This window comes from Ptychodera flava, chromosome 12 (assembly GCF_041260155.1).
Source record: "Ptychodera flava strain L36383 chromosome 12, AS_Pfla_20210202, whole genome shotgun sequence".
NCBI lineage: Eukaryota > Metazoa > Hemichordata > Enteropneusta > Ptychoderidae > Ptychodera > Ptychodera flava.
Genome location: NC_091939.1, coordinates 7227832 through 7344642, shown reverse-complemented (window position 1 = coordinate 7344642; position 116811 = coordinate 7227832). Strand labels below are relative to the sequence as shown.

The window sequence follows — 116811 nt, the reverse complement described above, 5'->3', positions numbered from 1 at the left end:
CAATAAATTGCAAATGATCTAGTCGAGTACCTTTTCTATAGAGTAAGTCTATGGACATATCAAATGTTAAAATATTTCGCCTAGCTTAAAAGGATATAGTCGTCGGAACTGCGCCTGTGCGAGTTTTTTGTTTACAAACAATGTATTTCGTGCACGATATCAAGATGCAACCCATCATCATAACTGCAACATCTAAATTATACGATGATAGATTATGACAGACATGTTTTAACTTTCATCAATCACCATTGTGCCTTGGATACATTGTTGTTATGGGTCGTATGGGTCCCATACGACCTTTGAGCGCAGTTCCAACGACTATATCCCTTTAACACACAAATTAGTGACACAAAGTCACTGATTTGATGCATTATCTGTGCATCCGCTCTGAAAAGAAATAACTAAAATTATAAACCATAGAGGGCGGAAGACAACCACGTGGTACTCATACCTTTAAGTTCCAATAAGGTCTTGTTTCAGCCGTTAAAATCTGAGCTTTGGCGATATCACACCCACTCAATGCAACAGCCAACTTAAGTTGTTCATCCTTTTTATCAGCCAAAGCTTGGGCTATAAGAAAGGAACACGTCTCTGTCACAAAACATTTCAAGTTCGTCATTGAATTGAAGCCGTTGTTTGAAACACTCTGAGATACATTTCATTATTTTAATTGTTACTTCGAAGTACTTTTATTGGTTTATGATTGATTTCGAAAAATATCAACTAACCTTGTAACAAGCCATTTAAGATAGCTTTGTCGATATCCTTGAAATTGGCATCGTTCATGTGAAATACAGTCTGAAAGTAAACATGCAAGAATGAAATTTGTGTATTTCTACTCTGGCCGTCTGTATATTTCGCAAATTGATTAAATAAATTCAATTAATATTGCAAGAATAAAGCCTTGTGAAAGTGAGAATTTTAAGATACCTGATAATTATCACTCATGTGAATAATTGTACCATTTTCGTTATACAACCAAGGTAGTGATTTTGGATATTGCTTAGTTTAATTGAATGACCAATGTGCTCGCGAGGTTACAATGAAGTTAATGTTTTGTGGCAATCGAAGACGCCAGTTTTGGTATCTCAGCAGTTGATCAGCTTAAATTGTCAAAATATATGTATTCTAAGCAAACGGTTTAAATGGCTGGTGGGAAGAGGTCGGGGGTAACAGACATCATGATCGCTGTTGCTCGCTGTCGTAACTCTTCATAACATTAATATTGACACTTAAAGAGAGTCAACATTTGTCATAGTAACTGGTACAACAAGTTGCTATTGAAATGCATGAGGATGTATACTTACTTCAACTGTTACCATGAGCATAAATAACATCATGATGATGATGATTATGATGATGGTGGTGGTGGTGGTGATGATGATGATGATGATGGAAACAGTAAGCGGGAAACGTATGACCTGTTAATATCACAATCAAGCAAGATTAAACGTCAGGGAAAAACTAATTTCATTTTTGGGAAATTCTCGTTCATTTTCCCCTATCGCGTGAGATTTTTACATTTACCATCGACAACCATAAAATTTTGCTCGCACTAAAAACACCATACTTTAAACTGCGGTATTTTTGTATAACCTAATAATCTTAACTTATCACACATTTGTTTTAAAAGATGGTCACCATTTATTATCAACCGCCTGATACTGGTAGCACGAATTACTCCGCTAGAGTCAAAATGGGTTGCTTTGCATAATATCGTTACATATTTTATTGATGGCAACACCGAAATTACTAGTGTCGAAACGTTTTGATATTTGAAAATGGAGGATTTTTTGTGTACAACGTACCAGTTTTTTTTCTCCAGGAGTAGTGATTTGTTTCAACCATGTGACACACTCCTTCAGGTCTGTGTCCTTAACAAATAGCATATCTTTGACTTCTTGCCTCATAGCTTCGACAGTATGGCTAAAGAACAGGGAGTTAAAACTTCTCCTTTCATGAAATTTGTTTACAATCATCAAAAGCATCGATCATGGAACGCTGATAGATGTTACTGAATCCATTCAAGCTCATAAATTGCTTAGGTGCATAACATAAATCTTAAGAGTTTTCAAAACACATTCAAGTAATTGAAAGTCCTACTTGGAATTACATAAACTTTCCGGCTGTATTTTTCTGTTAGCTTAATTTAGCAAAATATGCATTCACATTGTTTCAGACTAAAAAGTGAGAACCTCAAAGTTCGAGCAAGATTATTGCGATAGGAATTGACTCTGCGCCGAGAATTAAAATCAGATACGATCTCACTTCTATGGATCATGATCTATGGATTGAATTTGTATCTGCTACGCACTTACTCGGATTCATCGTTTCCCCTAAGACGTAAAGCCTTGGCGATAATATCGGCAGCTCTACCACTGCCATTCACTATTACCACAGGTATGCCTTCTTCGGCATTATTTTGCCCAAGAGATTGGTATACGGTTTTTATTGTTCCCTTGCCACCTTCCACAGCTACCACTACAACCGGTACTTCAGTGGCATCTGCAACACAATTTCGTTAACACCGGATCACTTGAGTAAAATGAATTATATTCTGATTGCTTTCTACTTCAGAAGAATCATTTTCCTTTATAGGTAGAAAATAAATATTTTGAAATTATGCCATACTCCAAAACGGAGATATTACAAAGTTGAGAGGAACTTCTGCAGACATCAGTCTCTACTTTATAGCACTGTCATATTTGCGATGACAACACTGCGCATTAAATTTGATTAAAATATTGATTAAAGTTAGTTAAAGCAAGTGGAAATTTATTATGTAAACTAAACTGAAAACTTTTGTTTTTTCGATTGCATAAAGTTGTTTTCTTTCGATTGCGTAAAGTTGTAACCGTAGGCTTCATTAGAGTGCTGTTCACTTTATATACGATTGCTATAAACTTGAAGAAAGGGAAAGTCAGTTCTTGTTTTCGTATAACAACCGGTACCGGGCTTAATCAACACTCTTGTCCCGATGCTGTATGCCTAACTATCAAACAATCCCTGGGGATTTTCTTGAAAGCCGTCAGATATTTCACAGCTTTTTTCTATTTAACTTCGAACAAGATCGTCAAAGTTGATATCTTATAGTCGTTCCCACCATTTCTACAGATGAAGTACTACAGTAACTATTTAAAAATGCGTACCGTCGGTTTTTCGTTTCCTGCCACCATATTTTGCTATGTGTTGTTCCAGCTTCGTCCGTAATCCAATTTCTGCTCCATAACTCTGCCTGCCATGGTCAACCAGTATGAAGTGCGTGTGGTTACAATCTAATTTTGTTGGCTTGTTCTCATTGTCATCGTTATCTTCGCACTTGAGGTCACTTTCAGCGTATTTGGCGGGCCAACAGCCGTCCTTCGACGTTGTATGATAGTGAGAAAAGAGAATAAATTTGCTGGATTCGCACACATGAGGGACTGGACAGAAATTACGGGGGCGGTGTTTTGGAGGTGGAGGGTCGCATTTTTGCGCAAGTATTTTTGTAAAGGTCCTGAAATTTTAACATGCCTTTGAGGGAGGGTCATCATTTCTTGCTCAACTATAAGAAGGCAAGATGTGGCTGATATAGTGCTGCACCGAAATGGGAGTACCTTGGGCAAACCATTAACAATTTTCCCTTAAAAACAAGCTATATCTGTATATGTAAACGTGTTTGATGATTTATATAACTGTACTTTGCTCGAGTCGGGGGGAGTAAAAAGTGCATGTGTGAACAAGAAATTGAAATTTTTGATTTCAACGAAAATGTTGTTCCACTATACAATGTAGTATATGAGAAAACTGTGAGCAATTTTCCCAATATAAAACTAACAATATCTGTGCATTTATAGACGTTTGATAATTGATGTACATGTATTTGATTAGAATAGGGTAGTTACAAGTGCACATGAGTAAGAAAAGTTTTGTTTTGGAATTTCACTGAAAAAGTTGGTCCACTATACATTGTAGTCTATGAGAAAACTATGAATATTTTTTAAAATATAAAACTAGCAGTATCTGTGCATTTATAAACGTTTGATAATTGATGTCAATGTGTTTGATTAATTTGATTAGAATAGGGTGATTACAAGTGCACATGTTTACAAGAAATTTGATTTTTGGAATATCACTGAAAACTTTGATCCACTATACACGGGAGTCTATGAGAAAACTATTAATAATTTTTGTACAATTCATAACTATCTAAATCTGTATTTTTTAAATGTTTGACGATTGATATAAATGTACGTGATTAGAATAGGATGTTTGGAAGTGCATATGTAAACAACAAATATAACATTGGAATTTGACCAGAAATATTAATTCACTTCTCATGGTAGCCTACGTGTAAACTTAAGCTGTTAAAAATTTTCCCCTACAAAACTCACGATATTTGTGCATTTATATGTATGTTGTTGAACATGTACTTTTAGGCTGTAAAAAGTTTCTTATCAAACAATAATAGTGCTCTCGCACAATTACAAACCAAATTATACATGAAACTAAACATTACAGCTATTGTCCTTTTTATTTTGAATGGCCAATTGTACATTAAGTAGTTGATATAATTATTTATTGTGAAATGTGATTTCGTTTTCATTGAATTACTTGAAACCTCGCATAGAAGTGATTATTTCTAAAGGTTGAAAAGTATTCTTTGAAAGTTCAAAGGTCAAATGAGAAATTATATGTCAATTAAGATATTTTTGACATGGACTGTGACACGCAGGCGGAGGGTCACTATTTTGATATGGATTGTGACATGCAGGGGGGTGATCACTGTTTTTGCGCATGAAAATTTTAAAGGGTCACTTGTTTTCTTGAAAAGACTTTTAAAGGGTCACTATTTTTCGTGCAGCGTCATTTTGAAAAACACCAGCCCTCCTGTAAATTCTGTCAAGTCCCTAACACTAAAGTGTTGCCAGCTCACTAATATACAAGGTACAAGCATTAACCTTTGAAAGGCAATGTATAGTGTAAAATCTTCAGTGCTATTGTTGACTATGGAATTCAGCTGAATTTTACGTTGGCAGTAGAACTACAAATGAAGTTTTACAAACACATATAATGGAAAATATCTAAGACTTTAACATTTTTCAAGCGCGGTTTAAAGCTAAAAGGTTTTAAGTCTTTTGTACCATTTTTGTAGGGGCCGAACCCTAATTTGAATTTTAGATATTTAACTCACAGACGAGTTTATCAGAGCTTCTTTATTAGCAATGGTATTCCAGGTAGCGATGCCCAAAGCAACAACTTTATTTTCTGTTGTTCCTTGGCTTTCTTCCTTGATTGCTTCGCCGACTTTTTTCATCACGCCTGTCGCAGTTCCACCAGTTATAATCCATGCCCCTAATCAATAAGAATAATGATGACAAAGATGTTCATAACTGGGTGGAAGAGAGCAGGGTTCTCCTATGATCACGTGACACATCAGGTCACGGGTTTCATCCCGTAAAAGGCCCCATACTAGGCTCAAGAAGGGGACTGCGGGAGAATCAAGAACAATTTTTACGTTTTTTAACTATCTTCGTAACAATCTCAAAAATATTTCAAGTACCTCATTAAGAAATCATAATTATTTAATGTCCCCCGCCCCAAACCAAATATAAATCACCGGTTTATCTTCAGCCCGCAGAAGCGAAGGTAAAGTGCGTGTTTCAATTTTGCACACAACAAAACACGTAGCAAATCGTAAACGATCACCGAGAAAAATTGAAACTAGATGACTTTCCCTCGCCTGACCAAAAACAACTGTACACGATGATTATATATAAAAACTATATCTGGAATGGCATCTAAATGTAGATTAATTAAAAAATAGTGTGTATGCTGCAAAGATAGACATATGGTTATCTCGCTAATCGTGGGGGCGGAGGGGATACCCCTCCAAGTGTGAGAAACATTTGGGAAACAACGTATTTTGCACTTACTCTATGCATTCTTAGCCCATCTCTTAAAAACTGGAAAAGACCATTTTTTTGCATGCGATGACAAACATGTCCAAAGAGATACAGGACATTATGATTGAACTTATCAGATAAATACAAGACCTTCCGAAAGGCCTGAATGAATAGAAAATACAGGTCTTACTCAAGTGCACTTCTATGTGTCACAGTTGAACAATGGCAGAGCTCAAAGACATTGCAATGATTAGACATATCTTGCTTTTTCGCACAACAGAATATTAAATATTACAGAAGAAAACATTTGATTTCCTGCAGAATAACAGCACCGGCAAAAAAAAGTTTACAATTTTGCAATTTCCTTACAAAAAAGAACTCAGTAAAGAAGTTAAAAACTGTCAAGAAGCGCTCTTATTTGGTCGTGAAACATCGTTTGTAAAAAAGATAAACGTTGAACACATATCAACTTTGATCTACCTACAACATGCAGAATCTTCAGAAAAATAATGTGACCAGCTCACCTGTATTGACAGCTGCTTTGAACAATCCTTTGTTGAACAGTATCTTCAATCTGTCATCCTTAAAGAAGAAGTCCTGTGCACCACCAGTCACAGAAATTAAAAACTTCGGTTTTGGAATTTTCCACTTATCCACCAAAAGCTTCCAGAGCTTTTTAACAGATGTATCTTCAGCCACGCGGATGTACTGTAACCATAGATAAGTGTGCAAGTATGTGTATGTAATGTACTGTCCGTATGTTATAGCGGACATTGCAAAGCTAAGTGTTTGAACTTTAACAATTTCCTTACAAACTCAACGAGGTGACGAGTAACGAAATAATAAAAAAATATTTTAGAATGATGTAGATTTGTTTATTGTTTAGGATAGAATCTTTCTTTCGTTTAAATCTATGACAAATGTTTAATTTCAAATTCTCAAATTACTCTACTTCTTTTGGTAAAAATACCCAGACAAGAAATACGCAGTAATGATATTGTTGACATTACATTCGAAATTGACTCTACACAATATGAACAACTCACTGGTGCTATTTTGTTGGTAAACTGGCCAAACCCGACGAATTCAATCTCTCCAAACGAATTCACATCTTCTTTATTGTCGCCGTTTCTCTGCTTTATACGGTGTTTCTTGATAAATTGTGCAATATTGTTTTGCTGTTAAATATAAAATATAAAAACTGCTTTACATGTGAGTGACAAGGAATCCATTGATTCAAGTTTTTTTCAGATGAATGTATTCTAGTTCGAGCTAAAATATTAATTTACAAAACTGACCAAATTGTTTATTTTTGAACTTGTAGACTACAATGAAAACGAGACCAGGAATCCGTGAACAACATCTTTCAAAACGCTAAGTCAGTTGTGTCACGTGTAACGTGAGCGGGATGATCGCAAAATACAGCATTGATAAGAAAACATTTTAATAGATATTGATCGGTGAAATTTATATCGTCCGGTCAGCACGGCTTGGTTAGGTCGGCGTAGCATAGTCTTCCTAACCAACGGCTCTCTCCGAAGAAACACCCTTGGCTTGTGAATTTATTAAATTTACAACCAATATGCCTACGTGAGATTCGCAATCGCTAAAGGTCATGAACCAGAGATTCTTAACTAAGATATGCGGAACGGTTGTTGAATTCTGCCGTCTCTAATATCTTATCCTGTAGAGTCTGTAGAGCGTTTCACCCTCCTGTATATATAAGCGATGCGAGACAACAGATCGTAAACTTTCTTAAGCGATCATAAGTCAACGTTTCACCATAGTGAGTTTAAAAAACCCGAAAGTGCTTCCTATCGAATCTGAATTGTATTACAGTATCATACCCACCATTGCTTGACGTGATGCTGGCTCTGTATTCGTGTGATTCATTTCTATCGATTCCTTTGGAATCGTTCCGCCACAAAATGCTTCATTGTCATTTCCCAGGCGTGGCCCTTGCGGTTCCATGCTGGTATTTCTCTGGTCCCTAGTGATGTTACTCAGTTGACCCTGAAACGTAAGTCTTCAAATTGTGACATTATGTCGCCTTTACTATTAGAGAGTTTTTCTTAATCTCGTGAAAAGAATTCTCACAACTTATACTTGCGTCAAAAGAGGGGAAAAAGTAAAAACCTAGGGTACTGACTGATGTAAATACTTATGATTTCTTTTAGACCTTGCATACATTGGTCGAGTCAACTTTACAATAACGATTCACTTTTTGAAAATAATAACCGTAAGCTTGATCACTGGAGTAAAAACAAATAACGATAGATTATTTACACGTAAATGAGAGGGACTTGGCCAAACGCAACTGATAAAGTGAATCAAAGTGAAGCAATAGACCAGCAATAAAACAAGTATCGTGAATGAACAGAACACTAGTGAGCTGTAATCTTTGTCTGTTATTGCTAGAACAACATAAGTTTATTAGGGAATGTTAACTTAGGGACGGACCATTAAATCTTGGGAGATGGGGTGGTCACAATCAGATTGTGAATATTTTTTTTTAAATTGTAATTTTTGAATTTTTTTCCAAGTGAGTCGTGATGTGCTAATTTTTTCTTAGTAAACTGTCAGATTTATAATTTTTTGCGTTCTGGTTTTATTTTCTTATTTTGCAAACTAGTCTGAATATTTTTTCCCTAACTTTTTGCTTTGATTTTTTTCTGTTTTTAACCACCCCACCTCCCAAGATCTAGCCTAATGGTCCGCCCCTTACTAAATGATCAGACTGGAAAGTATTGGATGTTCGTATTATTGTTGTCAATCTAAGTGACCCAAATCACTCGAAGTGTTGTTATGTGAGTAGAACAATTAACCTTCACTAGATTTTTGCTATACCTTGCAGACGTTTAACACATTTCCAGTTTTGTTGAAGTCAACCTGATTCCAAGCAACTGCAACAGAGGGGAATAACTCGCCCTGCTCCAATATGTCTCATAAATTGATATGAAAGGCGTGCATTTTTGAACACCTGACTCATCTTTCAGTCAGATAAATATACTGCAACTGCATGACGGCCATGCTGACGTTTCTGTGGCTACACCGATTAATATGGACACGCTTTATTTCTCTTGCTCAAACAGGTGACTAGCTCAAGCTATGGCTATCAATGCTTAAGCTTGTTTTTTCCAGAGACGTTTGTCCGTACTGACGATGAATCAATGTGTTGTTTTGCTTTGCTCGTACTAACTTGTAATGACTGTCTTCTATATAATGCATTCCCGTCTAGACATCGACAATCAAATCATCTGGTTTAGTATTAATATTTCTAGCAGTGGCAGAACTATATTTTAGCCTCAATGGAATATTATTTGTATTCAGGACAATGTAGATGATCACGGTGACTGCTTTTCGCCAGTGCTGTTAGAAAAAATAACAAGACTAATTAGATTGTGGAAAGAAAGAAGCTTTTGCGTTGCATCCCAAAACATGGAAACATGTTCTGAAAGACACACGTCTTGATCAGATGCGTAGACAAAAGAATTATGTATACATAAAAGGAAAGTGTTGTTTCGCTCACATGGACTAGTTACTTTAGCGTCCAGGCTTTTTTAACGATATCCTTGTTGCCAAGCTTTTTATTCACCCCTACTATGAAGACCTATGAAATCGTTTTTCTAAGACTCACACCCCACTTCATTGGAAATCGATTGGGTAAACCAAACAATCTCACTTTAAAATTATTGAAAACTTGCTGATATTCAATTTCAAGATTATTCACAAATATTCTGCCAAGTGTTGTGAACCTTTTCCGCTGGAAAATCAGCGATACCGATAAGTGTTCTCTTTGTAATGTTCCTTACTCATATGAACATTTTATGTTTCAAATGTCAAAGAACTGGAAATTTCTGGGAGCATTTTTCCATTTTACTTGATAAAGTATATTCAGTTCGATGTTAACTATCAAATAATTACATTGAGTTACAGAACCCTTATCCATTTGCCTCTGTTTCGATTCAGAAATCCTATCATCACAATCTCTAAACACTGTGTTTTCTCTTCCTGGGTTAAAAATGATCCTGACAGTTCTAGGTCGATATTTTTTAGTTTATTCTATTAGTACTTACGTTCCACTTATCACATTCATTGAAAATCAATAACGACAGTATTTATTTAAATTTGGAAAAAACTTCAGTCATAAGTCATGCTTCTACCTTTTACATACTTTATAAGCAATGTATGCTTTGTACCAGTTGTAGATTTACTCGTTGCCTGCTTCTCTTCTCTTTTTTTATAAATCTGAGGGGCGCTTTGCATTGCATTGTCACGTCTTTTTATGATTGGATGCATCACTCATATAGCTATATCCTGTACCGAACTTTATGGAATGAATAATAAATCGACTATGCTTTTTAAAAAACACATTCCCGTCTTGTCATTCATCTTTAGAATTTGCTTTCAACGATATATCTGAAGTAAAATACCTTGGCTGCGCTGTTCTTGCAAAGCTAGAGACACTTGACATGGTACAGTAGGATATTAGCTATCTGACGTGATAGAACCATAGGCCCTATATGCGACATATTTGGTACGTTATTTTAGTATCTATTTGGACGGTCAGTATTGTACTTTGTTCCGCAGGGTTTTTTTCTAGGTGTTTTTAGTAGATTAGTGTTCGCCTGTGTTGACCTTTAGTGACCTTACCAACTATGAACTGGTGTCATACTTGATGATATATTTACATTGATTGCTGTTGTTAGTTACAAATGTGTTTAAACGTATTTCTTTTCCTTTTATATATCTGGAACTAAGATGAACAATCCGTGAACTTGTCTGGTCATGGCGTTTTTTCCTAAACCGAAAGTTATTAGTAATCATATACATATTGCACGAAGTAATTTTCATGAGACGAACTCTTCAATGCAAAAAGAGAGGTTGAACAATATACCAACTTGAAAAGCGACGTCCTACTGAGCTCAGGCACTACGTCCTCTGGTAGTCTTCAGAGTTCGAAAACTGTAAACGGGTCTTGGCTAGATGACGACGGACGCGTAAAAATTGCCCACAATGTCGTCTGTACCGTTACCGCTGTTCTTTCAAACATAAGCTGTGTGGTTGACAGCGAGTCACGCAAGGGTCAGATGAATAAATCATTCTACCGACAGTGAGCAAACAAGACTGTAGCATTTTAGTTGGGTGCCCCCGGGCAGCTTAACTTGAACACTTGCATCGCCGGATGCTCAAATCAAATAACTCGACAACATGGCAACAAAAACAAAAACAAGTGTAATGTATATTCTAAGTGTTAGACGATTTTTCCAGAATGCAATCGAGAGGAATAAAAAGACATTAAATCAAATAGAATGCAAGCTGGTGTGTATGTAGAGAGAGAGAGAGAGAGAGAGAGAGAGAGAGAGAGAGAGAGAGAGAGAGAGAGAAGTATGGCTTGGGAATAATGGATGAATGCCACGGTTACCTGTTTTGTTGATCTGGTATCCTGGAAACAGATCGAGAGCAAATGCGAATTGAATTGCAGGTGAAACTCATATTCTTGACCGACTTTGCACTTTCAATGTCGACTATAACAGGTTATGTCCATAAAGTTCCATTAGCTTTTAACTTTAACGCATTGTCGGTAACTTTTGTTATGTTTTTGGTATAGAATTTCTTAAATCTACCGCAATTCCTTGTGGTGTTCAAATTTTCCAAGTCAACACAACCTATGTATATGCTAATATTATTTGTGACACAGAATTATTTTAATCCATCTATGTAGTACGACCTATTGTACATGTGATTAATTGCGCTGGCAAACCCTGTACTTCGTTTTCAAACCTAGTTTTGGAAGGATATGAGAATATGAATTTGTCCTATGGAACAAAATATTGTATATGAAAGTTTATGTTGATTCATATACTTCTAAAGACGAAAGAATAATTCTTAGTAAACACCAGCCATGACTTGTACTGAAAACTTGACGATATTTGAAGGAAATTGATCGCAATTGCCTACATAGCGACCGGCCATGGTTCAGTGTGACATACCAAACTCACCGAGTACTTCACGTTGTATATCATCATTATACCACAGCTTCAGTAAAACTAGCTGCACTTCTGGTCCGTGACCTTTGACCCAAAATTCGACAAACAATAACTTGTTCAGAAGTAACACTCAACTATGTCTCTTTTCCCGTGACAGAAGATTTCACTCATAGTTCACAGTTCTTGTGCATCGGTGTAAAGGCCAAAGTTTAGAAAAAAACGCAATTCGGATGTATCTATTCCCTTTCACGAAGATTATTTGGTAAGATCACGCTATCTTCAATGATACATAGACTTGTAAAGAGGAAAAATTGACCACGACAATTAAAATGGGAGGGAACATGCTATAAACCAAAATGCTCGGTTTGATAAAGAGATCCTGTAATACATTATTTTCTTCTTCGAGAGCTTTGACATTCCTTGTGTGCATCTTTAGTAAGAAGCAAATTAGAGTACTGCTCTGTGGTCTGGTCTCCAAACTGTCAATATTTGAGTGACCATGTTGAGAAAGTTCAAAAAAGCTTTCTTAAATATATGTGTCTGAAATTATTGGGCACTATAATAGTGATTACAAACAGTCCTGTATGCATTTTCATCTCCCCTCTCTCTCGCTTCGGCGGAAGGTTTTAGATCTGACTTGTTTAAACGGAATAGTTTCAGGGAGATTTTCATGTCCCTATCTTTTATATCAATTGCCATTTTATGCACCACTAAGACGCCTCAGGGCCTCGTCTTTATTTCAAGTTCCACGTTGCAGGTTGAATCTTCGAAAATATGCTTTTATCCCAAGGTCTATTACACTATGTAATGACATTTAGGGCCATTTCTCTGTATTCATTCTGTGCATATTGTATTTTTAGTTTTTATTATGTTTGTTGATATTGTACTGTTTGCTTGTTTGTTCGTTTTTATTTATTTTCTCGGAGTCTGTGGGCCTATGGGCCTGTTGACCCGTCAAATAATAAATAAATAAATAAACTTTTCAACGACAAGATATCTCATAGACCCAAGGTTATTTCCAGTGAGTGAAATATTGTAGTTTAACTGACTCTCACTGACGTCATCCTTGAACACAGGAGGGTTGTAAACAGAAATACAAATCTTTTAAAGAGCACACTTTCTTACGAATATTTCTGTCTTTATTACTCTTGACTATGAACTTTTGTAGTAAGTGACCTAAGTATTTCACATATGTCAGTTTCTCGTTTTCTATTCAAACAACCAGTGAACACATAGAAAAAATCTTCAAGTGTCCGCCACACCAATGTGAAGATGTTCCTCCCAGACTGTCAGTCTGTGCTGTAACAGTCTCACAGTAGAAAACTGACCGAAATCTTTCGTTCCTAACATAGATTTTGTGCGATTTCAGGGAAAGTTTGAGTCGCGCTGTAATATTTACATGACTAGTTGTTGCGTCGTTAAACACGCAAGTTTGAGTTATCCAAGCTTTCCATTTTCGGATCTGCATTCAATCATAGACAAGGTTCTCAGCGAGGGTATACTGTGTTTGTTCGTTTGTTAGTTTGTTTGTTTTGGGTGCACATCCACTTATGACAGCTGGTTATTTTTGCAACCAATTACTTCTTTCATTGTTCATCAAATATTGTGTGACGCTGACTTTGTATGTTGTGCGAAAATGGGTTATATTGCTAGGTCTGGACTAACAATCAGGGTTATTTTGTCTAGGTCCGGACTCATAATCAGGGTTATTTATGTTGGTGATAATAAACCCGGACTAAAGTTCCAACAAACATCAGTTCGTTAGTAAACTAAGGCCTATTCTGAAAAGCAACACATCACAGAAACAGGGCACTTAGAACATTCATATTTATTTACAATATTTATCAAATAATGCCATAAATCAACGAACTATCCGATATTCGAGTAATATTTTGTTCAAGTCATTCTGTACAAAAAATGTTTTCTAATCACGTTGGTTCCTAAGTATATAGACTGTATAATCTTTCAAAATGCCACACTCGTTTACATTGCAGAGATGTTTTTTCAGCCTTATTCACTGACATTGATGTGGCTCTGTGCAGTACTAGTGGCAATGTTCCTGGTAGTACAAGCAAAAAATTACCTAAAATACTCGTTTTTTACAGATTTCATTGCTTGAGGGGGTTAAAATGCAAACTGTTTCACCACAGGGGTGAGAAACGAGATCCCGTAACTATAAATGGACAGGACATCCTGTTATAACATTGGATATACCGAAAACACATGCGGGACAAGTTACATGCCACAGTACTACAGTGAATCTCCTGTTCACATTTTTCATTGTCTGCACATGACAGAGCTGTCCCACTCTCGCGATAATTGAGCGGCGACGCAACAGGAACACCACGTCACAGCACAGCAATCACTGATGGCGCCACCCTGCAGAAAACGCAAAAGGAGAAGGTAAATACGCATACAGGCATAGACCATTGGGGTTTTTTTTCTAGAGTTTGCGATACAGGTAACTAAGATGCGGCTTGTCATCAGCATTGCACATGCGCACCTTGTGCAAATGCGTATAGTACTCCCGCCACTCTGTGGTGACTGAGAACAAGGGAGGGGCACATAAATAAAGACGTCACCACAATCCCCAAAATCCAAAAGCCTAGTAATTATATCATTCCCAATTCAGATCTAATGTTCAGACGTAGCAGAAACTAATTGACTTTCTATCGAAATTATTTTTAGAGTACTGTATACTTTAATGTTCATTTGATATACAAATTACCTATTGCAATAAGGGACACTTTATTTTATTTTTTATACTATTCGTTGTTTTAATGTAATTTGTGGACGAAGTCAGACGTAATTTAGTTAAAATCGCAGTCACTCGAAACTCGTGATGGAGAATCTCTGCCAACAGCGCAATGTTTTAAAGAAGCAAACTGGAATCGTGTACGTTCAGAAGAACAAACTCTGTACATACTGGAATATTTCTCAGGGTTCTCAACTTCATCCTTAGTACCAATAGATCGGCATTGGCCAAGCATAGCGGCATACAGCAGTGTTCTTCCATCTTGTTTGACAGGTAACACTTGTAAAATGGATGACAGCAGAAAGAGGCTAGACCTACAGAGAGAGGTCAGAGGTTACAACGTGAGAGTCAAGTCAGGAGTCGGTCAGAGGTTACAAACTGAGAGTCAAGTCAGGAGTAAAGTAATAACCGAGTAAGATCTTCCAAATGCCCCTTTTTCTGCAGTGTGCGATTGCACATTTCAGACCACGGCATGCTCTCAAGCAAATTCCGAATGTGCAAAATTGATGAACATAAAATGCCACCACGTTTTAGGTTATTAGTTAGCATGGTTTATGGTCTGAAATACTTATCTTTTTCTTGATTTTTCCCTCTGTGAATAAGTTTGATCTTTCAACGTTCTTCAACAACTGTGGTAAAAAACGCATGGAACACGATCATGCGTATCGATGGAACACGCTATATATATAATGTCTTCACATTCTCTTATTTAGAATCAAATGTTTCTAAGACATTTTCACATGAAAGTGACTACTGAAAGAGACAAATTATGCTTTAATACTCACAACTTCCCATGTCTTCAAAGCAACCACACAGACCTGTCGTCCACTGACCGGGAGGCATCCTTCCCATCGGAGAATTGCTGTCAGTAACAACGACAACGTTCTAAAAATACGAACAAAAGGCAATATTCTGCTGAGTAACCAGGTCCTGTATTTTACAAGAATCGAAACTGCTGAAAAGGATTCGGTACGGATAATTATATCTTGGCAAAGGATTTGTCAGAATGAAGAAATGGATTTTTTGTGTTTCTGTATGTATGTATGTATGTATGTATGTATGTATGTATGTATGTATGTATGTATGTATGTATGTATGTATGTATGTATGTATGTATGTATGTATGTATGTATGACTGTATGTATGTATGTATGTATGTATGTATGTATGTATGTATGTATGTATGTATGTATGTATGTATGTATGTATGTATGTATGTATGTATGTATCTTTGAATCTTTGTATCTTTGTATGTATGTTTCTTCAGTATCTTTGTATGTACGTAAATATATATATCTCTGTATCTATGTATGTATCTGTGGCATTCATCCTTTTTCCATCAAAAGTCTACTTTTGTTTGGCTCGCAATGGGTTGGCAATTTTTGTTCTGGGGATTTTTCAAATTTCAATCCCCCCCCCCCCCTCCAAGATCTAGTGGTTTACCTCTTCTTACGGATTTCGCTAGGTGGTCCGTTGTTAATGACGGCCGAGTAAAATTCTACTATTTTCTGACATCGATGAGTTCGTTTTTCGGCGTTATTTCATTTTTGGGGTTAGTTTTAATTCACATATTGCATGCTTTTATACTCACATTCAGAATTCGACGAGATTTTCGAATGTAGATTTATCGTTATGATCTCGAATTTTCAATTTGCTTTTGAAATTCAGGAATCAAAATCGGAAAAACAGAAACGAACAACGTTGAATTTTACACAGGTGCTAGGGAGTCTCGCAATAGATTGTCGCATTTGGATATCAACAGTGTAGCGAAGATAAGAGAAAGTGTTCCTAATTAATGCCCTATACTAGACCTTTCTGTCGTGTTTTAATGGCGATAATCTTCAATATATCCGCACTATAGACGATGTTTATGACAGGCTGTGCATGTGTTAATCTGTAGACACCGCACATGAGTGAGCAATTCCAAAAGTTATTGACAAAGCAATCTGAAGGACGGTACATTGCTGATTTGTTATGTAGTGCGCTGGGCATTTAGATATCATTCCCTGATATAATATTTTCTTCGTTCAGCTTGGAAAATATTCGTGACGTAATGACCGTGTCACCGCGAGTCGAAGACGACATATTTAGCAACGATGTAGTCGACTGCAAACCTTTCCTTTGCGACGATGAATTCAAACGTTACGAGAGAAGGTCACAAGGGCAAGAGAAGTCTGAAAATAGGGCGTGAAAGAGACCGATAAGGAAAATTGTCGCCATGACAACTCGGCAGACAAACCCTGTAACATTTGTTAAATATGTAGCATTTCATCGAGAGACGCCCTAGCATCCAAATAAGAGTTAAGACCATTCGTTTCTGTTTTCTCGATTTTGGTTTCTGAATTTTGAAAAACGAATTTTGAAATTCGAGACCGATGCTGCAGAATCCATTTTGAAATTCGTACTAAATTCTTAATAATGAGTACAAAAAACCAATATCTAAATGAAAACTACCCCCCCCCCCAATTAAAATTACGCCTAAAACCGAATACGTCGATTTCAGGAAATATTAGACTGTAGGGGATCTAGGGAACAATCGTTTTATCCTCCCTGCCTCCGACACTCTTAGTTTCAACCTACAAGAATTGGAGTACTGTTCAATTACAAGACTTGTCAATAATATCTTTCATGACATTTTAAACTCCTGTAGCATCATCGACCTAATTGAAATACCTGAGTTGTCGGCATAGGTTGGTTCATCACAGGAGGACCGCTGAGGTCGCCCTTCGTGTTGTCGTACTCCCCGCCATACATGATGAAATGTTGTCAGTGCCTGTAATGAAACAAATATTAGATTTAAAATCCGATTTCGACATATTAGATGTTTACCCCGACAGTGGCTGAAGTGTCATTCCCAGACAAATATACATATTTTGTCGTATTATATTCAAGTTGGCTCGACGACTTCTCATGGGTATGGTTGCATCTATGCATGATACTTTAACTACGTATTCAGGGAGCATTGACAATTCAAACACGCGAAGAACGAACAAAACTCATCGCGTTTGATGCCCCCTCCCCCAAACGAAACTTTGGAAGCCCGAAAATGCAGTAAATTCATCTGCAACATCCCCTCCCTAAACAAGACAAAGTGCTGAAATAGGTTGTTGGGAGTTTATCCGCTGCCATGCTGGTTTTTGAAAAACAAACTATTCAGAACCAAATAAACGGGTTGTCTGAGTATCGCACGTACAATATAGTATTGATGACGTATAACGGCATATAGATCGAGCGTATTTGGCGCACGATAATCCAAATACAGTTTCCAATTTTGTTATTAAGGTAGTATGCGCCTCGAAATTGAAAGATTCAACTTTTGCCCAAACTTTCCTCAATGAAACTTTCAACCATCCTCCTACGAAATCAACAATAAAAATCGGGGGTCACCGTGCAAAATTTGGCGAAACAAATTACCCAATATTTTGCGATATTTGTAATTCAAAATGATCGCCATCCCTGTGTTAACTCCATGGGGGAAAATTACATTTTGGATTTTACGAAAAATTAAGACAGTTGAAGTTTTTCTTTCTCCAAGAGCTTTGAAATGAGACCCAACAAATGGTAGATGAGAAAAGAATTGTAGAAATTTGAGTCCGAATATCTGTCCCCAAGGCGTGTTCTACCTTAAAGTAAAGAGTTATAAATTTTGGTTAGTCTATTGTATGCATCATTAAAACAATCTTTAACCAAACACGACAACCTTTATCTTCCATTTTTTCGCATTTTCAACAGGTTATAATGGACAAGCATTTTCTTGCTATTTAGCAATTTCATATGTTGATCATCAAACTGTAAAATCAATAAAGATTTGTGATCGGTGGCCCGGGTGAAGGCAATTCTATACTTGTTCGTTCGGTTTATATTTCAGAAACAAATATTTCCGTCTCCTGGAACAAAAAAAACCCGACAACTCAATAATCATGCATTGTGCCAAAGAATTAAGACTTATTTTTTACCACCGAAGTACAAGATTCCAACGCAAAAATATGAAATGCGCCAATAAAGTGAATTAGTGTAGCTGTTTACCAAGGAGATAAGTAAACATAAATCTATTGGTAAGAAAGTTCGACGTGTTTCAGTTGATTACACGGTCAGGGAAACGGTAAAACGCATTCCAAGGGTACCAAACCCCACTTTTGTACAACCTATGAATTATTATTTCATAATCCCCTCCATGGTAACTCACAACATAATATTTGATTTGACTATACTAGTGTCGCGGGTTAAGTAGCCCCGAGCCTTGTAAAATCCTTTATAAACGTTATGGGGGCGTTGAGGGCGTTGCAACATGCTGTAAGTATACCTTTTTGTTACTTTGGTCGTATCAAATAGCAGCGTGTGCGTCTTTCAAACTACCAATCACAAGTCGTTTCGATTGATTTCACCAAGGATACCGTTGCTAAGCGGAAGTATGGAATTGGCTCACGAAAACCAGTCACTCTTAAGATGACCAATTCGAGTGACGTTGAGGAAATGAAGGGTATACCAACACAAGATGGGGGAATCGACAGTAACGGTGTTCGGATAACATAGGGATATGCATATTTTGGTAGAATCCTATATATGAAGCCCCTGAAATTTTTTGGTGCGTCCCTTACCAAAGTCCACAGGTGCTGTAAATATACATTATGTATATGACGACGGAATTATTACGATAAAGAAACGGGATAGATGAAATTGCAAATTTCACCCATTTCCAGGCTCGAAATCGCAGTTAGAAAAGTACAAGAAAACATGTAGGCCCATACGTTTCTCGTACCTCGACTAACCCGTTCGAACCCGTCCACCCTAAACTTTTTTTCGCATTTACAAATATAACCTTATTTCTTCGATTTACAGACACTATAAAAATAGGAAACGTCCGACCAATCACAACCTATTTCCCAGAGCCACATTTACAGGAAATACATTTTTATCAGTTGAAAGTTATCATTTTGTTTCTGTCTCCCTTGTGAATTTTCTTTGGGTTATATCATGGGCTCCAAATCGTGATGGGCTGAGGTGTTATGATGATAATCAATAACATGATGGCCTTCAAAATGCAGCGTTTCCTTCGCTTCTTATCAGTCAAGGCTACATCATATTTGTTTTGTTCAATTAATGAGAAATAGTCCGCGTGTATCCGTCTCTTCATCCGCTTTGTGCTTCCCAGAAGAGTAAATTTCAGTTACTCTTTTACAAACGACAGTTGAATAAAACAACACGATTGGAAATATTTTGGGATAATAGGATATTGTAGTAGTATTGGTTTATTCAGTAAATTTAAGCCCATCTACTCTTCTGTCTTTGCAATTCACATGTTTTTACGGGTAATCTGTAATATTGTAACTTTCAGCTATAGGGTACCCGACACTTTTGATAAATTTGCACAATAAATTGATTTCTACCATTTAAAAATGACAGATCCTATTGTTTTCTTTGAAATTGTCATTATTGTTTTGTCCTTTTCCCAAGTTTTGGTAATTTGAGAAAATAGAGGGTCATGTCCAAGGTGGCCCTGAAAAATAGAGGGTCATGTTCAATGTGGCCTTGAAAAATAGAGGGTCATGTCCAAGGTGGCCCTGAAAAATAGAGGGTCATGTCCAAGGTGGCCTTGAAAAATAGAGGGTCATGTCCAAGGTGGCCCTGAAAAATAGAGGGTCATGTCCAAGGTGGCCTTGAAAAATAGAGGGTCATGTTCAAGGTGGCCTTGAAAAATAGAGGGTCATGTTCAAGGTGGCCCTGAAAAATAAAGGGTCATGTTCAAGGTGGTCTTGAAAAATAGAGGGTCATGTTCAAGATGGCCTTGAAAATATAAGGTAGTGTTGTCATGCACAAGTTTTAGACATTTTCAACTTTTCAATTTCAAAATATCTTTTTAATACAAATATTTCACCAGCTACTTGAACTCCTTGTATTTTTTAAGTAGATAGAATAAAAAAATACAATTTTAACTATTTTACTTTGCCTTATTGAGGTACTAACTTCAAAAGTATGAAATACCTTAGTTTCCTGAACATCTACCACACAATGAAAATGACAGTTTAGCAAAATAGGAGAGTTTAGAATGTACTATCAGCAGTCAAACAAAGTAGTGGTTTAAACTGTTCGAAAAATCGCAATTTGACAACCGTGATATATCAAAAACAGGTAAAGGATCAAAATTTGTAAGATTCAAACCATTCTGCAGAATTATATGATAAGTACAGTTTGCAAAATTTTTGTTTATTTCACTGTATTTACATTTGCAAAAAAGCAAATTTGACTAGATTTAGTAAAAAGCAGTTAACTTAACTTTGTTGCCAAGTAGATTGAACAAAATTAAGAAATTTACCTTAGTCTGTAGCAACAAATTATGGTCTGGTGCCTTATTTTTCAATAATTTTTGACAAACTTTTCAAAATCCTATAAACCCAAATATTTCCAATCGTGTTAAACCGTAAATCTTCTTCCTTCCACCCCGAGAAGGGGCTGTGACAGTCAGCCAGACAAATGTGAGACACTGCTGAAACCAGGGTAACCACGTGTTTTACATTAATAAAAACATACACTCAAAGTCACTTTATACTAAATCTGAACAATCTCCGCTGAACCTGCTCCTCATTATAAATACTCGCAACCACTCTCTTTCCGCTACAAATTCTCAAATGATCCCTGAAAATCCCTGGTCTTTTTCCAAAGTTGCCCGGCGATCAAAAGAACGCGATTGTCACGCCCGCTGATCAGTATTAGGCCTACTTTTTATGTGCGAACAGCTTTGGTGGCTGCCCCTGATACGACCAAGAGTATACTGGTATGATATAGTAAACTTTCACGGGCCTCTTCTAATCAACGTATAAACCTGTCAAACCGTTTTCTTTTAAGACATGCACACGTTAGTTGGCATCCATACCACATCCACACTATCACCCTAACGTAAAATTTCAAGACAGACGTTCTTGGTGGACATACTTACCGTCGGTCAGAAATCAACGTAGAAGCTGAATTTCCAGTCTTCGAATTCGAATCTTAAGGTAGTACGCTACCATTCTATATAGGAGAGCGCCCTCTTTTGTCCAGAAGATGTACATGTTTCTTTTTAGACTACCTAACCTTGTGAGCGTGAATAACAGGACAAAAATGGCAAAAAATCATGCTAGTGACCTTATAATATTTCTTTCAGAAGTTTTTATTGAATCAAAACAACCGAAATTATATTTTTGCACTGAAAAATCGACAGTTATTTTTATTTTTAAAGATCAGTAGAGAATAATTAACAATTATAGCTCTGACGTAATACCAGTAAGCTAGAGGGTCAGATCTCAGGTCTAACAAAATTCACCTTTTTTCGTCACTTTTTGCTGTTTACTAAGAAAATTTGCGCGGTGACCCTAACTTTTTTTGCTTCTAAATCAAAGAACACTGTCTGTTTGATAAATATTGCTGTACTTTTTAACATTTTGAAAATTATTTTGTGCATTTATATGAAGTTTATATTTTAAAAAAAGACTAATTTTACAGTTAAATGATAAATTTAGGGCTAATATTTTAATTTTTAAGACAAGACATCACAAATTTTAGTTGATTGTCCTAATTCAGCTGTCCTGGCAATGCAAAAATGTGGTATGCACACTAGCATCTGTTAATAGTTTGCGATAAAATAAAGATTCTGCTGGTAAGTGCAAATTTCGCAAAATGGGAGATTTAGTGGTTTTCTGTCAATTTTGGCATGTGTTTTTTCAAAAAATTTGCATGGGTACCCCATGTTTTTTTCATAGCTTTGCATGTACACATAAAGATTATTTCAGAAAAGTCAACTTCAAGAATGTCCCAACATTTTTTGGAATGGTAGCGTACCTCCTTAACACCGGGCACGGATCGCAAAGTTCAATATATTAAAAAGCCAAGCTTTCGACCTGCTCTCGATGTTCAAACTTTAGTTGTCGAATGTTGTCTGCTGTTGTCTGGACGCGTCTGATGGTATATAAGTCAAGTAGGCGGGATATTAATCGCCATAAATCATACCCGACCAATACGTATATTAAAATGTAAACAAATCACAAACACTCAAACAAATGCCACCCATCCACCATGACGTCGGAATACAATGTGTATTATCAAGCTTACGGTAGTCATAGCAATGTGAAAACATCTTCCAAGTATACACTGTAAATACAAATAGTGAAATAAACGAATGAGAAATCAGTAGCGAGAAATGAACCTTTATAATAATGATAGTACCATAGCAAGGCGAGGTTGCATTAAGCAACTAATATCAGTGTTCCGAAATGGCAGTCCAACGTAACTCTCAAACTTTTACAATGTTCTTGTGGTCGACCACTTGTAGGGGCTCATTTTGAAGCTCATGGAAAATTTTCACCGACTTAGTTTTGTACAATTCGAAAATTTCATATTACTCTGTACAGACAAGAGTGAGGGGTTAAAAGAAATAGCACGGGGATGGCGGTCATTTTGAATTTCAAATATCTGTAAATATTGGGTAATTTGTTTCGCTAGTGCCAAAGTTTGCACGGTAACCCCGATTTTTATTCTTGATTTTGAATGAGAATGGTTGAAAAATTGCTTTAGGAAAGTCTGAGCAAAAGTTTAAGTCTTTCATTTCGAGGCGCGAACTATCTTAAGTATACATATATGTGCATGAGCGAGTAGATTCTCAGACTTACGCACTTCATAACTACGAAACCGACCTTGGTCGAAATTTAGCACTGCGTCATAAATTTCCCCATATCCCGGAACTTTTCCCGATTTTAGTTTTTCCATTACGTAAAACTTGCGATAGTTCGTTGAACCAGTGACGATACGTTTTGAGCTCGATCGGCCACACGACATGAATTGTAAGGAGGGGGCTCTGGTGTGTGCTGATGGGTGCCTGTATGTACACCTATGCTGAAGTGTGTCTCTATCTGCCCACAGCGTGTGAGTGGATTTGTTTCTCTGTTTGTCATTAGGACTGTCCTGTATTAGCTATCTCGATTATATGTACAGTTTCTCTTAGCCAGGGTGTAACACAGAAAGTGAGGTACATCTGATTACATGATCAAACAGGTGCAGCCAACGGACAGTGCACTTCTAAAGGGGTCCTTACTATGATAAGATATATTGTCAGTATTGTGCATGACAAGTAATAGAACTGCAGCTTGCCAACACACCATGTATATGTGTACCGTGCATTTGTATCATTGACAAATATCACTTTCAGTCTGGACTCTTATTTCAATTATCACCAATAGTTTTTACATTATACAGGCTTTGTTGACAAACTGAATATTGTGTGTTTCAGCAGGCTGTAGACAGCAAGAAACTGTATTTTATACATTGCGTAGAAATATTGAAAAAAATATCAACAATTGAAGCTTCTGTCCCGTTACAAGGCCTACTTGTTTTTCTTATGAAAATTCAATGGCATTCATACACTTTTAGATTTTTTTCAGAAAAAAAAAACATGAAATGCGACAAAATAGTTATATATATTTTTAATTATTACTAACATTAGAACCACTGGATGAAATAAAAATGTCATTTATTTTTCTGTGAATTACCTACCAAAATATTCTAAAAATGTAGAAATAACCGTGAAGCAAAATATTTCCAGGCCCCCACCCTTATACACAAAGCAAAACTTTCAAATCCAAATCCTCCTGAATTCCTCTAGCGCCCCACCAGTATTTGTATGTATGTATGTATGTATGTATGTATGTATGTATGTATGTATGTATGTATGTATGTATGTATGTATGTATGTATGTATGTCTGTCTGTCTGTCTGTCTGTCTGTCTGTCTGTCTGTCTGTCTGTCTGTATGTATGTATGTATGTATGTATGTATGTATGTATGTATGTATGTATGTACGTACGTACTACGTACGTATGTATGTATGTATGTATGTATGTATGTATGTGTGTATGTATGTATGTGTGTATGTGTGTATGTATGTATGTATGTATGTATGTATGTATGTATGTATGTATGTATGTATGTATGTATGTACGTACGTACGTACGTACGTAGTACGTACGTACGTACGTATGTATGTATGTATGTATGTATGTATGTATGTATGTATGTATGTATGTATGTATGTATGTATGTATGTATGTATGTATGTATGTATGTATGTATGTATGTACGTTGTATGTATGTATGTATGTATGTATGTATGTATGTATGTATGTATGTATGTATGTATGTATGTATGTATGTATGTATGTATGTATGTATGTATGTATGTAAAGTAAAGTAAGCCTTTATTGAAATCGTATCCCAGTTGGGATCTTGATCATAAAGTACAATAAAGGTTTTGCAAAAAACAACAATGAAAGAGTATATATAATATATATATAAATATAAATATCTATACATGAGGTCAACATATATATCTATGTATATAGTATATGTGTGAATGTATGTATATGTGTATGTATATGTATGTATGTATGTATGTATGTGTGTGTGTATGTATGTATGTATGTATGTATGTATGTATGTATGTATGTATGTATGTATGGATGGATGGATGGATGGTTTGATTGATGGATGGATTGATGGACGGATGGATGGACGGACGGACGGATGGATGGATGGAAAATTAAGTGTAAGTAATTTATTATTCGTATTTCTGTCCTATTTTGCTGAGTTGTGATGTTACATGACAATAGGCGACCACAGCGTTCCGATTCACAGCACATACATTTTGACACGTTCGCTTTGCAACTGACGGCGAGAACAAACAATTGTCATCGATAAATTTTATATCATGACGTCGACAGTGAATCACATGAAAGATGGTGACATTTCCACATGTGAAGGATTTTATTTATCTATCGTTGTAGTTGTTGACATGACATGACATTTTCGTTCCTCTGCTTCGCCCTTTGTCATTCTTTAAAGGCAGCAGACTTGACCGGGTGTTAGTAACCGAGATCATGATCTCTATATCCCATCTTGATATGAAGGATCCGTTGCTTGTCAAAACGGATGAATCGCTTGTAGGCCTATATGTCAATGTTAGAGTATTATGTCGTAGGTTTTTTGTCACGGATTATGCTGTGTTTATGCCGTGAATCGGCAAAACAGTCAAATAATCAGACAGGATGTTGAATGTGTGTTTGTTAGTAAAACAATACAATTGTTCGGATTGGTCGGAAAAAATGAATCATCGTATAATTTTCGGATAAAAAATCACGAATCATTGTATAATTTTCGGATAAAATAAAATAAATTTTAAAATAAATGTTACACAACAGGAAACTGCATCCTTAGGTGACATATTTTTGTATGTATCCAAAACAGAGCCGTTGTCGGTCAAAACATATGAATCATCGTTTGATTGCTGCCGCGGCGACAGAAAGTAATTAGCTGGGGTTTACTCACTTTTCACGAACTCTAATTTCTATTTTATTCGCACTGGAATTAATTTGACTTCGGATAAAACCCATAAGAAAGCCAGCAGTGAACTGGGAATGAATTGGGTTGGTGGGCTCAGGACACACCCAGTGACAGGAGTACGCGTGTACGTTGGGTTGTGTTAGATGGAATTTGCACGTTGGCATTACTATACCTGTATGGTCTCGGGCTAAGGGCTACGGATAATGAGCTAGAGGCAAATGGCTAACACGTATGGAGAATTACACTGATTTAGAAATTTGGAGTTTTATTGGTGCTGACCACAGATAATACACCATTGACGTGCTGTTAGTTCTAAATAATACCTGACGTGTCAACTTCTGTATGGGCTGATTGATAGGAAATAAACCTAAGCAAATTTACAAAGATATGAACAAATAGTCGTGACCTATTGACATTCTTTGTAAATTTATCTTGACGACAATCCTTGATTTGTTGACCCAGCTGAATACTATGGAGACAGCATGAATGTCGCACACTACTGACTACAGGTCTAAGGTTTCAATACGGGGTTTATGCTCGATTCTGACTGATTGGCCCTGAAATCTAATAACTTCCGGTATAATTCATTTAATTATATAAAATGGCATACTTTAGTCCTCACTTGGGCCATATGCCATGGAGACGGACCATGGAGACTGTAACGTGCATTAACACATGCCGAATGTGGTCTGCAGATAAAACAAATATGAATCACAGGTGTCGGCAAAAATATGGTGACCTTGCGTAAGGGTTCTTGCCCTCTGAACCACGAGAAACTTAGTAATTTTGATGTTGTTGTTGATGTCGTCGTCGTCGTTGTTATTGTTGTTGTTGTTGTTGTTGTTGTTGTTGTTGTCGTGATTTATTGTTGTCTATGTTGTGACATCGAACAACACTAGTTTGTTGCTACTATAGTTGATGTTGTTTCAGTCATATTGGTGTAGTTGCAGATATGTTGTAGAGTATATTGTAATAATCGGGCTTTCCAAATTCCATTGTTGTAAGTAAGGGGTAGCCTTAAGTTACGTTCCATCATAGGGAACCCAGAAATCTGGTTGTTGTTGTCGTTGTTGTTTGCATTGTTGTTTATGTTTATTAGTCGTGTTGCTGTTGTTGTTGACCAATAAAATTCAACGGTTGTTTCATAATAATGTAGATGTCATAAGAAATGCTACAAGGACACTCATTTTCTTTGACCCGATGTAACTCTATGCCAACGTACACTCTCTTCATATAGACTTAAACCTATGAAGAGAGTGTACGTTGAGTTACATCGGGTTAAAGAATGATAGTGTCCTAGTAGCGTTTCTTATGACATCTACATTACGTATGAAACAACCACAACACAACAGTTATCTCCGTTGAATTTTATTGGTCAACAACAACAACAGCAACAACAACACAACTAATAAACATAAACAACAATAACAACAACAACAATAACCAGATATCTGGGTTCCCTATGGTTCCATCCTACATTTACACAATGTCGAGTGAGCTGTCATACGACCCAATATGATTAAAATCCGAAGTAGTTATGGATCAGTCTTTTACGCTATCGTTTGCGGTCCTCCCCTCACTGCCGCAGAATAAAAAGACCTTCACGATAGCGTAAAATACCGACCCATAACTACATCGGATTTTAATTGTCATACAGCCATACCTATTAATTAATAGCACGTCACCTACTATATGTCTCTGAAATACGTAAATAATTTTAAAGCATGTGCTGTACTTCGAGGGGAGGTCGGAGGACACATGGCGTAAATGTTTCTTGAAAAAATAGGTGGGGTAATTTGTGTGTGTTTGTGTTTTCCCGACTTTTTTGTTTTTACTTAATGTAAAAAAAGATTTCGTGACTACACAAAGTTTTTGGTTCATATCGCTTACCAATACCTCAAGTGGTAATAAAAGTACCATGAGCAGAATTTGCTAAACAACAAATTATTACTGAGGAGTCAGTAATTTTTTAGGGTAAATGTAGATAACATAAAGAGTAACTGAGAATAAAAATAAATGAGAAAAGTTTCGTAATTCTTAAATCTTTGCTGAGCAGATGACAGAAGATGTCGGAGTTTAAGTTTTAGCTCGATCAGATTTCACAGAGATATTCAAAATATGGCTTTTTTGTGTTTTTATACGAGGTTTTGGTGATGTGGTACAGGAGATTGACGCCATGTAAATGACAATGATTTTGGTAAAATTTTACAATACATCAAGGACTGCAACGAAGGTCAAATACATCTTAACGTTGCGGGGTTTGAAAACGAGATATACCTCCATTTCTCCGATCGTGGAATTGGATAACGATTTCCGTATACCAAGCTTTAAAAGAATGACACGTCCTTTTGTAGGTCGCAATTTTGTTCAAAGTTGAACATATTGTGGCAATAGTTTCAAACACAAGTGTGATTTTTAAAATTTCATGCTTAACTGTGGTCATGAGTAAAATTATACCAAAACTTGCGCCAACACAGTAGGATTGAAATTAAGAGATATATCTCTTCCTATAGGTTTTACAGTGTGCTGTTTTCGTAAAACATGCATAAACAACAATTTTCTGGCGACACATCTTTACTTTTGTGTTCGTTTTTGAGGTTGCCGTGATTTAAATGTTTAAGTTATCATCATCGTAATGCATGTCTCGTCAAATAAAGCATCTATTCTCCACGGTCAAGGATTTTCTCATGCAGGTGTCAAACACGTCTGTGCCTATATATGTGCCATCACCACTAGTCGCATTCTGATTTAATCTCTAGATCCAACTGTTTCCTTAGATTGAATGGTTTCTCAACGTCATCATTCAACGTTGTTTTAGTTTAGTTATGCTTCCCATAAATATAAATATTATATTTTTTGTACGTGTGAAAGCACTTTATTCTTGATATATGAAAGACATAAATTCCTCTGATGTATATCATACATTTACGTGTACCTCTTGGCATGATATAGAACTTAAACTTCATAGACTGGCCACGTTGTCTTTTGGTTTTCTCAGAGATTTAATGTCGGTATGGACAAGACTGGCCACGTTGTCTTTTGGTTTTCTCAGAGATTTAATGTCGGTATGGACAAGACAACCCACTGTCAGTTTAGAAACATCAATTATCAAGATATCAATCCTACCATTTACTGTGTTTCTTATCTATACCAAAAGCTTTCCATAATATTAACGTGGTGATTGGAAAAACTTTTTACTATTGCAAATTTTTGAGGACCAGAAACTAGAGTTTTGACTTTTGCCAAATAGTTTGCTCACAGATACCTAGACAATCAAGTCGTGTTCAAAAAGTGAACTTGTTTGAATAATTGACCCTGGCGGAGCGACAGGCTCCAGGATCCACGATTGACTGGAAAACTTAATCAGAGAAATTCTTAAAAAATACAAAAGATACAGTTTGAGATAATGACCGAAGTACAATACAAAGCATAATCAACAGATAGAATATCATAATTTGACACCTTTGAAAACAAATCACACGAAGAAAAGGGAAAACGATACTGATGATATTGAGCTAATACTTCAAATTAAAGTTCAAACCAAACAAGCACCAATGCATGTATCGATACTCAAAAGTTTACCCAATTATTTACCTGAACAATCGGAACTAACGCAACAGGACGTCCAGCAGGCGCTTGACCGCCCTCTATCGACAAACTTATATAAACGAAAGCTAAAAAAGGGTGAACACCATTTAGGGCGGCGCTGTTCAGACAGGTTTTACTTGGCGAAGTACGGCATTCACGAAGTTCCCTCGGTACCTGCTTGCTTCAGCTGAGGAAATTGCTCCCGGTGATCGTGTAGCGGAATATGGGACAGTCGGAGTTGATTTATTTATTTGCGTCGCGGAGTTATTGTGTTTTCGTTTCCTGAAGAGCCTTACACCAATTGTTTACCCGCAAAACATAGCATCGTAGTGTTCTGTTTCTGTTTGCACAATTTCAAGGGGTGGGTATGTTGTGCAACACGCCAGATGTCAGCTGAGCGAATCCCAACTACATGAACTATCGGAAGGTCACATAAATAAGAAGACAGTGAATCTACAATACTGTACATAATGGTTTGTTTTCTAAGTGCGCTACAGGCCCCAATTCAAGCCTTTCTTCGCCCAGCGATGTGGATTCCAGGTCTGAACAAACTGCATAGCCACCGTGAAAGGTAATATGCAATTCATTTTACCACTACCGACTTGCTGGGATCCCGTAGCCCTATCACTTGCCCTAAGCGTCCTCGAAACTGTGAAGAAGAAGACAAACGAGGAAGTGGTAGCGCTGTGGACTGATCGCACCCACTATATCTTATCTCACACCTTGTTGCCACTTCCATGCATTGGCTTAGATACTCGTGTGCACTTTCCCTTGGTCGTATCAGCGACGTAAAAAAATGGGCGGCGCCGTTTTACCAAAAGCCTGAAGGCAGAAGTTTGTAAGGTGTGCCTCCAATAAATATAATGACCAGTCGTGATGACATTTCGGTTGAAAAATTATTTTACGACTACAGAAAAGTTTTCAGTTATTGTACTAAGACACTGAGATATTTTTTAAAATTTTGTCACCGGGATCAATATGTGATTTTTCTGTAAAACAACTTAAGAGAACTTGAAGGTAGTCATAGCAATAATTTTACAGACACACAACGTGCAGTGCACTTGTCATCTGTGACATCATCGATGTAGTGATCTTACAGTACAGATTCATCTGCATACACTATTGAATATGATAAAATTCAAAAAGTATCTGAATGTGTTTGAGAATTTTTTCCGTTGTTCTTTCCCCTTTCATCATGAGAGAATGACAGCTTCCATATTCAAATGCTGTTTTCTTTCCTTATGATCATGACTTGGCAATAACCTCAGCTTGGCAAGGTCAAAAGTCATTAAAAGGTCATTAGTCCTGAGTAGCGACCGCCAAATGACCCTTTGCTGTCAACTGCAACATTACAAGTAGTCTAGATCACATACATCTGTAACCCCTCTTTACCACTGATGATGAAAACAGAAAATATTATCTGACTGCGATCACAAAAGGGTTTTATACTTCCTTTTGAAAGTAAAATTGTGTCATGTACTGTCAACGTCAGTGTGCCAGTGGTAAAATACATGTACAATAATAAATGCAACAGAGATCATCCCTCTGGCCAATAAAACCATAAACTTTTTTCATAAATCCTCACAAAATATCACAGTACTTAAACGTGGCATGTCTAACATGCCACGCACTGTGTAATACCAAAGTTTCTGAAGTTTTCTCCCAATGTGACAGCATGAAATATTCGTTCATTTTTTCATGCCCCAAGATTTCCAATGACATTTGATAGTGTCTGGTGATGTTTTTGAAAGATTAGTCTGGTACCGTATTTTCAAGAGTATAGATACAAATAATCCATATTTTGTCTTTCCTACTGTTTCCAAATACAATTCACTCTGAAAACATCCTTTCCAAGTTGTAACTTTTCACATCCTGCCCTACCTACAATAAATTTATTCTTTCACTAAAAAACAGCTCTGACTATAAATGACGTAGCGAGTGAGTCTCCCTTGTTTCAGTGTCAAAACATTACAGTAAAGTTCAAAAAGGAGGGTTAGATATTGAACTAACCCAAGTATGTAAAAATCACTCCTTTCTATATTTCTTTCAGATGGCAGTGCCCAGACGCAACGCCAGATGTCTGCATAAATGAACTGGTGATGGCAGTCTCCAAAGCTGACGTCACAGACAAGATCAACACGTACAGAATTAAAGCGGTATGACATCTTTCTCAGTATAAAATCTTGATTTACAGATGGGATAAACAAGTCAACAAGACAGAAAATTGTTTCATTTGAAGTCACATCAGTGACATAGGGCCATGGTACAATCAGATCTCAAATAAAAAGTTTCAGTTGATTGGAAAGTTTTGTATTTACCAGTGCATTACTGTATTTATAGAAAATACAGTGCAAAACATTCACTCACAACAGACATCATTTCAGAGTCTTAGTAGCAGTAGTTGGCAAGTGCAATCAAACCATACTACAATGTGAGGGGGCATTTGGAGAAAATTCCTACCACATGAGAGTATTGTCATTTTTTACCAAAAATAAGCTGTTTCTGCATTATAATATTTGAGTAATACTTTGACATTCATTGTATACCATATTTGTAGGTAAAAGTACCCGGTATACGCACACAAATTCATGTTTGTGCAATGACCTTTATTAAAAGAAATCACAGAGGACCAGCATTTTGAAAATCTTTATTGGATTGGTGCATATGAGTCTACATCAACCCTTTTACCACTAGAGTTGGCACAGCCCCAATTTTTTATTACATTGAAGGGACCAATGTACAGGAAGAGGGGGTGAAAAAATTAATTATGCAGGTCAAAGTTCACAGGTCATGTATTTGAGAGGAGAAGAATCTTTGCCATGGAAACGTCAGAGATGCAGGAGAAGTTCAAATGTTGTATCTTTCATATCTCTGAACAGATCGACACAGAGAGATGTACCTGTCAGATATACAGTTTCACAAGAGCAGAGTGGTTGGATGTTGTTGAGATAGAATTCATGCCTGGCAGAGAGCAAGGCACTGAGGCTGAGGTATGTATGTATATATCGTGGGACTGTGATGTGTCAAATCAAATGTGTTCCCTGGTTACTATGCTAGTCCAATCCTTAACTGCTCTTTTGTCTTATCCCATTGACTTTAATGATGGATTTATAAACACATTTATGATGGTTAAAAAATAAGATTGGGTTACTACAGCTACTGATTTGAAAGTCAGAATGGCCACATATTAGGAAAGCAAAATTTAGCCACAGTGCTGACCATTATAAGAGCCCACTTTGGCTGTGCAAAAAGGCCCTATTTTGCTTGCGCATGCACCTTCATTTATGAATGCTCCATTAGCTGCAACTTTTGATCTACTTAGATGTGTGCTTCTTTCTTATTCTGTCAATTGAATCTGCATGGATGTGTCATGTGTCTAACATGATCATAGCTAACTGAATTATCCAGAACTCTTGTATCAATACAATTGCATTATTATGCACAACATGTTTCCGTTGTCAGTTCAATCTAGTTCATATTCAACATACTTCAGTGTTTAGGGAATTTATTCATTCATGTGGGATTTTTCAGATGGAGTATCATTTATTCATTTATCATTACAAATGCCAAAACCCCTGCACATGTTCTCACATTAACTACGCATTTCGATAGTCCATCAATGTTATATTGCACCACTGTTATGCACGTACCATTTTCGGTGTGGTGGGGTAAATACAATGTTGTGAAGACTTTATCAACTGTTGACTGTCAACAGAATCTAATAAGGAAAATATTATCACATTTTATATTTTGGTTCATCAGGCCTTGTCTTTCTCAAGTGGAATTCTGCCTACCTGGGTTCCTCTGTGTTTCCTTTTCAACTGTGTAAGTATAGATTCTTTTGCCAGACTTTGCTGTATCAACCCTTTCACCACAATGGTTTGGCCCAAACCCATTGTTAGCAATGGTGATTGTGTACTTTACAGTGAATAGGATTGAAGAGGCTTGGTTTTTAGATAGTGGTCTTAAGGTACTATATAGCACTATGCGCCTCAAAAGTGAAAGACTGAAACTTTTGCTCAAACTTTCCTCAAGGAATCTTTGAACCATTCACTTTCAAAATCAAGAATAAAAATAGGTAGTCATCATGCAAATATTGGTACTAGAGAAACAAATAACTCAAGATTTATCGATATTTAAATTCAAAATGGCCGCCATCCCTGTGTTCACTCTATGGAGAAAAACAAAATTGTCGAATTTAGAAAAAATGAGCTGGTGCAAAGTTTTCTTACACCAAGAGCTTTGAAATGAACCCCCACAAGTGGTATATCAGAAAAGAATTGTGAAAGTTTGAGAATCTGAATATCTGTCCCCGAGGTGCGTTCTACCTTAAGGAAAGCAAGAAAGGTTAATTGCTAGTTGATCATACTCATTAAAATATCTGTATGTCTTTTGGTCAATAAGGTACAGTAATTTAAGGGTTTCAGTTCATAGTGTAGATGAGAAATCCTCAGGAATAATATTTGTCAGATGTTGATGCTGAACAATAAGTTCTCTGTGGATGTAGTTACGTATGAAACTCCTCTTGGATTGGGAACTTGCCTGAAATCTGAAGACACAATGTGAATTTGTAAGTGTTATTCTATTTCTTGCAGATTTTCTTCTTCTTTCCATTTTACGACAACCAGCTGAACAAGAAGAGACTGGAACACATCAGAGATTGTATGTCAGTGACGTGTAACGTCATTGCGGAAAAAGATGACTGATAAAGAGTGCTAATCCAGGGAACAGGTACAGACTCTACCTCTCAGAGTGATAGATTTGGACACTGAGTCTGCAAGGCTGAGTAATGACAATTCAGGTCCCATTGGTGTGACTTGCTTAACTATGGATACCAGACATGCCATGGTAATGAGAGATGCCATGTCATTATTTGAATCACAGACACTCCAATGTTGTGTGCCACAGCAATAGAAAAGGCATTGACTGGATGGACTACATAGTTGATTGCCATCTATTGTTAGAATTTTTTATTTTGACATATTTGTTTTTGACAATCTTTGGTCCAGAGAATGATACCTTCAAGTTCCCATAGTGCATCAGTACTCAGATTTAGCCATAAAGTGCAAATGAGAAGTCGTTTTCTATTTCAAATGAAAATTTTTCTGAAAACTTGTAAATTATGTTTCACCAGTGTGTTGTATATCACTTGAATATAAAGAGTTGTGAAATGTGGTGCAACATTGCCATGTGATTATTCTGTAGGGTTTTCGTTTATTCCTCACTTCCCTGCAAATACAGACACCTACGTAACTTAAAACATTACACAAATGTTGTTTTAACTCCGAACATATTCCGTGAAGGCCATCACCAGTTACTATGGCAATAAAAATGCCATAACAATTAATTCTTGGCTTGAAGCTTGTAACAGTGCCAAATTTTTTTGAAGAAAAAACTATTGTCTTCAACTGTGTCAAAGTTTTTTTGAAGAAAAAAATATGAACTACAATTTCCAAATTATTCACGAAATATGAACTTAAAAGCATATATCTTAAACTGAACCTTGTGTTCATAGGATAAAGTTGTATGCAAATATTTTAAATATTTTCCTTCAAAGATATCAGGTTTAATGTTCATTTGACATGGTTAGAAATAACTTGGGTTTTTAACAAAATGCTTTATTTACAAGAGAATACTTTAAACACAATCTGTGTTATCTTTTTAATATCATACTCATGAGAGAGATTATTGACGAATATTCCTAGCAAAGAGGATGGCAGAGATATCTGTTTGGATAGATTTTACCATTTGATATACTAGAATATAACAGTCATGATAGTTGTTTAGCATGTTGAGATCAGTGTATGTACTTGCTTATTTTATGACAGGTCAAAGGTCAGTTCTCGTATTGGTAATTACTGTCAGCATCCGCAAGTCATAATTTTTCATCATAATTCTTCACTGCATTCATGCTCAGAAAACATTATTTCTTTGACTCACATCGCCAGTTTAATGTTTACATGTGATTTAAATTCCACAAGATTGATACAATTTTTAGGAAATTGTTTTCGTACTTCCAAAGAGATAAAAGATAAAATAGGAAAAGTAATTTGAACTTTGAGGTAAAAAAATTACCGAAGGATGGTACAGGTTTCATGCATAAATATGTACATATCTGAAAACTCTGTGAAAAGCTGTTAACAAAGTTGCAAATCGTAACTTTATCTAGTTACACAATGGCAGACTAGAAATCGTCTTACAGATAGCTAGACATCGCCCTCAACGTGATCATGAAGCATGCATTTCCTGTTGAATGTCATATGTGGATTTAATTCACTTTGGTTTTTATACAGTTGTCTTATCATGAAGAGCAAATTTTTCTTATGACCCCTACTGAATCAAATGATTCCTTTCAATAAACTGAACACATATTTATAGTCTTGTGTTTCAAATTACCACATACCTTCAAAAAATGATATATGTAATGTTACTTTTCATTGCATACAGCTCAGGTTTATATTTTTCAGTACAGATCTGATTTTCCTCATGATCAGTTCTATGTCTTTAGATGGGTTTGGTTGTGATGAAGTACCCATCTATGTGTATCACATGAATATGTGTATGGAAGGAGTGACACCATGTTGTTTTAAAGTGTGGTCCCTATTCAGTTACTGCATTTTATTTTTTTGACCCAGCAATCAAAAAAACATTGCTCAGGACATGAAAAGTAGGGTGAAACACATGAACGAAATCTGGTCCAAATGCAGTCTTTAATTCTGTTCAGCAGTGAGCGTATAAATGTCCCTGAAAATCAAAGCGACATTTTTTGAAAACTTGAAAGTCAAGAGCCACCAATTTATGTGTTACAGAGGTTTCCCAGATGGTGGCTGTAAATTGAAGTACTACATCTGTAGTGTTGTACTCATCAATAGAAAACAACGAGCATTTCAACTCTTCCAAGTTCTTTGATGAACGCAAGTGTCATTTGAACAAGAAGAACCAAATGTCTTTGTGAATTAGAATAAAATCATTTATATCAAAACTAAATGTCCCAGTTTGTTTTTATTGACATATGTACTGCGCCTCCAGCCACACCTCAAGCTTCTGATCATGTCCGCCCTACTTTATTTCAGAACAGAGGCCTTATTTGAACCAAAATATGGTAGCATAATAGAATCTTACATACCAACAGGCTGAGATGGAAATGAAAATCTTGGTTTCTCATGAACTGAGACAGATATTCTGAAGTTGGTGTGAGATGATTGTTTTCATTTCCTACTCAATACCCACAAACTGCAGGCATTGTTGCCATGTTACTATAGAAACTCCATTATCATGAATGATCTCGATGAATATATGTATATCATTGCCCCTTGAAAAATATAATCCACATTGATCCACACAAAAGCCTACAAATGTATTGTTTGACGGTTTCAAGAAATCATTGACAACTTACACCATACACGATGCATTCATATTTAGATACTCAATTCATATCACGACAAATCTTTCCCAGTCTATGAATTGAATGCTAGCCAAGATGTACTTGCACTCACAAATCTACATGCACCACTCTCTGTTGGCTATCCTGTTTGTTTCATAGCATGGAAACATGGCAACCCATTCTTTTAGCGTTAATGTTGATGGAACTGTCTGGGCAACACCACTGTCAGCCAAAGCTGTCCCACAAGCATTTATCCAACTCATGCATCCAGCGACAAAAAGTCGCACTGCATCTCTTCTATCAACTTGTGACTTCCACATTTACTTTACAGATAGTCAAGCTGTATCACAATATTTTACGCATGGTCGGATGCTGATCTGAATTTTCTCGAGAAGTATTATGTTCCACTCAAGCATTGAAGGAAAATTGATGAAGATTGAAGTTGTAATATTTACATCAATAATTACTGAAATCGTGGAATTGTGAGATTAGACCCTGCCAGGCACTTTGTGTGCAGTCTCTTTAAAGATGAAGTACATTTCCCAGATTATGTAGCTGTTACGGTGACTGAAAATAGATTTGCTGTTATTTGTTCCAATCTGCACAAAAAGTGGAAATCAAATAATCACATTAAAGTGTACACTTAATAAACCTACACTCATCATGGATAGACTGTTAAATTGACCCTTTCACCACCATGGTTTGGCCCGAACCCATTGTTATCAATGGTGAGTGTGGACCAGTTTACTGGGAATTGGGGTGAACAGGTAAACAAAGCTAGAGCACACTCCAGCTGACTGTACTATCATATCCTCTAATAGACTGAGATGAAGACTCATATGATGTGAACAAAGCAGGTTTTATTGCTATCAAACCTCTGTAGCAATAAACAAATAAGCTGTTTACAAGCAGCAATGTCTTTGTTCGACATTTGTCGTTCTTAACTTGAAGAACAGAGTCAGGTATAATCTTTACAACGGGTAGTAATTTCAAAAGTACAGTACAGCAAGTAGATCAAGCAGGAAGTTTTTTCATAAACTTTAACTGAGACTGGCAATTGCTTCACTCTGTTTTCCACTTTCGTGAGGTTTTCATCCATTACCAGTAAAGTGACAAACTATCATGATGATGAAGAAATTATGAACGGAGAAAAACAGCAATTATCGACAAAAACTAAGCAGTCATGAAATCTGACACACATGAAATACAAGTACATATCTATTCTACTCAGTTGCCTTCAAAAATTTTAAAGTGACAATTTTTAGGCTGGTGGGAGGCACTACCATGAATTATTGAAAAATGGAAAGGAAATGCCATCAACAACCAAAGTAGAACTAGTTCAACATCTATAGATGTCAATAGTACAGCTTACTAGTTGAGATATTGGTAAAGTTGTATACTGTTAATTCACTTTCAAACTGTACCATTCTGAACAACACATATGCATTGTAGATATCAACAATGAGAATGAAAACAACAACGTTATTGAATTCTCAATAACACTAATAAACTTTTTACATTCATGTTCTTTAGAGTTCACCATAATGTTTAACTGGGCTTGTTAAACTTTACATCAACGCGTAAAGGATAGCTTTCTCCCTCTCTCAACTTTTCCATCCGATAGACACCATTGACCGGATCCACCAAGACAAAGTGGTACGCTCTTTCACTGCTCTGCTGCAAATCAGATCCATCCGTAGCACCAGGCAAATCAGAGACACTGGGAATATCGAGTGGATGATCATCGCCATCAACAGTACCGGGCGAATCAGAAATGTCAGGAGAATCCGGTGATTCATCACCCCCATCAATAGTATTGGGCGAATCGCATACATCAGTCGGAACTGGAATATCACATATCTCAGTGGTGTCTGGTAAAACACATAAATCAGTAGTTTCATCTAGCATGGGTACTTCACATACATCACTGGGAATGAGTGGTCCTTCTGTGAGTATCTGTACGTCCTGTACGGGAGTACCAGCAATGAAGTCTTCGTTTGGATGTTTTAGCTGAAAGTGCTTTCTCATACTGCTCTTCCACAAAACTTTGTGACAAAGTCGGCATCGTCTCCGTGCTTGCTGTTTTCTTATAGCTAGGTCCTGTGATGAGGCGTGTGCCTCCTTCAGGTGCCGGTTCAGGTTTCTCTTTACTAACACTTTCTGACAAATGTGGCAAGGCGCTTTGCGTCTTGAATGCATTAATGTCCCCTGTCCAGTTAATTTGGCAAGTTCTCTCTGTTTTTTTATTTCAATTAATTTTTCACAAACTTTCAGGTGTTCAATAAAGTTGAGCTTCCGGGACAAAATTTTGCCGCAAACTGAACAATGATAGTGTGCATGTGACCCTTCTGTTTTTCTACACGGTAAGTGACATCCCAAACTGAGGTAACCTGTGGAGGAAAGGAAGCACAAACGAATATAATTTGAAATGTAATTGGGAATGTATGTTATAGGGCAGTATTGGGTCTATGCACGATGGCAAGTATCGACCATAAAATCTGACACCTATGAAATTCTCTTCATCCTTGGTGAAACATTCCTGGGAAGTAAGCTCAATTTTCTATTAACCCTTTGAGCGCCAAAGTCAATATTTGTTGCCTTTACAGAATATATAGCTCCATCAAAATTTTTTCAGATTTTTGCCAAAATTTTGATAAAGAATTGTAGCCAAGGAAATGTGATTTCCATTTGATACAAAATTATCAAAAAAATTACAGAAAACTTCATAAAATTTGGCAAACTGTTGCACTAAAATTTTGGTGGGAAAAATTACAGTGCTCAACGGGTTAACTTGCTGAACTAGAGCTTCCGCAGTTCTACACACCTTTGTGTCATTATTCAAACAATGAATATGGGAGTATGGATTTTTCTGTAAATATGAAAACTATAAGAGCTAGTGATAGCTGTTCCGAACTCTGCATTCAGCTACTCATGAGATGCCTGTACTGAAAAGAGACTTTCAACAAAAATTCACTTTGTTTAGAAAAACGGTAACTTTAGACAGAGCAAGGCAACTATGGCCAGCGTACTTTGGTGTAGATACCTCAATAACACAGGGACAGATGACCATGGAAGTATCCATGCTTACCTTTGAATTTAACAGAATTCCTTACGTGGGTTTTGAAGTGTCGCATGGCACGCCAGCCCCCGCCACCTTTAAACTTCGATTCCGGGCAAAGAGCACAGAATGTATTTTTATCCTTGCTGACCAGAAGTGAGATGACGTCATTCGGCTTGATCACTGAAATATGCTGCAATGATAAGAAAGAGATAGATCAAACATTCAACATCTGTGAAATAAGATCTGGAATGGAATAGCTATCAGCACCCACACAACCTGAGCAAGGGGCAGTAACTGACGGCAACACCCATGTCCCCACCTCCCATCCCTCCCCACCCCCCCCCCCCCCATCCTGAGCAGGGAACAGTAGTAACAGAGACCCTACAATCTGAGCACAGAACAGTTACTGGCAGCCCACCCCCAATCTGTGATAGTATTAGCAGTGCTCATATAGGCAATCTGAGTGAAGTAATATACATGGCAAACTGGAAATTTCATATTACATATTTTTTTCATCAAAACTTATAAATAAAAAATTCAGTAAGATTGATACTTCTGTGGTAGTGCAGCATTTTATAAAGCAACACAATCCATTGTCTTTTCTGGGAGTCTAGTTGATTAAAACATAGGGCCATTGTCCCTGAAGCTACTATAGACATGGATACAAAATTAAGTATTTCCTGACTGTATGAAATTATCTCACTAAGGTCATCCTAGGGACATGTAAACAAATATTAAAGCTGTCTGACCAGCAGTTTTGAAAAAACAAGCAGCTCAACAGTTGACAGAGCTCTGCTGTGTTATGTAGAGAATAACCTTTTGTGACACATGTATTGATGAAGAAGGTGGATATCTTTGATAGCTCATTTCAGGATGGCCTGACCAAAAATGGAAAAAATTCCGTAAAAATACAGATTTGCATATTTCATCAGACTATATTAGTCTATAATAGCAAATAAACGAGAGTTAATTACATTCTAATTAAAGTAAACAAGACTTGCTTAAATCAAGATTTACGTCATAAAAAAACAGCATATCTGTCAGGTTATAAAGAATCTTGAGCTGGTTATCTTTTAATATCAGTATTTTCATCCTATTAACCAAGCACATTTTAACTTTCAAATTAACATTGTAAGTAAGTTCTGTTGAATAAGTTGAGACTGTACGTACTCAGAGAAAGCACACTGAAAAGACAAATGTTTGAAACTTAAGAAGTTCAAGGTCATCAAAAGCATTATAAGGAATCATGTTACACTTTCATTGCACTGTTTACACAGATTGCATAACTGCTATAAATAGCACATGAGGAATCTTACAGCCCAGCTTTACCATAAAAACCCTATCACTTTGACCACTCTTTTAATTGACCACTCTAAATGGAAATTAGAACTTTCTCTATCTCTATTTATTTGACCACCCTATCATGACAAACTATTATGAGCAATTTCTTTAGATAACATAAATGGTGGTTCAGAATATATCAAAGTTGGGATTCAGGAAAGTTGCCTTTACATGTTTTAATCCTCAATTCACTATGAACTGTCAAAAAAAGTTGAACTTTCTGATAATTCCACACTATAATTATTTTGGCTTTGATGATTTCCTAATTAATTCAATTATTTAAAATCATATTCATTATTTTTTTCTGGGTGAATTGATAGGGTTTATACAGTACAAGAATTACATACAATGTAAGTCAAACTTTGACCAAAAATGACAAAAAAATTCCTTAAAAATACAGATTTGCATATTTCATCACAATTTGAACAAATCTAAGTTGGGTTATCCCTAGGGACCTGTATACCAAATAACAAAGCTGTCTGACCAGCGGTTATGAAGAAGTAGATTTTTTACCAAAAACACCTTTTTTTGGCATTAATTTGCCTATTTTCAACAATATCAAAAAATTAAAAAAAATAGTTTCTCAAAATCATATTTTTCATCTACACAACAAATATCAAATCAGTAAGTACTGCGGTTCTCAAGATATTTGAGTGGACGGACGCCTCACAAACGGACATACATACATACATACATACATACATACATACATACATACATACATACATACATACATACAGACTGACGACGGACGCCGGACGGATACCCATCCCAATAGCTTCTATAGACTATAGTCTATAGTAGCCAAAAAATACTGGACAGCACCCTTCCCAACCCCTAACCCCAAAATTTAAATCCCCTTCACAATAGGATTTGGGTCCACTGTTCCCCAGTTGAGAGACAAATTCACTGAGGCTGTTATGAAAATACTGCAAATGATGCACAAGGACATTAGCACAAAACTACTTCATTATGCTAGTATACTATGTTGAGCTCTGAACAGACATATAGAGATTTGCATGAAAAATTGGATCTAAACCTTCAGCGAAAGATCCTTTTATAAACTTGCACTTGTCATCACAAAGTGAGAATGTACAACATCCAAACCAGCATTACTGAATCTCTATAGATATTACCGTAAAATTCCCAATTGAGGCCGCACCTCTAATTGAAGCCGCACCCTGACTTTGAAACATTGTCTTGGCTCATTGTTTGAATTGTACCATAATAGAAGCCGCACCCCTTCTCTGAGCCCATCATGAAACAATGCATGCTGAAATTCACACCAGCTGGCTTGCAATGCGTCATTGACTTGTGCTAATGATTGACAGGTGTCTTTCTTACAGAAAAAATACACAATAAAAAGTTCCTTTTTAACACTTCTACCATTGTGCATTTTGTCAATGATAGTAACAAAAGTACAAACAATGCCCCATGTATCGGTACGTTTGTGTGTATGTTTGAACACGGCCGAAGTTTTTGTCAGTGTGGTAAACACCGCCATAGTCAATACCTGATGCAACAATTTTGAAGCAACGGTGTTTGTGTACAAGTTAAAATAGTTGAGAGATTGAGATACCATGTTTCAAATACGTAGTTTTCATTCAATACCCACGTACCCTTACCGATGCCTGACGTACAACACCACCACCTGCATCATATTGACCTAATGAACTGCCATGCCTATACTGTACTGTGGCTGTTGAATGACCATGGTGGGTGCGTATAAGCTTGTAAACGTTCCGTTTTTGATCATGAGAAAATAAAATTTGACCGCAAAATAGTTCACAAAAACATGGCAGTAAAGTTACCAAAGGTCATTCACTTGCCTTTATTGCACTATTCGAGTACGACCACCGGTTCGGCAACACAAGAGGGCTGTAAATCAAGGGGACCCATCTGCAGTGGACGCTTAATTTATGCTAATTTTATGCACGATTTTTTTCAACACCATTTGATCTTCTCATTGCTTTCAAAATCGACTTACACGTCCAAAGAAATTGATTGTACAATCTCTGAGTACAGAAGTGACATTTTTGTGAAATTTCAGCGTCCAAAAACCCCTTGAAACTACTTGAAACAAAGACATCATGCCTGCTGTGATCAACATGGCCGACCTTAGTGTGACTATTCTATTCAGAGGACGGGGGTGACCAGGGTCAGAGAATCAAGAAAGTGCTGGACAAACGTGTCATTTTCCTTACGATGCTGTCAAGGGAACTCCAGTTTCCCATTGTTTTAACATCTTTTAATAGTTTCCTTATTATCTAAAAGGAATTTTACCAAGTTTAACGACCAAATACACTCTCCTAACGTTTCTATATTGAGTTACACTAGGGTAGGGACTTTTTATGCGGGTAATTATTCACGCATTGGTACTAATTTGCATAACAATAGCGATTGCCCCTGCAATGCTTGGTGAGCATTGAGAAAAATATCGAAACACAGGAAATGTACGTAATTGAAGCCGCACCATGACTTCAGTGCGTGGTCCCAGGGGTCCCTCAAAAATGTTTCTAATACAAGCGCGGCTTCAATTGGGAATTTTACGGTATTATTTTCACCTACTTTAACCCTTCGTTCAAATTCTTGTACTGTCTGGTCATTTCCATCTTGGCAGACTTCCTCACTGATTCCGTTGCCTACTGTGAGGGCAGTATCCCTCACTTTCCTTGCTGTCTTGACAATTTCCATGCATTTGCTGACTTTGGGAAAACCTTTACACAGCTTTACACCTTCCTCTGTCTCTCCATCATCGAGTGTGCGAATGGTCCCTGTATCATCAAATGTACAAAGGGTTCCTCCATCATCAAGGGCACTGGTAGTCCCTCCACCATTGAGGGCTCTGAATAAAACTTCTGTTTCGGCGTGTGTAAGCGGGCCGTCATTTGATTGTGACATTTCGTCACAATTATGTTCTTGTTCTTCAGCGGATTTGCCGTTCTTTTTCTTGCCTTCACAAGACTCTAAATGACTGATATACCTGTTTTTCCTTGCTATCATTCTGCTACATATAACACAATGATAATGAGCACGATTAAGTGTTTTCCCTCCACACGGCAGATGACATCCTATGGAGAGGTAACCTATACAAAATGAGGGATAAAAACAAACGACCTCAAAAGAGGGACAAAGCTGCAGAAAGTGAAAATGAATACAGTAAAATTAGGCCGACCAGCGGGAGATACAATACTTGTTAAAAGGCAGAGGATAAAAACTGCAACAAGTTAAAACAAATACAGTAAAATACTGACAGACCAGCGGGAAATAAAACACTTGCAAATCGCAGAGACTAAAATACACAGACGTTTTCAGGTACAACCCTTCATCAGTACTCACGAAGGGTTGTACCCAAAACGTCTGTGTGTTTTAGTCTCTGCAATTTGCAAGTGTTTTATTTCCCGCTGGTCGGTCAGTATTTTACTGTATTTGTTTTAACTATTGAGGGATAAAAAAAATTTGGTGAATGTTAATTAGTTAATAACAGTTGATTTCTGTGTCAAAGGTATGCAGGTACCAAAGCCCTGTCTGTGACAGATGCTGTCTCATTCGATTCGACTGTAAAAAAGTAGTGGCACAGGGTTATGTCCTTTTACCAAGTTTGACAGAATTAGGTATGCCATGCCCTAGCTTTTTAAATGTCAAAATTCAAATTAAATGCAAGAAACTGGTCCAGGCATGTCTGGGTAGTGGCTCTTGACATGAAATAGTCAGAACACGTACCAGATGTGAACCAAAAATGTCCTCATGTTTAGTACAGAAGAGACTTCCCATAATTAGCTATTGTTACTGCTAAAATTAAAACGCTTTTCTTAACTGGTAAATCTTTGTATGATCAACATCTGCAGCAATTGTCATCAGATTTAATGCAGTCATTCAGAATATAGATCTCTCATTACAACCATTGCCTCCCTATTCAGCCAATCTGGGCTGCCACCCTAATCACAAAAGGTCATTAAATAAGTCAATAAATAATTTATCAACAGGATGTCACGATTCAGTTTTACACTACTGGAAGATCAATATCTGTACCATGTTTCATAAAATTTGATGGAGGATTTCTGGACGTATCACACTGATACGGAAAAGTCATTAAATATACGAATTGGAAATTAATTGACATGATATTGATAAATGTCCTTATACACAGTTAAAGCAAGATGAGCTTAACATCTATACCAAGTTTCAAGAAATCTGAAGAAGTATTTCTTGACATATCAGCCTAATTATGAAAACTCATTAACTATGCAAATACGCAATAAATTGACATGATATGATTAATGTCTTTGCAAGCTACTACAACACTTTGAGATCAACATCTGTACCGAGTTTTCAAATTTTGTGCAATATTTCTGGACATAGCATACAAATTAGGAAAGTTCACTGAATATACAAATTAACAATTAGTTGTCAAGATACTGCTGAATGTCTTTGTTAGTATTACAACACTTTGACATCAACATCTATACCAAGTTCTCAAATTTTGTGCAATATTTCTGGACATAGCATACCAATTAGGATAGTTCACTGAATATGCAAATTAACAATTAGTTGTCAAGATACTGCTGAACGTCTTTGTTTGCTATTACAACACTTTGAGATCAACATCTGTACGAGGTTTCAAATTTTGTGCAATATTTCTGGACATAGCATACCAATTAGGATAGTTCACTGAATATGCAAATTAACAATTAGTTGTCAAGATACTGCTGAATGTCTTTGTTTGCTATTACAACACTTAGAGATCAACATCTATACCAAGTTTCAACAAATTTGGTAAGGTATTTATAGACATATTTCTTTAATTACAGAAATTCATAAAATATGCAAATTGGCAATTACGGTAAATAACATGATCCTGCTAACTGTCTCTGCATACTGTTACAGCTTTGGTATATCAACATCTGTACCATGTTTCATCAAATTTAGTGGGTATTTCTTGACTTAGCACCCTAATTACAAAAATTCATCAAATATGCAAATTAGCTATTAATCGAAATGATCCTACCAAATGCCTTTGCACAAAGTTACACCTCCGGTATGTATACATCTGTAAGAAGTTTCATTACATTTGAATTAGTATTTATCTAAATATAAGAGGAATTATGGAAATTCATAATTTATGCAAATTAGCAAGTAATTGACACAATACTGAAAAATTTCTTTGTGTGCTGTTCATCAAACTTGGTGCAGTCTCTTAAGAAACAGAACTCTTTTTCAAAAATCACTAATTATGTAAATTAGCACTAATTATGCATGCCACATCAAAAACAATCGACATGCATATGTATGCCATAGTGTATTATCCTTGTACCAAGTTGGAAAGGAATTGGCTCAGACATGTCCGAGATATCTGTGTGGACGGACAAATGGCAGACAGACAGACAGAACCCAAACCATAAGTCCCCCTGGACTTCGCCCGAAGGGACTAACAAGCAACTATATGTATAAGCCTGAAACATAGCTGTTGAATAAAACATCTGATAAAAGCTTTAATGCATGGAATATGAGTTGTGACCATAACCTTATACTGGAGATGTGTACCATATAGACATGTAATATTTTGATACGTATACTGTGTACAGTTTATAGATACACACAGAGAAAATGCTGAATACCATAGTATAAATATAAGCTCAAGAAGGAATTAAACATTCTTGTCTCACAATCAATATTGAAACTGAGAAGAAATGTATGTAATAATTTTCCTTACCTTTGCATTTAACAGCATTGTTTAAGTGTCTTTTGATATGCCTTTTGGCCTGCCAGAGTTGCCCACCTTTGAACGTTGTCTCGGGGCACATTCGACATATTGCTTTATTTTCCTTTCTGTCAATGAGACTGAAAACGTCCATTGGTTTCATGATGGAAATATGCATCTGCAATGCAATAGAAACATACAGGGTCACACATCAAATTAAAAACTGAAATTGACAACTGCATTTAAAGCCCCAGTGCTGCTAACTTTCGATGGTTTTTCATTATTTTTATTTTATAAATCAATTGCAACTTCTTATTCTACTCCCCAAAGAATGTTGAAACACCCACTATTTAGCTTGTCAACATAGCGTCTATATGTGTAAAATGCATGAATATTGTTTACATTTGAATTCTAGTCCGGACCAGAAGTCAGTTTTCAACAATAACAATGCACTTTACAACCATAGGGGCTGAGTTGACAAGCTGGATACTGTGTATATCAACATTCTTTGGGGAGAAGAACAAGGAACTATGGTTCACAGCCATTGTAGAAAATGAAATGTGATGTCTGTTTGGTCCAAAATAGTCAAAAAAATTACAGAAAAATTCATAAAAATACCGCAATTATACGGTGTCGCTCAAATTTGATCAGAATTGGTATATACCAGTATGGGTTACCAATGATCAACAATAAAAGTTTTTTCTATCTGTTCAGTGGAGGAAAATTCTACGTTGATGTTTATGACAATGATTTCTGCAAAGCACAACCAGAAAAACAACAAGAAATATTTAAACCAGAAAAACAAGAATGACAAAAGTAATTAAGGTCTGAAACTTTAGGTACTGGAGGTCAACTTTAGCAACATACATAGCAGAAACAAGCCCCTCTTAGTTTGAGTATAGACGGTCTTCCCCCCTCTACTGTCTATGGTTTCAGCAGGTCTGTTAATATGTAACCAGTCCATAAACAATGACAGGAAATGACTCAAAATCATAGGGGATTCGATCTCCTATGAATGATGATTAAATATTTAAAAATGAAGATAAATAAAAATATATTTGGACTCAGTAAATTTGTTGTTATTGTTGTTGTCGTTGTTGATACTATTTGCAGAAGAACAAAGTATGCGCTGCAAATTTCAACACAGCCTAACTATACATGTGCGTTGCAAATTCAATACAGCCTAACTATACATGTGCGTTGCTGCCTACTATACTACGCATTGCAAATTCAATACAGGCTAACATTACCCAAGGGGTGTCACTTCATTGCCACACACCTTTTTTCAATCGCCAAAAATGCGCCTAGCAAGCATCGAAATCGGTAAATTCTGACGTAGGGTCAAAGCACATTGGTCCTTCTCAATCATACTCAAACATTTTTACCTCTTACCGATGAAAAGTCGAGAAATCAACAGGTTTTTCAGCGCATCAGGTCGTCTCTTACATTCCAGATTTAAAAGACCGCGCGTTACATTAAGTCACATGGGCGCATTTCAAATCGAACCAATAGCAGAGCCCGTACTGAACGAATGGGCCCTACGTGAAAACCCGGCAGTAACGTAAGTTTCTCATGTCTTTGGAAAGAACGTTCTCTTGCTATAGGTGAACTGGAACTGTTAAAGTTACCAGAATTTCATACGCAGACGCACGCAGACAGTGTCACCCATAGTCTTCAAAAGACGTAAGAAACTTACGTTACTTCCGGGTTTTCACGCTGGGCCCATCCAGCTCTGCTATTGGTTCGATTTGAAATGCGCCCATGTGACTTAATGTAACGCGCGGTCTTTTAAATCTGGAATGTAAGAGACGACCTGATGCGCTGAAAAACCTGCTGATTTCTCGACTTTTCATCGGTAAGAGGTAAAAATGTTTGAGTATGATTGAGAAGGACTAATGTGCTTTGACCCTACGTCGAATTTTACCGATTTCGATGCTTGCTAGGTGCATTTTTGGCGATTGAAAAAAAGTGTGTGGCAATGAAGTGACACCCCTTGGGTAATGTTAGGCTGTATTGAATTTGCAACGCACATGTATAGTTAGGCTGCAACGCACATGTATAGTAACTTAGGCTGTATTGAATTTGCAGCGCACATGTATAGTTAGGCTGTGTTGAATTTGCGACGGACATGCATAGTTAGGCTGTGTTGAAATTTGCAGTGCATACTTTGTTCTTTTCTGCAAACAGTATCAACAACTACAACAACTATAACAACAACAACAACAAATTTACTGAGTCCAAATATATTTTTATTATCTTCATTTTTAAATATTTAATCAATATCATCGTCATCATCGGAGATCGAATCCCCTATGTCAAGATCAGTGGAGTTGGCCTGTTTCTTACTGGCATGCCATCACTCCTGCACATTTGCAGGATTTCACTTTTTCTTACCTCATTTGCACATTTTTGACACTGATGTGTTCATTTGAACAAATTCACATCTCAACCCCTGCATCTACCTGTACACCAAATACTGAGATGGTAGCTCTGGCAGTATGGGAGCCTTTGTGTGTGACGGACATACATCCGCACATACATACCCACAAATATACAGACATACAGACGCCATCGACTCATCATATAAGCTCTTTTTGGTATTTATATACAAAACCAAATATGAGCTAAAAATTGTTAAAATGTTGCGCTAAAATTTTGGTGGGAAAACTTACACCACTCAAAGGGTTAATGAAGTGAACTTTCACCCAATTTTAATCTGACAAACACTGCAATCGACACCACTGCTAGTTCAAAGTCTAAATGTCGCTCTGCTTTAGAACTATGATTTATGTGAAAGTTAAAAGGAAAGGGTCTCAAAACATTCAGGATTCTGCAAAGTTAAAACAATGAAATAAGCATCATTCTCTACAATATTTTGTTAACATTAATCCACACAGAATGACAGCCAAAGGATCTAGGGGTCATGTACTGAGTTTGAAAATTCCTCCCCCCAGCGTATATGAACCACCTTGCATATATAATCACTGACACACGTGCAATTGTAAAAGTCATTTTTCTATGAACTTACTTCATTTCCTTTATCACTTACACCAGCATCGGAATTGCTTAGTTTTCCCAATGCCTGGCTGACTTCCTTGCTCACTTCAGCACCTTTACCACTATCTTCATTTCTCTGTTGAGCTTTCTCAGTTTCTTGGTTTGTATCTTCACTTGTCCCTCTGTCAATTCCAACCCTCTTCTCTAGTAGTTTTCTTACCGCTTCACTGATCTCCTTACTGACTCTTCGATCTATTTCAGAGTCAGCTTGTCTCAGCATGACCTGTGCTTGTCCTTCAACAGATTTGCCGTTCTCTTTCTTGCCTTCACAAGACTCTAAATGACTGATAAACCTGTTTTTCCTTGCTATCATTCTGCTACATATAACACAATGATAATGAGAACGACTCATTGTTCTCCCTCCACACGGCAGATGACATCCTAGGGAGAGGTAACCTGTAAAAAATGAGGGACAAAAACAATTTGCTGAATGTCAATTGGTCAATACCAGTTGTTGTGTCTGTGTAAGCCTGGATTTTCAACGCTGCATCCTTAGTCAATGCAGGTTAATGCATGGCACAGGGCCAAGGAAAGTTAGAACCATTTGAAAAGTATCTGGATTTACACAGAAACCAAGTCTATTTGCATAATAGATAAGATTATATGATTTGCATTACATACATATGTACACTCTTGAAACAAGACAAAGACGCCCCATTAGACTATCAGGTTGCATATTTTTGATATAAAGATAGTTTGAAATCTACAGCATCTTCTGTAATACTGCTAAGCAAAGTGTGGCCAGGCGCAAGAGCACTAATTATTTCCCATAGGCCACCACAGTAGTGTTGAGTTCAATTTTCTTATTTTTAAAACATTCAGCGGCACGAATTCTCTTAACAGGTCGTAGGTCAATGTCAACTTGACTACTGATGAATTTTTTGGGGTGGGCAAGTCCACAGAGATTTTGAGATAGCGATGAAAATAGCACCCTCAGTGGTGTTTTTTGCCAAAATTCAGCCTTATTGTTATGATTGTCATCAGCCTTATAAGTCTTATATTACCACAGAATGCTTCAGCCATCATTGACAAAAGTCTGCATTTTGATTCAACCAGAAAAATACCTTAACAAAAATACTTCAAATTAAAGTTCAAACCAAACAAGCATCCATAATATAGTTTTGGTGAAAAATAGTGTGTCCCTTAAAGTTACTTTAAGGTATGCACTATTTTTCACCAAAACTATATTAATGGATAATGAACTTAGTAGTGAATTAGCGGTCTTGATCAAGACCTTGACAACAAAAATGCAACTTACATTTTAACATAGAATTTTTAACGTGTAAGTTCAAATATGTTCACCACTAACAACTGTTTTTATGGCAACACCAAATGCTCTATAATGGTTCTTTTAGAAGATGTATTAGGTCTTATTTTGTCCTGGACAAACAGCTAAGCACATCTCTGATGGATGTAATTTGGTTTGTCAAAAAATCACATTGCTTGAAATTAAAATTATTTAGAGGTCGGAGACTGGATCCGAAGGATCAAGTTTGTATCTTGTCTGTGGAGGATTATGGAGAGGTAACAGCCTTTTGATTTCCATTGAAATTGTAATCTTCTGAGTAAATTCCTTGCCAGACAATCCAATGCCTGACCAATGACTTTAAACAGGATTAGTTTCCGAGTATAATCATGAAAATAAATATTATCTATATACCAATATTTTTTACACCATCTGCCGGTAATGATTAGAAAATTAAAATATCAAGCAACTATACACCTGAAATAGAGCTATTGATTAAAATCTGATAATGGCTGTAATGCATCGAATATGAGTTAAGCACTATGATCATTGCTTTATATTTGAAGACGTCTACCGCATAGATATGTAATACATTGGAATGTATACTGTGTACAGTTTACAAATAAATACAGAGACAGATGCTAACTACCGAAGTATCCATTACAACTCAAGAAGGAATTAAATATTCTTGTCCCACAATAAATATTGAAACTCTGAGAAGAAGTCATCGCTGATGACACAGTCTACGCTAGATTATGGTGTTTGAATTACGGTGATTGAATTACATTCTTGGTAGCTTCATTACAGGGGAGATGGGTGAATTTGTTAAATGTTGGGGTATCACATGATAGTGGTATGTGGGGGATCATGTTTGTGTACTTGGGACAGTAAAGTTATGGCTGTTGATGTTTTCCATGGCAAGATTAAACTGTTTAGGGATAGTTATGTTCCAAAACACGAAAAAATTTCAACAAAATGGCCGCCCAGCGGCCATATTGGATAGCATCACAAAAAAAATTGATGTGCATATATATGCCATAGTACTTTTATCTGTTTACCAACATTGAACGAAATTAGTTCAGGGATAGCTGAGTTATGACTAAAAAACATGAAAAGATCAAACAAAATGGCTGCCCAGCGGCCATATTGGATCGTATTGTGAAATAATTTGACGTATATATGTATGCCATAGTACTTTATCCTTGCACACAGTTTGAAAAAAAATCAGCTCAGGGGTGACAGAGAAACAGCTGCTGATGGACGGACAGACAGACAGACAGGACCCAATCTACAAGTCCCTGCCAGACTGCATCCCCAGGGACTAATAATTTTGCTTACCTTTGCATTTCACAGAATTGTTTACGTGACATTTGATATGCCTTTTGATCTGCCAGAGTTTTCCACCTTTGAAATTTGGGCAAAGTCGACATCTTGCTTTCTTTTCCTTTTTGTCAATGACACTGATGACACTGAAAACACCAGCTGGTTTCACGATGGAAAGATGCATCTGCAATGCAATAGAACCGTACAGGGTCACACATAAAATTACAAACTGAAATTGAAAACTGCATTTAAATTAAAATGGAAGATCTGTCGCCCTCCCCCCTCCCCACTTACATGTACATCAGAGGAGGGGAGCATCTTCGAGTGACGGATCTTTCAGTCTACATATAAATAACCTACATAAAATCTGAATAAAACCTCACTAGACAGAGGTCTGGAGGTCTAGATTTCTGTCACTAAGTGTTGTTCAAACTGGATGTTTCCATATATTGTCATATTTGACACCAAAAAAATCACTCAATGAACAACACAAACAAATTTATGAAACAAATGTTTTGACTACAAAAAATCATTTTTATCCTCTACTTCTATTAAATACTCTATGTCAACTGTCCAGTGAAGTTAACTTTCACCAAATTTTATATAATCTGACAAACACTTCAATTGACACCAATGCCAGTGCAAAGTAGCTTTAGAACAATGATTTGTGTGAAAGAAAGCCCCCACTCGATTATCAGATTTATCTAATATAAATATTAGTTACTTGATGAAATATTCAATGGAAAACAAAAGGTTGACAAACTGTTACTGGGCTATTGACACATTCGCTAATGCGAGAACCTGGGATTGAGAAGGGCGCCTTTAAAGGAAAGGGTCTCAAAACATGCGGGATTCTGCAAAGTATTTCTGCAAACAATGACATTAACATCATTCTCTACAATATTTCGTAACATTAATTAATCCATAGAGGATAACAGCTAAATGAAGTAGGGGTCATGCACTGTGTGTGAAAATTCCTCCCCACCCTCCCTCCCATGTATGTGAACCACATCATTGACACACATACAATTGTAAAAGTCATTTTTCTATGAACTTACTTTATGCTTATCTCCATTTCCTTTATCACTTACACCAGCATTGGAATCGCTACCTTTACCACTATCTTCATTTCTCTGTTGAGCTTTCTCTGTTTCTTGGTTTGTATCTTCACTTGCCCCTCTGTCAATTCCAACGCTCTTCTCTGGTAGTTTTCCGGCCACTTCATTGATCTCCTTACTGGCTGTTTGATCTGTTTCACAGTCAGCTTGCCTCAGCATGACCAGTGCTTGGCTAGCTTCTTCACGATCTTCTCTGTCAGTTCTAGGATCAACTCTAGTCTGTTCTTCAACTCTCTGGGTATCATCCTTACTTGCACTACCATTTACTTCAGGACTATTCTCCGTCACGTTTTCAACTACTTGTTGAATTTCCTCACTTTCTCGACAGCCTTTTCCAGGATCACCTTTGCTCTCTTTGTCAATGGCTCTGCTTATCTCTTTGTTTTGTGCTTTGTCAGTTCTTGGATTGGCTTCCATCTGCTTGTCAACAACTTGTTGAATTTTCTCACTTTCTCGACAGCCTTTTCCAGGATCACCTACTCTCTCTTTGTCAATGGCTGTGCTAATCTCTTTGTTTTGTGTTTTGTCAATTCTTGGATTGGCTTCCATCTGCTTGTCAACTACTTGTTGAATTTCCTCACTTTCTCGACAGCCTTTTCCAGGATCACCTTTGCTCTCTTTGTCGATGGCTCTGTTTATCTCGTTGTTTTGTGTTTTGTCAGTTCTTGGATTGGCTTCCATCTGCTTGTCAACTACTTGTTGAATTTCCTCATTTTCTCGACAGCCTTTTCCAGGATCACCTTCTCTCTCTTTGTCGATGGCTCTGCTTATCTCGTTGTTTTGTGTTTTATCAATTCTTGGGTTGGCTTCCATCTGCTTGTCCTCTTCCTGATTAGTGTTCTTGTTCATAACATCGGCCACTTCAGGACCATGCTCTCTCAATATTTCCTCCGCCGGGTTTGTTTCCTCTCGGACGCCACTCTCTTCCCTGGGATTATCATGGTTCTGTATGTCAGCTGTATCTCCATCTCTCATTGCACTTGAGGAACTTGTTCCATCACCGGCACCTCTCGATGCAGTGGTTGATTTACAAACACTGCTGCCACTTTCATTGTCACTACATTCAACAGCTGTGTCGTCTGAGTCAACAACATTGCCCTGCAATTCATGAGGCTTGTGTTCACAAAGCGTGATGTGGTGTTGAAATAAGCTCTTTCTTGATACAACCCTGGCGCACATGGGACAATGGTAATGTGCATGATTCGATGTCTTGTTTCTGCATGGCAGGTGACATCCAAAGCAGAGGTACCCTGAAAAAGAATGGAAATGACAGAAATTGTGCAAAGGAAACACACAAAAATCACATAGGGAACACTATTATTCTTATTTATGGCGTCATTGAAACAAGCCCTCTTTGCACATCTGTGATTTCTTATCATCCAAACAAAGTGTGTTGAAGCAATGCTGTTGAAAAAGGGTAATTTACAATCACCGTGACTGTAAAATTTGAAAGAGAGATTGGTGCATAACCAGATGCCATGTAGCACATACATGTAAAAAACGCAATAAACTGGGGATGTAAGTCAAAACTTTGCATCAAAACAGTTGAGGTCACAGAAATAACAGTAAAGGTGATTTCAGTGGCAGAAACAAATTGACAAAGCCATGTCTGAATAAACGAATGGTGCTATTGGCATGAAACCTTATCAACATCAACAGAACCTGAGAATGAAATGTGTTTTGGTCATCATATGGCTCAAGTTTCAGACAAAGAAAATGCACATAAATGAACTCAAAAATGACCCTAACTGTGTAACTCTGAAGGATAGATCACATTGTGCGAAGAGCCTGATAGTACCTACCTCTGCAAGTGACAGATGATCTCAAATGACTTTTCAAATGAGTTTTGGTACGCCATGGTATGCCACGACTGAACTTCATTCCTGGGCATATTTGGCAATATGCACTGTTTTCCTTACGCACAATCAAGGTATTGATATCAAGCGGCGCTATTATCGAAGGATGCATCTGCAAGAGTACAAGAGATGTAGGTTAAAACAACAACAATATAATGTAAATTGTGTGCATCAAATGAAGAAGTAACTGGCAAAACTTAAATGCAAAAGTGAAATCCCAGGCCAAAGAAGAAATGTTGAGCTTTTCCCCTTACCCCTTTTGGTCATCGTAAATTCTTATGATGAAAAAACCTAAACAATTTTCATTCATTATTGATTTATTCTATAACACAGGTGAGAAGCCAATTTACAGAATACATTTTGAGGGGATTTCCAACTGACTAATGTGATTTGTTTGATGATATGTACATAGCAGTCTCTTAGTTTTGATCTGTTTTCGACTTTGAGCCGACTTTTCATGCCATAGCTTCTAGACTCTCCTTACCACTACAGCTCAGCCAAGGCTTTGCCTCGCATGCATGGCCATGGTATCCTACCCACAGGGCAAGCAATACCTCCCTCACGGGACCCTCACCCATCACCCTTTATGATGCAGTCTGATACATTACCCACACTGGGCAAAGATACCTTGCTAGCCCATACTCTGATGAGACTTATATCCTACTCACAGGTTTTCTCTAACAGTACCCAAATTGCTTGGGAAAGATATGTGGGCTAGGGCACTATTATAACAAGTGTACACAATAATACTACACACGGATGTCAATTTTTTACAGTCATGTACTACTTATATGCTTTGAGGTTTTGTTTGGACTTGAGGGGGTAGTTGGAGGTCTGGTTTTGCCGTCCTCCTCAGTGCTGACAACACTCTATCACAGGTGTTTGGATTGCCATTGCAGGGCTCAAAATTAGGGGTAGTCCCGCGTCCACAGACTACCAACTTTTCCCTGGGGCTACCAAAACCCATGAAATGGTAGCCACTCGGACTACCAAAGCCTGGGACATGAAATTACTTAGCTCGACATGATGTTGATCGCCGTGAGATGACCGACGCTGATACAGTCAACCCAGATGGACACAGAAAGGCCAGACTATGACTTTGTCATGCAACTGAAAGGCGACAGTGCTGCCGAATTTGCTGCGACAAACTTTCAATGAAATATCATTATCTGAACTGATGTACTTGGATGAAAGGCTCAGGAAGTGATGGCCAATGAAAATTCATTTTCGCAGTTATTTAATCACAATGTATCAATCACAATTAAAAACAAATTACAAATAGCATCCCTAGTACTAAACCCGAAACACGACTTGGCCGACTTCATCTTAAAATAAATAAAAAATAAAATCTGATACGTGTCAACATGAGTATTATGAATTATTTCTGACAAAAAAAAATCTTCATTCAAACATTGGCTACCAGACCTTGTCACTGGGCTACCAACTTCAGACCAGATATGAACTGAAAATGCTCACGTGTTTCATTATATATTGCATTTATGTGCAAGTTTGAACCTTTGCTACATGCTTTGCTACATTTAAAGTGTTATGATCAACACAATGAATTTCCCACAGATCAATTCTAAAGGTCATTAAGTATTCAAATATGTAATTAGCTGAAATAAAAATAATTAATTTCTTTGAGTACTGTCATTGTATCACAATATAGCATGTGTAATTACCTTTGGTCAAGTCCTTCAAGCTCTATATGCCAAACCGTGAAAGCTTGTTAGCTATTTATGCAAATTATGAATTAGCTGACATGAAAATGCAAAATGACTTTCAATACTGTTATAACCTGGTATAATGATCAATGTACACAGCATGTTTCGCCAAATTTTATCAAGTAAATGCCAGTATATATCCCTAATTTGGAAGGTTCATTAAATATGCATATTGGGAATTGGCCGAAAAAAATGTCAAATGACTTTCAATAATCTTGTATCATAGTATCTTAATGTACATAGCAAGTTTTGCCAACTTTGGTCAAGTCAAAACAGATAAATATCGCTAATAAATGCGGGATATCGGACCGCAGGCGGGCGAAGATTGCATTATAAGCGCGCCAACCCAAACTCACTGCATGGACATCACATTTACGAAATCGAAGTCCAAAGTCAACTACGTCATTGTTAGAATAAGAGAGGTTTTCCATAACACGGGAGCATACCACCACAAATTTTGCACAGATGGCGTTGCACTGGCATTGAAAAAGGGTGCATGGGAGCATGGGAACGCGGGCAGTTTCCCTCGCTATGGGTAGGAAATGCATTGAGCAAGACACACTTCCGGGTTCGCAAAAAAACGAGGATCCCATTTACGGGGCGCTCAAATATAACTATTTGCTGTGATACATAGCAGAGGCGTATATGTTTGTGATGCTGAGAATAACATCAGTAAATAAATGACGGGTTTTAAAAGTTGACGTTTTTTGCGATGAAACAGACTTCTGAAGGTAGCTCGCTTGGGGAACACGTCATCCCGGCCGCTGTCCGCTTTGACCCCAGTAATTCACACTGGTTTTGGTCGGCCCCAGGTACCCAAGTCACTTCGACCCCGTCACACTTTTGCCTACATGTCCACGGAGACGATTCAACATGTTCCACAACAAAGCCAAGACAAAAATTGAAAATATCAATAAAATGGCTTCACAAAGGCTGAAATACACGATACTCGATGAAGTATGAAGTTTATGAAATGAAATCAAAATTGACAACACAAGTGTTTGTCTCGGGTAATACCACTTGTCTACAGACTGTTTTTTCCATACAGTGCAGTATTTGTCAGTGACAAATTAATCTTTGCAATACATTTTTTTGCGATGAGCTGGAAATTTGATTAATATCGAGTTAATGTACATAAATATTCCGTTATTTACTGGGACACGTTTATTTTCTCGATCCGCTATCTGCGGACTACGTGCTGAAGTACATTGACTGTTCATGTCAACGATCGCTCCCTCTGCAGAGTTTCTGTATCCCGTTCAACAACGCTGTACCTCGATCACACGATAGTGACGCTATGTAGCTGTGCAGTATTGAAACTTATCATAAAATGGCCACCTCGTCTAACAGTAACACGTATTGTCGTACGGAAAAAAGACTGCAAAAGTAAGACTTATGAATCTTCATCAGAATTGAACACATCATGATTGTACACGAGTATCAACTGTGAATGCACGTTGAGCTCGGCAGTTACACAAGCATGGTACGCTACATGCATAGCCCTACGAGTATGGCGACAGTGTCCGGCTTTGGCTACGCCGGGGCTACGCCGCCTACCGGAGGTGGGAGGCGGCGTAGCCAAAGCCGGACACTCTCGCCATACTCGTAGGGCTAGCTACATGCACTGCCGCGATGCCGATCGTATGCATTCCAAGGCCTATCCCGGAATTTGTTTCACAAACAACCTCAAAGGAGAGCAAACATACTTCTATGGACAATGACGAATACGTTTCTTGGCGAAGCAAAATCAAAACAGTGCAGAAGTACATGAAGTAGGTCATGGCCTTGGACTCTGTGCATGAACCGGATTGGACACTTCAATACCTTTGACCCAAAGTTATTATTCATCAGCACTTCCATGCCATGAGGCTAGGTAGAGAACGTATTAGCCCTGCGTACGATGCTGTGTGTTCCGCTACAGCTAATAGCCCCGCTCACCACAGCCCTGCAAAGACCCGTACGTAGAGTTGGTGACTTCAAATCCATTTTTGGACTTGACGTAAAAAGCCAAATTACTGCCGAAATTCAGCGTTCTTGGGCCCAAGTCGTATCCCTGCCTACCTCAGCTACTCGATCGCTTCCAAAAATGCCAGTCTTTTATTCTTTTTTCGTAAATAACCGTCGATGTCGGCAACTCTCCTCGCTAGCCCTGCGTACGTACGCAGTGTACGCTGTGTGTTAGGAACGCACACAGGGAATGCACAGCGTTGTTTTCACTTGTCATACGCGGCGTAACAGAAAAATTAAAACTTTCATAACTTCATTAATATCCAAGCCACGCCCACCAAAACCTTTTCAGTTCTAGCCATTTGAATTCTGAAGATGTCTACCAAATTTGACTGAAATACGTTCAGCCGTTTTTGAGAAAATGGACCCACAGACAGACAGACACACAGACAGACAGACAGACAGACAGACAGACAGACAGACATCGCTGCGACATATGCTCACGTGTTCACACGTGAGCAAAAAATGGTAGCCCAATGGGACTACCAGGGGAAAAAGTTAATTTCGAGCCCTGCATTGTACCTGCAGAGAAAATGATCTTTTAGTTTTACTGGACACTCTATGTTATCACCATGGTATAGTGCTATATGAACCACGGATGTACAAAAATAGAAGTCTATTTTTGTATATCCATGTATGAACAAAGTATACACAGTTTTGTGTAGCTGAGGGTCCAAAGCTATGGTGTTACTTTTACCTCTCCACCAGGAAGCATTAAAAGTCGTAAAGGTCAAAATCAGCCCGTAAAAGGCAGGAATCCCGTCTGAAAACACCACATCGTGGATTTACAAATGACCACAGCTAATGATCCACAGCTACGTTTTGTAACGGTCCGGGATCGTGGTTTTGTGCTGTACATAGCGTGTAGATCGCACACTGAGTGTGATCACGGCACAGGCGTGCTGTTTACAAATTACTGGGTAGTTTGTATGCTACGTTCCAACGTTCTCTCCCGTAGCCTTATAAAGTTACGGAAGAGAACGTCGGAACGTAGCATAAACTACACTTATACAATATACACAGTAAACAGCACGCCTGTGGATCACGGTCCCTCCGGGGTGTGATCAATCACAGTCGCTCGAGAGTTATTCAGCTCTGGGACTAGTCGCCCCATAGACGAGTATACAGAAGCGAGAAATTCTCGCTTCTGGCTTCTGTATACTCGTCTATGGGGCGACTAGTCCCAGAGCTGAATAACTCTCGAGCGACTGTGGATCAATCGATCGCACCACGTAAGTCCATGAATGCATGATCAAACAAATTTATACGCAGCCCACTGCAACAGCTCTCAACCCTCGGCAAAACTGAGCTACAAATGCCAAATGTATCCCCAGGTCTAGCTGCAACTTAGCCCAGCTTACGATGCTGTGTACGATGTCTCCCACAACGTAGTGGGAGGCCGTACAACTTCTACAAAGCCGGGAACCCACAGCCTAGCGTCCTACGCAGGGGTAAACTAACTGGGCTCGGTCCGATCATGGAGGTCACTCACGTACAAGCAACTGAGTGGACGTGAGAAGTATCCAGAATTCTTAAGGAATGAAACACTTTTAGAAATTACAGGAAACCAGTTGACTCTAGTCTAACGTGTAACATAATTAACATAGTTAAAATAAGTACCGTGGCCAGTTCTAGTTAAAATAAGTACCCGGGCCAGTTCTCACCTGGACCTGCTCGGAGACAACCAAACGACATGACACGATGCAAGCGCGAGGAAGCGGCGATTAATCGTTAGTACGCATGCGTATAATCGCGCGTACCAAATTTGGAGGCGCTGAACAGAACACTGATACATGTGAAATGTGCAACCTATAGTATATGGCTTCGGAAGATCGCAGACTGCATGAGACAGGCAATTAACACGGGGTATATCCCACCTATTACAATGTAATCATCTTCAGCGGGGACAGTTATATTGACGGCGAGGGAACTTTTTCTTCTATAGCTGGTCTAGGTAAAATACTTGATATGCGTTCTTCTATTACGTAGGCCCTATATGAACGTGGGCCTATATATATTATCGGTAATACACCAACCATATAAGTGATACACGTAGTGTATAACAAGGTGATGTTCAAAATTCATATACGTAAATATACAAGAACAAATATCATGTATTTTACCTCATGATATTTCTGGCCAGAAAATGCCAGGCTCCAGTTAGTAGAGAAAATAAAATTACATTCTTTGCGAGGCAGGGAAAAATCATAATGTGATCAAAATCCGATGTAGAATATGACATTAAACTGGTCCAATAATCATTTTCATTCAAGGTAATACCACGGTCCCTCCACAAATTTTGTGGAGGGATCTTGGTAATACATTACCAGGTCCATGGGACAATTGTGATTTACAAATTTAAGTAGGACTATCCTGAACCACTGATAGTTAATGGTGGTACCAGGTGTCAGGAATGGGTAAGCGTACCCTGCTAGCATGCTACACCCGTCAGGATTGGTCCCAAAATTGTCTAAATATTGTATGAAAAGGTACAGGATATGAATCATTGTAATAAGTCAAAGCCGAGAATGCTGTTGGTCTTTTACGCTGCGCTATCGTATTCGGGTCTACGGTCTTATTTTTTGTGTAGTCCTCCCGTACCGCAGAAAAAATAGGGACCGTATTAAAAATAAAAGACTGAGCCACGCCACCATCAGATTGAAGAATATTCGTATCATATGGCACGTATGCATGTAGCAGGGGGCTTTTGAAGTATAAAAGAGGCCGACAGGAACTTTTCCTGACAAAGACTGGGTGGACGAAAGAACGAGCTGGCACACACACGGTCACTATAAATTTACCTCCCCCCCCCCAAAAAAAAAGCCAACATTGGGATAGCGGTCGTCAGCAATGTAGTAACCCCTGATTTTTTTTCTTAAGAACTGTTCTGTTTCTTTGTGGAAAGTTTGTGCAAACGCTCAACGCTCAAAAAGTCGTTTTGTAATATACAGCATTTAAAGAACATAATGTGAAAATTTCAGAAAATTTGACCAAGCCAGAGCGGAGTTAAATTCTTTGGAAATATTGAAATTGGGAGGAAAAAGAAGCCAGAAAATCGGGTGATTTGCATACATTTGCATAAATTAACACATCTTTATCACGCAACTTACGACTGCATGACAAGCTAAAAGGTGAACCCAACCAATATTTTAATCTTGGGTTAACGAATTAGTTAATTTGATGAATGTTTGCAAAAAAAAGTACTTTTTGAGAAAAATACGTTGTGTAGGTTGAAGAACCCCCTTAAATTCAAGATGTTTATGTTTCAAAATCAAACCCTGGAAAACATACTTCTTGGTGCAAGCTCAACAATCTGTATTGAAATAAAGTGGTATTATGTGGCTTACTATGTGACTTGTTCTGTAAAAAGTGAAAATTTCAAAACACATGGCATGATTAAATTAATAGTTTTAAACAATGACAATAAATTTAATGAAATACAGATACAAGTTCTTTTTTTGACAACAAAACATGACATCATTCCTTAGACTGTCGACAGTTCCTTGTGCCTTTTCTGTCTCTTTTTGGCGTAGTCTCTTGCACATACGACTGGTGGGGTGGGGACGGGGATTGAAATCATACAGTGACACAACTTGTGACAAGAGACTGTCGACAGTCTGATCATTCCCGAGAACTCTAAGAAATGAGAGCGATAACTGTACTTATTCCAAAACAACTATACAAGTATTTACTTTGAGAACTGCACCGTTACTTCCTTCACCTCTATCAGACTACGGCATTGCCATTTAACTACTATTATTAGATTAGTAACCGCCAATATTCTATGAACTTCATATGGCAGTAGTTTGTGTTACATGCCGCAGCGTATTGGAACTGATCGCACTACACATGCAAGATATTTTTTTCTGTGGCTCCTGGTACTATTTTGACGGCACTGTGTGGAAAGGAACTCAGAGGGATCTGGAGTACAGAAATTATCCGATCAGTTAGCCCAGGGTCGAATTTTGCCAGTTGTATCTCATACATAAAATTTAATTAGCAGAAGAATGCATTGTAAATTTTGGTTCATTGCTACTTACACACATTTAACAAGTTATTTATAGGTACAAACAAATCTGTTACTGAAAAACAACAAATACAGTGCGATGCTTCTGCGTACTGGAAAATAACTTGAATATGATGCAGGACAATATTAATAAATTGTGATCACAGTGATGCGAAAAAATGGCTGACATATACCATTTTCCTCCATCTCCCGAAATCAATTGGTTCTCCCTAATTCCAAACACCGTGCTCTGGGTTAAAAACTCAAGCAGGATCTCGTTAGGCCTACAGCCTTATTTCACTGCTCCCAACTTTTATATCTAAAGTCTATTACCCATCGTTTTCAGCGGCAGGTTTTCGTTCAAATCGCTCAACATCATCCAAGGTTGCTATGCAGTATAACCGACAATAGCTTGATAACATGATTGACAAGAACATATCAGCCCCTCTTATGTCTGATCTCTCCAAAGCATTTGGTTCTGTCAATCATTCCAATTTTCTCATAAAACTTGGCCTCTATAATTATCCATTCGACGACAAACTTCACTTGACTTGTGTTCCTCAGGGCAGTGTATAATCTGTGGTAAATTACTTGTTTCGTTCTACATAAATGATCTCGGATCCGAAAATGGCTTCCATCCAATTCTTCGATTTACGGCTTCGCAGATGATATCAACATCATTAAAGCTATAACCATCTCGACTGATATCGATGCTCTCTATCTATGCTATAAATTTGCAAAACGAAAGTTATCATATATCAACATGTTTCGGCCAACTCTCTCAAACACAACATTGCAAAATATTAGATCATGCTCTTCGGCACCCGCCAACAACTTCGAACAATTCCTAGCTTTATCCGTTCGTTTACTGTTCATCATGCATTCCACTACCGCCGCGATGCCTGTACAATCATGTAGCAAACTTTCGCCGAACATGTGGTTGTCGTTGGCACGTATACTGGACGCCGCACCGTTGCATTCCAGGAAACGTCTGTTCGGTAGGCAGTTGTCAGTGCTACAGTTTCTCCTTATATACTGCGATACAGTTTTCGCAAATGGTAACGTTACTTTTAGTTGAAAAGCACCTTTACAACGCATTGTCTGTATTCACTGCTGGCCATGTGTCCGAGGCAAGGCGTTCACTTAACTGGCAAAGCATTCAAGAAAGACATGACCAACAGGTTTCTAGTATTGTTAAAAATGTATTCAGAACAAAATTCCATCCTATTTATCAAATCTTGTTTTCTAAAATCCGTCCATCTCCATCGGTACAACACTCGAAGTAAATACCACATTCCAAAAAATGATCGCCAATTGTTCAGTATCGTGCACCTTGCAAATACATGAACAGCTATGTTACATATTTATGACTTAGTTTTGACATGTTTATTTAGCCCATCAGGGAAACAGTCGTCGGAATTGCCTGTGCGAGTTTCTTGTTTACAAACAATGTATTTCGTGCACGATATCTAAATGCACCTTATCATCTAAGCTGCAACATTTAAATTATACGATGTAGATTATGAGAGACGTGTTTTAAAGGGACAAGGTCGGCCATTTTTCATGAATTTTGTTTGATACGAGCTACTACATTGTTTGACATGTTGAAAGATAATGAATGGGTGACCATGCATATATTCGACCACGATTTTAGAAAAATTAAATGAAACCATCTCCGCGAAAATTTAACTCAACAGGAACAGTGCTCAAGACTAGTATTACTTGACACTTAAAAAGGACGATTTGTACTCAAGGCTGTTATGATTTGTTCAGCTACCCACTCTTCTTACCACAAAAATTCTGATTGCATGAAAGAGAGACAACTACATACTTTGTTAAACTCAGTAACTTTTGCAGTTTAATACTTGGAATTTTCAGGTATTGAAAGAACACTCTTTTGTTCTATTCCAACATTTTGAAATTCATAGTGTACAGGTTGTCATAACAACTATGACTATTAGGCCAAAATAAATAAATTGTGCTGTTCCGATAACATGGTTTTCAAAAATAGGATAGGTAGGTCGGCAGGGATTTTTTTCCAAAATATTTCTATTTTCAAATGTGTACTTTTCAGGGGTTTAGGGCGATCAAACACTGGCTACATTTCAAGAAAAACGTATTGTACATATAAAAGGAATAGAAATATAAAAGACGTGCAAAACTGTCTTTTCATCGTATATTTGTAAAACGTCAAGCATGGTGACCTATCTTTTTTCTTTAGTATTAATTATTTTAGTATGCCAGAATTCAAAAATCCGTGATAACTTTGGAGTCTCCTGGTCTTCCATGTGTTGCTCCCTGGCCTGATCTTGTACACAGCTAATATGAGGTGAACAAGCACAAACAGGTGTGACACGTGACTAATAGCGGATAGCCCCTTTGGAATGCAAGCATAGGTTTTGCAACATGAATGAAGGTTTTGCAACAAGAAAATAGGTTTGTACAGAAAGAAAATAGGCTCGTGCAAAAAGAAAATACTTTGTAAAAAAAGAAAATAGGTTTAACAACAAGGAAATTTTTTGTACAAAAAGAAAACTTTGAATTGTTACAAAACGGAAATTATTTTTGGAAAAAGAAAATTGTTGTTTCTAGAATGCAGTTACAAAATTCAACTTCGGTTGAATTTGGCATTTTCCCCCTTAGTCTCGGTTACCCAGACTCCTCTGCGCTACTGGCGAGTAGCGCAGAGGAGTCTGGGTAACCGAGACTATTTCCCCCTACGTGCGCCTGGCGTTTGCGCCTGCGCTGCGCAAAAACGTCTGCGTGGTCAGAAAATAAGTCACATGTTCCGTCACATGATAGATTGGTAGGGCTTTCCTCATGATCATATGACCTGCCTCTTCCATATCAGGACGTCGGCAGAAATAGAGACGCACAGGGATTTACCGGGAGAATTCTTGTTTACTATCAACACACATTAATTTTTATCATGATGGATGATCTAGAGACTGAACCACTCGTTATCAACACTCCGCCTCGTCCGGTGAATCCAGATATCTGGCCTCAGAAGTGGAAATATTGGAAGAATCTTTTGGCCTTGAGCGTTGCCTTCACCTTCAATTTTACAGCGTATGCTTCTTTACAAAACTTGGAGAGTAGCTTAAATAGGGACAAGGGGCTCGGACTTGCGTCTCTCAGTGTTATATACGGATCACTTATCATATCATGTCTTGTAGCACCAGCAATTATCCGTACCCTTGGATTGAAGTGGACTTTCTTCGTGAGTATTCTGTTTTACGCAGGGTACACGGCCACGAACTATTACGCGAAGTTCTACACATTGATCCCCGCGTCAGTCTTTTTAGGCTTCGCCGCGGGTCCTCTTTGGGCGTCCCAAGGCGCCTATGTGACGACTTCAGCCATCAACTACGCTGAGGTGACCATAGAACTGGAGGAGAGCATCATCAACCGCTTCAACGGCGTCTTCCTCATGTTTTTCCAGTCGAGTCAAATCTGGGGTAACTTGATTGCTTCTTTAGTTTTCCATCACAGCGACAATTCATCACACTCAGAGGATCGGGTATGCGGTGCAAAGGACTGCCCAGCACCACCAAGCCAAAATAGCTCGTCATACGAAGAACCATCTGAAAAGACACAACACATTTTGATTAGCATATATCTAGGATGTGGTGTCATAGCAGCGTTGATAATCCTCGTGTTTTTGGACCCGTTGAATACACGTACTAGTAAAGAGACACTTGAAGACAAACGTATATCAAGCAGGTTACTATCAACACTGCGACTTCTTAAAAATTATCGCATGATTCTGATGTTACCCCTGATGGTATACAGCGGAGTGGAACAGGCATACATTGCTGGTGACTACACACAGGTACTGTACTTCTGTCTGACTGAAGTATAAGAAGAGGGAAAGTTATCGATGTGATAAGCTATCCGCGAATTTATAATCTGTAGTTGTAAAATATTACCATGTGCATGTTCAATTCAATTTAGCTGTTAAGCATTTACAGCCAGCCAGATTTGACGAGATGTAACCTTTATGTAAGTTCATGAACTTCTCCATGCACACCACTCTCGTTTCCATATGGATAGGAGTATTAGACCAGAGATCAATTACAACACACAGCTACCAGTCTTCCACACTCATTAACAATTTCACCCCCGTTTTCCTGTGTTTTGTACAACCCGTTCTTATATGAGCCCAAACTATTTATTCCCACTGGATGATGCTCTGCAAGAAGGAGGTAGTGGCCAAAGTGGCTAGTGGTTTACAACAATGGCACACCCTTCCCGTTGAAAGAGTTGGTGAACTAAAGTCTGGTGCATGGGTGGGGGAGTTAAGCATTAAGTAATGGAATAGATTATTCAAAGTCATTGAAAAAGGGCAAATTTGAAAGTTTCTTTCAAAAGAATGTCACACAAACATTCCTGTGATCACTACTCATCCTGCTATACAAATATATGATTGATGCAAGAATTTGTTTACATTGGTTTGTTTGTTTGTCCTTTTGCAGTCGTTTGTCAGCTGTTCGCTTGGAGTGCAAATGGTTGGATATGTCATGATAGCATTTGGTATAACTGATGCTTTGGCGTCCCTTCTCTTTGGAAGAATTCAAGAATACGTTGGGAGAATCGCACTCTTCATACTTGGCGCCATAACTCATCTGGGACTGATGGTTGTCATGTTGCTGTGGCAACCCACGGAAAGTCATGAGTGGCTGTTCTTTGTTGTGGCGGCACTGTGGGGCTTAGGAGATGCAGTGTGGCAGACACAAATAGCCTGTAAGCAAAACTAAATGAAAATATTGTTAGAATCCATACAGTGCTTACTTGAACCAAAGTTTTTCCTGATAACACCAAACTGCACTGTCGTGCATCATCCATCTACCGGTATATATCAGAAATCTCTTTTTTTTAGTCATAGCCCAAATTGTAACAGTTTCTTGTATTTACAAATCAATGAATCACAGAACGTGATACACATATTACCAGAATATCACTATAGAGCCAAATATCTTCTTCAAAATCAAGGATAAGGCATCTTTTTTAAACTGCATTACCGTACTGTTTTTGTTTTGCAGCATTTGTTGGTGTGTTATTCCCGGAAGATCAGGAGCCGGCGTTTTCAAACTATCGACTCTGGCAAGCACTTGGTTTCACCATCACATTTGCTTATAGCCACTACCTGTGCGTAAATGCAAAGCTGTACATAGCTGGAGGTCTATTGGCAGTTTCCATGCTTATGTATGGAACCGTGGAGTACAAGATTCGTCATGTTGACATAAGATATGCAGAAATTTAAAGAAACTGTGCTTATGAAGAAAACCCCAATAATATTATTTCTAGGGTCTTTTCAAAATTTATACTGCAGCACATGTCCTGTTTCAACTAATAACGAGGTAAAACTGAATCAGCATAATGTCCGTCTGTTACATGGCAGTGTACAGAACTTGATTAAAATCTCTCAAAAAGTGCGTTACCTTTACAGTTTTTCTGACAAACATTTTCATCAGTTTTTATTGAATCAGAAAGTATATGGTCTATTCAACTCCAGAGAGCATGGTCCCACCACAGACCAGCATAGGGTAGAGTAACCATGCATAGAGTAAGGATGACCAATTAATTGCAAAAAGACTTTCTGAGGAGCTAATGATCAGGTATCAGTAAATAGTTTATGAAGCAGCCCAATTGATTGACCAGTACCTGAGTTTTTCGTAAACATTTACTCCCTTTTTGTGTATAAGGATGCTCTCACAACACACAATACAACAGGGTCAGTCTAACATGTGAAAAGAACAGGTGAACACAAGTCCTTTAGGTTTATAAATAAGTAGCTCTCGGCAAAGATAATATTTCTAGAAAGAAAACAAAACTATGCTTTGGTAAACACCAGCAATCATTGCCGTCAATTGTTTGTGGAATGTAGTGAACTGAGGATTTCGGGATGTGATTTTTAAGCATAACACCAATGGAGTCATTTTGATGTTTAAATGTTAAACGGTAAAGTTGAGAAAGCACTGTGATTTTAAAACAGATAGGCTATACCAACTCGCAAAGTGCATTAATTACTAACATTGCCAGACAAATAAATCAATATAATCTCACATTACAGTGTGTTTTGTCACCAAATTTTGACACGCTGGTTTTTGTACATATAAGTCATAGCATATTATGAATGACACACACACTACAATGAAGTTTTATACTGTTGTGCAATCAATGAACAAATCTCAGCAAGCAGGTTAAAAGTCATTTTGTATCACTGAGTAAAAGCTCAAAAACTTTAAAAGCTCGGAATGCAATGTCACATTACCATTCATTTATATAATGCGCACTTCACAATGCAAAATTTTAGATGAGATGTTGTGATTAGTTGTCTATCGTTTTAAGAGGCTGTTCTCAGATACTGTTTTGTCAGAAAACAAAAATGTGTATTTCGTAATAGCCATACATTTTGTGTTGCCTTCTTGAATAACTAACAAATTATTTCTCATGCTGCTGAAAATGTACATTTTCTTCGATCACTGTAGTGTAAGGTTTTTGGATGTCTTTAAATTGTTATGGTATATTACTAATACCACACATATTGTTAAATGTGCAATGTTATTATTCATAAATGGATTTCTGTCCAAACTAGAATTAAGTAGTTAACATTAACATTGGCCATATCACACACACATACAAACACACACACAGGCTTGGTATACAAGTAGATAACTGACGACATTTTGTGAGTAGTAGATCAAGAAATTGCAGTTTGTAAACAGAACAAAAAATACTGGAAATAAATCAAACATTACAGTTCATGGAACTTAAAATGTGTGCAGTATTTTAACACATTACGATAGCTACCCTACTAATAAAATGACTGTTCTTGAGAAATGTTTCCTCAGAGTGTACAATATTGCAATCACTCTTGATGTATATTGTACCACTTTTCTCCAAAATGACATTGTCGTTTCTTCCAAATCACTATCAGATGAACACTGCACCAAATTCAACCACTTACCGCTGCTTGAAAATGGCAATCTCATCATGTTCTAAGCCTTGCGTTTAATGTCTGTGTTGTTTACATATTTATTCCAGATAAGACAATGTTTCAAATAAATTTACGTTTTTTGTTTAATATCCCATTCTCAATAAACATATTTTGCTTTCTCTGTTATCTTTGATATATCGTGTGGATTTGTCATCATTGGTATGCAAATTATACAATGAAACTCTACAGCAATATAATCTACAGAGTGTGTTAGGGATAACCAAATGTGTCAACGCCATGGTGATATGAAATATCTGTTTCTCAAGATGCACACTTTTCATATGATTTCTCTTTGAAAGAAGAACCCAGGTGCTGTCTTTTCCATGATCCTCTCACCCCAACACCTATATTTCCTTGAAAGTGGGCTGAAACGCTATTGGAAACGATGGGGTTGTTCCAAAGTCTGGTGGTTCAAAGGGTGAAATGCCCTTTGACCTTTCACCGATGCATGCTATCATCTGTGGTGTGAAAACGGTGATTCTAAGATGCCAGCAAACAAAATCAGTATGTTTTAGGAGAAAGTTCACTCTTACTGATATGTAATGCTCTCATCAGCATAAATGCTAATTTGGATGTCAAAAAGTAACTTTGAAGTGATTTGGCACTGATGCCCTGTGCTAGATGCTGACACTAACATCTCACGCATTCAAAAGGTACCAGATATGAACTGTAAATGCTCACGTGTTTCATTACACATTGCAGTTATGTGTAAATTTGAACCTTTGCCACATGTTTGCAACTTCATTGATTAATTATGATCAACATAATAAACAATATTCACCACAGATTAACTCAAATATGTGATTAGCTGAAATAAAAATAATTGATTTCTTTGACTGCTATCATTGTATAACCACTTTATATAGCAAGTGTTATTAATTGCCTTTGGTCAAGTCCTTCAAACTATATATTCCAAACTTTGAAAGCTCATTAGATATGCAAACTATAAATTAGCTGACATTAAAACTTGAGTGCGAAATGATTCCAATATTGGTATAACCTGGTATAATCATCAATGTACATAGCATGTTATGCCAACTTTGATCAAATAAATCCAAGTATATATCCCTAATTATGAAAGTTAATTAAATACACACATTAGGAATTGGCTGAAGCAAAAATGCTTAATGCTTTTCAATAATGTTAGCCTACATGATAGTATCTTTAATGTACATAGCAAGTTTCATCAATTTTGGTTATGTAAATTCAAATATATATCCCCAATTTCAAAAATTCATTAAATATGCAAATTAGGAGCTGGATGAAGTAAAAATGCTTAATGACTTTCAATAATGTCGTATCGTAGCATCTTTAATGTACATAGCAAATTTTGTCAACTTTGGTTTAGTCAATACAGATAAATATCCCTGATTATGAAAGTTCATTAACTATGCAAATAAGGAATTGGCTAAAGTTTAAATGCTAAGTGACTTTCAATAATGCTCTATCATAGTATCTTTAATGTGCATAGCCAGTTTCATCAATTTGGTGTCGTCAAATCAGATGAATACCCTAATTAGGAAAGTTTATAAAATATGCAAATTAGGAATTAGCTGATGTAAAAATGCTGAATTACATTTAATAATGTTCTATCATAGTATCTTCAATGCACATAGCAAGTTTCATCAATTTTGGTCATGTAACTTCAAATGTATATCTTTAATTTCAAAAATTCATTAAATATGCAAATTGGGATTTGGACATAGTAAAATGCTTAATGACTTTCAATAAGGTTAAATCATAGTATCTTCAATATGCATACAAAGTTTCGTCAATTTTGATCGAGTAAATTCAGATATATACTCCTAACTAGGAAATTTCATTAAACATGCAAATTAGTAATTATCTTTCACGTCACACCTTAATATCTTTCAAAGCTGATATGTCTTGGTGTGATCAACATTTGTAGCGAATCTCATCAAATTGTGTGCGGTCGTTGTCAATATGTATCAGTTTTTTCTAAAATCATTAATTATGCAAATGAGCAAAAAGTAAGCAAGCCACACCCACCAAAAACTAATCAGTTCTTGCCATTTGCAAACTAAATCTATGTACCAGATTTGATTCTGATCTGATAAGCCACTTTTGAGATATCGAGCACACAGACAGACAGACAGACAGACAGACAGACAGACACACAGACAGACAGACATCGCTGCGACATATGCCCACGTGTGTCAACACGTGAGCAAAAAATGATGAAAAATGTTTGCTTTATGAGCTCATGGAACTCTGGCTCCATGTTTGTTTATTTGTTATGTATGTATGATTATTTCCATATACGATAACCAATGAAGAGTATAGTTGTTTCATGAATGGTGTTTATAAGTTTGTTGTTTGTTTATTTCTTTACAAGTACATTCAATAAATGATACTTAAAAAGTTTCGTATACAATCCCAGATATAAAATACAGCATGCCCCTCCTTAGCCATGAGGAGTAAGCACTGTAAGCAAAAAATAAACATTGTTCTTTATTGGACAACATAACACAATACCACTCTTTATTGGTTCTTTATTGTATATGGAAATAGTAATAGGTAACAAATAAACAAATATGCATAAACAAACAAGGAGCCAGAGTTTCCTGTGTTTGTGCGCAGTGGTTGTTTGGAGAACAATGCACAATCATAACATTACGATCTGATTTCGTCAGAAGTGAGAAAAATCTATGAGTCGGGATATTGTTAATATTTCACTCAGATTTGTGAATTTCTATAAATCTACGAGTATCGTGATTCAGTGGCAGGCTGAGAACAGCTAGCCTTACATGTAAACATTTCAGAGCACAGATTTGCAGGGCTACCGAATGCAATACATTGTTATTTACAGCGACAGTCCTTCTCAGGACCACAAAATATTCGATGCGCCCTCAGCGCGGGGGGCGGAGTAATCCGGGGTGCGCATGGCATAGGGGCACGGTATACAAAAATCAACCACGGCTTTGATACCCTATTTTTTCACCTCACGTAGACTTTTGTCAAAGGAAATTTTGATGTGTCGACTTATGGTCCCCTATTTTTGCCTCCCCCTCTGTTTGACTCTTCAATTTTTAGGAAATGCAGAGTTTTGAGGTCATTGTTTGGGATACAGCCACTTAAAGTCTGTGGATGACACTAATTTTGTATTAAAACGGTTGTTTCAAGTGTGATCCATAGGCGCCCTGTGACTTTTCCATGGACTGCAGAGCAGAAAGGAAAGTTATGCAGAATGGCAAAGAAGCTCAACCCTGATCAAAAACCAATCTGATTTTCATATTTCATAACTATTTTTTATGTTTTGCGTAGACAATAAACGCCCTTTACGTCTGTGCATAATAACAAATACTTTGTCCTTCCTTGATCTTTATTCTGCATCTTATTCTACTGTCCCGAATAATGTAAGTATCTAAATGCCTTATTAGTAGCTTTTGGTAACTGCAAAACATACTGTGGTAGATATTACACTAGACTTATCACACTGGGTCAATCTTGACGGGTGTGGCACGCTGACAGGGCACACATACTCATTGAGGACTCCTTGTACCACAAATAAGCAGTGTGGTTAAAGATAGTGTTATTGTCATTTTCTATTTGGTTTTTTGATCTGATAAATTAACTGTTTATTAACCTTGAATGATATTGATCATTGGATCTGTTTTGATATAATATTTTTTAAGGTTTTGGTACGAAGAGCTTGATTTAATTTGTTGTCGTTCATCATTCACCAAATATGTTTCTTTTGGCGAAGTTCCAACATTGATATATTTATTCTTGTCATAGAAATGTGTAGATGCATGTGAAGTTGTGATGTCGTTTGGTTGGTTGTTTCGTTCTTTTTTCAGAAGATACCTCAGACTGGCAAAAATAACAAGAAGGACACAAATAGAAGTGGACGACTTCCGTACAATCATGAAACTTGCGTCTTGTCATTCTTCCCTGGACACAGAGTCAGCACCTGACCGATGGGTCAATACACCCTCGTATGAACTGTTTGTACAACCACCTGTTGATATCCCCCAATGGCGAAACTAAACTCATACGGGGAAGTCATATAACCATACCTGAAGTCATATAACTCATACCTGAAGTCATGTAACTCATACCTGAAGTCATATAACCGTTACAAGTCGTCAGAAGGGACAATATTGAGCCATAGACAGTCTTGATTGAGCGAAGTTTGCATCGACAGGTATTATTTTATACATATCAGAATCAAGCATTTTTTTATTGAAATAAAACAATCACATCTCGATCTCGAATGTTTGTTGAGTCAGTAATGTGCTTGAAACATCCCACACTTACTAGTATTCAAAATACTTATCGAAACTCCTAAACTCTTACACTTGTGTGTCACGACAGCCATTTAGTAGTTTTACAGAACACCGGTAATGGTTTGACCATTTTACAGTCATTTAGTAGTTTTACAGAACACCGGTACGCCTAAAGGTTTGATCATTTTGTTGTGTAATTTGTTGCAGTGAGAAAGATACACAGACTTAACAATAACTTAATAATATTACAACAGCTATATTTGTCAGAATTCTGTCTTGCAAGTGCATGTATAGTTGGAAGAACGAATGGTTTTGTAATTGGGTCAGGCTGCATTCAAATTTATGCTTTAGGTAATATTGCCAATATTCGTGAATGTCTGTCATATTATTACACGAAGTCACGGGCTTGAAAACTCCCATATATCAAGTATTATTATTCAGCCACGTGGTCCTAATTGACTAATGAAAGTGTCTCAAAAATTGTGGACGCGCACAGCACGGTGTTATAATGACATTTGCTTTGTTTGACTGTATAACTTTTTAAGAAGCATGTTGCTTATATCATGTAATTCGATTCAATATTAAGCTTAACTCTCTTTGTGAAAAGGATCTCTTTGAGTAGAATTATGTAGGTTAACGAATTATCGGCATCTGGATCAGGGTAATTTTGTCTCCCTTGTTACTTAGAACGCACTTCGAAATATAAAACTCAAATTTTGGCCCAAACTTACCTCAACGAAACTTCAAACCACTAAACGTAGATGTAAAATATCCATTGCGCGCTTTGCTATATTGACTTTCGTTAAATTTAAATCTCTTTGATGCTGGTCGATAATGGTAAAATTATTTGAGCATGCCCTGCATGTAACTGAATATCATACAGCATAATTGAACTCACGCGTTCAACAATAGAATGGATGTGGTCAATCATTGACCACAACCATTCTAACGCCAATTCATAACATTTGTGGGGGCATAATTTTATTCAGACGACATTGTTTTACGTCAAAACACAAGCATGCTGAGCCTGTCCGGTAGGTAACACGTTGTGCGGATTCGCAGTTTATGATATAAGGCTTAACATTTCGTTAATCATTGAACAGTATACGGATATGCCTTGATTCCATCACTGATGGTGCTTTGACCTTATTCGTGTGTCCCGCGCGCCGTCTGTCCTGACGTGTACGCGTGTGTGTGTCGTTTCCAGGAATTTGCAGAGCTGTGCGCGGTGTCTGAACGCCACAGTTGTAAATCGTCGCCGGTTTGTTCAGGTTTTCAGTCTTCCGAACAACATAGTATAGAGAAAACAGCGCCGTTTGGAAATGGCGGATCGAGAACCAATGGTCGGGGCTTTCGACACCTACGTGGAGAGCACAGAATCGGATCAAAGTAGCCGATCGGGGGAAAAGGGCCGGTGTTTGAAGAACTTGACGACTTTGAGCGTAGCGTTCATGCTCGTATTCACCGCCTTCAACAGTATCCAAAATTTACAAAGCAGCGTAAACCAATCGTACGGCCTCGGTGTGGCTTCTCTCAGCACCATATATACTTCTTTCATCGTGTCATGTCTGGTGTCGCCGAGTTTAATCCGCCATCTAGGGTCAAAGAGAACCATGGTGTACAGCGTCGTGTTTTATGCCCTCTACGCCGGAGCTAATTTCTTCGACGATGCTTTCACTCTTATCCCAGCGTCGATTTGCCTTGGGTTGGCAGCAGGACCCCTGTGGACGGCGCAGGGATCGTATCTGACAACACTGTCTGTGAAATATGCTGAAGCGACATCTGACTCACGGGAGATTTCCATAAACTACTTCAACGGTATTTTCTATATGTTTCTACTGTCATCTCAAATATGGGGAAACCTCATTTCATCGTTTATTCTGTACGGGGGTATCAACCTGGAGGCCTCAAATGACCCTGCCTTCTGTGGCAGCGGATTCTGCCCAGGTCGTGACCTCCCCTGGGGTGCCACTTCTATAGGCAACAACCAGGCACTTGTTGATCTCTTGATGAGTGTGTACTTCGGTAGTATCGTCCTTGGATACGTTATCCTCCGTTGTCTCTTGGACGAAATTCCAAAACGACCGGAACGGCAACGTGGTTCAGGTGACGGCAGTTCGAATTCGGCCCTGATGGCAACTTTACGACTTCTGTGCGACCGCAGTTTGTACCTGCTTGTACCCCTGATGACCTACACGGGAGTTCAGATGGCCTTTATTTCCGGTGATTTCACTCAGGTGTATAAACTTCACGTAAATTTATCGATTTTTTTTTTCCTTTTATTTCATTTTCGCTCTAGATAGATCACGGCAAGACAGAAAATATCCATAGGTTGATCTCAGGTCTTTCCATTTATAATTCTGCTGAAACACATTACATGGGGTAGTATCAGACTTGCCAAATTAAGCCTATGTGTCAAGAAATCGGTTCATAATCGTTGGCTTGGGCTGTTCTTATTGCCGGGTCAGTAATTAATGGATGTTAACATGGGAAACCGTTCGACACTGAAAGCATTAAATAAATTCGAGGAAACTAATAAGAAACAACACTGCTCAGAAAATTCTCAATTTGGTGCACACCTCTAACTTGAAAGACTTTTACTTTTGCTCAAACTTTCCGTAAGGAAACTTTTAAATCTTGGGTCATGAAGGAAATTTGAAATCACAGGTCAAAGTGCAAAATTAGATACTATAGAGAAACAAAAATAGCTCATGTTTACCGACAATTGAAATTCAAAATGGCTGCCAACCCTTTGTGATGAAAATTGATTTTTTCATTTTCACAAGAATAGGGCAGTGAAAAGTTTTGTTACTCCAGCGGCTTCGAAATGACTCCCCCCCCCCACCCAAGTGGTGGAACAAATTACTGATGTAAAAGTTTGAGAGTCTGAAAAGCAGTCCCCGAGGCATTGTGCATTTGAAATCATATGCATTTGCTAAATATGATCAATAAAGTCACAGGCAAATAACTTCAGAGGGTAATCATATAATCATATTTTTTTGCAAACTGTTCGGATTTGCTCAATCATCGTTTAGTTATTTATGTTTTAATTATATATATATATATATATATATATATATATATATATATATATATATATATATATATATGTGTCTGTGTCTGTGTATGTATGTGTGTGCACTATTATCTGTTTGTGCATCCCTTCGCGAGTTTAAATATCTGCCTGCTTGTGTATCTGAATTTTATCTGCTTGTTTGCAAATATTTTGAGCCGGGTGACTTAATCCACGTTTTCTCTTTTTTGTGTCAGTCCTTTGTCAGTTGTTGTTTAGGCGTGCATCACATAGGTTACATCATGACGGTGTGTGGCGTTGCCCAGGTAACGACCTCCTTCATACTCGGGAAGACGAGGAAGTTCGTCGGTAGATTTACACTATTTCTGACAGGAGCTGTGATTCACCTCGGCTTGCTTGCCGTCATGTCACAGTGGGAACCCGAAAGAGAAGACGAGAATTTGTTCCTCTTGGTGGCAGCAATGTGGGGAATCGGGGATGCCATATGGCAGACCCAAGTCAGTTGTAAGTAAAGAAATACAGCGTTATAGACACAACACACGAGTCTTTGAGCTTTATTAGGTACATGTGACGCTTTGAGAATAGATATTCGACCTATTGAAGATAGAAGATTCGATAATTAGACAGAAGAAACACTGTTGTATTCCTGCAGGCAGTATGATATAGATGTCAACTTTTCGCTTAAATGTTGCTTAAGAAGTCTGAAGAATTGGCCATAGTTTACTGCTGTGATATACCACACTGGGCCGTATCATCAGTACACAGTACTATCTTGGTCCAGATTCATTTAAATGGAAATCGTTCCCAACCATAAGTTGGGGACACTATGTTAAAAACATTTCGGCCTACTATTCGAAGGTTCGTTGATGAACCATCATCTCAAACTTTGAACCTGGTGTCTTTCTGGTTGGCGCTCTTGATGTCGCTCCAAGACTAACTGGATGACGTAACATTTTCATGATTTCCTCCAATAATTAGAACATTTTTGTCTTTTGCAGCCATACTCGGAGTGCTTTACCCAGACAATCAAGAACCGGCATTCTCCAACTATCGTTTGTGGCAGTCGCTGGGATCAGCGATAGCATTTGGTTACAGCCACTATGTATGCATGATACCTAAGATCTGCATTGCCGGCGGTCTACTCCTGGTGTCCATTTTGATGTACATGGTGTTTGAGTACAAGAATCGTAACAACAGGTCAATTAGGAAAATGGATATCTAATAATGTTGACAACTACAGATAATTTGTAATGTTCATGTGCCGCACGCACTTGTGAGAGGTTGGCAACGACGCTCTGGACTTCGAATTTCAAAATCATTCTTCTAGTTCCGAATAAATCGTTGAGGTAGCTGTTTTGTAGATATACATGTACCTTATTAGGTTGGTAAACAGTGTGAATATACGCTTATGAACCTAAAATAGGAAGTTGGATAGAGGTGACTTTCAATGCAGTGGAGGCAGGCAAAGACAAGCTATAGTCACATGTATCAACGAACACGCCGTATTCGGGCAAAGTACTGCTCATATTGTCTGTTGAGCTTTTAGCCAACAACTTTGAGACATTTCCTCGCAAAAACTGTCTTCATCATTTTACTTCGCTTGGCGATACTGTTCAGAGTAAATTTAAAAAGGAATGTCTGTTTCAACAATTGGAAGACGGTGTTTTATAAACAGCCATCGCCTCATTAAACTCTATAAGTCATAGGTATTTCCACACGGCGTTAGGGCATATACCCTAAACAAAAAACTTCTCGTGGGTCTATTGTTAAGGTTATACTTTGTCTTATTTATTTTGAACCTAAGGAAGAAAATGTTTTATTCGTTTTTTGTTATTTCTACGTCTCATTCACTAAGTTTTGGTCATTTTAATAGAAGTAGCCTCCAAAGGGATCGGAATCTGTCAATTAATGATGGTATAGACACACATGATCATGCAACGTACCTTTATATAAAATATTTATTGAACTTTTCTACAAACCTCGGTTAGTAGTAGTAGTGCAGAGATCGGGTTTGTCAACTTTGCATACACAAAGCTACGAGACAGCCCATCTCAGTAATAATGCATGTTACGCGAAAAGGGTCTGGGTTCTAGTTTTTTCTCTTTCTGAAAGCTACTGACTGAACAGACCCTGCATGTACCACACCACAGTCGCTTGTGGTTACTTTACTCGACGGGAGGTCCCTGTAACCTAGAAGAAATGGGGACATTACAGGTTGTTACAGGGACCCCCCGCGGCCGTGTACCTAACCATAAACGGATGTGGACCGCACCAACTAATCTTCTGTATGTTTTTTAGTCACCGAGCAGTTGAGAGTTGTTATTCCATATCACTATCAATAAAATGTACAGGGTTCCAGTTCCTCACTTTGAGTCGAAATTTATCAACTTTGTCTGCAGCAAGAGTGGACATTTTGGGTGTAGTGACGTAATAATGGCGGCGTAATCGGCATTTCAGTATGCATGTCTCTATATCGAGGAATTTCGGGAGTTACATGCTTATTATCTCTTTCAATTTAGTGAGTCGGCAAAAATTTGTGAAATTTCTTTGATGATTCAGACTGATAGTGGTCCGAGAGAAAAGGTATAGCCAGCACGCACGTCACCGCTCCTATAACACTGGCAACGTAAATTTTAATGGATCTCTCTATACTATGACTAAGCATGACAAGGCTCGAAATTAGCGGTAGGCCCGCGTCCACAGACTACCAACTTTTCCCTGGGGCTACCAAAGTCCATGAAATGGTAGCCCACACGGACTACCAAAGCCTGGGAAATGACGTTTAGTATCTGCCGTATGCCTCTAGTAGCTTCGAAAGATGTTTTTCAAGATTTCCAATATACACTGTTGATAAATAAGCTTTAATTTACTGAGCTCGTAATGGTAAGAATAAAAAGACACGATCGGACGCAGTTTGGTCAAGGTGTGCTAAGCTGTTAATCAGACAGGCAACGAAAATTACTTGATATTGCCTCTTTCCCCTGCGGCCGAACGAGAGAGGCTGGATTTAACCCTTCGCGTGCTGTAATGTTTCCTACCAAAATAAAAGTGCAACATTTTACCAATTTTTATGAAGTTTTCTGTAATATTTTTGATAAATTTGGATCAAATGGACATCACATTTCATTGCTACAGTTTATTATCAAAATTTTGGCACAAACTTAAAAAAAATTGACTGGAGTTTATTTTAAGGTGACAAAAAATTGACTTTTGCGCTCAAAGGGTTAACCAATGGATTCATGGAGTGGATTCTATGAGGAATTTGTTGAGCTATACAAATCAAAGGGACAGAGTCCTTATAATATTACACTCAAATTTTCAGTGTTGTAATGTCACACATAGTTATATTATAGTTCAGCACACTGAATGAGCTGAAATGAAAGTACAAGTAGGCTACAAAACCTTGGCCATGCTTACAGATAAAACAGGTACCTGAAATTAATTGTGTCACAGCTTCAAAAGTTGCGACACAATTTCAGGTATACCGCTTGCCAGAAGTACATGATAAAAAGCAATTCAACTGCAAACGGCTGCTCTACAAAACTTCCACCGTGGTTTTTTCACCTTTAACGTCAAATGACCTAGGTTTGAGAACCCTATTGGGGAGTGTAAATGTTGCCACATTCACATTTTGCAAGAAAAGTTGGCGTTCCATGGTTCTCTCTCTGTTTATTTGAAAGCAAATGGCGTGCTATAGATACCGGCTTAGTTGCTTTCCCGACAACGGTTTAATAAAAGGACCATTCCTTGGTGATGCATTGTCGTGCATTTAGAAATGTTTCCATTGTTCATTGGAGACGATTTGGTAGCTACATTAAAAACCTGTAAGTATTCACTTTGGAAAGCCCAAAATAGTCTTCGCGTAGGACTAATTACTACGGTTGTCGAAGACGTTCAGCGATATTCGTGATTGACGAGACGTGCATGTGACATAATTATATACGCCTATTTGGTTGATTCAATCCACGGTCATGTAGGGACGAACTCCCATCAGTCCCATAGTGAAGTCGATTCCTGCAAGTTGATGCAGGGACGAAATTGGGAGATTTTGATGTTTTAAATTAGATAACATCCATTGTCATTCTGTATTGTTAGGCGCGTAGTGTTAAGATGTATTAGGCTGTATTTGTACGAGCCTCGAAATTGTAAAAATTTTGCTCAAAATTTCCTATCAAACCATAAACTATTACCTTTCGAAATTAAGAAAAAAACGGGTCACCGCGCAAAATTTTGTACCAGAGATATAAAAATATCCAGTATTTACCGACACTTGAAATTCATCTCCGTGTTAAACTCTATGGGAAACATAAACTGTTCTATTTTCACAAAAATAAGCTGGTGAACACTTTATTTACTCTATAAACTTCAAAATGACCCCCCTCCCGAGTAGTAGACCAAAAGGCATTCTAAAAGTTTGAGAGTCCAACGATGAATTCTACCTTTATAGGGGGTAGCTTGTAAATTAATGTAGGACTTCAAATTTAACCTCGTGTGACAAGTTCAAAAGTACATGTAAACAGGCAACCTATACTGCGCTATCAAAACCAGTGCTCATATGATGATTTCATAGCGAAACTTAGTTAAAGTGAAACAGTCGTCGGAACTGCGCCTGTGCGAGTTTCTTGTTTACAATCAATTTATGTCTTGAACGATATCTAGATGTACCTCATCATCATAGCTGCAACATAAGATTATACGAAGTAGACTATGGCAGACATGTTTTAACTTCCATCAGTCACCATCATACCTTGGATACATTGGTCGTATGAGTCCCATACTACCTTAGAGCGCAGTTCCGACGACTGTATCCCTCTAGTGCGGGAATCAAATTTTTCACTGTGTTCATTTTGCAGAATACAACGGTCTATCTTTTACGCATCAAGACACTCGGATTCTGACGCACAACCATCAGATGAGAGATTAAAAAAACAACAAATTTCAAGACATTTTTTTCGTTCATTTTGAGTGATCGGATTCATCTTAATTATAGGTGATCAAGGGTTATTGACATGAATGAGGGCGCTTCTTGAAGCAAATGCTATATCGTTTCAAAACGGACCACTTTCTATTCAAGTTTGGAGAGTGTGATTCTCTTTTTGAAGTACAATCAACATTGTAATTGCATATCATATGTATTTAAGGGAACGGGCAGTGACGAATCCACCAATTATGAAGTTTACTTTCAATCCCCACTAAAATAACCCCAAGCGAACACACAAACAAAGAAAGTTGTGAGGATGAAAATTGTCCAGTAGGCCTAACCTGAGTATCGCAAAAGCATCATATCATACTTATACATGACAGAGAATTTTCTTTCATTGACTTTTACACATGTAACACACTTTTGAATGATAATATGGCATAACCTATGTATACTCTAGGTATGTCGTATTTATACTCGCATACCGTTCGAAGTGTTTGATGCAGAAAGGCGCTTTTTTCAACTTGACTTAGAGGGCGCTCTTTGCTTTGGAATTACTGGACCTTCAACTGAAACCCATTGACTTGCAAGGTGGATAAATGTTTTCAGTCTCTGAATTTGAAAAAATAAGTTCGGTAAAAAGTAAGCGATTCAGCAAGTCAAGGTCAAAACAGAGTACGCAAGGACCTGCTATACTAACTTACTGGAACTAAACCTTTATATTATTGACAGAGATGATAGTGCAGGCCATGAGTTCGAGGGCACAGGAAAATTGTCAGCGTAAACTTATAAAGGTATCAAATACTTATGGTGTAAAGGGGTGAATTTCCGACAGAAAACAAATTTTAGTATATCCTTTCCACAAATTAAAAGTCCCCATGGAAACGAATCTGACAATGTGGTCAAGTCAAGAGAAATCTAATTGGTTAACATTGAGCGTGCGCAAAAGATCTCTCACGCATGCGTTCTGCAACAAAACACTGTACACGCATGCGCATTGTTCGAGGACCGAAATTTGCGCCAACTTTCAGGAAATTTTGGGTGATTTTTGCCGAATTTCCGAAATTAGGACTACTTTTGTCGCAGGAAAACGCTACAGATATCTGTATGTACCAACTGCGGACCCTTGAGACCATTTAATAACGGCGTTCTGCAACAACTGCAATTGGTTTCTGCAGCCGAAAGCACTGACACTGGCCGGTTGTCTTCAACATAGAATGTGGTTGCTGCTCCGAGTTCTAATCATGAATGTGGATATTTACATCGTTTAAAGTTCTAAGACTCTTCCCAGCGTAGTGTTATTTTCATTTGTAGTCTCGGGATACAAGAGTGAGAGATAAAGACAGGACGATGACTACGGTCGAGTATGATTTGGACACATCTGGTGGTCTTATGGATGTAAGTATTGTCGTTGCCTTTCTTGACTACAAATTTCTGAACTTTTCCCCACTTTCTCCATTGCCTTGTATCAACGTCAAAGTTGGATTTTCTTCATATATATGTACCATTTATCTTTACCAGACCATCAGAGCATTGGTTGCACCTCCTCAGAGCGACGAACCTCCAAAGAAACTGAAGAAAACAGAGAGAGAACCAAGGAGAACGGGTCGTACACAGAATCACGATAGTTGTGACAGTTGTCGGGAAGGGGGAGATTTGCTATGTTGTGACCGTTGTCCCGCCGCTTTTCACTTGCAGTGCTGGTAAGGATATGCTTTTAATGATCAGTTTCTTCTTGAATCGTCAAATACTTCGGTTATTTGGTAGTTTTGCAAAGAATTACTCCGGAAATCCACCGAAGCCCCAGCGTTTGACTTTCTGTAAAAATCCAATATGGCGTCGTGTTGCAACGAGGCCCCTTTGAGATCGCAGCCATGAAAGGAAACAGTGCATGATATTGAGCGTGAAGCAAACTCTTTTAGTTAAAGCTCTTTCACGTTTTCAAGCTCGAGAACAGATAGTGACGCTGTGGTATCGCAGGAACCATTGCATCGATCAGAATAATTATAACATGAGTGGTGGCACTCGTTGCCTGCTTGTTCGTTCTATCGTGACCACAATCCGTTCAGCCAACGTTCAAGCAGTGTGTAGAACAACAGAGGAAAACCAAAATGGAGCTAGGCGCCATGTTGGTTTTGTATTGACCTTGGTTGACATTCAGTTTAAGACTAGACTTGAAGGCACTCAAAGATGCTACGGATGCAGTTTATGTCAAATGACTTATATTACAATCTTGTGAATGATTTTTCCGAACCATGGTCAAGGAGGATAATACATAAGTTCAATCAACTGTAGTATTAGTAGACCAGTGTTTGTAGAACCATCTTCAGAACTTCACAGAGAGCTCTTTATCATCTCGGTTTATAGTTTTTATATTTTGCAGTTCTGTTGTGAAAATACTGTGCATTGTCAATATGTTGTGCATGTCTGCCTTTGAAAACCAAGTGCAAGACTAACGGTAACTCTGAGATGTCGTTGTATTGAAGCCAACTCTTTATACCCAGAGGGTGATTAGGGTGATTGCCTTTAATCCCCTGTGCATCACCTGCCTGAAAATAAAGGCTTGGGTTGCCAAAGTTTACCACTGAGTTAATGCTGAACGTAAAGGTGCACACATATCTTAGCAGTCTCAAGCAAGTATTATGTTGACCTTGTTAACTGGTACAAATCCGGTTTGATCATACAATAATCTAAAATATTGTAAAGAGATCCCGGATGTCACACAGGTATTGAAAAGTCCCCCTTGCAGTTTTCAGTGGAAGAAATTTGATTATTCACTGCATACAATTGATAACGTTGTTCAGCTGAAGTCACATCATCAACTGCAAACGTTTTCCATTCTTTTTCAAAAGACAAGTCAAAGTTTGTATTTTTGATGTAAGGCTATTGCAATGCAGCCTGATTTTCCACCGTATCTTCAAAAGTGGTGACTGATAACTGAAAAGATAGAAGTCGTTTGTGAGTGATGTTTGTAATTCACAAACATTTATCTAAAGTTGAAGGGTAGTGTACAAATGCATACTAAAGCACAGTGTACCCATAAAGTTATAGTTTTTCTGAACTCTTGTTGCAGAGGCAATCTAAGGGTTTCTTGAAATTACCCTTAGTTAACACTATGCATATACTTGTAATCTGTAAAATATTCTAGCATGAAAGAATGTCTTGTGAGACAGTTGCAAATTCAATTTGCATAAGGGGCAAACTGCAACTTTGTTACCAAATATTAAACAGTTTAAATAATCACACTTAATATGGGTTCGGGAAGGGGGATTTACATAGATATAAAAGTTGCTTTACATGATTTTGGTGTTCTTGAAGCTTTGGAGCAGAGGTCAAGGACCCTGCCAAGGTTGTCATGGAATACCTCCAATAGCTATATTTCCGTACGGTAGAAATGTCACCTCTAGGATAATGTTGATCTATTTGTGTGGTCGCAAATAGGAAAGGAACCTTTTGAAAACTGACAATAATGGTGAATGATGATGTTCCAGGAACCTTTGAAATACAGTACTGTTATTCAAAGGTCACCAAGCCTGTCACAATTCTGCCTCAGTCCTCCTGATGATGCAATGTTCACCAAGAACGAGAAAAAGGAATGTAAAATAAAGTATGCTATATTTTATTCATTGGTGCATGAATGGTTTTGTAGCAGCATAGATGGAATACTAGTTATGAATTGTATAACAAATGTTGCTCTTTTACCCCATACAGTTACTTTAGAATGCCAGGGAACCACTAGTAAACTGGTGTACTAAAATAGATGTGCTTGAATTGATTTCACCTCTTGCTAATGTAGTGATCTAGAAGATATGTAAATATTAAATTAATCGGTCTTTTGGTGTATTGAAGTTGGTAATGTGGTCCCTCAGATCTTCAAAGTCTGTTGGCTTGATTAATGAGCAATGTTTAAAACCTATTTGGATGACAATGGTGATGCTCCATTTAAATCCACTGCCAGAGACCTCTAACAATGATGTTTAATGTGTGAGTGTCTTGTGATAATTCGATGACTCCAGATAGTGGTGATATATTTCTGTCTTATAAAGTGCAGTCTTTTGGAACAGGTGTTTAATCAATACTTAATGGATCTCTCATCGTCGTAATTTTAATCAATAATCCTTATCACCTACTCTTACATTTTCCCTGTTTAGAAAATGATCAAATGTACTCATTTACCTGGAATATTGCCATTTTGTAAAAAATTGTTATCATGCATCTTTCTGTCTTGTTTGAATATCCATTCACTGAAAAACTTTATTTGTATATATCATTTGTGATAGCAGTTCCACTTTTTTGTGTCAGTACCCGGGCAGTTAATAGCGAGAATTTGGGTCATGGCAAGCGAGTTATGGTCTAGCAACCATATGGCAAGGCCATAATTTACAATATGTGTAGAGCAGCTATCTCTTTGAAGTCTTGTTACTGAAACTTGCACTTATGTTTCATATTTTACTGGAAGATCAGTGGAATAACGGAGGTTCACAAGTACTTCCAAATTATCAGCAGGCTACTTTACACAGCTGACTTGTTAAGATGCAATACAGACTGTCATTGTTGACAAGAAAAATGGGAAAATTGAACATTTTTCACACACTTTCCTAAAGGAAACCAAGAATTTTCCTACCATGCCTTTAAGTGTCATGTTTTTTTCATGCGTTTTTTCTGTACAGAGGGTCAGCTTACAACTGTGACAGGAACAGCAATAGTGAAAGCCAGTTAGTTAGAGGCTTGCATAATTGTTCCGTCTCACACTACATATGTACATGTATTGACAAGTTGTGCATTTTAACTGAAAATTTGACTTACTCCATAAATCCCTATACTACTGAGAATAAACTGTCAATTCTATGCAATATCTCTTTGTTTTTCAGTCCGAATGTACATGTATGTAACATCGGCCACCTTGAACTTGATAATATTTGTGAATGACTTACCCAGGGAGAAAGATACTTGATATAGATAAGGCTAGGACTTTTCCCTGTAGCGTAAACAAACAAGGGTGTGTTTTATGATCATCTGGCAAACTCCAATGACACTTGCAAGCATTAACAGATGAATAAAAGTCTTCCTCTTTCCCAAACTGTTTGTTCCTTTTCTTTGACCCCCTTTGACCCCACTCTGCCGCCTACAGCCCTAGCCATATCATGATGATTACAGGGGTACCTCACTGCTCTTTTTCAGTTGGCTGTATCTTTCCATAATTATTAGCGTTATGGTGATTTCTCGGAAGTCTTGAAGGGTTCAATATTTCATAAGACTGTACATCTTTGCTATTTTGATATTGTTGCAGAGAAAAGATGCAGTTCATTTGCTTGCCTGTAAATGATGATTGTCATGACCTTGTAAGTGGATAGGGTAAACATGGTTTGATCATAATTTTTGGTTGAAATTCTTGATATCTAGTTGTAGTATAGTGAATAGACTCTCCACAGTCGCTGTGCCTTGTTTTGTGCGCGCCCACGACGGGCCTGCATTCGAAGACTACGCTGTGCAGCTGTGAGCACGCGCTGCCAGACACAGCGACTGTCAGTTTTTGCAAGGGTATGAATATTCATAAGGTAGTGACCTCAAAAGAAACACCTATCTAACTGGGCGGAGAGAATATGTACTAGTAGCCGGTAGACCTATATACGTGGTATGTTTTTATTTTTCATTTTTAAGTTTATTTGGCCATGGTACTTGTCATTTTTTATTTGATTAACGGACGTGTGGAGTTCTATAAAGTACCCGGATCAGGCAGAAATCCGACCGGTCGCTTGCAAGAACGTCCAGACCTGGGATTCGCGCGCGTCTCTGAAGGGCGCGTGTTCCAACAAGGGAGAACGCGAATCGCAGGGTCTCTGCCAGACTATATAGTGAAGTGTAGGATGAGCATTTGTCGTATACTCTGTATGATAATACACAGTTGGATTTCTCCGTTTAGTTTCATTTTCTGTTTACCGTACTCGTCCGAGTATAAGCCCCTGCTCGTGTATAAGCCCCCCTACTGATTTCAGAGGATTTTAGAAAATGCATTACATCCGTGTATAAGCCCCTACCCTAGTGTAACTCAAATACAGGAAGGTTAGGAGAGTATATTTGGTCATTTAACTTGGCAAAATTACTTTTAGATAATAAAGAAACCATTAAAAGATGTTAAAACAATGGGAAACCGGAGTTCCCTTGACAGCATCGTAGGGAAAATGACACGTTTTCCCAGTACATTGTACTACCGGTATCTTGATTCTTTGACCCTGCTCACCCCCGTCGCCTAAATAGAATAGTCTCACTCACGTCGGCCATTGTTCATTTTCATTCACAGCCACGATGTTTTCATGCTTGAAACATGCAGTTTCTTTTGTTTGAAGCAACTATCCTTTCATTTGTGAAGACTTTTCCTGGTGACTATTACAATTTTCACTGCTATGTTGTTGTTTTCACAAGATGTAGACAGTTTGATACTGGAATATTGAGTTGCCTTTCCGTGTAAGCAATGCATGCCTGTTCACATTACTGTTGATCAGCAGCATACATGACGTCTTTGTTTCAAGTTTGGGGGTTTTTTGACGCTGAATTTCACCAAAATGTCACTTCTGTGTTCAGAGATTGTACAATCAGTTTCTTTGGATGTGTAAGTCGATTTTGAAAGCGATAGAAAGATCGAGTGGTGTTGAAAAAAATCGTGCATAAAATTATCATAAATTATGCGTCCATGCCAGATACATGGGGTTGCTCGAGTATAAGCCCCTCCCCTAGTTTTACAGCTGTTTAGTGTTGCCGAACCGGGGGCTTATACTCGGACGAGTACGGTAGTTTCATTTTCCAGGCTAGGTATATTGTGGACAGCATAATTTCGGTGGGATATAGCCGTGTTGAAATTTCTGCAAAGTATCCAAATGTGTAACTGTGCAATTTCAATAAAACTGCATGCAAACATTTCCTAAACCATTTTACATTTTCCTGAGAAGCAGCCTAGATTTGTATTTGCAGTTTTTCTATTCTAGGAGGACAATTACTACATGTAACTCTGAAAGCAGTATAAAGACTTAGAGAATTGATAGTGTCTGATTTGTAAGTTCTTGTCGAAGGCAAAAATAATAAGTGTGATGTTGTTTCCATCATAATGTCAGATATATTGCTAGATGATGGTAACACCATATCGGACATGTTACACAACAGCAAGATGTCAACATACTGTTTTTGTGTACTACACTATGTACATGGGTGCATTTTCTGCAGTTGTTTACCAAAACTCAAGAACAGTGCCGCAGAATTAAATGTTACAGCATGGCTGGTAGGTTCCAAATATTGCATAAACTTTCAGATATTGCATAACTTTGAACAGAGTATCAAGTGTTGCACAATCTCAAATATGTCTATTATTAGGTTTTGCAATATTGCGTAAGATAAGGTGGAACTGTGTATTTGAAATATTGCGTGGTTTTGATGTGAATCCCAGGACCCCCTATAAGTGTAAACCTAATGAAGCATGACTCTCTCTCCCCCTAGGTATGCAAATGATGTGTGTTTTTATGAGTAAGCTAGTTGGTCAGTTTTATATGGTACCTTTGTACGGTTTCGCTGTGATTTTAATATAAAGGAAATTTTGATGCTTTTACATGTGAATCTTTCACCGCCAGACTATGGCTCATACATATAGTTTTCAGGAGGTGTTTGATCTACGGTGAAATGGGTACAAGATGATTTTGAATTCAGAGTGTAGTATATTTGCAGGATATAAACGATAAATAATTCCTCACATTAGATTGAAATACCAGCATTCTGTCCCTTTGAACATGCTAATTATATCATTCACTGTGTTCCTCATTATTTTGCAATACCCTTAACCCACTGTTTACTATCTCCAAGTGCATCCCTCATTTTCTTACTTAGTCTGCTCGCATTCTTCTGTTGCTGTGTCAACCACAGGCAACCTAGTTTTCTGTTCTAGGGTTCAGCTGCTCCATTGAGAGTAGAAAGATGGACGGAGGCAACGATTAACCGTTAGAAAAGAAGTGAGAGAATGAATAGTGAGATGGCTTTCGAGTTATGAAATAAAATAAAGACTTATAAAACCTGAGTTACATTATAAGAGTTAAGGTGTTAGGTTGAATTATGTATGAAGTCGCACAAAAACATTTTAATTTTTAAAGGACTCTATTTACATCTAATTGAAAGTAAGAAAGTCTTAGTACAAGTTCTTTTGGATATTGTGATAGCACATTAGTCACAGTCTATAGCTATGTCATTCTAAATCTATGATAAATGCAGAAATTTTATTTATATTAGCACAACTGTACCCACTGTTCAAATATTTATTTGTGGTGACAAAATGCTGTCATCCTTACAAAGTTGTAGATTGAGCGTAAACTGATACGGTTTTGGACTCTATTGAAATACGTTTTGCAGTGTTTCTCACTGGATGTGTATTTACTGTATATACAGACAAACTGATGTTCAATCCGTAGGAGTGAATGATGTTGAAACATGTTTTATTTCCTCCTATTAAATTTATGTATACAGCAACTTATCATGAATTAAATTTTGCTGATAATTTCTCATGATTACTTCATTGTCCATTCTACCTATGCAATATACATGTGTAACTTATTACAGATGGTGTCAAAGGTCATATCTTACAGGGGTCATCTCTGTGATCACTTGATGAACCCAATTTACATCATCAATGGGTCAAAGGTTGTGCATAATATTAATCCAACGGTTTTTACCCACAAGGCTCTCAGTAGATGCACTTCTACAGCATTCATGTTCAAAGAGGCCTTTGTCAAGAATGTTATTTCAGTTATTTATATATTGATATTTTCCATATTAGCTTTCAGAGGAGCATTCTATGTCTTCAGCTCTGTTGAAACACAGTCAAGTATTTGCTATCAGTGTATGATTAAATTTCAATAGTATTCAAACAACAAATTTTACAAAGTAGTTATCTGATCATCAATTGAATTGGAAACCATATGAAATCCTAGTCTCTTGAAAAAAATATTTAAAAAAATATTTTAAGCAAAATGTTGATTTTCTGCTGTAGTGTGAACTATATGTTTATCTGAAATATACACAGATAATTTTGAATATTTGTTGAGGAAATGGCGATGTGTTTTATGGAACGTGCAAACATTTTCAGGAGGTTTGTGTAAAAACTTATCAAACTAGGAGTGGCTGTCTTGGTGAAGCAGTAATCGTGCCCTGGTGAACTATATGATCTACATGTATCAGTATGAGTAAAACTGAATTTCATGTATTTAAATAAATTGAATATTGATATTGTTGGGCACTGATCCTAGTCGTGACTTTTATTCAGGGATGTAAATGTGAAAGGCTACAGTCCCCAAGAAGAGTCCCTTGGGAGTGTCAGTTACGTCAAGAACTTAGTACGTGATGTTTATCATAGCAAGACTTGCTAAAAAGACATACGTTACATATACCATAATCTATTGGATATTATTTAAATTATGCCGATTATAAAGGGCAGTAAGCAGGTAAATGTTACCAGGGTTACCCAGTCATTTTACCAAGGTTCCCGGTATATCAATGCTAGCAAATCAAGGAGCAATACAAATATTCACAGGGTTCCCAAATCAATGTTGCCCAACTTTTACAAAAACCTTATCTTTGTAGTATATCTGTAGGAGTTTAGTGTGTTTAGTTAGGAAACCTTTATCATGTTGTACTGGGAAAAATTGTAGTACTATTTGAGATGCTAATGATTATTTCATTTTTTTTTACTGTAAGTGAAGCTAAATTCTGGCAAACATACTGTACGATATCTGTCTTCAGGTACTGATAACATTCTGTGATTTGGATAGTAGCAACAAATATACGGAATGCTAAAAAGAAAATGTAATTGTTTATGTTTTCATTGTCTTATTATCAAGCAAAGAAGTTCATGTGGACACCAGCAGATGAAAGCTGAAAGATCCATAATGAGGATATTTACATCACAAGCAGTAGCATATGGTTTCTGTTGATGTGCCTTTAACCCTTTTCCTGCCAAGTCCATATTTCACCACCAGGTCAAGATGGTTAAAATTAATGAAACACAACGTATTCCATAGGATGTATTTTAACATAATACTGCATCTGATGCTATAACATACCAAGCCAGTGTTCTCCCTAGGCCCTTCAAGCATCACGTCTCCGTGACGCTTGCCTTGATCGCCGTGACGCTTGCTACAATGCCGTGACGCTTCAGATTTTTCCCGACACCCTTGATTGACAGCCCCACTTGACAGCTCAGTGTATTCATTGGCATGGGACATCTGCCAAAACTAGCCTTATCAACATCGTTTTTTAGTCCTGAATAGACTTTTTCATGTCGATTGACGAGTTTACATTAGTCAATTGACACGTACATAGGTGTTGAAAAAACACCGGACGAGCGGCACATCGGTGTGGCCGTGACTTTGATCATGTTGGTCGAGCGCCGTGTGAATGGCCGTTTATCAAGTTACGTGGGGAATTACAGTGACGTCGACGCCGTGAAAATGCTGGTGGTCAAAGCTATCGGTCAAAATTGCGACCCTCAAAAAGGTTTATAAGGCGTCTATACCTGATGACGGTTAGTCTACATGAAATCTCCATGGCAGCATTGCAAATGTAAATTTGTATTTTAATTATTTTTCTGTTCTTGTTGTTGAGACAAACGGTGAAAGTATCAGAGCAAGCAAACGGTAGAGTTCGTGGGCTGCAACGTTACGTGTACGTCATATTACGCTACGCTGACTTGACCTAGTTTCTCGATGTTGGGGTCACTGTCATTTTACAAGTTTTTTTTTTGCTAATTCCGCAATCATTCTTTTGCATTCTTGTCATCTTTTTTTTTTATTTCGCGCAAAGTTTTTAAAAACATGAGTTCGGATTAACTTTTTGGTCGCGAAATGATGTCTACAGTGCCATGTGACGTGAACAGGCCGGGCGATTTCCAAGATGGCGGTCGATGTGTGGGCTTTGAGCGTTTCGCGCTGTTTTCAAGTTCAGGTCTCGTTTCAGGTTCGCTAAGGAGGCAAGTTACTAAAACGACAGGTGTTTCATAATTTTGGTGACGATCATCCGTGTAAATATGTCTGAATTTTCTGTTCTGGTAAACCGTAACAGTTCCTCTATTCATTGGGACCGTGACTGTAATTCCGCGTAACGTGTTTATGTGCTAAAAAACTCGCTGGGGTACACAGCCCTGATTGTGTGGCTTTGTTGCTCTGTATAATTTCGTAAACAAGTGACGCAATGTTTCATCGCAAATGTTTCTCCATGCAATGAGAGTATGAGTTGAATTTTTACAACTGAAGTTGGACTGCTGTATGAATTTATTGCAGTTCATGGTGCCCCTGATATGTATGTTCATGCAGCAGTGTGTAAGTAAATAAAAGGCATATTAAATGACTACAATTTGCAGTGACTGTTTTTATGTTTGTATGTATGTATTTAAATATATGTTAATGTATGCAAATTATTATGTAAATTTTATGCAAATTTCCGACATGCTTGCCCTTGATCCTAGGGAGAACACACCAAGCCAAGTGGGTGAAAATATGTCATTTTTTGGCTCAATACCGCTTTTTACTGACTTGGCTGATGGGGAAGTGATACAGTTATTACTGTCTGGCAGGAAAAGGGTTTTAATAGAATTCATCTGACTGAAAAACAAGGCATATGTAAGCTGTTTTAATGAAAATGTAGTTTCCCAGGTGGTGTATTTTCATAAAAAATGATCGGTTTCATAGAGCTATCACAAATTTACAAATTGTTGTGTGTTAAATAAATTTAAGATACTGAATCTGAAATGAATAGCAAGTCTAGATAGGTTTTTGCCTTACACTGTTAAGTACACAGAAAGGTCCCTCACTTTTGCCAGCTGACAAATCTTTGATCTACCATACAATACAGCAGGTGCAAGACTAACTACACACTCTGAAATTTTCATCAAAGCAGGGATGTCCCTTTTATAATAAATTCCATAATGTGGTTACGTTTGATGATAGAGGCAACAGGAGCTGACACTGTTTTGCACGGCACTGCATGTATGTCTGTGTGTGTAACCATTTGTTAACTTAATATGAAGAAATTTGCATTATCAATCTACCTTTCTGATGATGTTCACTGGTTCAAGATGAGTTGGTTGTGAACAGTGAACAACACATAAGAAAGCAATAACAAGTTATAAGATAATAATTTTAATATCTTTTACTTGAACTGCAGACTTGGTCAAATTTAATGATTAGTTTTGATCAATCAGTTTCCAGAATACTTCCCAGAGATGCTTGATTAGATTAGATTAGATTGAGGTCATGCAAGACTTTGGTACATATAAATACACCAGCAATGATGTATTATGATGGCAGTGAAAAGGTCAGAGGTCAATGGGCGAAGTCAGTCTATATATTCTTTCCAACCAATTTGATTGTGTATTGTGTTTTGTCATTTATGTATGCAGTTGCAAATCTGGAAGTTTAGTGCATATATTTGTGAACTTTTAACATTGGCCACTTTACTGCAGTAAAATCTCAAAAGGATCGTGTCTTTGTCATGCAATACTGCCGCTCGAGTTAAATGAATGTGTTGATTCAGATCAAGAGATGTGTGGCATATATTGTTGTGTATATGTTTATCAGATATGTAATCCTCTGTCACACATTAGATGTAATTATTATATTTCTAACAAGTGGTGATCAATTCCAAATAGTGTTTATAGATCTGGTACCACTGAAGGTTTTGCCTAGGCAAGGTGGTCTCAGTGATCTGATGATGATGATGGCTACTCCAGTTGATTTCACTGTTCCAGCCATTGCAACGCTACCATTTGTGGCAGAAACATTTAAATCTCATAATGTTGTCGATGCAACTATGACAAGTATGAATGTGACACTTTTTGATCTGATAAGTGTTTGCAGAAGTCGGGAGTGGGTAGGCACTGGTCTCAGAGCTTAAAGCTTTGTGTGTAAATTTATGTAACTTTTATGAAAATTAGCCATGATCCTATAAAAAATTATGAGAAAATGCCACATATGCAAAAAAGGTGATTCAATTGTAGACCAATTTGCAAAGTATAGAATTTTGCTTTTAAAACTAGAGCTGACACCTAGATGTTAAGGGAGAGAGAATTATTATTACTATAGCCCCATGATAGCAAAATTTTCAATGTTTTATGGAATTCATGTACATGTAAGCTAGTGAAGAGCAGTGTTGACTCTGAATAATCAATTCCATTGGAGTTAAATCAATACTGCATTTCTTCTCCTCTGCCTTGATAGTTTCCCACATATAGATAGTTCTCTGAGAGTCTGTCATGTAACTACACATAAAATCCTTATTTTCTCCATTAGCTCACAAATACATGTACCAGTAATTCATTTTAGGATATTCTCCTAAAAATAAAGAATTGTGCATAGCTCTAGGTTGATAAGGACATATCACAACAACATGCTTTATAATTTTCGGTGTCAGTATCTCAGACAAATCAGAATGTGATTGAAGTGATGTTCGAAAAGCTACATGTATTTAACTGTCGCAACTGAAGACACAAATGATTTACTTGACTCTATACTTCTGCAGCTTTCCCTGAAAACCAAAGCAAAAGCAGCATTCTCTCTTTTAGGTTGTCAACAGAAACCTTGATTTCGTAGACAACATGCTAGTATTTTAATGTGCATGGGGAGTATTTTCAATAAAGTGAAAAATGTCAGTAGAATATATTCTTCCCATGTTTTAGAATCACTGTATAATGGTTGCCTTTGTCATAAAGTCACATATGTTGTTGAATGCCTTCCATTTTTAGCCAACATGTCCTGACCCAAACAACAACACACAATACAATTATGATGGAATACTTTTGATGTGTAAGTCCTATTGCACATCAGGCCATGCTGTTGGTAGCCTCAGCAGAAGGAATTTTGATCATATTTTCCAGATTATCACACATATGAATTCACAAATTATCATGATTTGTTATAGGAACTGTAAATCATACATGTATCTTGTTATTCTTGAATGGTGGTACTTTTGAACAAAATTGATCATGATAACTTTAAAATATATATCAGTTTACGACCTTACAAATTTTGCGGCTTTACGTTGCAGTGGATGCCTCAATAGACTCTTTCACAAGCCTTTGTTCACTTCACAGCACCTCTTCTCAGTCCAACACACATGTGCCCTGAACAGAGAGGAAAGCTCAAATAATCCAGCAGACAGGCATGCGGCATTTCATTTGATTAGCAATCCTCTCTGGTTGTTCCAGTTTGGCTGTCACAGTAGTATAAAAGCCAGTTATGAAGAGCGCACATGTTGGATGCAGGATAAAGCAAATTGGTAGCCAATCAGGTCAGGTGACAGACTCCAATGCACAGAGAAAGGCAAATCTCCTGAAATGCTGCAGTAGTGCCGGTCTTTTTCAAGAAAACTGTAGTCACTGTTATTAATGATTTTGTTTAGTAGATGATGTTTTGTTCAATTGAATGAACAATGTCAGTTCAAAAACTGACTTACTCAAGTAGGTGGTTACCTTATGCTTATGCAAATATGTTTGTTTGTTTGTTTGTAGTGATCCTCCACTGGAAGAGGAAGACCTCCCACCTGGAGAATGGTTGTGCCACAGATGTACTGTTTCCCCTGAGGTGAGTAATAAGTATCATGCCTTGTTCTAGTTACATTTCCTGTTGACGATGACAAACAGACCTAGACTCTCTGGGCTCAGTGCTATTTGGGTTTTCTTACATGGCATTTTCAAGGGGTGTTGTATAATTGTCAAGTGAATTCAAAACAAGGATCTTTACTATTTAATTCGAGAACGACAATTCCCAGTCACCAACTGTCACTTTTCATTGTTCAGCTTTTGAATCTATAAAATATCACAGGATATGTGTGTTTGCATAATAATTGTATTTTTTTGTGGGAAAATTCATGAATCAGTGCCTAGGAATAGTCTATGTTCACGTTTATAAGTATGGAAAAAGTGACATAAGGAAACCGGCAACGAGTGTTCTGCATGAATCACGTAATGAAAACACTTCTGTTTGCTGGAAAAATGTGTGTCGGCAGAGATTCATGTATATCTACTGACCCCTGGTCAACCTTTGTGTCTAGTAGATAGTGTGGAATAATGTTTGTGATTTGTTCAGCCAGACAAATAGCAACCTCTTTCAAATACAGGTTATATAATGACAACAGTTGTGGTCTGGTAAGCGTTGACCACTGTTGTGTAAGCTGTGATGGTGCTGACTAGTTCTAGGAAACCCTGTTCTTGGGTTTGTAGTTAGGTCAATTAACCCCTCTGGGCTGTGCGATTAACCTTCAACTTCAAGCTTTCTTCAAACAAATGTATCGTGTTTGAACCCTCTCGTTTTTGTCTTCTGTACAGTCAAGCTGGGGTAAAAATGTTAATAACAGTCTGCTGTATTGATCAATTTTTATGTGAGCTGAAAGCTAAATGCTGAGCTGAAAGCATTAGAACTTGGAGGATGAGTTGTTTTAAATGTAACCTGTAGCACAAAAATCCCACAGATGTGAAAAATGATGTGATGTACAAAGCTTTTTCTTTTATAAATAATGAAGACATACTATGATATCACAGAAATAGTTGTTTTTGAAATGAATCCAGTTATGTATGGTGTAAACCTACCAAAAAATTAGTCATTTACTTTTCATCCATCAATCTTCTTTAAAATGTATAAAAAGTTAAGTCAAACATTACCCCCCTTCCCAGCCCCCTAGAATTCAGTGTTGTACAGCGTTCATTTTCTGATACTGGTTTATTCTAATTAACCCTTTGAGCGCCAAAGTAAATTTTTGTCATCTTTATAAAATAGCACTCGGTCAATTTTTGTCAGATTTTTGCCAAAATTTTGATAAAAAACTGGCTGATGAATTATTGTGTATATTTGGTCCAAAATTATCAGAAAAATTACAGAAAAGTTCATAAAAATTGGTAAAATGTTGCACTTAAATTTTGATGGGAAAAATACAGCACTCAAAGGGTTAAGGGAGTGAAGATTGGCAAACAGTTCCCAAGGCTCTGTTGAACTATGAATATTCCAAGGTGAAAAAAATTATCAAACACCATGATTAGAATATCAATATTATGCAAGAATTTCTTCATTTCCTGTTCGTCTTGTACAGGGTGCACTGCTTGAAACTAACAAAATGGTCAGTTGTGTACAAATGTACGTCAACTTAAAACCAAGGTCAAGGACTCAGAGTCAAGACTGTTTATGTATGCGAAAACTACCCATAATGAAGCAGAAAATTTTGGCCATATCCAGAACAAATTAATTCGTCAATAAATCTGTCAACCACACACACTCAAGACTGGAAACCTGTAATGACCTTGGTACATTGATGTTTAAATTCTTCTAGGTTTAAAATTGTGTCCTTGGTGTTATCGTAATACTCGAAATACAGGAAATCATAGGTATTAATAATAATTTTACATATTCTGATGGCATTTCTTTTCATTACATTGATCTCAACCAAACTACTTTTTAGAGCAAATTTTTTGTTCAGAATATAAATAGATATTTGTCGGGGAAGAAAATCAGTTGGTTAGCAGAATTGGTAGTAAGTATGTTGTTAACATTCTGTGAGCAAAATATATGATTTTGGTGATTATCTCCTGTCAAATGGTTTTCAAGGTCAACGTACCGAGCACTGTAGGTTGTTGACTGCTGTGTTGTTACTTGAAAAGCGTGTGACACAAATCCATGAAAATTGGTTTATGCATGTGAATTCATTAATGGAGGCATATGAAATTTATTAGCCATTCACTTATATTTGTTGACAACTTATTGTAGGTAGATTTTATTCTGCAGTTTCACCTTGTGAGAGACATGTTTTGTCAAATTTTTCATTTTCTTCTTCACTTTATTATTTTTGTTCATGTTGTTTGTTGATATTGTCATGCTTTATCTGTCTCCTCAGGTTGTTCAGAAACAAGTTTACTCATTTTTTAAGTTTGATCTATTGCATCTTTTGTCTTTGATGGGATTATAGTAATTTTTACAACTTAGGCACCTCCCCTCGACATTCAGTTTAGATTTGAATAGCAAGGGTTCTTGTAATGGAACATGCTCAAGTTGAAATTTGTCATATTGAATGGCATGGAACATTTTTGAATCCAGGGATCTTTAGGAAATATTATTTCTGAGTCATAAATATTTACAACATAAACATCAAGTCCTTATGGCTGAAATTTTACCAAGAAGTTAACATGTGATTATGCATATGTAAAGTTTAAAATTTACTATGTGTGTTTGTCCTATCAATATTGAATTGATTTTGGCATGCAGCGTACACCTTTTGGATTTACTTTTTTTGATCATTGATATCATAGGAACCTGATGATGCGTGTTCCACTACCAGCAGTGCAACAGATAGATCATCCGTTCACAGTTGGAAAGAGAGAGAAAAACCCAAACCCATCATGAGGCTACACGAAAGGCTTTTACACCGGCAACTTTCAGCCAGCAAGGAATACCAGAGTTCTGATGAAGTATCTGAACCTGAACTAGAACCAGAAACCGAGCCTGAAGAGTCACCATTCCAAATGCTTGTCCGTGCTGCAACTGTGGAAAATCCCAAGCAATTTCATTTACCGAATGAAATGTTGATAAGTTATCCTTTACCAGGTAAGTACTCCTTTCACCTCAAAACAAGGAAAGAAAGAAAAGTTGTTAAATTATATAGCAGTTAAGTTCTTATTATTAAGTATATCAAAAAAGGGTGAGCTTCTCTGGTAGAAATGTATTAAAAATACTTTCAGCCTGTGTTTGTTTTGATTGTATGAACCTCAAATGTGCATCTCAAAATTCTCTCAAATTAATTTTCAGATACAAGTGGATAATCTTCAAATTCTTGTTGGGACAAATTCTAGTAAAATATTTGAAAGAGAGACTTTAGTATTTGATATACTATACCTCCAAAGGCACGTCAGTGTGCCATGTATCAGTCTTGTGTGCATACATGTGTTGAATCCTGTGGCATAGCCTTGTGAATGCTGCTTTCAAAATATGAGTTCCAAACCGTTCGCCTGATGTCTAGCGTAAGGGGTTTTCATGAAACACTCTACCACGATTAACAGATAGTGTCAGTTCAACCAGTGCAACGTGTCAGCAGTGAAGTCTGAATTTAAACTACTTAATCAAGGTTTTCAAAGGCAGTCGTGTTTAATGCATACAGTCACTGTTCATCAGTGACAAACAAAAGGTTCACCTAGTTGACAGAACAGTGAGATCACAGATGCCAGCATACTGTCATTGAAATAGTCTTGAAGAGCCATCAGTCATGGATGCTCCGTATAAGGAGCATTTTCAAGTCCTTTGGAGGTTTCTCAAATTAGCCTAATATCCATATGCAGCAAAACGCCAGATGTAATTTGTTTTTTGAACTCTCATCTCTTTTCAGGTACGAGTAAAAAGAGGAAAAAGGATGAAACGACAAACAAAAATGTCAAGAAACCCAACGAACGAGATAACAATGGCCTGGTACCATTACCAGCAAAGCTGTGTTTTGTGTGCAGCAGGTAAGAACTGCCGCCTCTTCCAGCAATATCTGTTGTAAGTCACCTCGATAGACAATGCCCTGGGTAGTTTATGAGAAATGCAAGCAAAGGAGGTTATCACCATGTTAAAGAGACAGGAACTGACAGAGACAGTGACAGACAGAGAGAAAGTGACAGACAGAGAGACAGACAGAGAGAAGCAAAGGAGAGTATCACTGTCAGAGAGAGAGAGAGAGAGAGAGAGAGAGAGAGTGTGTGTGTATGTGGGCACTAAGTTTAGGACCAGCTGTGTTAACACAGTGTGTCTTCTTGTTCAGTACAGTCTTACACAGAAAGAGGAGACATCCATGAGAAAATGGAAGTATTTTATTATCAACATGTTTCAGTGACCCCCTCCCCTTAAATCTTTCATTTCAAGGCAGGTTATATACTCATAAATTTTTTTTTGTTCCCTACTTGACACAGGAGCTGTAGGCATGCAGTGTTACTGCAGTGTGATTACTGTCCGTTACTTTTCCACATGGATTGTGTGGAACCTCCGTTGACAACACTGCCCACTGGTCGATGGATGTGCCCCAACCATCCAGAACACGTCATGGTAAGTATTTTTAATGCCCATAAAAGTCCATTAGTGTTCTGGGATCTTTCTATGAAAATGAACACTAAGTAAATTTCCATGGATGTTGTACACATGACAATGTTTTGTCATAGCTGCCCAAGCTGTTTTCCTTGATTTCAGTCTTGAGAGCTTCTAGCATACAAAGGAAATTTGTCCACCCTGTACAGACTTGCCTGTTAATTGTAAATTGATAATGGCATCACAAGTGCCCAAAAAAATTTGAATTGGATTTAAGTCATACAATTTGTGATATTTTTTGGCTATATGACCATCAGACAAAAAATATCCACGGGTCACCACATAAGGAATGAACAGATAAACATGCCATACTTGTAAAAGTGAATATGATGTTGACAAATTAAAGGTAGCATGTTGATGCTCACTGCTGAGAGAATGTAGAATTCTTTTTTTTTTTTTCAACACAACAGGTTTCTCATATTTCAGCTTTCCAGTAGACTTGTTAACACAACTCTTTTACCACCATGGCGAGGTCCTATTCAATTGTTATCAATGACAGTAATGGACCTGTTGGGTGGGGGGGGGTTGATATGGTTTAAACTGATAAGATGACAACCAGTAATCATTCATGATTCTTTGAAATGTTTCATTTACATATTGACATGTCAGATCAGGATATACTGGACATGAATGGGATACAGAGTGCTTTGCCACGATAAAATTTTGCCCGATCAACATCTTTTACTGTAGATATTTCTCATGCCAAGGTCATTGAGTCATACAAAAGCAGTTAACATCAGTTTGGTTGAAGAGAGAAAAAGCCCTTGAATGACATTTTTAAAGGAATTATAATTTTTTTGTATTTCAGCCGGAATTCAATAGTGCCAGTCTGACAGAGAGATGCAAACTTTATGACAAGTTCCATGGCAGGATATCCCAGCATGCCATCAAACTAGAATTCTTGAAGAAAGTACACAGGAAATATCCGCCAAATGAAAGGCATAAACCGCAAAAGAGGAAAGTTATAAAGGTGAGATAGGTGTGGTCAAACTTCCTGATTACCTTGCCACATTGACTTGTACTTGACTTGTACTTGACCTGCAAAATCTGAAAGGTGATGTGAAATGTTGGTGTGCGCATGGCAATGATTCTACTCCGGAATAAAAAGGACGCGATGCGTTCTACAGACTCACTACGCCCAAGAGATCACGTGATCGCGGTACAAACAAACCCACATGTGTAGCAACGCATGTGGAAATACATGTTGGTCTATGCGCGTTTACACACGTGGGTTTGTTTGTACCGTGGTCCATTCAAATTCCGGGTTTGACCTATTCATCTGAAAGGTACTGTCAGTAGTTCTCATGGTTTAATTCATGGCTTTCTAAGTGCTTGAACTCACTGGTGTTTTATTGTGGAACTTCCATAGCACTATAATGATGCCAGATTTTGTCAAACTGCATCATTGCTCGGCTGTTTGATTTGTTTAACATTTTCTGGTATCACAGACTTAGAAGAGCCCCAGTAACCAGTCTACCATATCATATCCGGGCACTACTGGCCCTGCAGGTGTCGCTATTTTCCTTACTTATGTTACATTTGAAAGGAGAACAATCCATGCCTTGTTCCCACTGTCTACTGAAACACCAGAAATTAACAGAAGAAAAGCATTGTACTTTGACTCTAATCAGGCAAATTTAATTTCTTGAGTTTTTTCCCTATTGACAATTCCTTGTTATGGGATACCTTAAGCTCCACTGTAAATTAATTTTTGGTATTTCTGATGCACTGTCTACACTTCCTCTGGCTGAGAAATTACAGAGAATGTGTATTCTTGTAGTACATGAAATAGAATACTTACTGAATATCAGGCACAGTGAAAGTGAAATTACTTTACAGTGAACGTAAATGTCAAGGTAGTGATCAGAGTGTTCGTAATAGATAATGGGTGTATCTTGTTTCCTTGATATGGGCAATTCTCATCAGTCTTGTAATGATATTCCGTTTTAAGGCAGGAATCAGTATGGGTGCTCATCAGTTTGCAGTTGATGATTACATGTGAAAAGGTCAACCGTGGTACAATTTCTAAAAGCTGAACTGGCACTTTAATAATTGTATATTTTAATAGCCTGCTGTTGTAGCTGTTGTAGTTCATATCCACACATGACATTTTTTTAATCATTTTGGTGGCGACAATTTCTTTGATCAAACATACTCTCCATACAGACTGTGAGAAGTATTTTGAGTCAGATTTGCCCTATCACCACCATGGACTAGTCAACTCTGTCATTTACAATTGTTAGACTGGATAGAGAAATGTGGTGAAACAGCCACCCTGGGTTCCTTTAAGTTTAACTGGTGAAGAGAATGAATGTCTGATTTTGTCATAAACAACTGTGATGGGTTATCATCAGAGTAAGATTTTCTGTCAAAAAACAATCATTTGTGCTGTTTGGTAATTCCACCTGGTATCAAACAGACGTAAACACTATTCCCCTGACCAGCTCAAGAGAAGATAGATTTATATTGGCTTTGTTTTCTACTTTTTCAAGTAAACTGTTTATAAACACTTGTATGGGCCTCTCAATTTGTCAAACTTTGGTAATTTGGCAGTGGACCCAAGTCTACAGAAAGATATGTAAGTGTAATGACATCTTTGTCATTGTTTTTTGCAGGTTCCTCAGGCGATTAAAGCACAGTATGCCTTACCACCACCTATGCTGCCGCCGCCTCTCAAGTCATTTCCCACACCTTCAAAGACACAGGGTTATATCTGCACGCCGGAAGAACAAGAAGAGGTAAAGTGCCTGTGTTTCTTTCAACCTGTGTGTGGGTAGAACTGACCTCAGGGACAGACATTTGGACTCTAGATATCTGGAACACTTTGTTTGTACGTTGCTTGTGTGGAATTATTTTGAAGTCTGAGGAGCAAGTTCAGTTTCCACTGTCGTGATTTGTGTTGAAAATTAACCCTTTGAGTGCTGTATCTTTTCCCACCAAAATTTCAGTGCAACATTTTACCAATTTTTATAAACTTTTCCATAATTTTTCTGATAGCTTTGGACCAAATGAACACAACATTTCATTGGCCACAGATTATTATCAAAATTTTGGCAAAAATCTGACAAAAATTGACTATATAAGGGTCACAAAAATTGACTTTGGCGCGCAAAAAGCCAAGTATCCAAGTGTGTGGAGGGGATGGGGACGGTTTGCAGAAAATTCCTTTGAGCAAACCTTCACATGGCAGAATGAAAAATGGTCCTGCACAGTAGGGTTGTTCTGAGTAAAGGACAGAATGTATGTGTACATGCATGCTTGTGAATTGTGTTTGTGTATGCATGTTTGTATGCGTGAGTAATACGCAAATTTCCATATTGTTTCTTTCTCATGTTTATGTCATCTACCTGTTGTAACTTTTCTCAACACAACGTGTTTGTATGCTTTGCTGTAAAATTGTCACCTGTCAGTGTGCCTTTCTATAACCTAACACCAGAAAGCTATAAGCAACTGAGGGATTTAGGATTTCAATGACAATATACATCTACTTACAATCTGTTTGTCTGAGCATTGTTCAATACATGATTTTCTCAATAGACCAGAAGAGCAGTGAAGAATAACAACTTTCTCAATTTTGAAAAAGTGCACAGATATGTACACCAGAAAGTGACACAGGTCTCTCTGCTTGTATTTCAGTGGCTGAAAGGGGTAGTTTCATTGCAGAGTAGTGTAGCCAGGTATCTGACACAGAAAAACTCCAAGTTCTCTTCCATGGACGTCAAAACCAAAACTGAACCCAGCCCCTCGGGCAAATCAGGGAACGCGACGACGGTGCGGACGACCACGCCGAGTCCGACAAATTCCATCAGCAGCTTGAGTTCCTCGTCCAGCAGTGTGAATGTCAACGGCAGGATAGAGGAAGATCAAATAAATAATAACAATAAAAATCTGTTTAACAAATCCAATCTTTCAAACGGACCTGTATACAATGGAACAGCCACAGTTAACGGTGGACCTGGCTTGAATGGGTCGGATGAACTGGACTCGGGTGCAGATATTAAACTGAAAACATATCTTAATCATGCCTCACCGAGGCAAACACAGGGTGGAAATTCCTCTAGTATAGTTAACAAATTGCCAATGGGACCTTCTGGGAGCAAGAGCATTGTGAACACGGCGCTCAGTAAAACAAACGGACAAGCCAGAGTGGTTCCCACGTCGGTGTCCACGTCCTTAAGTACTAAAGTGGTGGTGAGCAGTGCAAGCAGGACGGTCACTGCCACCACTGCCAGTGTCTCAGTACTGCCAACACAAAAGACTCTCACACAGAGCGGTAAGACTCTGCTGCCTGCAGCTGCAGCACCATCAGGCAGCAAACTTCCAAGTTCAGCAGCCGCCGGAAATTCAAGCGGCAATGTCCAAAGTAAAAGTGGTGTGCCACCACCACTGCCGTCGTCATCGTCGTCGTCGTCGTCAGGTATGTAGTGAAGGAATGATTGCTTGAACCACAGGGGATCAGACTGTTGGCAGGGTGTCTGCAAACAGTGCATGAGGATTGTCTGAACTTTGTATTAGATTTAATTAACTCTGATTCATATGTTGCTGTGAAAAATCTTACTAATTGTACCTTTGGCAAATGCCCATTTCTAGACCTGTGTTTGGAGAGGCTGTGCTAAGGTAGATAGTTGTCCCCAGAGCACAAACCCAGTTCCTTCCATCGGTGCCTACAAACAGTTTTCATGGTTTTACAGGAATGATGAACAAATTTATCCAAGTAGCGCATTTTATCTTGTAGGTTTCATTTTAACAACACTTCTGATATTTTTAATCCAGGAAAGCCAAGTTCAGCAGCATCTGGCTCTCTCAATTCTCTGTCCAAGCTTAACACTGCCAATTTGAGCACATCACCTGCGATTACCAATCTGAACAATTCCTTGCAAGCCAGTATAGACGGTGTTTCAGGTAAGTCTACATGGTAAAAGTGTCTTTTGTGGGGTATAGCATTTAACTTCCAAGGATTCCATGCAAGGGATTTATAGGTACACGATCACCTTTAACCCTTTTCCTGCCAAGTCGGGTGAAAATCCGCTTGAAATTCGGTGTAGCCAGAATCTAAGCACTGGTGACCGTTATTCTCCCAACCCGGTGGAAATCGGGCCCTTTTTGGGTACCCCCTTTCCTGCCAAGTCGACGGCACTACGTTTTGCTATCCCCTGTGCGTTTAGGGGTCATCCGAGGACAGGTTTTCTGACAAGGAACGCCTTTTCCCTCGAAATGGTTTCGCAGGGAGTCGATAGACAGGGAAAGGTGCAGAAACCTGTCCGCCAGTCCCCACACCCGAGGGGGGCTGGTTTTTTTTTACCGCTTTTTAGCGGACTTGGCAGGATAGCACGGTGACGTTTTCTGGCGGAATTGGACGTACTTGGCTGCCTGGCACTATAGAGATTGCTGCCGAACTTGACCAACTCGGCAATGCTAATCTAGAAGGCTACCTCTTGCAAACGACTTGGCAGATATGCCGATGGTGCGAGACGAAAGTCACTTATTCAGTTGTGCGTGACTGAAAATGAGAACGTATTTTTGACGGGACGGCTCGACTTGTTCCTCCCATAGAACGGATATGAACGACTCGGAAATACCATTACAAACTGGTGTCCGACGTACTAAGCTGGGCTTCAGCTCTGCAAGTTCAAGCCAGGCATTGTCCTTCACTGCCTTGGCCGTGCCATTCAATGGACGTAGCTTTGGATTTTTTATTTATTCCATCGTCAGAAGTATTGGCTCTGGTTTGCAGGCAAACGTATCCTCTTGCCGACGCATTGGTAACTACGTACGCTGTTTGCGTACAGAGAATTCAAAAGGGCACATAAGGTCAATGCGTAGTCAGGCTACGGGGATACCGTCTGCATTTAGCAGGGACTGCTTTGTTATGCAAACCAGCTAGCAGTACAATATGGCTGCCAGGCATGTGGACACGTCGATGGCTAGAACAATGGAAGCATATTGCGTTGCACCCGTGCATCGCAAAAGTGAACTGAAGACTTGGGTGTAGTGACTGGTTATCACTGGTTAGCTGCAGCCCAAGCCATGTCGGTACAAACCCGTATCTGACTGAGGACCACTCGATTAAGTCAGTAATGAACGGTAACACTCGTAAGCCAACTCCCAACTGAGCTGGCTAAAGTACGTTGAGCTGTGCTTCAATGGCTCAGCCATGTCGTTAATACAACGGCAAAAACGTAGTTTTTGTGCTACACTGCCAAGTCGTTTAAGGTACGTATTCAATTGCCCCTACCCTGGGGAAACAGGACAGGTTTGACGGTGCTTCTGCACCCCTAGCACGACCCTCAGGGTCTCTGACTAACAGACGAGTGAGGTGATGTTTGTGCCTAGCGGACGTGCGTAATACTGAAGGAGTTTATTTCCGAAAAAATAAACATGAAACGGCAATAAAATGACGCACTCCCAGGGGCAAACAAAGCCGGTGACCTCAATTTTTTTCTGCAGCAACCCTTGAGCTCCTTCCCCTGTCTACGGGCATGTAGAAATTATCGAAGTCTAACACGTATAAGTACGGCTATAAACTACCCTGAAAATGGGCGATTTCTGCCAAAATGCCTGGCAGGATAACATGCAGGAGAGCCAATCTTTTGCAGGCACATATTATGGGGCGGTTTTCTACTGACTTGGGAGAGTAACGGACAAGGGCGCTCGGCAGGAAAAGGGTTAATAAATATAGCTTGGGCCCAAACAATGGCTGTCAAAGGGTGATCCCAGTTTTGGTATCTGTTGAATTCTATAGAATTTAAGGCCATACGGGTTATGTGGTACAGTTGTATCAAGATTATAGCATATTTGAATAAAGTTTGAAAACTCCAGTTTTAGAAGAAGTACAAATCTGTAAATGTTGTAGATCCTTCAATTCATGGACACATGTTTCTCTCCTGTGCAGATATTGAGCTTAGCAAACTGGATGAGAGGCTTGTCCAGATACTAGCATATCAAAGGTTACAGCAGCTTCTTCCCCAACGGGTGAGTAGGTGTTCACTGTCACTGATCCCATGGCTCTATAATCTTTGGTGGTTGCATTTGAGTATCAATTTGATCATGACGCTTAGTTTAACTTGTGATGTATTTTATAAATATGCCATGTACTGTACTTCAGTTAGATTACAAAACTATCAGTAGCAGAGGCGTTTCCTTTCATTGCTGTAAGAGTCATGCCAAACTGTTTCATGCACCAAAGGTAGAATGTGTGGTCGGGGTAGATATTAAAACTCAAACTTAACATTTCTTTTCTGGTCTTACTGCTGGTATGGACTCACCTTGAAACCTGTTGAGTGAATGAAGTTTTCAATGTCTGTTTTTGAAAAGATTGAAAAATTCAATTTGCCTATAGAGTTAACATAGGGTGTTGCAGCCGCTTTGAATTTCAAATCATAGTAAATTTTCTGTGTTGTTTTGTCTCTCATCCCAAAATTTGAATTGTGATCCCAGGCATTTTTTCGTGATTATGAAAGAGAATAGTTCGAAGTTTCCTTTAGGAAAAATTTATGCAGATGTATTAAACATTCTCCTTTGAGGACTGAATTAATCCAAAAAGTGTATTTTCCCGGTGAAGAATAATTCATTGCCGATGTTCTTCTCTACTTGAGACAATATTTTTTTGGTCTCCTCTCAGCCCACCACCCCTGTAAAGAAACCATCCAACAGCAGTACAATGCCAAGTCCACAGCAACAACAGAATCAGCTGAGAGCCAGGGCAGTCTTGTGCCCCCTCACAGGCAAAGGTGCACCAGTGGCCATGTGTTACAGAGCATTGCATATAGGAACAGGTATGGCAGATACCACTGGTGTATTTAAACAGGGTTTACTAGGAGAAGTAATATGTACTGGATAGAGGTTGTGGTTCGACATGATACTGTTCTTGTATAAAAAAGGAGGATTTTATTGTTATTTTGTATTGTCAAACCTGATGCTGAACCCTCCCTAATTAAAAAGACACTTTTACATGTGAAATTATACAGATATTGGTATATTTGAAAAAGTGACACTCTACTTAGTTTCCTGTGAAAATTCTCACAAGCATTCAGTCATGGCGTATTGATTTCCCGATACTTTTTCTTAGGCTTTCAAGCCTGACAGTGGACACTATCAAAAGCCTTCAGCCATATTAGTTTCCTGTATATGACAGGTCATCTATAGCTTGTGTTCCAGATAAAGATATTAATTTAAAGTTATCAGGAAGCTATAGTTAAAACATTTTTCTTAAAGCCTTTTGTTTCCAGTACTTGACTTTTCACCGTCGTCTATGTTTTTGTAATTACAGGAAGTGATATGGATGTATGTCTCACAAACTTTGGCCACTGCAATTTTGTGTCTGCCAAACATGCCTGCATATTTTACGATGAGGTAATACTATCGAAATTCACTTTACTGCATTCCTTGTGTGTTGTTTCTATTGTACAAAACTTGAAAAAATTCCGTATTTTGGTACCAAGTAATGATGAACAAGACTGCAGGTTTTCCCTAACTGAACTGTACATATCTTTGTTTTTGATTACGAGATGCCATGGCTTTTCAATGTGTTGATTTTGTGCTCACAGATAACTCTACTGATTGTTGGTACTTCTTATTTGGAGCTTTCAAGTTTACCCTTTGACCACCAGATTTTAGTGCATTCCTATTGTTTTTGACAGGTTGGCTGGACCTGTGTATTTGAAAAAGGTGATGAAAGGGTGGTGCTCTTGTTACAATGTAGATTGTGTCGTCATTTGTACTGTGGTACTTAATTCAATAGATTCTCTCAACTGTGAAGTTGTACAAAATAGTAGAAATCACAAACTGATAAAATTAACTTATTTTTTTCTTTGTTATACAGACAACCAAGCACTATGAACTGTTGAATTACAGTGAACACGGCACCACTGTGGACAATGTGCTCTATTCCTGCGATTTTTCCGACAAAGTTACCGCAATGCCGCCGGCCAACAGCATAGTCAGCAAAGTTCGCAACATCATCGACACTTACCGCGGCAAAAAGGAAAAAGAGACAGTAGAGCGGCCGACGATGTGTGAATCCACGTCAAGCATCAAGAAACAGTGCAACTGCAAGGCCAGCAGTTCAAGTCTGATCGGCGGCAACGGTGCAGGCTGGGAGGGGACGGCGTTGCTTCACCATGGTAGCTACGTCAAAGTTGGCTGCCTTCAGTTCGTCTTCAGTATAACAGAGCTAGCAACAAACAAACTAAATGTCCAAGAAAAGAAACCACTTTTGAAAACGCAACTGCTGCGGTCCAATTCTGTCGCATAAAAAGAAGAAAAAGCCCTAAGTTGATCATATGGAAGTACTGCAAAAACTGAATATCTCTCTGAATGCCATTTTTCGGCATCCTAGTATTTTAATCTTGTGTGTCAGGGAAGTTCGTGTTTTTGAATTCTTATGTAAATGTATAAATTCACTACATTGTGTTTTCAAAGTAACTGTATTTGTAAAAACTTCCCAATTTGTCCATCAGTCTTCTGTATGACAAATAATTCCTTCCCCCCATTGTGAGAAAAACGCACATGCATGTATTTACCTATCCATGTGGCACAGACGTAGTCAAATATAACCCTCCTTAATATTCCAATGATCAGGTTGGATAAACAGCAAAACTTTGCTGAAAGTTCAAGTGTTCTCTGTCAAAAATGTATAATGAACTTACATAAATTATCTAGCAGGGCTGAAAACATCTGAAATAACAAGATATTAAAGAAATCATTTTTATCAGTATGCTTTTGAGAGGCAGATTTTGATGTACAGAGTATGTTATTACAACAGCCTTCATGCACAAAAAAGGTGCGGTCTTTTTTAGGATGTTCTTATAAGGAAATAGCTCATTTGGCCAGCAATGTGTAAGTTTTCAGCCCGCGTTTAAATCACTGTATTTGTAATATTGCCAGTGTTATAAGCTATTTCCATACATTTTATAATATTTGCAGATTGTGTACATTTTCTTATTGCTTGGTATAGAAGTGCCGTAATACAAGCTTCAATTAATTCCAGCAAACAGCCATTTTTTTACTGCAAGGCTGCTCAGACGCTGGAAAACTTTAAAAAAATTTAACAAAAGAAGAATTTATTATATATTGATTTGTTTCTCTCATGTATTAATTTCTGTTAAATGACATTAGCTGATTACATAACCTCGGTATCAAGTATGAAGATAGATGTTCAGGCCTTTTATTTGGTAAAACGCTGCAGTGCTTACGTGGGTGTCTGCAGTCAAAGGGGATAGTACAATACAGTTCATACTGCCCTTCTCACTTGTTGCAGGAATGAGTTGCCCCTCCTTTGTTGATCTACCACTAAGCCCCCCCCCCCCCTCCCCCAATTTGGCAGGCAAGTTGTTGCAGTCCTGAGAAGGTGACTATGTGTTTTATTCGGCGTTGAGGGCATTGAAAAGTGTCAATCTCTCTTTTGCGTCATTAACTTTAATATCTAACCTGATTGTCATCGGTAGTTGCCGACTGCACAACGATCTGTTCAGAGTCAACAAAATTAGAGGCCGCTTTAGCTCTGAAATGCAACATGCATTGTACGCTGTATAGTTTTCCATCCAAGTTTCTCAGTAAAGCAAGACAGTACCAAGATGTAACTCCTGTACACCCATACTTGATATTCTATGATATCCGAATTACCTCCGTTCTATAATTTTGAATTTTCTGTGAAAATTTATTAACTATTAAAAGGCCCAGTGTTCTGAAAAAAATTACTCTTATATACACAGGTTGTAGGCTTGAAAAAGTTAACATTGCTTCCCTGTTTGATACATCAAGGTGGGACAAATACTTAAAACCAAGCCCTGCCATGTTTTCTCAAAATGAACATCTGTATTTAGGAAGTGCATGTCCCAGGTATTACTATAGCGCCCTCTAGTGTGTCCTCAAGGGATGTAATTCAATGTGAAAGCAATGCATATTCCAACAGAACCAATTCCGTATAGCTTTGACAGATCACAAATGAAATCTACCTCAGTAAGCTTTCCGAGCAGTCATCCTGTTTTGAGTATTCCAGTCATGACAATATTTTTTCATTTTACAAAATCTTTTTCAGTTGTTTCTTCAGTGTGATGAAAACTTGTAAAGCAAGGATCAAGCACTGTTGTTCTGTATTTTTTTGCCGAGTTTAGTCTGTAACATGAAGTCAATTCTGTTGTTTTGCTTTTGCTTTAGGTGCATTTACAAAGTTTCCATACATCTTACATTCATCACTGAAATTGCCAAATATTGTCACCAACCATTAAAGGGACATAAGATGTAACTCATTGTGGCAAGTTTTTCAGTATTCTGCTTCTGTATATCAACTACCGTATCAAATTCTAATCCATTTGTCATGCTGAAATTTCAAGTATTCTTTTTGTCAACACAGCTTGTATGTGTGTAGTGATCATTGTTTATTGTTTACAAATGAATTCTAGTCCGGACTTGAATACAATTTTCAACAATAACAATGGAGATTCTACTCATATAGGTTGTGTTGATATGCTAAATACTTGGCATTAAATTACAGTTTAGGGATTCAATGCAGAAAGTGTAGGGAAACCACAAAACAAAAGTTCTGAAAAAATAGCCAAAAGATACAGCTTATGGAGCTTTAACAAATCGTACTTTGTGCAAAATGACATTGTCTTGTACAGTGCCTAAGCCAGGCATTTTAACCAGTAGAATTTCCCTTCTGTATACATGTTACACAGCCATACAAATTCCCGAATGGATGTGGAAGATAATTCATAGACCCAGTCTTGAAACTTGAATGTGCTGGTTTTCCCCCTGTATGATTAAAAACTTAACCATCAAAAAAAGTATGATGAGAATGGCATCAAATGGATACTAGAGTCCCAACAAGTGAAAGGAATAATGCTGACCCTGTTTCAAAGGCATGATATGTTAATATTTCTGCTCTTTACTTGACACCTGTTTCTTATATTCAACTGTTATCAAACTAACTGAGATCATTGGAGTACTATTGAATCCCTTTTCTTCAAAAATTTATTTACAACAACTTCACATACTTATTCTGTATTCTACTTACTTTTGTATGACACAAAATGTTTCACTATTATCCAGTTTGTATTTTAAGTTCCTTTCAATGTGATATGCTATAGACGTCATGATTTCAACCTAGGTTCTCATTGTGTAGTTTCTCAGGTGAAAAAAAATACCACACGCACAGTGTAATCTGTTCTGTGCAAACAAAGACCGAACAGACATCTCTTTACACAGTGCTGTGTACTGAGGCCTATGACACAGGCAAAAACTACATGCCATAGTGTCATATGTAAATGTGCATGACTGTGTCTTGTGCTGTGAAAACAGACTGGTTGTATCATCTGAAGGGTTTTAGATATTGTTTAATTTTATACTTACATTATGCTATCATGGGTGTCAAACATCAAGGGAAATAATATCACCAAAATTTGTATGCCCAGTAATTGGTCATAAAACCCAGTGCTGCGGACAGCCTTGTTTGAACTTTAGTGTTACGTTACCTCACCTCACAGCAATGGACTCAGAAATTGCACAACTATATACACATTTTTGTTCAATCATACCTGTCAGGTTTATGTTAATACACCTCAAACATCATTTGAAATTCAGAGGCCCTGCAACAGAATTCTTTTCATACAGTTTGTCGACGGAATTTCGAAAAGGGCTGTTTCAGGCATGTGGTGTAATCTGCCAGTGAATTTCTTGTTGCTGTAGAGCATTATTGAGAGTCAGCGACTCAGAATAATGAATACATCGGGGAATACCATGGTGAGACAAAAAACTAAAACATGATCGAAATATTGAACAGACAGATTTTATATGCGAAAAGAAGTGCTTTTACTTCTTGTAATCAAAGTATTTGGCACCACACATTCCATTTGAAATGCACATTTTGTGGCCAAACAGGATCACTGTGAAATCTGATACAGGTTTATTAAGTAAGATACACTGTTGTTCTGAATACAATATTGGCATAGTGTGTGTTTCCAGACAGATCGTCAACCCTACAGGATGGTCATCCATGAACAGAGAGAATCCTATGTAAATGGCCAGTCTGATATTGAACAATGTTCCTATTAGCATGGTGATATGGCTGCCTATAGTAACTATAGAATGTAGTCCAATAGCACTTTTTAATTGTAATTATGATGGAAACTTCAAATTTTTATGTTTTCATAGGTTTCAATTGATCCGACAAGTGAGAAGTGGCAAATTTGAAATAATACATTTGTGGGTGTACTTGAACTTGAGGGGGAAAAATGTTGTATATTGCCGGTACATTGTCAGAAGAACGAGTCAACACTTATACCATGTAAAATCATGTTATTTTTCATAAGTTATTTTTAAAAATTGTGTATTTTTTTTTCTTTCTTAGAGTTCATCGTATGATACATAATGTAATATTTGTGTAAAATAGATTGATGAAAACAGTTTACAAACAAATGTCTATTTGTGCTCTTTTCTGGTGAGTAAAAGATGTCCATGAATGACGGCGTGAACACATTTATGTGTTGCCGACATTACACTTCAACATTTTTACACCCCCTATTCCCCACATAAACCCTTTGAGTACTGTACTGTTTCTCCCAAAAGTACCAGGGCAACATTTTACCAATTTTTAGCTCATATTTGGTATTTATGTAAATACCAAAAAGAGCTTATATGGTGAGTTGATGGCGTATGTATGTCCATCATATGCAAAGGCTCCCATACCGCCAAAGCTACCATCTCAGTATTTGATGTACAGGTAGATGCAGGGGTTGAGATGTGACGTTGTTCAAATGAACATGTCAGTGTCAAAAATATGCAAATGAGGAAAGAAAAGGGGGAAATCCTGCAAATGTGCAGGAGTGGTGGCAGTAACTGAAACAGCCCACACATCTGAGTAAGAGAGTTTTGACCTTTAACCTATTTGTATGCAGGGTACCTATTATGTGTTGGAGTGGTGGCAGTAACTGAAACAGCCAATTAGTCATTTCCTGTCATTGTTTATGAACTGTGACATATTAATAGACCTGCTCTAACCATAGACATAGAGGGGGGGGGGGGAGACTGTCTATGCTCAAACTAAGAGGGACTAGCTGTTTCTGCTATGCATGTTGCTAAAGTTGACCTCCACTCCAGTACCTAAAGTTTCAGACCTTATTTACTTTTGTCATTCTTGTTTTTCTGGTGTAAATATTTCTTGTTTTTCTGGTTGTACTGTGCAGAAATCATTGTCATAACATCAACGTAGAATTTTCCTGCACTGAACAGATAGAAACAACACTTATTGTTGATCTTTTGGTATGTACCAATTCTGATCAACTTTGAGCGACACTGTATAATTTCGGTATTTTTATGAATTTTTCTGTAATTTTTTCCATGATTTTGGACTAAATGGACATAAATTTTAATGGACTACACTTTTTGACCAAAAGTTTGGGAAAAATCAGAAAAAAATTGTCTACATCTGAATGAAATTGTTGGCCTTACATTGTATAAAGGCAACAAAACTCACAACTTTGGCACTCAAAGGGTAAACAGGTCCACAGTCACCATGTATAACAACGGGTTTGGGCCAAACCATGGTGGGGAAAGGGTTAAATTTTGTGCCTTCTAGTGTGGTTCCTGAAGTGTAGAGGCACTCATAGCAGCAACAAATTTCAGACATCCCAGAAAGAACGGTCTCGACTGTCGTACAGTAAATCGGTATGAGCTGAGTGCTTTTAGCAATTTACAGCAAGGAATGCGAAAAACAAAGTCCTAGTCAGCAGTATGACGTGTCTTTGTTTTGAAAAAGTTCAGCACCTCAGGCTCAATTTATTGAATCATGGTTATTATGGTGTAGGTGTATGCATTGGAGAGAACAATTCCCACAAATTTTTACCACTCTGAGAGTTTCTGAGACTGCAATGCAACCTTAAATATTTGCAACACTGAGGAAACAACTGCCCCATGCCCCCAGGGAAATACACTTTTCCCAATAGCTTTAAGGCCAAAGAACTAGATCCCGATAGACTATCAGAATCCAAAGTTGGGTGCCTTTAATAAAATTCTGTGTTTGCTGTCCTCAAATTTTCCTCAAAACTACCCTCCTACCAGTTTAAAAAACACTACGAAATAAA

The 116811-nt window shown here is 37.8% G+C and overlaps 7 protein-coding genes across 7 annotated transcripts; 4 read left to right on the top strand and 3 right to left on the bottom strand.

Moving 5' to 3' along the window:
- Nucleotides 1-1351: 1351 nt before the first annotated feature.
- Nucleotides 1352-10953, bottom strand: LOC139146014 (transient receptor potential cation channel subfamily M member 2-like). Its single transcript, XM_070717462.1, has 8 exons — nucleotides 10787-10953; nucleotides 7737-7898; nucleotides 6932-7063; nucleotides 6410-6593; nucleotides 5174-5334; nucleotides 3150-3360; nucleotides 2319-2505; nucleotides 1352-1421 (listed from the first exon to the last, which is right to left on the bottom strand). The coding sequence occupies exons 2-8, from the start codon at nucleotides 7854-7856 to the stop codon at nucleotides 1352-1354; spliced, it is 1065 nt and encodes a 354-aa protein (XP_070573563.1). The 5' UTR covers nucleotides 7857-7898; nucleotides 10787-10953.
- Nucleotides 10954-13688: 2735 nt separating this feature from the next.
- Nucleotides 13689-22567, bottom strand: LOC139144854 (placenta-specific gene 8 protein-like). Its single transcript, XM_070715656.1, has 6 exons — nucleotides 22454-22567; nucleotides 21565-21621; nucleotides 17304-17403; nucleotides 15416-15515; nucleotides 14802-14944; nucleotides 13689-14254 (listed from the first exon to the last, which is right to left on the bottom strand). Exons 3-6 carry the CDS (start codon nucleotides 17382-17384, stop codon nucleotides 14153-14155), a joined length of 426 nt encoding a protein of 141 aa, XP_070571757.1. The 5' UTR covers nucleotides 17385-17403; nucleotides 21565-21621; nucleotides 22454-22567; the 3' UTR covers nucleotides 13689-14152.
- A 7164-nt stretch (nucleotides 22568-29731) lies between these two features.
- LOC139144853 (uncharacterized) lies at nucleotides 29732-36568 on the top strand. The gene is made up of 5 exons (XM_070715655.1): nucleotides 29732-30152; nucleotides 31632-31737; nucleotides 32461-32571; nucleotides 33344-33406; nucleotides 34177-36568. The coding sequence occupies exons 1-5, from the start codon at nucleotides 30052-30054 to the stop codon at nucleotides 34285-34287; spliced, it is 492 nt and encodes a 163-aa protein (XP_070571756.1). The 5' UTR covers nucleotides 29732-30051; the 3' UTR covers nucleotides 34288-36568.
- A 1237-nt stretch (nucleotides 36569-37805) lies between these two features.
- Nucleotides 37806-60780, bottom strand: LOC139144851 (uncharacterized). Its single transcript, XM_070715654.1, has 9 exons — nucleotides 60761-60780; nucleotides 55615-55780; nucleotides 53753-55062; nucleotides 52710-52878; nucleotides 50097-50521; nucleotides 47081-47246; nucleotides 43936-44453; nucleotides 40054-40216; nucleotides 37806-39355 (listed from the first exon to the last, which is right to left on the bottom strand). The coding sequence occupies exons 2-9, from the start codon at nucleotides 55778-55780 to the stop codon at nucleotides 38514-38516; spliced, it is 3759 nt and encodes a 1252-aa protein (XP_070571755.1). The 5' UTR covers nucleotides 60761-60780; the 3' UTR covers nucleotides 37806-38513.
- Nucleotides 60781-66195: 5415 nt separating this feature from the next.
- LOC139144850 (protein unc-93 homolog A-like) lies at nucleotides 66196-70538 on the top strand. The gene is made up of 3 exons (XM_070715653.1): nucleotides 66196-67237; nucleotides 67881-68148; nucleotides 68448-70538. The coding sequence occupies exons 1-3, from the start codon at nucleotides 66335-66337 to the stop codon at nucleotides 68666-68668; spliced, it is 1392 nt and encodes a 463-aa protein (XP_070571754.1). The 5' UTR covers nucleotides 66196-66334; the 3' UTR covers nucleotides 68669-70538.
- A 5219-nt stretch (nucleotides 70539-75757) lies between these two features.
- On the top strand, nucleotides 75758-80539 carry LOC139144849 (protein unc-93 homolog A-like). Its single transcript, XM_070715652.1, has 3 exons — nucleotides 75758-76892; nucleotides 77926-78193; nucleotides 78688-80539. The coding sequence occupies exons 1-3, from the start codon at nucleotides 75978-75980 to the stop codon at nucleotides 78909-78911; spliced, it is 1407 nt and encodes a 468-aa protein (XP_070571753.1). The 5' UTR covers nucleotides 75758-75977; the 3' UTR covers nucleotides 78912-80539.
- A 3035-nt stretch (nucleotides 80540-83574) lies between these two features.
- Nucleotides 83575-115147, top strand: LOC139144848 (PHD finger protein 12-like). The gene is made up of 14 exons (XM_070715651.1): nucleotides 83575-84008; nucleotides 84132-84313; nucleotides 97144-97216; nucleotides 99928-100222; nucleotides 100998-101115; nucleotides 101560-101692; nucleotides 102540-102701; nucleotides 104347-104469; nucleotides 105368-106148; nucleotides 106505-106633; nucleotides 108624-108703; nucleotides 109353-109506; nucleotides 110001-110083; nucleotides 110553-115147. The coding sequence occupies exons 1-14, from the start codon at nucleotides 83961-83963 to the stop codon at nucleotides 110982-110984; spliced, it is 2793 nt and encodes a 930-aa protein (XP_070571752.1). The 5' UTR covers nucleotides 83575-83960; the 3' UTR covers nucleotides 110985-115147.
- The last annotated feature ends 1664 nt before the right edge of the window (nucleotides 115148-116811 follow it).

What these genes read in the sequence shown, in the direction of transcription:
- LOC139144848 (XM_070715651.1), top strand. Translation starts at nt 83,961, where the DNA reads ATGACTACGGTCGAGTATGATTTGGACACATCTGGTGGTCTTATGGAT. An exon ending in CATCTGGTGGTCTTATGGAT is followed by an intron (nt 84,009 to 84,131) that starts GTAAGTATTGTC and finishes TATCTTTACCAG; the next exon opens with ACCATCAGAGCATTGGTTGC. An exon ending in AGCAGCTTCTTCCCCAACGG is followed by an intron (nt 108,704 to 109,352) that starts GTGAGTAGGTGT and finishes GTCTCCTCTCAG; the next exon opens with CCCACCACCCCTGTAAAGAA.
- LOC139144853 (XM_070715655.1), top strand. Translation starts at nt 30,052, where the DNA reads ATGGTTTGTTTTCTAAGTGCGCTACAGGCCCCAATTCAAGCCTTTCTT. An exon ending in CTGCATAGCCACCGTGAAAG is followed by an intron (nt 30,153 to 31,631) that starts GTAATATGCAAT and finishes TATTTCTTTCAG; the next exon opens with ATGGCAGTGCCCAGACGCAA. An exon ending in AGCAAGGCACTGAGGCTGAG is followed by an intron (nt 32,572 to 33,343) that starts GTATGTATGTAT and finishes TTGGTTCATCAG; the next exon opens with GCCTTGTCTTTCTCAAGTGG.
- LOC139144849 (XM_070715652.1), top strand. Translation starts at nt 75,978, where the DNA reads ATGGCGGATCGAGAACCAATGGTCGGGGCTTTCGACACCTACGTGGAG. An exon ending in TTTCCGGTGATTTCACTCAG is followed by an intron (nt 76,893 to 77,925) that starts GTGTATAAACTT and finishes TTTTTGTGTCAG; the next exon opens with TCCTTTGTCAGTTGTTGTTT. An exon ending in ATGGCAGACCCAAGTCAGTT is followed by an intron (nt 78,194 to 78,687) that starts GTAAGTAAAGAA and finishes TGTCTTTTGCAG; the next exon opens with CCATACTCGGAGTGCTTTAC.
- LOC139144851 (XM_070715654.1), bottom strand. Translation starts at nt 55,780, where the DNA reads ATGCATCCTTCGATAATAGCGCCGCTTGATATCAATACCTTGATTGTG. An exon ending in GAAATGGAGATAAGCATAAA is followed by an intron (nt 52,879 to 53,752) that starts GTAAGTTCATAG and finishes ATTGCATTGCAG; the next exon opens with ATGCATCTTTCCATCGTGAA. An exon ending in CAATTCTGTGAAATGCAAAG is followed by an intron (nt 50,522 to 52,709) that starts GTAAGCAAAATT and finishes CATTTTTTACAG; the next exon opens with GTTACCTCTCCCTAGGATGT.
- LOC139144850 (XM_070715653.1), top strand. Translation starts at nt 66,335, where the DNA reads ATGATGGATGATCTAGAGACTGAACCACTCGTTATCAACACTCCGCCT. An exon ending in TTGCTGGTGACTACACACAG is followed by an intron (nt 67,238 to 67,880) that starts GTACTGTACTTC and finishes GTCCTTTTGCAG; the next exon opens with TCGTTTGTCAGCTGTTCGCT. An exon ending in GTGGCAGACACAAATAGCCT is followed by an intron (nt 68,149 to 68,447) that starts GTAAGCAAAACT and finishes TTTGTTTTGCAG; the next exon opens with CATTTGTTGGTGTGTTATTC.
- LOC139146014 (XM_070717462.1), bottom strand. Translation starts at nt 7,856, where the DNA reads ATGGAACCGCAAGGGCCACGCCTGGGAAATGACAATGAAGCATTTTGT. An exon ending in TTACCAACAAAATAGCACCA is followed by an intron (nt 6,594 to 6,931) that starts GTGAGTTGTTCA and finishes CTATGGTTACAG; the next exon opens with TACATCCGCGTGGCTGAAGA. An exon ending in CAGGAAACGAAAAACCGACG is followed by an intron (nt 2,506 to 3,149) that starts GTACGCATTTTT and finishes ATTGTGTTGCAG; the next exon opens with ATGCCACTGAAGTACCGGTT.
- LOC139144854 (XM_070715656.1), bottom strand. Translation starts at nt 17,384, where the DNA reads ATGTATGGCGGGGAGTACGACAACACGAAGGGCGACCTCAGCGGTCCT. An exon ending in AACCTATGCCGACAACTCAG is followed by an intron (nt 15,516 to 17,303) that starts GTATTTCAATTA and finishes TCGTATTTTTAG; the next exon opens with AACGTTGTCGTTGTTACTGA. An exon ending in GAACCCTGAGAAATATTCCA is followed by an intron (nt 14,255 to 14,801) that starts GTATGTACAGAG and finishes CGTTTTCTGCAG; the next exon opens with GGTGGCGCCATCAGTGATTG.